The 128,745-nt window shown below is 46.2% G+C and overlaps 1 protein-coding gene across 2 annotated transcripts; it reads left to right on the top strand.

The window, feature by feature from the left end:
- Positions 1–72,784: 72,784 nt before the first annotated feature.
- On the top strand, positions 72,785–102,203 carry LBH (LBH regulator of WNT signaling pathway). 2 transcript variants are annotated; one of them, XM_005576206.4, is made up of 3 exons: positions 72,785–73,018; positions 75,605–75,707; positions 99,600–102,203. In XM_005576206.4, exons 1-3 carry the CDS (start codon positions 72,993–72,995, stop codon positions 99,786–99,788), a joined length of 318 nt encoding a protein of 105 aa, XP_005576263.1. In that variant the 5' UTR covers positions 72,785–72,992; the 3' UTR covers positions 99,789–102,203. The 2 variants fall into 2 exon arrangements, with proteins under 2 accessions (XP_005576263.1, XP_065383300.1); XM_065527228.2 differs by lacking the exon at positions 72,785–73,018 and adding an exon at positions 73,625–73,850.
- The last annotated feature ends 26,542 nt before the right edge of the window (positions 102,204–128,745 follow it).

Here is a 128,745-nt window from a genome sequence, read left to right as displayed (position 1 = left end):
TGGAGGGGAAAAATATCAGTACCATCTGTTTCCTAAATTTACCTACCCATAAAGTCATGTTTAAATCAGAGGCTGGGCCCAAGCCCAGGCTTAAATCAGTCAACAGGTAATTTTTGGTGGGGCAGAATTAAACTACCAGTTGTAAAATATTCAGAATTGTTTATGATGATTCATTCCTAAACATCAGTTATAAAAAAATCTCAGTTTAAACAGATCCACTAATCGTTCATCTGTTTAACACCTGTTTCCTACCAGGAGCCATATAAATTTACTTCTAATCTATGTGAATTGGGAATAAAGCAAGATTAAACTGAAGGACTCTTATCAGGCTAGCACGTTGCACTGATAAGATATCTATTATAGGAAGAAAGAACTAAGCAGAAATTAGGGTGGATACTCTTAAGTTGGGTGTTAATTGCATGGCTTATTTTAAAATACTGGGCTTCTCAAACTGAAATTTCTGTGGTAAAGCATAAAATACACATTCCAAAGCATCGGTAAAGGTTGTATAATCCTAAGCATCACTTTGCATATTTGGGTTTTAAAAATCATCTGCATCCAGCCTGGGCGACAGAGCAAGACTCCATCTCAAAAAAACAAAAAAAAACCCATCTGCAGCATGAGCACCTGGGAGCCTTGTTAAACATGTCAATTATGTCCTCATTCCCCTCCCCAGTACTGAATGGGTCTCAGGTGGAGCCAAAACTCCAGTTTTTTTGTTTTTGTTTTTGTTTTTTTTGCCAAACTCCAAAAGTAACATGTTTCTTTGATGCTGTGAAATATGTATTTGGTCATCTGGTCTTCGTCCCTATTTCCTAGCAATACAATCCCTAAAATCCTTGGAATTTTCAAAAGATTTTCTTTGTGTGTGCTAATAGAGACTGATAGCCAGGGTAGAGCTGGTCACGGGAAAGATACAGGCATGATTAGAGGTAAGGTGCTTCCAGCCTCACAGAGCAACCTCCCGGGAGGGGAAAAGGGTTGCAGGTCAAGTTGATTACCAATTGCTGTCAGAGAGATGGGATTTGCTAGAAGGGCCCTGGCTCAGAAAGGTGGACAAGAAAAATGATGAAAGGGTGATGGTCAGAAACCTTTGATTCCTGGGTGGCCACATGGCCACCCATGGTATACAGCTGCAACTGCACTCAATTACTACCAGTGAAATTTAGAGATGGATCCAACTCGTAGAGAAGTGATTCACTGGATGCATAAGGAAATGCAAGCTAATAAGAAAAAAGTGAACTGTACAATCCCTTGGTTATTATCTATAATAGCTAAAATGAAACCAGAGAGTGCTGGGTCCAACTTTGATGCTGCACCAACCTTAGGTTTCAGGCCGAGCTTCAGCCACTAGCCTCAGAGCCACCCACAAGGGCAAAGTTACGCAGCAACAACAAAGTCTCAGATCTATGGTTACCAAGAAGGTAGTCAATGTCGGGGAAAAGCAAAACCAAGTAACTTGAAACCAGAGGGTATAGTGTACAAGGATTTGTTGCATTTCGTAGATCAATATCATTAGCTTCCTGAAGAACCTTTACTAAAATGGACTATGAGAGTAATTTAGGGGCAGTATCTTTAGTTTCAAATGCTGCAGAATGGAAGAAATGTTTGGGTTGATGGAGGACCCACAGTTCACTATTGAAAGATTGCAGATAGCTAAACATGATCCAGACACACAGGTTATTCCTGAAGAATAGCTAGTCTGGTGGACTGGATTTAAAAAGCCCCTGTAAGATCTGTTGACCCTGAGAATGGGAACTGTCCAACTTCCCCTATAAATGCGAGGCAGAACACTCAAGATAAAGCAGCTAATACACTGGATGTGCAAGCCATGTGGGACTGCCTTTATGATGACCGGGATAGTCACCCACCATGTATGCCCATTACCCATGTCATGGCCAGTGCTATAGCTAAGAGAGCTCCATTTTCATGGGCACCTCATACAACCTTGCTGCTACAAAACATCTGCTAATACATGACAATCATTATTCAAAGGGCTATTGAAAATATAGTTGTGGTATGTTACCATCTGATAAAAGCCTATGACACAAGAGGCTGATAGGCTAAGAAGTATGGGTAAGAAAAAAAAAACACATTAATATGGCTTTCCATCTGCTTTAAAAAGTGTCTTAAAATGGATTAATACACCAATTTGATAAACTGGCTTTAAGGAGTGGAAGAGTCCCTGGGAAAGAGGCACCTAGTTTCTGGGAAGACTGCTACATGTAAAATCGCCGGGCACTGTGGCTCACGCCTATAATCCCAGCATTTTAGGAGGCTGAGGCGGACAGATCACAAGGTCAGGCGTTCGAGACCAGCCTGGCCAACATGGTGAAACCCCGTCTGCTAAAAATACAAAAAATTAGCTGGGCGTGGTAGCGGGCACCCAGCTACTCGGGAGGCTGAGACAGGAGAATCACTTGAACCCAGGAGGCAGAGGTTGCAGTGAGCCGAGATTATACCACTGAACTCCAGCCCGGGTGACGGTGTGAGACTCTGTCTCAAAAAAAAAATAATAGTAATAAAGAAGACATATCTGCAATGCTGACTAACTTTAGCTGTGTGACTTTGGGAAGTCAGTTAACCTCTGAACCTTAGTTCTCTCAAGTATGAATTGTAAAAACAAGCCCCGTCTTAAATCTTGTCAGAACATAGTGAAATATAGATCATAAAAACCTGTTGATAAGCAGTATGCGTGTAACTGGAGTAACTACTTTTTTCAGTAATCCTGAACAACTCTTCACAATTTAACCTAATTTGTTCTAAATTATAGAATGACCAGAATGCTTTCAAAGTTCTTTAAATCCTTTCTGGACTTAACTTGTACTGCTAAACCTTTCAGCAAATGAAGATTTGAAATCTGCAGTTTATTAAATGTTACCATCTTGACTTTTCATTATAAGGAATTTTTCATAATCTGCTGTAATAGAATTTTACATTGCTTTCAAAAGTCTTCAAAGCTGCTATTTTCCTCCTGCCATGGAGCAGAAGAGAAAAAGGTGAAAAGCTCATTGAATCAATGGTAATTAAAAGGCCATCATTTCCCCCCGCAGACAAGCTAACTTTGAGAACCTGCCAGAGCTTTCACTAATAGCAACTGACTCATTTTCTCCTGTGTTGGTGTCAGCCTATTGCATACTACTGCTATAATGACGTTCATCCAGTTTTTAAAGAATCCTAAGGTTGTGAGATAAATGGCTTATATACCTCTTCTGATGTGCCCTACAGATGAACAAGTTATCTCTTCCACCTGGATATAAAGCAAAATACAAAGACAAATCCCATGTAGTAATTTTTAAAACCTGTATCCAAAGAAAATTTGAAAACCCAGCTTTGCAGGTGATATTTGTGTCCTTGAGGATAGGCCAGAGGTTTTCAGGGACTGGAGCAGTTTGAGAAATCCCCTGATGTGCCCCTGATCCAGGAGAGGAGAAAGCCACTCCTCAGAATTCACTCAGAATTTCCCTCTTCTTCCGCAGTTGAACTGCCACGGGGGGAGCTGGCCACCACCTTCTCAACTATCCCACTCTACCTGGAGCCCTCCCAGGAAATACTGGGCAAAGTGGAGACATTACTGTGAACTCCAGAAGATTCCATGAGTGTAATCTCTTTCCAGCTAACCCATCTCCCTTGTTCCCAGCCCAATGCAAGGTGCTCAGAGGCGTTTCTGAAGCTTGTCAACAGGCCAAAAGGAATAAAATATTTCAGTCCCTTTCAAGTGAGTCAGATTCTGTGTTAGAGAAGGCTTCTTAGGGCAACAACAGGAAGCGAGTTTCAAAGTTTGAGGGGGCGGTATTTTTAAAGAACTGGGCTAATGAGTAAAACATTCAAATGATCCTGCTAAAGTTTACACTGAAAAAAAAAATGTTGTTAATTAAAAAAAAAAAAAAAATCGGCTGGAACCTTTGCTACAAGAAAAGTACCAGTAGGTGGCATGAGTGTGCAAGAAATTCCATTCTTCTGTGGCCCGGGCTGGAGTGCAGTGGCGCGATCTCGGCTCACCGCAAGCTTCGCCTCCCGGGTTCACGCCATTCTCCTGCCTCAGCCTCCCGAGTAGCTGGGACTACAGGCGCCCGCCACCTCGCCCGGCTAGTTTTTTTTTTTTTATTTTTTAGTAGAGACGGGGTTTCACTGGGTTAGCCAGGATGGTCTCGATCTCCTGACCTCGTGATCCGCCCGTCTTGGCCTCCCAAAGTGCTGGGATTACAGGCTTGAGCCACCGCGCCCGGCCAAGAAATTCCATTCTTAACCACCAGTCTGACCTATCTTGGAAAAGAGAAACGTTGCGGCAGTCACTTCTTGTTGCTGTTCGTCCACTAGGGTGCAGTACCCGGTGCTGATGCAAGGGACCGTCTTACTACAATGGCACGACGTCATTGGGCAACATCGAATTATGGAGAAAATGCTTTGCAAACTATCAAGTGCGAGGCAATAGTACTGTTTCCTCTTACGATACATGATTTTTTTTCTGCAATGTTTGTTTTAGTATCTAAAGCTTTAGCTTATACAACTTCAAAAATGTTTTTTGTCAAAAACTATGTTTTAATATTGGCCTTAATTTGGTAACAGTAACCTGAGGTCTCAGAAAATTGAATGTCACAGTGTGACTTTGAAGTTAACCTCTAGAAGCTTCATTTCCTTGACTTTCAAATAGGGAAAATAATTTCTAGAGAACATGTGTGAGGACTTTATAAGCCGTATGGAATTCTAAAAATGATATATATTCCTATAACTTGAATGCGGTTCAGTGTTACTTAACTGGTAGTGTAGGCTCCAGTTGCTTTAAAGAATTTGCCCATTCCTTTCTCCAGTCAGCAGTGCTTGAGTGCCTGTTATGTGTGTCAGGCAGTATAGTAATACAACAACACCTGGCACCTGTTTCCCGGCGGCCAGATGAAGGATATTTGCAAAGCCAGTAAAAATACTGAATGCATTCCTGCCGCAGGAAATGAAAGGTATTCAGTGTAGGGGTGCGTGAACTCATGAAGCTGGATAAAAGTTCTTTCCTCTTCCAGCAATTGCTTAATGTCTGCATTAGAAACGAGGAAGCCTTTCAGATTAAGTGAAAATAAATCTATTTCCATGTGTAGGAGATTCTGGAATTGGCTTAACTATACACCCTAAAACAAGCTTTATCTATTTTCCCTTGCAGAAACAAATATAAATCAGCAATTTTGGGGCATACGCCAGTAGGAACACTGACACCTCTGGCAGCCAGGCCAAGTAGAGGGCTTCTGTAACAGTGAGAAGCAAGGAGCCAAGGCTCAGAGCTGCCTTTGCACAAGAAACATCCCAGGTAAAGTATGAAGATGGATTGCAGGGAGGGGAGGAAGAGAGGTGAAATTGAAAGAATAGTAAATCCGTAGGACCTCAGGTTTAGCCACTGGCTGTGATCAGTGTCAGTGATCTCCAACTTAAATGCCTCCAGGTGCCAGGTCACTCAAGAAGTGGGCCTGTGGTAGACAGCTGAAATCAGGGCTTACAGGATGAGCAGGGGAGAGCATGTACCCCTTAAAGATGGTCACTTTCAATTTAAGAGAAAATTCTGGCCAAATACAGTTTATTCTTTGGGCCTTAGGAACTTCAGTTTATATCCTTTAATTTAGTCTAACCTCCCATTTTAAACAGTTGGAACCTAAGGCCAGGAGAAGTGAAGTGTCTAAGCCAAGTTCTCACTGTGAGAAGCAGAAAGACATGACTGTCCACAATGAGACATTTCATCTTAACAAAGCACAACAGAGTGTGCTAAACGTCTTAAAATGTAGTAATATTTTCAAAACCTGGTGAGGCATACTGGCAAAGAGTGGGGACCCTGTAGCCGGAGTGCCTGTGCCTGAATCCCAGCTTTCACACATGATCACTATGCCCTGAGGCAAGTTTCTTCACCTTTCGGTACCTCTGTTCCCTCATCTCTAAAACAGGGATGATAATAGTACTACCTTCATAGGGTTGTTGTGAGGCTAAAATGAGGTAATAGATGTAAAGTGCTTAGACCAATGACTGGCCCATAACTATTATCACTCCCATTTATAGATGAAAATGGATGCTCAGAGGTTAAGGTCACACAGTTTTACTTAGAGGTCAAGTGTGTGTGTGCGCACAGACAGCTGATGTGGAACTCCCTTTTAGATGTCTGATTTCCAAGCCTGACCACCTAAGCCCCACATCTGCAATGACCAGACTTGGAAAGGAAAACAAAAGGAGGGACTGGTACAGAGCCCAGAGCGAGGTGCCAGTTGTTTCTTTCCACTGTTCAAGAGTAGCTAGGCTTCTAGAAAAGCAAGCAAGGATGAAGTAGTTGACATATATCAGTGTTTCTCCAATTTGAGCGTGCATAGGAATCACCCGCAGGGTGTGTTAGAACAGCCTGCTGGCTGCACTCTCAGATATTCTGATTCCTCAGGGCTGGGTGGGGCCTGAGAACCTGCATTTCTAACTAGCAGATGATGCTGGTGCTGCCAGTCCAGAGAGCACACTTTCAGAACCACTGACATACCTCTTTTTCTAATCCTCAAAATAAGCTTATGGGCTTGGCATCATCTCCATTTCCTTACAGAGAAAACCAAGTTCAGAGCATGTGGCTGACTCATCCAACAGCACACTATTTGTAAGGAATGGAATTGATCTTAAGTCCAGTCGGTCTGCCTTTGAAGCTCTTTGTCCTGTGCTTTTCCTACCTCACCATGCGAGATGAGGCATGAGCATTTATGGTCTGCCAGGCACAGAGCTGTGGGCCAGAGGAACAAAGATGCACAGGATCTCTGTCATGAGCAGGAGTGTGTGGGTGGAGAAAATGTGAGGACGGCTTCTCTGGAGAAGGGAAGGCCTAACCACCAGTTTCTACCATCTTCCTTCCTAGTCCACCAGCTGCCTTACCTCCTCTACTTCACAGCTACTGAGTTGGACCCGTCACAGCCCTGACACCTGCTTTCACTGGCTCTTCCCTCCCTGCCCTGTGAGGCCCCATCTGCCTCTATAGGTTCATTGCCCCCAAAGCTTCAGTCACGCTAAGTCCTCATTCATCCCAGAAATGGCACGCTCTCTCCAGCTTGCTCTGCTGCATTCGGTCTTTCTTCTGACTTGGATGTCTTCTCCCTGCTTTTCCTGGAATTCTCCTACTTGTCCTTGAAGACTCAACTCCTCCGGCCACCCCCATCAGTGTGGGTTATGTGTTCTTCCTGTCCCTTCCCGAGAAACTCTGGCTTACCCCTTTCATAGCACTTGTGTACATGGTTGTACAATTATTTACTGGTCTCTTTCTCCTTCTAGGCTAAATTTCTAGTCTCAACCAATTTTTATCTCTTAAGTCTTCAAGAGTTTCAATACTTGTCTACACATTAGAATCACCTGGGTATCTTTAAAAAATTCCAAAGCCCAGGCCACTTCAGGCTAATTAAGTCACAATCTTTGAAGGTGGAACAGGCCATCAGTATTTTTCAAACCTCACCAGGAGAGTCTAGTGTGCAGGCAAGCTTGGTAAGCACTGAAACAGAGTTTTAATAAGTGCAGGATGAGTTGCGTGGGTGGTTGGATGAATGGATAGTTAGATGGCTGATGGATGGATGGAGGGATGGATACATGGATGATCAAGCTGAGGGTTGAAACAGAGTACCAAGCAGAAGGAGAGTGGTTTCAGTAAGAGCTAACAGCATAAGAAAAAGCCCAGAGTAACAAGGTACACAGGAACTGATAGAAGACAAAACTAACAAGGTAGTGAGGGGGCATACTGCAAAGGACCTGACCTGCCATACTCAGGAATTTGAATTCGATGCTATTGGTAGATGGAAGCCATAGAAGGATTATACGTAGAAGAGTGAAATGGTCAAATATATATTTTTTGAAAGCCAATTGGCAATTGTGAGACCTTGGAACAGGGAAAGACGGGAAGCAGGAAAAAAATGATTTTTCTGCTCAACCCTCCTGCTAGAGACTGGCCTCTGGGAGGCTGGTCAGCTTTCAGGAGCAGCAGCCCACTGAAGGCTGATCATGAGACCACTGGAAGCCATGGGATGGCTGTGGTGTTCCTGATCTTCAGCTGCTGGCAGAACTAGGACTCAAATCCAGGTCTTCGGCCTCCAAGTCTCACAACTCTTTATACTTACTTCAAATTAGCAGCTCCTCCAGATGGTTTCTCTCACTCAATACCCTCAAGGGAAAAGTGAGAATTGACTAATTCATACACAAGGGCAAACAGACATTGATTCATCAGTGGCCAGTGATAATCAACATTAACCCTGCCAATGAAGTCATTTGCTTTGGGAACCAAACTGCAAAGAGAAGCAAAGTGGTGAAGCCATTAATAATGCTTTCCTATTTAGTCTCCTTTTTAGTTTTTTTGTAGAGATACAGGTCTGTCTATGTTGCCCAGGCTGGTCTTGAAATCCTGGACTCAAGTGATCCTCCTGCCTTGGCCTCCCAAAGCACTGGGATTACAGGTGTGAGCCACCTAACCCAGCCAATTTTGTCTTCTATTTAATAAATTAATCAATCAGCTCTCTGATACTCTAGCAATTATCCTCTGAATTGGATTTCCCTGTGTTATCCAGGAGGCCGCTCACCTTGCTGCCACCCCATTTTCTCTGAAGCTACGTTTTTCTTCTGGCCAGATACATGCTGGAGTGTCTTTTCTTCTCCCTAATTCCCCAGACTAGTGACCCAGAAAGGGAAAGGCATGGGGAAGAATATGTGAGCTGGAGTCAGAGGAGGCTTCAAGCTCTCCACTGGGTCTCCTGCTCCCCCAACCTGGTGGGCTCCCTTGCCACACATGGAGAAGGCCCCAAGCCTACACCTGGGAGGGCCAATCAGACCCCATGTGCTTGCTCTGTTTTTGTTTTGTTTCCTTCCTTCCTTCCTTCCTTCCTTTTTTTTTTTTTTTTTTTTTTTTTAACTTTTGCAGAGATAGGGTCTCCCTATGTTGCCCAGGCTGGTCTCAAACTCCTGGGCTCAAGTGATCCTCCAGCCTTGGCCTCCTCCTAAAGTTCTGGGATTACAGGCATGAGCCACCACATCCGGCCTTCTGTTGTTGTTGTTGTTTTTTGTCCTTTCTTTTCCCTTCTTTCCTCATCTGGTTATTTATTTTTCCTTCTCCCTTCTCTTTTATTTCTGTTTATTTTTCTCTCTTCTTTCTTCTGCAAGCATCCTCCTTTGCTTATGCCTACTTCTTGTCTCCTGTGACCTTCCCCAGGGCTGTCACACTCAGATTTTGCCCTGACCAGGAGTGCCTGGCCAAGGAAGAGAGTGGGGATTGAGCTCGCCACGCCAAGCACCTAGCCACACTGAAGGGGACGCCTTTTCTAACAAGCAAGAGGTGCTACAATGACTGGCTACCTGGTTCTTTTGCACTCTCTCCTTTCTATGTCTGTCTCCTCTGTTCTGGAGCAATGTGATGGAGTGGACAGAGCATGAGCTCTGGAGTCAGGCCTCTGTTCAAATCCTGGCTCTGCCATTTACTGATTTTGTGACCTCGACCACGTTTTTGACCTCCCTGAGCTTCAGTGTCCTCATCTGTGCACACCTCCTGGATTGTTAAACCTAAATGCCAAGGGAGGCATTCGAGCACAGTGAACACAGAGCACAGTCTTAGGAGTGTGAATGCTGACCCAACCTCTTACTGGCTGTGTGACTGCAGTACCTAACCTCTCTAAGTCCCAATTTTCTTTCTTTCTTTCTTTCTTTTTTTTTTTTTTGAGATGGAATCTTGCTCTGTTGCCAGGCTGGAGCGCAGTGGCCCAGTCTCAGCTCACTGCAACCTCTGCCTCCTGGGTTCAAGCAATTCTCCTGCCTCAGCCTCCCAAGTAGCTGGGATTACAGGCACGTGCCACCACGCCCAAATAATTTTTTTTTTTTTTTTTGTATTTTAGTAGAGAGGGGGTTTCACCATGTTGGCCAGGATGGTCTCGATCTCCTGACCTCATGATCCGCCCACCTCGGCCTCCCAAAGTGCTGGGATTACAGGTGTGAGCCACCACACTTGGTTTCTAAGCCCCAGTTTTCTAACCTCTTCAATGAGATGATAACCAGACAAAACTTGTAGGGTTTTTATGAAGATAAAGGAGGTAACTCAGGGAAAGTACTTAACATCTGGACACATAGTTAACATGAAATAACTTCCAATTGTATATTATGATTGTGTTGCTATCTATTACTTGTATACCACCTAGCTCATGCTAGGTACTTGTGGTAGCCAGCCTCCAGGATGCCCCCAGTCAGGCCTTGAGATGACTGCAGCCCTGGCTGACGTACGATGGCAACCTCATGGAAGACCCAGAGCCAGAACTGGCCAGCCAAACTGTCCTAGTCCACTGGGGGATCTTATGGCAAAACACATAAATCGGATGGCTTATAACCAAAAACATTTATTTCTCACAGTACTGAAGGCTGGGAAGTCCAAAGCCCCAGCAGATTCAGTGTCTGGTGGGGGCCTGCCTCCTTACAGATGGTGCCTTCTTGCTGTGTCCTCATACAGTGGATGGGGAAAATTCTGGTCTCTTCCACCCCTTATAAAGGTACTAATCCCATTCACAAGGGCTCCACCCTCATGACCTAACCATCTCTCAAATGCCTCACCTCATAATGCCATCACATTGGGAATTGTTTCAACATGAGAATTTAGGGAGGATGTAAACATTCAGACCATAGTAACCACCATATTCCTGACCCATAGAAACTGTGCATGATCAGTTTTTGTTGTTTTAAGCCACTCATTTGTTATGAAGCAAAAATTAGCTGATACAGTGCTTCCAAAAAAAAAAGTCGGCCGGGTACGGTGGCTCATGCCTGTAATCCCAGCACTTTAGGAGGCCGAGGCAGGTAGATCACGAGGTCAGGAGATTGAGACCATCTGGCTAACACAGTGAAACCCCATCTCTACTAAAAATACAAAAAATTAGCCGGGCGTGGTGGTGGGCACCTGTAGTCCCAGCTACTCAGGAGGCTGAAGTAGGAGAATGGCGTGAACCTGGGAGGCGGAGCTTGCAGTGAGCTGAGATCGTGCCACTGCACTCCAGCCTGGGCGACAGAGCGAGGCTCCGTCTCAAAAAAAAAAAAAAAAAAAAAAAAGTCCCCTCTCCCTTCCTTCCAAGTGAGAGAAAACAGATTGGTATTTCCTTCTGCAAATCCATGCAGTCCGGCACATGGTCAGCAGGGAGAGTCACTGGACTATGTTCTGGTCTAGCTGTGTTGGCATTTTCCTCACTAAAGCAGTGAGCACACCCAGCTTAGGCCAGAGGAGATGCCAGACCAGTAAAGAAGAGGCTGGCCACCCCAGGCCCCTGCTCCATCAATGAGCTGCTGGTGGCCCCAGGGGAACGCTCAGTCCCAAGAACCAGCTCAGAGCAGGCTCCCGCCCTGTACCAGGAAACCCAGAGAATGATTCTGAGACTTGCTTCATGGGCTTGAAAGTAAGTTTCTGGGCAGGCTTGAATACAACTCCCCAGTGGCCAGAGAAGCTCCTGTTCTTGGACTTGAGCAAAGACCCCGAGAAGGGTGCCGTGGCCAGTGGCATCACGAGGGGAAAGGCACCTGTATCTCTTCCGAGCTACTCTTCTGCCCTTGAGAAGAAAGGGGCAGAGTACCTGGCCCAAATGACAGGTCTTGCTCCTTCTGCTGTCCTGTGTCAACCCCAGCCCTTGACGCTGTCAGTAACCACCCTTGTGGTTGCTTCATAACCAGCATGTGAGTCTCTGGCTGCAGGAGGGCAGAGGCATCTGATGACTGAGGCTTTGGGGCCCCCCATCAGACTGACATCACTGTCCCTCCCCAATGCCCACTTGCAAACCCAGTGGGGATCAAACCCAGCCTCAACTGGATCTGCCCCAACCTTAGAAGCGCTGTGAATCCACTCTAATCATCAGTTTAGACCATCAGGGACCATACCTAAGGACCAGCCAGCCAGCCCCAAAGAGGACCACACAGCCAGCTGGAGTCAGGGCTGGAGAGGGTAGGGCCTACTTCCTTCCAGGAGGTGGGAGAGGTGAGTGAAACAGCGGAGCAAACACCCCTGCTTTCTTTCTGTGCCCTCCAGAAAGAACAGACAGCCCTTATGGCTCACATCTTCCCGGAGCCTAAGACCCAGGGTATCAGGGCCTTCCAGGTCCTTCTGCTACATCTCCCTGGCCCAGTAAAGGCAGCACTTTGCAGGGGAGGGAGGAAAGAGTTGGACATATCCTGGATGCTTCACCTCATTCCTTGCTGGTGTATGGGGCTGGAGGTGAGAGGTCATCACAAGAGGTGAGAGGGTAAAAGTTAAGGTACCTCGAGAAGCCCCGGCCCCAGGAATGATCCCTGGCACCTGCTCCCCCTTCCCATAGACTGGATAGGAAGCAGGACCACCCTCCTCCCCGAGGCAACCTGTGGAAATGCAACAAAGGCATTTGTTTTTCTTATAATGTGGTGTTTTTAAGCATCTACACATTGTAATATAAACATATAAGTAACATTATAAATTACTTTTAATGTCTTCTTTATATTACAGCACATTATTTATAATTCATCGGAATTATGTATATAACCAGACTTTAATAATTATGGACTTTAGCATTGTAAGGGGGGCACTAACGTATTTATTATAAAATAGGGGCACTTAGTCTGATTGTGTAGAGAAGCATAGCTATTGAGGGATCACCTACTGCCCTAGCTCATCCCTTGGCAATCCAACCCTACGATGGGAACCTCCTTTTTTGGCTCCAAAATGATGTCATTATCATGTAGATCTGATTGGAAGAAGCATAGATAATGCTTTAACCTTTACTCAGGTACATATCCTAACCCTGTCCTTGTAGCAGCCCCATGGTCAGTCCCTGTGACAGCTATTAGGTATTTTCCGTGTGTGCTTCTTTCATCTCTGCTTCTAATAACAATCCTTCAAGGTAGGTAGCTTTACCCCACAAGTGAGATAACTACAGCTCAAAAAGTTTACATAACTTGCCCCAGAGAGCTCAGCTGGCAACAGAAGAAATGATCCTGCTGGGCTCTCAAGGTGGTGCTTATCACACATTCCTGAGGCTTCTAAGAACAAGCCTGCCCTCATTGGTAACAAGTCTGATCCCACAGTTGCTGTCACAAGTATCCCAAAGCCGATTGTTTCCATCGTGTGTCTCCCTGGGACCCCCTCTGTCGGTCCCTTCCCCGATCTTGATTCTAGCAGTGAAGTTAATCCTGCCCCTAGGAAGATGTGCCTTAGGTGACTGAACCAGTCTGTCTGCCTGCCCAGTGAGTCACCTTCCCTCTCCAGACTCGCCTTGTTGTTATTGTAGAATAGCATATGCTTTTCTACATATGTATTTGATAGGGTTAGTCCACATTCATTCCTTTTGTTTTCAGAATCTGCCTGTTACATAGCAGGTGTTCAATACATATTTTTATAAGTGAATGCTTCAAGGGGCTTATGGTCTGCAGGGCATGCTAGAACTAAGTAGATAAAAGAAACAGCACCATAGGAATATATTCATTCAACAGATCATGACTGAGCGCCAACTACGTCTAAGGCACTATGCTAAAGTCTGTGCAGGACCCTCTGGAAGACTAAGTCACTATTTACGTAGAAAACACAGCCATGCGCAAAATGAAAGGTGCTCTACGGCCATCAAGAAGCTGGGGTGGTCCCTTCTGGCCCAGGGAAGAAAGTGGAGAACTATGAGAGTCTAAGTGGTAGGCTTTGGGGAGAAGCTGCACATGTATGCATTTTTAGGAAAAATCACCCAAAAAGGAGCTCTTTGGAATATCTATGAAAGATGGAAGAATGCGTCCATCCCAAGTACATTCACCTTTCCAATCCCTAGTCTTGTCAGGGGCTCTTTCCTGAAGTAGGTAAGTAGGTAAGAACAAAGAAAATCAGCAGAGACTCTCTCAGCCCACGATGAAGAGAATCCCCCCAAAACACTTTTTTTTTTTTTTTTTTTTTTTTTTTTTTTTTTGAGGTAAGATCTCTCTCTGTTGCCCAGGCTGAAGTGCGGTGACACAATCATGGCCCACTGCAGCCTCCACCTCCTGGACTCAGGCAATCCTTCCACCTCAGCCTCTCAAATAGCTGGAACCACAGGCACGTGCCACCATGTCTGGTTAATTGCTTTCTTTTTTTTTTTTTTGGTAGAAACAGGGTCTTACTACATTCCCCAGGCTGGCATCAAACTCCTGGGCTCAAACAATCCTCCCACCTCGGTCTTCCCAAAATGCTGGGATTACAGGCGTGAGACACAGCACCTGGCCCCAAAAACATATTTAGAAGACCATTATGGCCTGCCTCTACGTGAAAAATTTCTTATGAGAAATGTGTTTGCCTCATTACAAAGAAACGACCTCCCCCCAGCATATTGGAATAGCTTTATCCGCTTCTCAACAGTCACAAAATTGATTTTCTGTTCCCTGTCGACTCCCTCTGGACAGTGGAACTCAGTTATCAAGCTTCACTTCCTGTTCTTTCAGTAACCCTATTTGGTGAAATTAGAATTAGGAGTTTAATTCAATGTAGTGCAAAGCCCAATGAGATTAACTTTATGATTTCAAGACCTTCGCTAGGAAACAGAATCCTGCGTTCTCTATTTCTCTTTCAAAAATTGATATACACCTACAGAGGAAAGGATGTTGGGGGCACATCAGCCTGGGGCCTGGGCGCCCTCCTGGGTCCTATGACCTACCCCTCTCTGAATCTTTTGAACCCTAGATATCTAAGAACCTGCTCTGTAAAGCTTGGCCTGTGCCTATCTTTTAAAACAATAGCTTTTTTCTTAGGTTTCTTTTCTAAGGTGGCAAAGTAAGGTGGCAAACTGAGCCAAAGTAAAAGTAAGGCGGCAAATGGAGCCAAAACACAAATAGTTGCCATTCTTCAGGCGCTTCCCAAGGGGGATGCAGTTTCCCAAGGGGGATGCGACATTTAATGTAATTGTCACCATCACCGTCTTGAAGACATATGTGACCTTGCTGTTGCACAGGGCTGCACACTCAGAAGGGCCCTGGGCTTGGTTTAGCGTTTTGCTGTTGTTCTCCTGACATTTGTAATACCTTTTGAGCAAAGGATCCTGCATTTTCACTTTACGCTGCACCTGCAAAGAATAGAGCTAGTCCTATCCTCACCATTACCCTTTTGCTTGGTAGGTATTATTAGTCCTATTTTTTAAATGGGAAACTTATGATTAGAGTAGGTTCAGGAACTCACCCAAGATCATACAGACTGAGGATGGCAGCTTTGGGCTTTGAAGCCAGGTCTCTGCTATAAACCCCAGATCTACTGCCCTCCTGGCTCAGCTGTCTAATTCCAGTCAGCCCACCTCTCTGAATTAGGATATTAATTCTGGATAGTCCAGGTTAAAGCGCATTAGCAGGTGGTTTTCCTTAATCATCGAGATTGTTACTTTAGCTCTCTAAATAGTTCTGCATGTGAAGTATTTATTTTCTGAAAAAATGTTCAGCAAAATATAATAAATGTTGTCTTTGAAACCTAGGCGATCGTTTTATCCTCATACACTTTTAAAATGACATTAGGGATGTCGACATGAAGAATATTTGCTCCATAACAAAATTACATTTTGTTCTAAGATGTAGTGATTTAATAATTAAAACAATACCCATAAAATATAAATACAAGATATTCATAAATAAATTAAATTGAATTGCAGCTGTTAAGAGCCAATTATCATGTAAAATATCTCTGATGGTCAAAATAATAAGAGAGCAGAATATTAATTTTGACATTCTCTATAGACCATGAGTATAAATTGCTAAAATGGTCTAATAGGTTATGGAATTTTATCGAGATTTGAGATGGCCCTTAAAATATTCATTGTGTGTTAGAAATTAGTTGTCTTGATTGATTTTAGTTATAATTCCATTCTATGTTTACAAGATGGAGGAAGATAGGGTGCCATAAAATAGATGTCTACTTATGAAATAATAGTAGTAATTAGGATGGTGGCTCCATGATTAAGAAGCAGAGAAACCTAGATTTGAATCCCAGTTTCACCCCTCTCTGGCTGTGTGACCTTGAACAATTTACTTAACTTTTCAAACGTCCTCATCTTTAGAAAAGGGTTATGATAAGGAATAAATTAGATGACGTATAAAGCATATAGCCCAGAGAGTGGCACTTAGCAAACACAAAATAAATATTAGTTCTTATGATTTCTGCTGCTGCAAGAGGGGAACTTGAAATGCATGGAAAGACAGCACTTTTGTATCTTGGTTATTACGCATCAACTTTGAGCTTAAGGACTATAAGATATTCTTTAGCACCAACTTAAGAAATTATCGGGATATTCTCAGCAGTGTGGGTGTAGCGGGGGAGCTGGGGAACCCTGATTTGCAGCATTCGACAATTCCTGTGGTGTAAATAATCTTACCATGACTGATTTCAGGCTACCAAAATGATATCCCTAAATGTGGAGCTGAGAATGGTGTGCACACTTGCATCTCATGAGCCAACATAACCCGGCTCCCATTGGTCCTACTGATACTTTGGAACTAAGAATGAAAATGATGTGTTGGTTCTCTTTCTGGCTTCCTTGCTCCCTAGTTGCAAGACCCTTTGCAATTCACATCTTCCCTGGGCCTCAGCTTCTTTATCTGTAAAATGGAGATAGCAATACCTACCTGGTATAATTCCTTGAGCTGACATGACAATTAAATAAATACAGGACATGAACAACTATTGAAACTGCGAAACACAATGTAATTGAAAATAATTGGTAGTTGTTGATGCACAGACTACTACTGTAGTTGCCAAGCGCTGTGGTCCAATTTTAAAAGTCTCAAGATATGGAATTCCTTTGTCTTTTGATCTGCTGTTCAGCTGGGCCCTGGAGCTCTTGGTTTACTTACCCTAACTTTTTTTTTTTTTTTTTTTTGAGATAGAGTCTCCCTCTACTGCCCAGGCTGGAGTGCAGTGGTGTAATCTTGACTCACTGCAACCTCCACGTCCTGGGTTCAAGTGATTCTCCTGCCTCAGCTTCCTGAGTAGCTGGGATTACAGGCACACACCACCATGCCTGGCTAATTTTTTGTATTTTTAGTAGAGACGGGCTGTCACCACACTGGCTAGGTTGGTCTTGAACTCCTGACCTTGTTATCTGCCTGCCTCAGCCTCCCAAAGTGCTGGGATTACAAGCATGAGCCACCATGCTGTGCCATCCCTTTTTCTCTTTCTCTATGATCACTTAACTCAATGATTATCTGCACAATTAACAATAAAACAGTTAGTTAGGCTCTTCCAAGCCACAGGAAACAAAGACTGGCTCCTGTTACCTGAGGCTGCAGGGCTTGGGAAGCCATCCATTCAGATGTCCCACTACCCACTGGAGCACAGGAACAAGGTTCTTATCCTTCAGGGTTATTATGGTGGCCTGGTCGCTTTGTTGTCCCCTCAGAAGTAGATGTCCTTAGTCCCCTGCTGATCACAAAGCTCTGTATCCATCTCTCAGTTTCTGTCTCCTCTTGACTGCTCTCTGCTGTGACCACCTCTGCTTCAACTACATTGAAAGATTCTTAGTGCAGTGGTAGGAGCCTGAGTCGTAGTGCCTGGGTTCAGATCCAGCACCATTGGGTTCTTGCTTTGGGATGGGCATCTAATCTTGCTGTGCCTCAGCCTCTTCATCTGCAAAATGGGGACAACAGCACCTACCTCACAGGGTTGTTATGAGATTAAAAGAGTTGAAACATGAGACGTTAAGAACCGTGTTTGGCACATGGCAGCAACAGTTGCTGGCAGCTGCCTTCTGCTTCCGTGGCCATCTCTCTGTGGTCTCCCATCAAGTCCAGGTTCTGATGAGGTCCATTTGACACTGTTCAATGGAGTGTTTCCATCCTGGAGGGACAGTTCTCATAGATTCTGGTTTCCCTTATGTCTGCATAAATGTGGCTGCCTTTGATGACATGGTAAGTCCCAAGGCACAGAGCACGGCACATCACAGGGAGGAGCCATCGGAGCCCATATTAATCCAGGAGGAATGTGGTCATCTCTCAGCTTCTCTCCTTTCCAGCAAGCAGTCCTTTCTGAACATCTGCATGGAGGCAACATCAAACCACAAGCACTTCCAGCAAGACACAGTTCATGGCAGGGTACAGGACGGCTCTGGGGATGATGATAATCAGAGGAACATACAAGAACATTGTAGTTACTCTTTCATTAGCGGACGTTTTAGAGGTTTGCCCTTCACTGTCCTTGGTTTGAAAATCCATTCCTTAAAGGGTGTGGTGACAGCCAATCTTTTCTCACCCCAGTATCCCGAGTGGCCCCTCCCATTGAGAACAGCCAGTGAGGATATCAGCGTGTCTCAGGCTGGGGCATAATTATCTCCAAGGGGCATGATCCTCTTGATAAGAAACAGTCAGCTTCTTCATTTTCCTCAGAGGGAAAGCATTTAAGAGTGTATTTCCAAGGTTCAGCTGCTCATCTAATAACAATAATAATTACCTTAATGTTCTTCAATAGGGGATTAGTTAAACAAATTACGGTACATCCATGGTACATGATGCAACCATTAAATTAAATGAAGTAGAACGATACACTGTATTTCATTAATCCTTATACCACTCTATATCTGTACCACACGGGTGGCTTTGAAGTTAAAGGGCAGCGCCCAGTTGCATCCTGAATTAAAATCATCCCCCTGGATGGGAGCCAAAATTCCATTGCCATGCTGGCTGCCTGAAAGGGGAGACAGATGACCCGGCATGAACGAGTTTCCTGGAACATCACTGGGAAGCCAAAAGGACATTGTAGAGATGAGGCTGAGGCTAGAATGACAATTTCTGGGAGACGGCAAGGTTCAGAACTGGATGTTCCAAGTGGAGGACGAGTATGAGTCACTAAATTGAGGAAGTCTCTAAGACTCCCTTGCAGAATCAGAGTCAGATGGTCAGGCTGGTTCAAGGAGAGCACCTGCCTGCCTACCGGCTGCTGCCTTGAGAACTCAGCTGCTCCTATGGGACTGAACACCTGGGAAGCATCAGAACAGACTGCTTTCTGCTGGAAATTAGAAGGATTAGCAGCGAATCCTGTGCTAGGGAACAGAGAAAATGTTTGGGAAGGGGTTAGAACATGCCCCAGAAATAACACAAGGCTGAACAGGCTCCACAGCAGAGATGCTGCTGCCCACATGAGCATCTACAAGACCCCACCCAAAGCGGAGCCGGCAGTCCCAGAGCCACGTGGGACAGCATTTTTGGGCAGGTCGCACTCGCCACTCTCAAAGGAGCATATGGCAGCGTAGATAGCAATTAGGGCTGATGTGTTGAATTCATAACCTTACTGCAGGGACTTGGGGAACTTTGACATCTCCTGTAACTACGGCAGGGTGCTTTCTGCCTGGGACCTACCAGCAAGGCTTGGAGGTCCACACATGCCCTCACTGACTTCCTACTGTGATGGATTCTTAGTCAGTTCATGCTGCTATAACAAAATACCATAAATTGGATGGCTTACAAATAGCAGGAATTTACTTCTCACAATTCTGAAGGCTGGGAAGCCTGAGATAAGGATGACAGCATGGTCAGATTCTGGCGAGAGATTCTTCTGGGTTGCAGATGGTGTTCTCACTGTGTCCTCACATGGTAGAAGGGGTGAAAGAGCTCCCCTGGGTCTCTTTTGTAAGGGCATCAGTCTCACTCATGAAGGCTCTGACCTCATGACCTAATTGCCTCTCAATGGCCCCACCTCCTAATACCATCATCTGGGGTGTTAGGATTTCAACAAATACATTTGTAGGTAGACACAAACATTCAGACCATAGCAAATAGTATGCAGCAGAGATGAATAAACCAAGGTATTGGCTCCCATTGTTCTGCTCGGTCACCATCTACCATGAGTACCAGGGAGCTGAGGAGAAAAGAGAAGCAACCCTAGCAGCCAGAAGGAAGCAGGATGACAAATGGAGGTCCGATCTGAAGGGTCCAGGCAAGCCTCCATTGAAACCAAGGCAGGTCCCTGATACTCCAGGTCTTAGTGGGTGTAGACAAGCAGGGTCCCAGGCCCAGGACTCTCAAACATTGGGTAGGAGTCTATAATTTGCTTTCCATCTAGCAGAATAGTCAATAAATGAGAAAACTGTGCTCCAGTCATTCACTCAAGAGGCTGGAAATGGCTTTATGTTAGTTGTCTATTGCTGCCTAACAAATTGCCTCAACACTTAGTAGATTAAAAAAATAATAATTTATCTCTCGCAGTTTCTGTGGCTCAGAAATTCAGACAGGGCACAGCAAAGTGAGGATGGCTTGTCCTTGCTCCACTACGTCTGGGGCCATGACTGAAAGAAGCAAAGGCTGGGGCTGGAATTATCTGAAGACTCATTCACTCACACGCCTGACTGTTGATGCTGACTACAGGCTGAAGGCCCAGCAGGGGCAGTTGGCCAGACACCAACATCAGCCTCTCCACTCAGCCTGGGCATCTGCAGAGTATGGTGGCTGTCCAAGGGCCAGGCTCCTGAGAGAGAGCCAGGCAGAAACTTCGTCCTTTTTATAACCTTGGGAGCCACAAAGTATCACTTCTGCCCCATTCTGTTCGTTATAATACATAACACTAAGTCCTACCCATATATAAGAGGAAGAGAAATAACTGCCATCTTTAGACGGGAGAAGGGTTAAAGAATTTGTGGACCTATTTTAAAACCACCATAGGCCTCATAGTTACATGGATTTTGACAAATAAAGACATTCAAGGGTGACAAATAAGGGCATTTAAGGTTATTCCCACATTCTTCTTTCCTCACAAAACTAAGATGCTGAAGTTTGAAGAAGACACGGATCGAAAGACCTTAAGACTTTAGCTCTCATGATGCCATGCCACCTCCAGCCTAGGTGCATAAGAAGGAGGTAAGAGGACTCATGCAGGCTCTAGCCAGCAGTCCCCAAAGAGCTCCCTCTCAGAGAGGAATTAAATATGCTCTGATGATTATCATGTAGGAAAGGGAGGCTTTAGCCTGTAAATATAATAGGAGGCATCATTAGACATTTGGGAAGGTCCATAGAAAAGTCAATAGGGGGAAAGAAGGACTGGACAAAACCTACTAGCATGTAAGCAGGAATCTCTGTACTGTCACAGGTTTTACCCTAGCCTCTGGACACACTAGCTATTTAAATTACACGTGCCCTAATATAACTACTCACCCTGCGTGAGCATTAGTTTCCTCATCCTGTAAACGTGAATGATAATAGCACCCATGGCATAGGGTTTGCACGGGAGTTAAGTGAGATCATTCATGTATTGTGCAGTGCCAGCACTTGTTGCATTATTTTCAAGGTGGTCGTTGCTATCTATCCTGTTACCAGCCGTCCTCCAACTCCACCGCCTCTAAAAAAAGATGCAAGCCCTGCCTGTGCAGCTGTCTTCCTATTTCTAAAGCTTGGAGAGGTCCAGCCTTGCTAGGGGAGTTTCTGGAGCTTTTCCTATGGGGGAGGAGAGAATGAGCAAGAGAAAGAAAAAAGGAAGCAGGACCCACACTGAGAGAGTTTTTCAGGGAATTTTGAAGGAGAAAACGCAGGTCAGCTCAGGTGTGGAGCCAAGTGGAGTCAGGTGTGAGCCAAGAAAAAGGATTTTCTTTCTTTCTTTCTTTCTTTTTTTTTTCTTAAACGGAGTCTTACTCTGTTGCCCAGACTGGAGTGAAGTGGCGCGATCTCAGCTCACTGCAGCCTTCACCTCCCAGGTTCAAGTGATTCTCCTATCTCAGCCTCCTGAGTAGCTGGGATTGCAGGCGCATCACCATGCCCAGCTAATTTTTTATATTTTTAGTAGCGATTCTTCTGCCTCACCCTCTCGAGTAGCTGGGATTATTGGCGTGTGCCACCATGCCTGGCTAATTTTTTTGTATTATTAGCAGTGAAGGGATTTCACCATGTTGGCCAAACTGGTCTTGAACTTCTAACTTCAAGTGATCCGCCTATCTCAGCTTCCCAAAGTGCTAGGATTACAGGCATGAGCCACCACACCCGACCACAAGAGAAAGGATTTTCTAAGACAAATCCTTTATGTGGTTCAAAAAATACAATGACCAACTTGAGTTTCTCTAGATTAACTTTTGGTTGTTGTGGATGTTTCTGGTCAGGACACTGCTCAGAGTCTGGGCCTTGTGCAGATAACTTTATAAGCATTACGTATTTTTCACTAAAATGAAGGCTCTAAGCTGTTGGTATAGCATGCTTCCATTTGTGTTAGGTTTTTACATTGAAAATTTCTAGAAGAAATAAAAGTAACCATTAAGCATAGTTTTCTCTGAGCTACAAGAGATACTAATTTTTCATTTTATACCATTTGTTTTACTATTTTTTTCCAACCTGAGCACATGTAACTTGCTCTATTTAATGTAAATTGGTGTTTTTAAAGAAATGGCCATTTATTAAATCGCCATTAAATATCCGTCAGGGATTTTTTATTATTATCATTGTTTTTTGAGACGGAGTTTCACTCCTGTTGCCCAGGCTGGAGTGCAATGGTGCAATCTTGGCTCACCTCAACTTCTGCCTCCCAGGTTCAAGTGATTCTCCTACCTCAGCCTCCCAAGTAGCTGGAATTACAGCCATGCACCACCACGCCCAGCTAATTTTTTTGTATTTTTAATAGAGACAGGGTTTCTCCATGTTGGTCAGGCTGGTCTCGAACTCCTGACCTCAGGTGATCCGCCTGCCTCGGCCTCCCAAAGTGCTGGGATTACAGGTGTGAGCCACCACGCCCAGCTACAAGAGAAAGGATTTTCTAAGACAAATCCTTTATGTGGTTCAAAAAATACAATGACCAACTTGAGTTTCTCTAAATTAACTTTTGGTTGTTGTGGATGTTTCTGGTCGGGACACTGCTCAGAGTCTGGGCCTTGTGCAGATATTTTATAAGCGTTACATATTTTTATCTAAAACGAAGGCTCCAAACTGTTGACATAGCATGCTTCCATTTGTGTTAGGTTTTTACACATAAATTTTCTAGAAGAAATAAATGTAACCATTAAGAGTAGTTTTCTCGCTGGGTACAGTGGCTCACGCCTGTAATCCCAGCACTTTGGGAGGCCAACAAAGGTGAATCACAAGGTCAGGAGATCGAGACCATCCTGGCTAACACAGTGAAACCCCATCTCTACTAAAATACAAAAAAAAAAAAAAAAAAAAAACAGAAAAAAAAAATTAGCTGGGCGTGGTGGCTACTTGGGAGGCTGAGGCAGAAGAATGGCATTAACCCGGGAGGCAGAGCTTGCAGCGAGCCTGGGCGACAGAGCAAGACTCCGTCTCCAAAAAAAAAAAGGACTAATTTTTCATTTTATAGCGTTTGTTTTACTATTTTTCCAACCTGAGCACATATAACTTTCTCTATTTAATGTAAATTAGTGTTTTTAAAGAAATAGACATTTATTAAATCCCCATTAAATATCTGTTAGGGATTTCATTCGCATTGTATCTGATCCACACAACAACTTTGCAAGTTGGTTTTATTGTCTCCTATTTTGTAGATGAGCAAACTTAGGCTTGAAAGATGAAGTGAATGTATGGGTCAGGGTTCTCCAGAGAAACAGAATCAACAGGAAAGAGAAAGATTTATTTTAAGGAATTGGCTTTCATGATTGTGGGTGCTGGTAAGTCCCGAATTCACAGGGCACACCAGCAGGTTGGAAATTCGGGTAAGAGCTGGTGCTACAGTCTCGAGTGTGAATTCATCAGGGCAGCAGGCTAGAAACTCAGGCAGGGTTTCTATGTTGCAGTCTTGAAGGAAATGCCTTGTTTTTCTGGAAACCTCAGTCTTTGCTTTACTTAAGGCCTTCAAATAATTGGATGATGCCCAACACACGATGGAGAGTAATCTGCTTGACTCAACATCTCCTGGTTGTGTTAGCCACATCTAGGAAATACCTTCATAGCAACATCTACACTGTGGACTCAACATCAAGCACTGCAGTCTTGCCCATCTAACACATAAATTAACCATCACAGTGAATTGGCCAAGATTTCACGGCTAATACATTGTTAGTCTGGATTGGAACCCACAGTCCCACAATCTGGAGCCAAAGGCCAGAAGTGGATGAGCAAACTACAGGCATAGGGCATACACAAATGACTGGCTGTCTTGGGTGGGTGGAGCAAAGAGGAAGGTAAGGCATAACCCTTGCAAGACACTCCTGGACCAGATGGCGGCTCTCTTGCGCTTCTCCACTGAGCTCTGATGCCAACTAACCAGGAGACATTGGAAGTCACTCCTATCTCCATCTGTTTTCTTGGTTTTTTTTTTTCCTCCTCGGAAGGGAGAGATTAAATAGTCTTCAAGGGCCCTTAAAGTCATACATGCTCAGATTCAGGGAAACACAAATTAACACCACAATAATGTACCACTACATGCCCACCAGAAAGGTTACAGAGATTGAAAATGCCAAGTATGTGTATGTTATAACTCAATAAGAAAAGGCAAAAAGTACATATATATATAAATATATATATATAATTGCACAAAAGAAGCTACACTGCTATTTTTTAATAAATGCAAAGAGGTGGTTCTCATAGAAGTCAGGATACCACTGTCTTTTGTGAGGAAGGAATGAGTTATAATCAGGAAAAAGCCTGATAGGGCTCCTTGACTACAGATGGTGTTCTGGAGGTTTCTTGACCTGGAGGTAGTTGCACAGATGATCACTTACAGTAATCCATTAAGCTCTTCATAACATTTAGGTTTTATATACAGTCATGCAGTGCATATGGACATTTTGGTCAGTGATGGACCACATTTACAATGGTAGTCCTATAAGATTATAACACTGTATTTTTACTGTACCTTTTCTATGTTTATATATGTTTACATACATAAATTCTTACCATTGTGTTACCCTTGCCTACATATTCAATACAGGAACATTCTGTCCCGGTTTGTAGACTCAGAGCAATAAGCTCTACCATGCAGCCTGGGTGTGTAGTAGGCTACACCATCTGGGTTTGTGTAAGTACACTCTGATGTTTGCACAATGATGAAATTGCCCAAGGACACATTTCTCAGACTGTATTCCCATGGTTAAGTGATGCAATACTGTACTTTTATGTATAGATGGTATATTTTACAATAAAAAATTCTAAAAATAAATAAGAAACTAAGAAGTTTCTGCTGTCTTGATGCCCTGGAAGGTGGGAGGCTCTGGGAAGAACCCCAGGCAGACAGCTTCAGCTCAGAGGCCGGACTCCCAGGCCAGGGTTCTGGCCTCTGGCTCTGCTACCTTTCCTACGAGGAAGGGATTTTGAAAATTTTCTCTCCCTGTCCCACTCCTTTCAGGCGCCTAATCAAGAGGAGGCACATCTTATTATAGAAGGCGCCTTCCTTTTCACTCGAGACACAGCCTTCTCTTCCCTTGTCTGATGTGTTGATTAGATTTCAGGCAGGATTACTGGGGTTGATGCCATTAAGTAAAAAGTCATCTTCTTTGGAAACAGCCCAGAAAGTCTGGATTCCATTTTTAAAAACCTCAGATCCCATTAAAGATGAAACATTGAGAACCAGGTGGATTTAGATTCGGTAGGAGAAAACAGAACTCCAAGTGCCGGCGGGCTCCTGAGAACACCTGGGTGGGGAAGGGGGAGGAGGGATGGTGGTAAAATGGGGACAAGGAGTGTACTTTGGCAGTAAGATCAGCAAATTTTCAGAACTCTCTTTCTCAAGAACAAGTGATCAATAAATCAAATACTGCCCATCTGCTAGGCAGTCACTGAATAAATTACAGTATGCTCACACCATGATATACTGTGCGTCCACTAAAAGTACAAATTAGAGTTACATCAATGGACTTGGGTGGATTTCCACCAGGTATTATTGATTGAGAAAAGCAAGATACTTCGCTTTTAAAGCATCTATGACATGCTCCTATTGTATAAAACAATGACAAACAACCCTCCACTTATGTACATGAATACTTTGGTACATGTATGTGTGCCCATATGAGTCCGCATGTACGGAGCAAAATACGGAAAGAAACATACCGGGTTGTTAATATCAACTACCCAGCAGGATTTTGGGTGGCAGTGGGTGCTGAAGAGGATGGAGGAGAGATGAAAGGTGGAACCAAACAAAAGAAAACCATGAAAAACAGCCAGCAAGAATGATAGGATCACATGTATGTGTTTATGTAGAAATGAATAAGGGGTGGGGAATTTAACTATGTATTGCACCTCTACTTTCTCTAGCCCTATCTCAGGCATTATAAAGAACAGAGGACAGCTCTGTTTGCTGGAAGCTTACACTCCCTTTGGGGAAACAAGGCAAACCCATGCAGCACTCAGTGAGAAAGCCAACGTAATTCAACATTCGAATTCCCTATCTCCTGAGTTCCTATCACTCTATTATATTGTTTATTTAACAAGCATTTCTTCAGGCCACACTAGGCGCCAGGTGTGATCATTGTCCCTGAGGAGTCAAAAAAGCAATATAATTAGAGATGGGTATCTAGTGCTAAGTAAATATTATCAAATGGGGTTAAAATAGCTGTAATTTGGACAGAGAGAGGTGCTATATGAGATTTTGTCTTTATAGTCTTTGCAGCCCATCACATCAGTATCTAGGGCTGGAAAAAGACCTTGTCACCCATCTAGTGTAACTTTTATGTATTACATATGAGGAAACTGAGGCCCTAGGGGAGCAAATGAGAGTAGTCCCTTCCAGTGATTAGCGGAGCTGAGCTGCAGCCCACAGCTCAAGAACTAGGCTTCTTTCTGTCCACCGTACAAGCGTCTTCAAGCAAAACTGAGAACAAATAATGTCAGAGTGAAGCATTTAACGTTTTAGTGATCTTTCATCTGAAGCAGCAAATATAGCAGGGAAAATATGGTGCTGTAGGTTCAATTGTCTCCCCCCGAAAGATGTATTCAGGCCTTACCCTCTGGAACCTATGTATGTGAGCATATTTGAAAATAGAGCCTTTGCCTATGTAATGAAGTTAAGATGAGGTCATACTGGATTGGGGTGTTTCCTAAATCCAATACTACTGATGTCCTTGTAAGAAGAGGGAAATGTGGACACAGAGATACAGACACACAGGGGAGAAGGCCACATGAAGATGGAGGCAGAGGTGGAATGCTGTATCTGTCTGTAAGCCAAGGAGCACCAAGGCCTGCCAGCAAGCACCAGAAGCTAAAATAGGCAAGGACGGACTGTTCTCTAGAGCCTTTGGAAGAACATGACCCTGTAGACACCTTGATTTTAGACTTCTAGCCTCTAGAACTGTAAGATAATACATTTCTACTGTTTTAAGCCATGCTAATATACATGGCTTGGAGTTTGTTAGATCTAGGTAAAATCTTGTTTTTGTTGTTTATAAGACGGATGATCTTGGACAAACCAACAAACTTCTTTGATCCTTGGCTTCATTACTGTAAAATAGGGATAATAGCAGCACCTCGGGTGCTGTGAGGATAAAACAAGGTAACTCATGGACAGCACCCAGCTCTGAACCCCTCCCTGGGAAAGGAAATGGACCAGGCTGGGCTCGGGGAAGGTAGCAGGCTCTGAGTCCCTCTTCCCCTGAATCTCATGATGCCATGTGGAGCAAGGCTGGCCAATTCATCTTTTTGGCTGCAATTAGCCTACAGTAATGGCTGGCATGCTGCAGAACAGCTATGCTGTTGGCTGAAGCCTATCCCTCCCTGACATTAGTAACGACTGAATGGTCTAGAGAGTGATGCTGAGGCGGGAGAATAGGGTCTGGAGGGAGGGAACATAAGGCCGATTCACACTGACTTCCTAGAACTAAATCAAATGGAAACACTTCAGCTATGACAGGAAATAGCCTCTCCGTTTACATAGGGCATACACCAAGTAAATGACTTTGTAACTTTACTTCATTCTTCTCATTTACATAGACTGTACACCAGTGAAAACCTCTAGAGGGTATTTAAACCCCCCAAAATTCTGTAACAGGGCTCTCGAGCCCCTATGCTCGGGCCCACTCCCACCCTGTGGAGTGAACTTTTGTTTTCAATAAATCTCTGCTTTTGTTGCTTCATTCTTTCTTTGCTTTGTGTGTTTTGTCCAATTATTTTTTGAGACGCCAAGACCCTGGACACCCTTCTTCAGTAACAATGCTACAGAAAAGGGATGACACTGATAAGAAAAGGCATTGGTTTGAGCCAAAGACCCAGGTTCTATTCCTGGCTTGGAGACTTGCTCTGTTGACCTTGGAATTTGCATTCCAGTAAGAATAACACACCTTCTGCCTCAGAAAGCATTAGTAAAAATGAATGTGTTCTTAAAAGCCCTTTGAACAACAGAGCAGAGTTACCAAAAGACAAACTGAGTCAGCTATAGCTACAGATGTAAATTTAGGTTTAGCTTGTAGAGTAAGGGAAACACAAAATTCGTTTTTGCCTGCATATATCCATAAAACTTTTTTGAACAATTGCTAGGATCTGAGGACACAAAAATGAGTAAGATGCAGTTCCCTGTCCTCAAGTCCTCGCAGTCTGGTGAGAAAGACAGTGCAAGAACCATGAGAACAGTCAGAAGCCATGATCCTGAGTTGAGAAAGGTCTGGAGGTTTCTGGAGCTGGAATGGAAGGAAGGATGGTCAAGGAAAGCCTTTCAGAGGAAGAAACCCTGTGTCATTTTTTCTATTGTCAATTTTAAAAAGTGATTCTGGTCTCAAGATCTCAGAAAAAGCTATCATAAGTCATGGAATCATCTCCTATTTATTTTACAATGTATGAAAAATCCTTGATCTCCCTCTTTGCCTCATACCTTCTAAGAATGAGGTACCTTGAAAACATATCCACACAAAAACCTACGTGTGGATGCTTTTAGCAGCTTTATTCATAACGCCAAAATCTGGAAGCAACCAAGATATCCTTCAGGAGGTGAATGGATAGGTAAATGGTGATACATTCAGACAATGGAATATTATTCATATAAGATACAATAAATCTTTCTGAGTTTGTCTTCAAAGGGTTTAGCCTGTTAACTTCCTTATCCTTTGTTCTCAAACTCAACTTTCTTTTTCTTCCTTGTCTCTAGTTACAGTAAACAGCCTACCCCCTTCCCATTAGCTCTAATCAATAACTCACAACTGTTCCCTTGGTTACCTGTACCCATTGTTACCCCAAAAACTGCACGTCTCACACACTCCACCTCTGTACCTCACGTCCCCCCTCCCCTTTTATATTTAGAAAAATATATACAAGTAGCCAATCTGGTCAGCTCAGATTGTGCGATCCAACCCAGCCATGGAGGGGGTGGTGACACAGAGATAAGGACTGCATTAAGGATAAAACCCCCCTGGTCTCCTTTGTTCTCTATGCTTGTGCCATCTTGATTGACATGAGTGGCACCCTGCTGCAGAAGTAAATTGCCTTATTGAGAAAATTAAACTTTTACGTGAGTGCTGGTTTTACTTCGCAGCACCAAGCATTTATTCCTGGCACATTTTATATCCAACATTCAGCACTAAAAAGACATGAGCAGCCGAGCGGGATGGCTCACACCTATAATCCCAGCACTTTGGGAGGTGGAGGCAGGTGGATTACCTGAGGTCAGGAGTTCAAGATCAGCCTGGTGAACATGGTGAAACCTCTTCTCTACTAAAAATACAAAACAATTAGCCAGGCGTGGTGGTACGTGCCTGTAATCCCAGCTACTCGGGAGGCTGAGGCAAGAGAATCTCTTGAACCTTGCAGTGTTGCAGCATATTAATAAATTATTTTAGACAGAGAGGAAAAGGGGTCCTTGGGAAGTTTTCATTTTTAAAGCTGCTCCAGAAACGTTTCTTGTCAACCCCTGCTCTTAGAGCTGGGCCAGTAACTTTCGATATGCAAATGCAGGCCATTAGAAACTGGGTCCACTCAAACATGGTGGTTACTGCTGCCTTCTTGCCCTTGCCCCACATGTTCCTGGCAACGCCCCCCACGTATCCCCACGTGTGTAGAACTTCAGGTGCCCTGCATTTGCATATTAAAAGGCTAGGATGGGAGGGCCAGCTTTTTCCGGGCTACGTGAATAACACGCCTGGTCAAACCAATCCGCTAAGCCCTATGCAAATCAGACCACCTCCTCCGGCCTCTGCATATATACCTGGCTGGCGTCCACCACACTTGGGGACCTCCTCTTTCGGCTTTGGAGCCCCCCTCCCTCTGTCTGTGTATGGGGGAGTCGCTTCCTTCTGCCTTCTCCTTCTTTCTTGCCGATTAAACTCTCCGCTCCTTAAAACCACTCCACGTGTGTCCGTGTTGTTTTATCTAATTCAATGTAAGACAAGAGCCCTGGTTTTCCTCCACTCGTGGGAGCCATATCAGCAGTGAGCCGAGATCACGCCACTGCACTCCAGCCTTGGTGACAGAGTGGGACTCCGTCTCAAGAAAAAAAAAAAAAAATAGACATAAGCTCTCAAGTCATGACAAGACATGGAGGCACCTTAAGTGGGGATATTAACCAAGTGAAAGAAGCCAATCTGGCAACTCTACATGCTGTATGATTCCAACTCTATGACATGCTGAAAAGTCCACACCGTGGGGAGGTAAATAGATCAGTGGTTGCCAGAGTTTGAGGGGAAGTGGGAAGGGATGAATAGGTGGATCACAGGGGATTTTTAGGGCTGTGAAATTATTCTGTATGATACCATCATGGTGGATACATGTCAATATCCCTTTGTCCAAGCCCTTAAAATGTGCAACATTCTCTAAAACAAACCGCGGACTTTGGTTGATAACGATGTGTCAATGTAGGTTCATTGACTGTAACAAAGGTATCCGGATGTTGATAATGGGGGAGGTTGTGTGTATGTGGGGGCCGGGGGTAAATGGGAACTCTCTCCACTTTTCATTCCATTTTGCTGTGAACCAAAAACTGCTCTAAAAATTAAATTTTATTAAGAAAAAATAAGATGCTAGTGCTCGTCTCTTGCTATTAATAAATTGAAAAATGCCTCTACTAGCCTTCCCCCTTTCCAGTCATCAAACTGTTTCCTGCTAACAGTGCCCAGTGAGTAGGATTCCACTGAGTGCCAGGTGTAGGAGAAGAGATGCCAGCAGGAAAAAGGAGAAGCAATGCTGGCTGCTTCGTGGTACCTTAGCTTGAAAACACAAAGATGCTCTCCCTGCATCTTGTTTGACAAGGGATCAGCAGAGGCGCGCTTGTTGGCATGAACAGGAACCACTGCCTGCTTTCCTTGACATGGGAGAGCATGAATTTCTTTGAGCAGATCTGTGTCGCAATGTCATCCTGAAATGAAAGTGCCCGGAGGGTCACAGGACACCCTGCTGAGGAGAGAAGAGCCAGTAATCCCAGGGCTATGGAATTGAACAGCAGAGCGACCCAGCGATAATGGAGGGGAAATGTCACAGTGGCCCTGAAAAGAACCCTGTGCCTTTGAGGTGGTAAAGCCAGGGGGAGGGGCAACTGTGGCAGGGGCTGGCGTGGGGAGGGTGCCTCCTCACTTCTCTCTGCCCCCTATCTTTCCCACCTCCTTGTTATCTTACGAGGAGCTGTGCTAAGCCTCTCATGTGCCTGTTTTAGTTTTGGATTGAGAGCCTGAAGATAACCGCACTTCTTTTATAAGCAGTGGGACCCCAAATTATCACTTAGACCCTCTGAAGCTCCATTTCTACGTGAGAAGTGGGGACGTTAGCTCCTGCCCTAGTCACCGAGAGTGTGGGTAGCGGTGGCAACCCAGGCTTGGAGGAGGGTGGACCGGGCAAGGCCCCTGATGCCTCTACCCACCCAGGCCTGCTTGGGCTAGTGAATAGAGACATGATGCCCCTTGTGCAGGTTTTAGGGGAGAATCTACTTCATTAAAAGCTACCATTCGAATGCCTCCTTGGTGCCAGCCTCACTCACTGCATCATTTCATATACAATGCCCAGCAGCTACCTATGAGAGGTTGAATGGTTCCCACTTTGCAAATGAGGAGACTGAGGAGCAGAGAGGTTTGATGCTCAAGGTCACAGAGCCAGGCATGTGGGTGCACTACACTGTCTGCAGTGTAGCAGGCTCTCGACAGCCATTGGTTCTCTCCCTGCCCCTTCATTCACAGGACTGATGTAAGAAAAGGTGAACTATGGAGATGGTGAAAAGATCAGTGGTTGCCCGGGAGGGATTTATAGGCAGAGCAGAGAATTTTTAGGCCGTGAAGCTATTCTGTATGATGCCATCATGGTAGATACATATTACTATATATTTGTCAAATGACAAGGCATTTGTAAACAATAAGATGAAAACAGTACTTTATAAATATAGGCAGCTTATATATATATATATAAAAAAAGTTCTCTATGTTGTAAATTGACATTTAAAACTAAGGAAACATCACAAATTTATAGTCCTGTAAATATTCCTTAGACTAGGATTGCAAAGAATGTTCACCACCAGAAAATATTTCTACGGTTCCCCAAAAAGATTTACTTAAACCATCCACAGATTTATTTTTATGGTACTCATGTAGTTTTGAAAGTCAAATAACAGTCTGTAGGGACAGAAAATTAAAATAGAGCTTTCTGTTAAAAAAATCATTTAGTACTCGTGGAAGATATTAAATTAGGAAAAATAAAAATACTTTTTTTCTTCCTGGTGGCTATTGCATATCATTTCATTTTCTGTCCGTCTCCAGTGCATTCCTGCAGCGGGAGCCTCCTCTGTGCACAGCTGTGCTGGTCTCTAGTTTCGCCACCTCTGTTCCCTCTTCACTGGGCTGTGACTGTGGTTATAACTGGTTGTGCCTTCCCAGAAGCTGGCAGGGGAGGCCCCCAGGATGGAGCCAGGGTTATAGGTGAAGTCCCCAGGCAGGGCCAGCCTCATGGACATGTGTGTGACCAGAGCAGCCACCCAGGGCCCCACACTCATCAAGGGCCCCTGCGCTCGGGACTGAATGCTCTGCAGTGGCTATCTTGAAATTCTTAATAATTCTTTCTTTGAATTTGTGCTTTGTAAGTGAAGTCCGACACACAACGGAGCCTTGTCTCATTCCCCGTCCCTCCCCCTGCTGCCTCCCTAGGTCCCTCCTCCCCATCTCGTGGTCTCCAGCCCTGCCTGGCCTTCCCCTCCATGCTCCTGTCCTGACATCACTGCTATCCTCTGCCCAGGGTGGTGACCAGGTCGCATCAGCAGGAACAGACCCAAGTTTCTGGGCACAGGCATGGGAGGATTGGGGTCAGACACACACACTGTGACATCTTGGGATGAGGCAAGTTGGCAGCTGTCTTCTTTCAGGGCTGGCACAGGCAACTCAGCCAGAACCTCCCTCCACCCCTGATGCAGCTACCAAGTCATCCCAGTGTAGAGGCTATCATCCCTTGGGGGGTCACCTGGCCTCCCTGGCTTGGATGGCAGCTGGCAGGCCATGGGAAGGTGAAAATGCTTTCCTGACCTAGCAGGGGCTCTGATTTTTTTTTTAAAATCTCCATCAAATTATGTAGCCAGCTTTCCCCTCAGGTCTCTCTTCCTGCCCTTCAGTGAGCACCAGGGTCCCCAGGTCCTGTTTCCTTCTCTCTGTACCAACTGGATGGTGCTCTTGTCCTTCCTCCTATTTCTCTTCTAAGCCCAGCTTAGATTCTGACCCTGCCCCAGCCCACACTGGCCTTAACCAGCGTCCTCTTCCTTTCCCTGCCCATGGTGCTTAATGCAGCCTGACTCTTGACCTAGTGGCCTTCACCTCTTTGGGCCTCAGTTTCGTCTTCATTATGATCGGGGAGAGAAGGCATGGTCAGTTCTTAGGAGCCTGTCCCCAAGGAAGGATCCACATTTGTGGGCCTTGCTCCCCAGCCAGGAAGCAAACAACTCAAAGGATGAAACTCAGGCTTCCCTTGTGCATGCCTCAGTCCTCACCCCTATGCATAGCCCAACACAAACATTTCCAAAGTGTGTCTTGAATTGAATTCCTTAGAACAAAGGTGTGGCAGCCCTTTTAGACTCACCTGATCTCTTGCCCAGTGTGACTTCGAGTTTTCAGATCTATCATGCATCTCCCAGTTCTTCCAGCTGTTTCCAGTGGGCTGAATCCAACACAGTAGGCAGCCTGGGTCAACCTACAGGTAGCTTCTCCTGCCTGTGTATCCAGCAGAGGCCACTGCTGCCCCGGTGCGGGTGCCTGGGGACAGCTTCCCTGATGCACTGTAGTCATCCTGCTCAAGTAGAGAGCACTCCTGACCTCTGTCACCAGCTGGAGGGTCAGTTGCCCTTTCGTCCAAGCAGCCACTGGCAGCCGCTGGACCAGACACCAAGGGGGATGACGGCTTGAAGATAGGCAGCCAGTGTGGGAGTCAAGCCTTCATATAGCACAGTCACAAAACTCATAAGTGTTTGTGCAAGGATGGAATCTGCTTTCCAGGGGGAGCAGCATAGGCCATGGCCCTCAACTCTGTCTGGTGGTAGGAAAAAGGCAAGAGACAAGTCCCTCGCCCAGAGAGTGCTAGTGCCAGAGACCGTACAGATTTGAACACAAATAGTCGGGAAGACCACTCTACTCTCTGGGCTTCTCAAATTTTATCATGCACAGGAACCACTTGGGGAGATTATTTAAATCCAGGTTCCCAAACCTCACCCCGCAGAGGGTCTGATTCTGTAGGTGTGCAGGGAGGTAAGGGGAGTGCTGAAATTCCAGTTTACAATAAGCACCGCTAGTGATGCTGCTGCCCTCTCCACAGACCACACTTGGAGGGCAATTCCCCCATCAGCGAGCAGCAGGCCACCTACCCTGACTGCCCAGGCCACAGCCAGCGACTGGGGGCCAACCACGAGCTGATCCACAGATACTGAGTCTTTACTTCATCTACTGAGCCAGAATAAGAGACAGAGGAGAAACTGGCCAGTTTGGGTAGACCTCAGATGGAAGGTCACGTAGCTTCGAGGGCTGGACAGCTATGCTGGTTATATGCCTGAGAAACAGAGGAAGCCTGTGATGGGGTGGAGAACAGAGCAGATGGCTGGGGAGAGACTCAGAGAGAGAGAGAGAGAGAGAGAGAGAGAGAGAGACAAAATAGGAACCACCGCTGGAGCTGCCTTTCTCCTTTCCTTCCTTTCCAGGGTCTGAGGCTTTAGCCACATTACCCTGGGTTCTTGTGCACCTGCACCCATCCAATCCACCCTCCATTCCCGGGGTAACTTGGTTTTTCCTCTACAGGGCTCTGACACACAAGACAAGTGCTGACTCTTGGCTGGAGCAGGCCCACCTCCCTGGTCGTAGTGGGGAGAACCTGCCTCTGGCAGCCTCTAGTGCCCTGGCCCTGGTGATATCAACAGCAGGTTGTGTGCTGGTGCATTCTTAATCTCTATTTTCTTTCTTTCTTTTTGAGAAGGAGTTTCGCACTTGTTGCCCAGGCTAGAGTCCAATGGTGCGATCTCAGCTCACTGCAACCTCCGGGTTCAAGCAATTCTCCTGCTTCAGTCTCCCAAGTAGCTTGGATTACAGGCATGAGCCACCATGCCTGGCTAATTTTGTATTTTTAGTAGACAGGGGTTTCTCCATGTTGGTCAGGCTGGTCTCAAACTCCTCACCTCAGGTGAGCCACCTACCCTAGCCTCCCAAAGTGCTGGGATTACAGGCGTGAGCCACCGTGCCTGGCCTCTCTATTTTCTAGGATGGATCTCTGAAAGGGGAATTCTTGACTTGGAGGGTGTGAACTTTTTTTAAAAATATTTTCCTGCATGTTTCTCATATCTGCTTTCCAGAAACCCTGATCATGTGCCTGCTCTGTAGTTACACACTGAGCAAGCAAAACCCCCTTGCTGGGTGGAGAGATTCGTGGCGAAGGGAGCCAAACAGGGCTGCACCATACTGGGAAAGACTATTCAATGTCAAGCGCAATCGCTGCAGCTTCTGAAAGCAGATTCTATCCTTGCACTAACACTTACGAGTTTTGTGACTATGCTAGTCAAGGGTTTCTGCTGCAAAACATTGAAACCATTCTTGGTTTTCTTAAATAGAATAAGGAAATTCTGGAGAGCATCATCAGTTCAATAATGCCCCCCACAGATATCCATGTCCTAGTGCCTGGAACCTGTGAATGTGTTATGTTACCAAAAGGGACTTTGTAGATGTAATTGCATTAAGGATCTTGAGATGGTGACATTAACCTGAATTATCTGGTTAGGTCTGATATAATCACAAAGGTTCTTAGAAGAAGGAGGCAGGAAGGTCAGAGTCAGAGAAAGACTTGTGACATCGTCAGAAGCGGAGGTCAGAGAGACTTGAAGAGGCTACACTGCTGGCTTTGAAAACGGAGGAAGGAGGCCAGCTGTAGTGGCTCACGCCTGTAATACCAGCACTCTGGGAGGCCAAGGTGGGTGGATCACCTGAGGTCAGGAGTTTGAGACCAGCCTGGCCAACATGGCAAAACCGCATCTCTGTTAAAAATTACAAAAATTAGCCAGGTGTGGTGGTGCGCGCCTGTAATCCCAGCTACTTGGGAGGCTGAGGCAGGAGAATCGCTTGAACTCGGGAGGCAGAGGTTGCAGAGAGCCAAGATAGCACCACTGCATTCCAGCCTGGGCGACAGAGCGAGACTCAGCCTCAAATAAAAACAAGGCTAGGTGCAGTGACTCACGCCTGTAATCCCAGCACTTTGGGAGGCTGAGGTGGGCGGATCACCTGAGGTCGAGAGTTCGAGACCGGCCTAACCAACATGGAGAAACCCCGTCTCTACTAAAAATACAAAATTAGCCAGGGGCGGTGGCAGCGTATGCCTGCAATCCCAGCTACTCGGGAGGTTGAGGCAGGAGAATCGCTTGAACCCAGGAGGCAGAGGTTGTGGTGAGCCGAGATCGCGCCATTGCATTCCAGCCTAGGCAACAAGAGTAAAACTCTGTCTCAAAAGAAAAAAAAAAAAAAGAAAAGAAAAGAAAAGAAAACAGAGGAAAGGACCCTGAGTCTCAGAATGCAGACAACTCTTTAAGATGGAAAAGGCAAGGAAATGGGTTTCCCCCAGAGCCTTCAGCAAGAACCAGTCCTGCCAACACCTTAATTTTACTCTGTAAGACCTATTTCAGACTTCTGACCTCCAGAATTGTAAGACAATAAATGTGTGTTGTCTTAAGTCACTGAGTTTGTGGAAATTTGGGGCAGCAGTATCGGGAAATTAATACAGAAGCCTCCAAGCAGCTGAGAATTGCCAGGGAGGCTGGAGAATCCAGCTCAGGCAGGGAGACACAGCAGAGCCCTGCTCCAAGAGTGGCCTGCTCAGGACGCTGCCCCTACTGGACACTTGCCACTGCCTCGGTGGGCACCCCTCCCTGGGACATGTGCAACTGCTGCCAGATCCCACCTCACTTCACACCTTCATCTTGCTCCCTCAGGACTCAGGTGGGAGGTCTGGAATGACCTCACGTGGGCAAGTGCTCACGCAGTAGGTGCCAGGGCTGAGGACACAGCTTCCAGTTTCCAAGGTGCAACAGGAACCCTGTCTCCGGGTTATCTCAGAAATCCCCCACATAGGAAGGTATTCAGGTGGCAGCTGACTAAAATGGCAAATTTCCACCAGAGTGGCTTTGGGTAGGCTGCCAAACCTCTCTAGACCCCAGTTTCCACATCTTAAGATAAAGGTTTATGGCCAGGAGTGGTGGCTCATGCCTGTAATCCCAGCACTTTGGGAGGCCAAGACGGGAGGATCACTTGAGGTCAGGAGTTCAAGACCAGTCTGGCCAATGTGGTGAAACCCAGTCTCTACTAAAAATACAAAAAATTAGCCAGGTATGGTGGTGCATGTCTGTAGTTCCAGCTACTTGGGAGGCTGAAGTACAAGAATTGCTTGAACCCGGGAGGTGAAGGTTGCAGAGAGCCACGATCATGCCACTGCACTCCAGCCTGGGCAACAGAATGAAACTCTGTCTCAAAAAAAAAAAATAAAGTTTACTATTTATCTAAGGTCACTTCCAGTATATACAATCAATAAATATTTGTTAATTTGGTGTTGGGGAGGGAGGTGGCCAGGAGTGGAATGGAGCCTTTTGTTTGTTGGCATGGAGTTTTGAGTAAGAGCCCCTCATAGTCCTGGCCCTGGGAACCCCGTCATTGCAATGACCCTAACCATTCTCTACCATAGAGGTTACAGACTCTTGGTCTGCAGAAGTCTAGGTCTTCATTCATTTAAACCCACAACATTTGAATTTGTACATTGAGACTCTTTGAGCAGCTGGCTGCTCTTGAGGTGAAGGGAGTGGAGACCCCAGCTTTATGTGGACCCCAGAAAATCCTGCATGTGAATCCTTAACAACTTAGCCAGGAGCAGCACATTCAGTCTCCTCTTCATGGGGGCACCCAGGCAACATGAGTCTTCGGCAAGAAACAGCCCTGCCAACACCTTAATTTTATCCCGTAAGGCCTATTTCAGACTTCTGACCTCCAGAATTGTAAGATAATAAATGAGTGGCTTTTGAACAACAGAAATCTATTTCTCACAGCTCTGGGGGCTGGAAAGTCCACGATGAAGGTGCTGGCAGAGTTGGTGTCTGATGTGGGCCTATTTCTTGATTCATAGATGGTGCCTGCTGGCTGTGTCCTCCGAATAAATTCAGAGACCTTAGGGCAGGAGACACACCATAAACCAAATTCCTCTGACCCATTTCCTGCAGAAAACATTCAGGAAAAGGAGACATAAAGCAATATGCTGCTGGGAAAAGTCATTCTGAACACCAGGGTTTCCTATTTCCCTACTCTGTTCTCAGGCAGGGAATCAACGGAGATGATTAACAACTTACACCCAGACCCCACCATGTGCCAGAGAGAGCAACATTGTGAGAACTGCCTGATTTAAACACAAGAATCGACTGAGTCACAAAAGAACCTCCATTATCCATCACCTAGATTCAACAAGTATCAGAGGGGATCCAGATTTTCTTCCTGCTATGGTCTGAATGTTTTTGTTGCTCCGAAAGTCACACATTGAAACCTGATCATCAGTTTGATGGTATTAGGAGGTAGGGCCTTTGGGAGGTGATAATCTCCTAATCTCACCTTCCAAAGGCCCCACCTCTTAATAGCATTCTATTGGGTTGATATTAGCAGACCAGACCCTTTTAATGGAGGCCCCAGAGAGCTGCCTTCCAATTCCACCATGTGAGGACACAACCAGAAGGCACCATTTATGAACCACGAAGCAGCCCCTCATCAGACACCAAGTCGGCCAGCACCTTGATCCTGGACTTCCCAGGCCCCAGAACTGTGTGAAGTGAATTTCTGTTTTTCAAAAGCCACCTCGTCTATGCTATTTGGTTATAGCAGCCCAAACAGACTTAAGACACTTCATTTATCCTCTTTTTTCTTTGCTGAAATGTTTTAAAGCAAATCCTAAGCACTGTGTTATTTCAGTATGCATCCGAAAAATGAAAACTTTTCCTACAGAGCCCCCATGTCATTATTACACCTACCAAAATTAGCAGGAATTCCTTAACATTACCTCATATCTACACTCTAATCAAGTTTTCCAATTATCTCAAAAATGTCCCTTTAGAGATGGTCTACTCTAATTAGGACCTGAATCGGATCCACACATTGCATTTGGTTATTCTCTCTCTTAATTCTCTTATAATCTAGAAGGCCACCCTCTCCTATTGTTCACTCCTATTTTTCTCCAACCTATTGGATTGCTACAGAAACTGGGCCAATTTTGTGGGATAATAAGTTAGCCAAAGATTAAAAAGAGGAGGACATGGTGGTGCTAACATGGAAGAAGGGTGGGTTTGCAGAGTGTCTTAGGATCAAAGTCTGACACGATTGTCATTGTGTGTCACTGAGGCCCTCAATGTATCCTCTGGGGTTTGATCAAAAACGGAGAACCACTATGAGTGACATAGAGTGAAGACATTTAGGGGAATTAGACCTTACACAATTGTGGGAGCTGATTAAACAGTCTACCAAATGCAGATGTTGCCATGTACAGTGTTGGCCCTGAGTCAGCAGAGCCAGCAGTTGGAAAGTAGAGATGAGTGTGAAGTGGGGGAGAGCAAGACTAGATTAGGACCCACAAAGACAAACTGGGACCCTGGAGGACAAATTGGAACTCGCATTTGTCTCAATCTCTTTCAATGATGCAAGTGACCTGCAGGATTCTTCGGTGCCCCACAGAGATGCACAAGCTGGCCCAGGATTTGGAGAAGCAGAAGATTCAATAAGACCAATAAGGGCCGCGGACTCAGCTGCTGTTTCACACTCGCAAAGTGAGCCAGGAGACCAGCAATTGTGTGCTTGAGCCCACATCAACCTTCAGAGCATAGGAATGGCTGCTATTTCATTTCCACTTCCAAATCTCATGAACTCCTCTTGTGGCCAACCCTAGCCTAGAACAGTACAAGAAAGGGAATTCTGAAAATTGCTTAGTATTTTTGCTTAAATTGATGTACATAGGCACCAAACTCACCTAAGGATAGCCTCTCCCATAGGAATGTGGCCAAACTCGCACAGGTGTACAGCAGGGTTGGAGGTCTGCCTGGCCCCTTCGGTTCCACTGCTCATGTCTTTCCCTGCCGTTAGGGCTAGCAGCAAATGATGCAAGTGTGTGCTGGTGTGGGTAAAAGTCCAGGGCTCCAGGCAGAGGGCTGTCTTGCTATAGACACAAATCTCTTTGAGGATAGACTTGTATTCCCAGCAAAAACCTGGCCCCTGTGGTAAGGGCATGGAGCCAAGAGTGCATATAGACACCGAGCATCTCCAAACATGGCTGAGAGCAGGGGTTATTGGAATGTACTTCTTCTTCTTCTTTTTTTTTTTTCTTTTTTCTTTTTTTTGAGACAGAGTCTTGCACCATCACCCGGGCTAGAGTGCAACGGCACAGTCTTGGCTCACTGCAACCTCCACGTCCTGTGTTCAGCAATTCTCCTGCCTCAGCTTCCCGAGTAGCTGGGACTACAGGTGTCCGCCATCATGTCCAGCTAATTTTTTGTATTTTTAGTGGAGACGGGGTTTCACTATGTTGACCAGGCTGGTCTCGAACTCCTGACCTCATGATCTGCCCACCTCGGCCTCCCAGAGTGCTGGGATTACAGGCATAAGCCACCAATCCCGGCCTGGAATGCACTTCTTACAGGCAGCAGAAATAGCCTCTCTCTACCCCAAACTCCGTTTAGAATTTGAGCTCACCACAGATTATGTATAAAAATCAACAATAACAATAATGGTAACTAATATTTTGATAGTGGTTAGTATTTGCCAGGCACTATTACAAATATTTTACATACGCACCATTGTAACTAATCCATCAGCACTAATGGTCTAGGCCCTGCTGGGTTAAAAAAAGAAAAGGTGACAACCACAAAGACTAATACTATTTGGGTATAAGTTACCACAGATGCTTTTCAAGATTCGACATTACGTTTTTCAAAAACTTTCATCTTATCAAGGGCTATTTTCATGGAAATTGTGGTTTCACTGAACAAGAATTGTAAACTGCAAACAAAGTCGAAGTACCCTAAGCTTCTTCCTTCAAGAGGCGGAGTCTGTTTCTCACCCCTTGAGTCTGGGCTGGCCTGTGACTTGCTTTGGAGTGCCATGCAAGTGACAGCTCACCAGTTCTGAGCCTAGGCCTCAAGGGACCTTATAGCTTCAGTTCTCTCTTAAAATCTAGTTTTACCACATGGGACAAGCCTAAAGGAAGAGATACTGCATGGAGAGAGGCCCCAGATCATCCTGGCTAAGGCCCCAGACATGTGAGTGTGTGCAGGGAACAACAGCCAAGCTTAGCCCAGACCGAAAGGACCTCCCAGCTAAGCCCAGAATCAGGAACTGAATAAATTATTGTTATTCTTAGTCACATGATTTTATTATGCAACCAAAACTGATACAGAGGGAGACACTAAAAGCTAGATTTTACATCTGCCTGATATCCTGGGCTCTTAGTGTTCTTTTCAAAATTCTTTCTGCAAATTCATAGAGTCACCTCTGCCCTTCATGATGGGTACTGATTGATGGAGTTTAAGGGTGTCCCTTTTATTCAAACAAATATTTCTCCCCTAGCAAGTATATTTTTAAATTCTGACAAGAAAATATGGAAAAGATTAAACATGAAAAAAATAAATAAAACCATAATTAAATAATTGACAGATAGGGACTGTTAATATTTATGGTGTTTTCTTTCACATATTTTTCCATTATATACTATTTATATATTATAAATGTATACATATACATATCATATTATTCTACATGGGTGTATATATTATGCACATGTGTATTATATAATTAGTTTATGTAGTTCTGAACCCCACTTTTCTCTTCACAAGATTCTTATGTATTCCCAGCCATTAAAATTCTCAGAAAACATCACTCTAGTGGGTATAATTGCCCATCATAAGATATGTCTTAATGTATTTAACTGCTTGCCAATTGTTGAACATTATTCTGTCTTCAATTTTTTATTATTGTACGTGGCAATGTCATGAACATCTGTGTACATCTTTGTTCCTATCCCTGAATCTGTCCTCAGGAAGATGGAATTGCTAGGTTAAAGAGCACCAACATTTAAAGTTGTATCCATAAAAGGAACTACAATCCAAACATCTCAGGAAGAATATCTAAAGGAAGACAATGTTTATCTCTACTCCCAACGTTTAAGCCAGGAACAGGTCTGCTTTTGTTTTATTGGCACTAGGTCAGAAACGAAATGCTCAGTGAAACACAAGTCCGGGCATTCAGTTCTGGACGCTGGGGGACCCTAGCCCAGGGCCCCTCTCTACCGAATTGCTCAGACCCTCCCTGAGGTGTGTTCTCCTGGCTGGAGAGAGGAGATGCAGACTGGAGAAGACATGGTGGAGTCCAGGGACCATTCTTGTCCTGGCTCCCGGAACACACTCCTCTTAGGGGGTTCATGTCCCTCCAGGCTGGGAGTGCTGCCAGGGGGCTGAGGAACCGATGTTCCTGAGGCTGGTACATCTGATTTTCGCTCTTGGCTAGAATTCAGAGCAGAGAAAAGTAAACTGCATCTGGGCCAAGGTGAGCCTGTCTCCTTGGAGGTCCTTGGGCTAAATGGAGAAGAGTATGTGGAGCTGAGAGCCAAGGAAGCCAGTGAGGAATTGCACCCGGGTGTGGAGAGCAAAACTACGTGGCCACTGATTGACTCAGGAGCTCTGCTGAAGGTGCCTTTGGCTCCCCGCATCTTAATCCTGGCCTAAGAACGGTCAGTGTACCTGAGGGCCAGTAATACAATCTAAAACTTCATGACTAATGCCTCAGTACCAAGGCCAGTCCCTTCATTTGAAAAGGAAGAAGGAAGAAAACTAGAATCCATTGGCGATTTGCTGTGTGCCAGGCACTTTACGATACAAAGAAGGCTTATTAATATTCTAATTTTAAAAAACAGGCAAACCAAGGCCACAGTAAACAATGGGATTTGCTTAAGGTTATGGACTAATTAATTCAAAAACTGAGACCTGACTAGGCATGGTGGCTCTCGTCTGTAATCCCAGCACTTTGGGAGGCCGAGGCGGGTGGATCACATGAGGTCAGGAGTTCGAGACAAGCCTGGCCAACATGGTGAAACCCCATCTCTACTAAAAATACCAAAGATTAGCCAGGCATGGTGGCGGGCACTTGTAATCCCAGCTACTCGGGAGGCTGAGGCAGGAGAATTGCTTGAACCTGCGAGGCGGAGGTTGCAGTGAACTGAGATTGTACCATTGCACTCCAGCCTGAGCGACAGAGCAAAACTCCTTCTCAAAACAAACAAACAAACAAACAAACAACAACAACAACAACAACAAAAACAGAGACTCGGATTCTTTTAATCCCTGGATGCAGAGGCGGGTATGGTAAGGAAAAGATCACGGACCTTAGATTTTCTCCAAGCCCTGACTCTTATTAATTCTTTGAACTTGGGGATGACAATCATTCCCTCTGAGCTTCAGCCCCCTATTCTGTAAGATGAGCAGCTGCCTACCCTGCAGGAGTGGCAGGGGGAATGCTTGCAAAAGACCCAGCGCTGCACTTGACCCACAAGAGGACTCGTGAACACCAGTTGTAACATCCACCCCTTTCGCTTCTGTTGCCTTTTCTGGGAGCCCTGATGGGAAAACCCAGTGAGGTTTAGGACACAGGGGTTTGTGGGAGACCTCCGTCTCCAGAACGAATCTCCCACTCCTCCACCATGCCCACCACACTGGCTGCTTGATTTCTCTGCCACACTCTAGCTTTTCTCTCTGAAAAACAACTTGCCAGTAACACAGCAAGAAGGCTCAGGGCTCTGAACTATTGTGAGCATCCCAGATAGACTCAGTCCCCAGATGGAAGAAGGACAAGTCTCCATCTCAGAGACAGGGAGTGGGGAGGTAACTAGAACGTTACCCGTGCAAAGTGCCCTACATCCAGGTGATATTTCATCCTGCTCTGCTCCTTCTTAAAGGTCTCCAGTGAGCAGAAGGGTTCCCTGAGCCTTACTCCTCTGGTCCCAGGCCTTGCCAGGCACATGTTGCTTTTCCCTGGGAGTTGGGCTGGGCACTCCTGCCTCCCCATGCCCATCAGCCATGGGGTTCCCTTTAAAGGCTCTGGACTGAGCACAGCCACCTCCAATGGGACCATGGAGGACCAGCCCAGCAACCTAGAGCTGCTTCTCAGCCTGCCTGGGAATCATTTCATTTTCTATTTGCAGAATCACAGATGTTGACTTTTGATCTCTTCCTCTCTCCCTTGGGGGCCTCAAATCAGTGATGACAGCTATTTCAGTCCTTTTTAATTATTTTTTCTTTTCCCTATAAAGAGAAAAGGTCAGAAAGGACTCAGAAAGGTTTTGAAAATATTGGAAGAGCTACATACTGGCTACTGGAATGCAAAAGAAAAGTTCTAGCCCCCTCCATGGAAAGCTCATGGCAATGACCAGGCAGAGGCTGGGGTGGGCACTCTTTAAGGCAGGAATTTTAACCTTTTGTGTGTCTGTAAATCATTCAGGAGTCTTGTTATTAATACAATGCAAATTCAGATTCAGTAGGTCTAAGGCACTCCCAGGCAAGGTCCATGCTGCTGGCTCAGAACCATGCTTAGAGGAACAGGTGCTGAGTTTCTTCCTTGCCTCCACCTTGCCCCAGTCCGAATCCTGCAATCCGTCAATGTCCCTGCTATCTTCGTGCAGTTGAGTCTTAACAGGCAAGAAGCCAGCTAAGCGAGCATCTCTCAGCAGACACTTTAATCAAATTAAAACCCACGTTTAGATTTTTATCACTTTTGATCATTTAAACAGAAGAACTTTCAGAGAGATATATATAGAATTCCAAAGAAGGGATCACAAGAGGACACTCGGATGAGGGGTGGGGAGTCAATGGCAGTGCGGGGGGCTTTCTTCTCTCACCCCATTCTATCCCCTTTGGCTTGTTTCTTTTAAATAGCATTTGGCTCAACAATTATGATATTATGCTGCACCTTTTGCCATCCCATGAATGGGCAAGACTCTGCATAGCCAGTGAAAATTACCTTTTTCTTTCCATAGCTCCCAATTACCTTTTTTTTTTTTTTTTTTTTTTTTGAGTCAGAGTCTCATTCTGTCGCCCAGGCTATAGTGTAGTCATGTTACCTTGGCTCACTGCAACCTCCCAGGTTCAAGTGATTCTCCTGCCTCAACCTCCTAAGGAGCTGGGACTACAGGCACGTGCCACCACCTTGGGCTAATTTTTGTACTTTTTAGTAGAGATGGGGTTTGCCACATTGGCCAAGTTGGTCTCGAACTCTTGACCTGAGGTAATCCACCCACCTCAGCCTCCCAAAGTGCTGGGATTACAGGTGTGAGCCATCACGCCCGGCCTCCCACCTCCCAGTTACTTTTATGAAAATTTTTCTAAAGATTTTGTGCATGTGGACGCAACTTAAAGAAAATGCATTCTATGATAACTCAAACATAATATGATGGATAAATATTGTGTATTAGAAAACAATGTCCATTTTCTAAAATGATTTACTGCATCATGCCATAAGCGATGAGCCCTTTCTGGGCCTTTAACCATCAAAAAGTGACTATCAGGGATTCAGACCTAATTGGCCTGAGGAGGGACTCAGGCCAATTAATCATTTTTTAAAAGTTCTGAAAATGATTCTAACATACACTCAGGTTTCAATACCATTAGACTAAATGATGTCAAGTTGCTAACTTGAAACCATTCTGATGCCTTGCTATACATTTAAATTCCACACACATTTTTGAGTGCTTGCCACATGCCAGGCACTATGTGGGCTCCTGAGATATGAGCAGATCAGTCGCAGCTTCTGCCTTCAGGGTATGCACCGTCTAGCAAGGGAGACTTTAAAAAGCAGAATTAATTTATATAGAGGCCCCAAAACAGTGAGACAGGGAAATGTTGTCTCTATAAATACAAATAAAAGGAGAGGAGGGAGTAGGGGAACCTGCCCATATCTCCCCCATCATTGCTCTTCCTCTCCCTTCCTCCAGAGGGTACAGAACATGAATTAAACAGGAACACAATGAGTGCAGGGCAGACACTCAGCTCTCAGATTTGAGCTCCGGAGAGAATGGGCAGGGCTGTGAGCAGCTGAGAGATGGAGCCTTCCAGACTGGGCGATTTCTTAATGCAGGAATGCAAAACCTGGCCCTCAAGTGGCAAAGGCTCAATTGTGAAATGATTTTCAGCAGCTCCTCCACCAAAATTGTCAGCAGGTAGCTAAAGTCAGCTTCTTCCTCCCTGTCTGCACGCTCTCCAGCTGCCTGCTTTTTGTGCTCCTCCTGCCAGGTGCCCTTAGCTGGTCCCTTCACTTCTTTATTTATTTATTTGAGACAAGGTTTCGCTCTGTCACCCAGGCTGGAGTGCAGTGGCACGATCTCGGCTCACTGCAACCTCTGGCTCCCAGGTTCAAGCAATTCTCCTGCCTCAGCCTCCCAAGAAGCTGGGATTACAGGCACCTGCTACCACGCTCGGCTAATTTTTGTATTTTTAGTAGAGATGCGGTTTCACCATGTTGGCCAGGCTGGTCTCAAACTCCTGACCTCAAGCAACCTGTCTGCCTTGGCCTCCCAAAGTGCTGGGATTACAGGTGTAAGCCACCACGCCGGTCCCTTCACTAAGTCTTTATGCCAGCCTGGCTTACCTGCCCCCTAATTACCTTGCAGGTGTCAATCAGCTGGGCAGGACTTCATACTCAGCCTCAGTGGCCAAGAGGGCTGTTCAAGAAGACCTGCATGGGGAGATAGGAGCCTGTTTCTCCCAAAGACACTCCAGTGTTGGGGAATTCATGAATGAGATATTTTAATAAATGCAAAATCATGCAGTCCCCGGTCCAAATGAATCCATGGATGAGTAAAGCCAATGAATTTTGGCAGAAAATAGCATATGCCCCAAACCTGCCCCTTCACCTCAATTCTGGGTCTCAGCAGGTGTTGTCAAGTGGAGTTCTCTCCTACAAGGGAGAGGGAGCTTGCTCCCAGGCACAGCTGGCCAACGAGGGAATGGGCTGCTTTTTGAGATGCTGAATTTCCCACCAGATGCCTTTTGTAAGGTTTTGGGGTGGGAGTATTTAAGCAATGGAAAGGGTGTTGGCTACTTTCAATGTGCCTTATGAGGAACCTCTTAAAACCACTTTGTGCCTGCCTTTAAGTACCTTTCAATTCCACAGTTCTTTGAAATATGTGAACTGAATTCGGGTCTCCTATAAGCGGAGGAATAATGACAGTGACAACACCGCAAAGCCATGAATATCAACGAATATGAACTGGGAATTCCCTCAGTCCCAGCTCTGCGACACTCTCAAATACATCCTGTCCCTCAAAAATTTGTAAAATTATTATACGTATTTTACAAATAAGGAAAGATGCATAAAGAACCTGAAAGATTTGCCCAATATCCTACAAGATACACGTGGTTCAAGTCCAGGTTTCTTGATTTTTAGTCTGATGTTTAGAGTATAATATCATAATTTTTATGTTGTTCAGATACAGTAAGAGCTGAAAAAATCCTCAGAATAGGTATCTTCAAGAAAGAAAATGATCTCAAAGAAGAAACGGATTTGGTGGAATTTGATGGCTGGATTACCTGTCAGGGTAAGGCTCACGAGCGGCCAGCAGGGAGCAGAAGCCTGCCGTTCTAGCCGTTTACATCGTTTCCAAGAGGTCTGGAAGTTAGTGCAGTAAAACCACTGAGAGCAAAGCCTAAGAAAGCAGAAGGGAGCCAGTGAGGACGGCTGCAAAGGCTCGTTTTGGGCAGGATGTATCTGACGGCAGGGTGCATCTGAAGAAGAGGCTTCCCCCAGGAGGATGCCTTCAGGACCTAGAGGCAGCAAGAAAACTCTGTAACATGCACAAGATTTGAATATCAGCAATCCAAGACTCCAGCAGTCAGTCTGCTATTTTCTAGCCCATGACCCTTTCTCTGCATCTGTTTCCCTTCTCAATTTACAATACATTGTCATTGTCAAGCTGTGCAAAGGCCTTCTCTTGTTTTATTTCATTTTCCTATCATTTCCAGTTTGTGTTCCCATTCCCCCACATATTGTTCTCTTTTTCCTGTTGGTTTGCAAGAGATCTCTGTATAATCTAAGTGTACATCCCTTGTTGTTTGCAAATATGTTCTCCCAAACTGTCGCTCAGCTATCTGTAAATTTCACTAAAAAGAAATATGGCCTGTGCTTTCCCACCCTGAGGTCAAAAAGATATTCCACTTTTCCCTCTGGAGTTTAGAATATGATATAAAGACGACTTGGATATAAGGTTGAGATATAGCTTTATTTTTCTCCATAGAGTGAGTGAGTTAGATCCCATCACCCAGCGCCCAAATTCATGTTTTTCTTACTGTTTTGGGGTGCTACCTCTATCACAAGTCAAGTTTTCATATTAAAAAATGGTTTTTATCTTTTTGAGCTCTTTAGTTTGTTCTGTATGATTTGCTTGTTTCTGTAGCAATACCACACTCCTTTTACTACCGTGGCTTTGTAGTAAGGTCAACTCTCTCTTTCTTATTCTCATTTCTCCTCTCCTCTCCTCTCTGCTCCTCTCCTCTCCTCTCTTCTCTTCTTCTTCTTCCTCTCTCTCTCTCTCTCACACACAATTGACTTAGCTATTTCTGGATCTTATTTATTTTTGAGACAAAGTCTCACTCTGTCAGCCTAGAGTGCAGTGGTACAGTCACAGCTCACTGCGGCCTCAATCTCCCACGCTCAAGCAATCCTCCCACTTCAGCCTCCTGAGTAGCTGGAACTACAGGCATGTGCCACTATGCCCGGCTAATTTTTAAAATTTTTTTTGTAGAGACAGGGTCTCACTATGTTTCCCAGGCTGGTCTCAAACTCCTGGGCTCAAATGAGCCTCCTGCCTTGGCCTCCAAAGTGCTGGAATTACAGGCGTGAGCCACTGTACCTCGCCTACTCTGATTCTTAGCATAACCTGAAATATCCGTCTACCTTTATGGTCCTTATTTATTTTTCTAGTTTGATTGCTTTAGCTAAACCTCTAGGACTATGCTGATAGCAGGTACCTTTGATAGCAGGGATGAATTGTCCACGTGCTGTATTTGCCTTGAATAATTAGTAAATGGCCTTCACTGAGTTGAGAAAATACATATTTTTTCCAGTTTTGTGAGTGATTTCTTTAAAATCCAAAGTGTTTAGATTTATCAAATGCTTTATTAACATTTCCTGAAATAAATCATAATATTTTTTCTCCTTTAGTCCATTAATGGTGAAAATTACATTCATTTTTTTTCTCACATTAAACTTTTCTGTATTTTGGAATAAGCTTTACTTGGTTATAGCTTTTTAAATACACCATTGCAGAACTGTATCCACAGTCGCTGCTGTCGCGCCGTGGCGGCTCTCTAATGCCAGCGCCACCTCCAGCTCACCAGCTCCAGCCCATGGAGGAGGGGAAGTGAGGAAGCCTGGTGCCATGCATGGCTCCTACAGAGCTGACTGCCCACAAAGCACCAGCAAAGCACCCAGGAAGCAACTGCTACAAAAGGCGCCGGCAGGAGGGCACCCTCTCCTGGAGGGGTGGAGAACCTCATGCTTACAGGCCGGCCACTGTGGCAATGCACGAACTTGGACGTTTTCAGAAGTTCACTGAGCTTCAGATTCGCAAACTCTCCTTCCAGAATCTGGTGCGAGAAATTGCTCAGAACTTCAAAACAGATCGTGCTTCAGAGCACAGCTATTGGTGTTTTGCAGGAAGTAAGTGAGGCCTATCTGCTTGACCTTCTTGAAGACACCAACCTGTGTGCTAGTGGTGCCAAATGTGTAACAATTATGCCAAAAGATATCCAGCCCGCACTCCAGATATATGGAGGACGTGCTTAAGAATCTGTTATGATGGGAAACATTTCATTCTCAAAAAAAAAAAAAAAAAAAAAAAAAAAAAATCTTCTTTCTGTTATCGGTAGTTCTGACTGTTAGATTTTCCCCCCATCGGCCGGGCGCGGTGGCTCAAGCCTGTAATCCCAGCACTTTGGGAGGCCGAGATGGGCGGATCACGAGGTCAGGAGATCGAGAGACGATCCCGGCTAACACGGTGAAACCCTGTCTCTACTAAAAAATACAAAAAAATAGCCGGGGGAGGTGGCGGGCGCCTGTAGTCCCAGCTACTCGGGAGGCTGAGGCAGGAGAATGGCGTAAACCCGGGAGGCGGAGCTTGCAGTGAGCTGAGATCCGGCCCCTGCACTCCAGCCTGGGTGACAGAGCAAGACTCCGTCTCAAAAAAAAAAAAAAAAAAAAGATTTTCCCCCCATCAAGGGACCAAAGGTACCTAAATATATGATTGCATGTGGAAAAATAGGAGAGAAACATCAGGTATTGGCAATTGTCTTAGTCCATTTTGGGCTGCTATTTATAAAGAAAAAAAGGTTTAATTGGCTCACTATTCTGATGGCTGGAATGTTCAAGGCTGGGCATCTGGTGAGGGTGTCCGGCCGCTTCCACGTATGGTGGAAGGCAAGGGGAGCCAGCATGTGCAGAGATGACAACGTGAGAGGAAACAAGAGCTTGTGGGGACTTGGCTCTAACAACCAGCTCTGCAGAAACTAATAAGGTGAGAACTCACTCATTCCTACCCCACCCCCATGCCCAGGGAGGGGATTAATCTATACATGAGGCATCTGCCCCCATGATCCAAATACCTCCCACTAAGCGCCGCCTCCTAACATGGCCACATTGGAAATTAAATTTCAACATGGCCGGGCGCGGTGGCTCAAGCCTGTAATCCCAGCACTTTGGGAGGCCGAGGCGGGCGAATCACAAGGTCAGGAGATCGAGACCAGCCTGGCTAACACAGTGAAACCCCATCTCTACTAAAAATACAAAAGATTAGCCAGGCGTGGTGGCGGGCGCCTGTAGTCCCAGCTACTCGGGAGGCTGAGGCAGGAGAATGGCGTGAACCCGGGAGGCGGAGGTTGCAGTAAGCCGAGATCGCGCCACTGCACTCCAGCCTGGGCGACAGAGCAAAACTCCATCTCAAAAAAAAAAAAAAAAAAAAAAAAAAAAGTCAACATAACATTGGATACAAACAAGCCATATCCAAACCATAGCAGCAGCTTTTCCATTTTCATGTGAATTTTTAATACAGATTGGGGCACATAAAGCATTCATGCAAGTCAGAATGTTTCCGTGCATAAGTTTTAGCAGTACACCTTTATAACAATTATAAATAAACCTGTTAAATTTTTCTAGAAAATGTCAGCACTTGAATACTTTTTAGAACAAATAAATGTCTTATTGACTAAATGGTATTTGCAGCATTTTTATCATACAGTAGATTCCACCCATTCACTATACTTTTCTGAGCCCTACATGCAAGCACTTTTTTTTTTTTTTTTTTTTTTTTTGAGACAGTTTTGCTCTTGTTGCCCAGGCTGCAGTGCAGTGGCGTGATCTGCGACTTCCGCTTCCCGGGTTCAAGCAATTCTCCTGTCTCATCCTCCTAAGTAGCTGGGATTACAGGTGTGAGCCACCGTGACCGGCCACAGATACATATTTTTAATGTTGTCTGTCTTCTGTGCAGTTCCTGTATGTTTGTTATTAAAATACATTAGGCTATAAATAAATACACTATTAGATACCATCAACTTATATTTTATTCTGAATTTAAATATGAAATAGCTTTATAGTTTTGTGAGTGTGTGTTTCTGCCATCCTTATCTGACTTTGTAATAAAGGTTAGAGCAGTCTTATAGCAAAGGAGGAACTCATTTCTATTTTCTGGGGTAATTTATGTATGTCAAGAGATTATCTTTTTTTTTTTTTTTTTTTTTTTTTTTTTTTTTTGAGGCAGAGTCTCACTCTGTCACCCAGGCTGGAGTGCAATGGCACAATCTCAGCTCATTGCAACCTCCACCTCCCGGGTTCAAGTGATTCTCCTGCCTCAGCCTCCTGAGTAGCTGGGATTACAGGCACGTGCCACTACACCCAGCTAATTTTTGTATTTTTAGTAGAGACAGGGTTTCACTATGTTGGCCAGGCTGGTCTTGAACTCCTGACCTTGTGATCCACCCGCCTTGGCCTCCCAAAGTGCTGGGATTACAGGCGTGAGCTACCGTGCCCGGCTCCATCTCATCCTTAAAACTGGGTGGAGCTTATCTAAAAAACTATCTGAGCCTAGGGCTTTTCAGAAAGGTTTTTTATTATATTGTAATTCTTAATTGAATATTTGACAAAACAGTTTGCCATTTGTTCTTGTTCCAGTCTTGGAATTTTATATTTTTTTCAGAATTGTATCAATTTTAGTAGGCCTCCAAGTTATAATTCTTCATAATAGCATTAGTCTCAAACTTTTCATGGCCGGTGGCTTTCGGTATTTAATGCATGGTTTTATCTTCTCTTTTTTTCTCCACCGGTCTCATCAGACATTTATATATTTTGTTAACCTTTTCAAAAAACCAACTTGGTCAATATCTTTTTGTTGATATACACTATTTCTCACATTTCTGACCTCATTAATATATTTTCCTTTTTTCCAGATTTCTCTACTGAAAAATTAACTTCAAGAATGTTTCAAAAGTGATTCAGGAATAAGCCATCTGAAGCCTTATATACCTGATACTATTTTTATTTTACTTTTATTTAAATGATAGTTAGTTGAAGTTCTTTCCCATCAACACTTTAAAATATTACTTTGCTGTCTTCTTCTTCTTTTTTTTTGTTTTTGTTTTTAGTAGAGATGAGGTCATGCTATGTTCCTCAGGCTGGTCTCAAAGTCCTGGGCTCAAGCAGTCCTCCCACCTTGGCCTCCCAAAGTGCTGGAATTACAGGCATGAGCCATCATGCCTGGCCAATGTCATTGTCTTCTTGTATCCAGTTTTGTTATTAAGGTTTTTTGTCATTCTAATTCTTTTTCTCTTTTAGTTGATCTAGTTTTTTTAATACATGTTTTGAGAATGTTCTGTTTGTCATTAATGTTCTTAGATTTCACTACAGTGTATCTAGGTGAGAGTTCCTTTTTGCATTTGTCTTGTTTAACACTTGGCTTATTTTTCAATCTGAAACTCTATATTTTCTTTATTTCCGAAAAATTCTCAGTCATTTTACCTCCAAATATAGCCTCCCTTCACTATCTGCTTTCCCCTTCTGGCTCCAAATTTGGCCCTCCTAACCACTACACTACCCACCTGCTCTGAGAAGGGTCAGCTTTGCTGCCCTTCTCTGTTTGGCTATGGCCTCCCTCTACCACACCTTGAAAGGCAGGGATAGAGTGCTGTTTTGTCTCGGTACTCCTGGGGCATCAGTACCCACTGTGTGCTAAACGAATGAATGAACTAAGAGAATGGAGAAGTGGAAGTGGCCACAGGGCTGGAGTAGGAGGTGCTGTGGAGCCAGGGCGGGAGCCCAGCTTCATGACTGTGCTGTGTCACACCCAGGCCCATGACCTCTACTGGGGCTGCAACCCCTTAAGGAGATCCCGCCCTGTAGGAGTCTCACTGCTTATAAGTTATATGTATTTCCTTTCAATAGGGGCATCTGAAGTCTTTCGTTTTTTTTTTTTTTTTTTTTTTTTGAGACGGAGTTTCGCTCTTGTTACCCAGGCTGGAGTGCAATGGCATGATCTCTGCTCACCACAACCTCCATCTCCCAGGTTCAAGCTATTCTCCTGCTTCAGCCTCCCCAGTAGCTGGGATTACAGGCATGTGCCACCACGCCGGGCTAATTTTGTATTTTTAGTAGAGACGGGGCTTCTCCATGTTGGTCAGGCTGGTCTTGAACTCCTGACCTCAGGTGATCCTCCCACCTCGGCTTCCCAAAGTGCTGAGGTTACAGGCATGAGCCACCGTGCCCGGCAACTGAAGTCTTAACCCAAAGCGGGCACCGTTCCCTGGCAACCTGGTGGCAGGGAGGTGGGAGATATATGTTCCAAGCCCCTCAAATGGCCCACTTAGGCAGTCATATAGAATCTCAAGAAATACTCCCTAGCTCCCCAGGCACAGACTTTTTCCTGGATAAGTCTCTCTCTCCTGGATGTAGGCTATCAGCTCTCCAGAAACACCCCCTCACTTCCAGTCTCTCTTAATGGTTACTCCCAGCAACCTTTGAACCGTTATCAATTCATGCTATTTTCTACCATCTCTTCAATTTCATTTTTCAATAGGTCTGATGTTCTTTCACTATTCCTGCCTTTCTGATCTTCTCTCATAAAAATCTGCCTTTTCTGTAGAAGGTTTATTGGAAGAGGTTTTACACATGAGTTAGGAAATTGGATTAGATTATCTTGGCCACCATCCAACCCTGAATTCATTAATTCTGTGAAATTTACAACACAGTTGAGCTAAACTAGCACCATTGGGGATCACTAATGATTAAATCATCCACCATACCATGGTGCCCTTCTGCTTAATGAGAAGATACAACACTAACCAGCAAGTTCTATTTGTGGCGTTGAGATTAGTGAGCTACTCTGACATTATCTAAGTTGAACATTCAAACTAACCATATTTCCAGTGCACCTTGGGTATCTCAGTAATGATAATCATAGTTAATACATATGAGACACCTACAATGCGTCAGGCACTGTCCCAAGTACTTTACATACTTTTTTTTTTTGAGACAGAGTCTCACACTGTCGCCTGGGCTGGAGTACAGTGGCACGATCTCGGCTCACTGCAACTTGTGCCTCCTGGGTTCAAGCAATTCTCCTGCCTCAGCCTCCTGAGTAGCTGGGATTACAGGCACTCCCCCGCCCCACCATGTCAGACTAAGTTTTTGAATTTTTAGTAGAGACGGGGTTTCACCATGTTGGTCAGGCTGGTCTCGAACTCCAGACCTCGTGATTCGCCTTCCTCGGTCTCCCAAAGTGCTGGGATTACATGCATGAGCCACCGTGCCCAGCCAGTACTTTACATACTTTGGCTCATTTATTTTTCACAGTTACCCAATGAGAGAATTTACATTTTCATCCCTACATTATAGAAGGGAAAACTGAGGCATGCTGAGGTTATATAATTTACCCAAGATCAGAGTTGGTAAATGATAGAGCTGGAATTCAAACCGAGCAGGCTGGGCTGTTAACCACTGCACATACTACATCCTGAAGCTCAGAGAGATTATTGTGCACCCCCCATGTGGAATTATGCCTTCCTATCTCCTCAGAGGAGGCTGCCAGAACTCCCTTCCCCTCCTATCATTACGACGTGTGTCCGGGCTTTACCTTTTGCACATCTGAAAAGAGTTAGAAGAATTAGGAGACTTTTGAAAGAGATGGATGGTATTGTCAGGAAAGATACTGAAGCCAAAACAAGAAATAGAAAGGAAGTCATGTTTGGGTCAAAGTAAGAAGAGTTAGAGAGGAAAGAAGAGGAAAAAATTTGGGATCTTATGGAGGGCTTGGAAATCATAAGCACACGCCAGATAAAAGGAAACAAATAAAAAGGAAGATGTAAAATCATAAAGATGTCAATTCTTCCCAAATCAATTATACAATTTCAGCTGAAGTCCAACACAATCTTTTTTTTTTTTTTTTTTTTTTTGGTTGGGTTTGGATTGTGTTTGGTTTTGTTCTGTTTTGTGTTGAACTAGATAATCTGATCTCAAAATTCCCTTGGAAGAGCAAAGGGCCAAGAACAACTGAGAAACAATTTTGAAAAAGTACAAGGTGGAAGAACTTGCCCTACCAGATATCAAGATCTATTATCAAAATATTTAGTGAAGAAGACAATATAGTCTGGGCACAGGGATAAGTAAGGGAGCAGAATAGAGGGCCCAGTCACTGGCCTGCCCATGTTTAGAAACAAGACAGGGCAGAGATGATGTTACACGCCAGTGGGGAAAGGGTGTTCTATCTGATAAATGAGTGCTAGGAGCAACTTTTATCCATATGGAAAATACAAAAGTAGATTTCTACATCGGATCAGTCCTGGCTGAATTAAAGAACTTAAAAAAAAGCACAACTTTAAAACAGAAGATGAAGAGATAGAAAAATTCTTTGTGACTTTAAGATGAAGAGTTCATTTAAAAACACTGCAAATAAAAACTTGTGGTTAGTTTAATTTTAAAAGTGGTATGTTGACTAGTACATTAAAATTCACTTTTGTACAACAAAGGCCATGAGAACAAAGTGAAGAACAAGCCATAGGCTGGAAGATAACACTTGCAATGAATACAATATGTAAAGCAATCTCTCAAATTATTAAGAAAAAGACAACATATGGGGGAAAATGGGCAAAACTAGCAATTCACAGAAGAACTCCAGAAGGTCAATAAAAATATAAAAAGACGCTTACTGTCACTATTAAAGAAATACAAATCCAAACAACGAGACACCATTCACACCCACCAGATAGCAAAAGTATATGTCAATGCCAAGTGTTGGGAAAGATGTTAAATCATGAAGTCTCATTCACTGCTAGTGGAACTGTAAGTTGATCCAAGTACTCCAGAGAGCAATTTGGCAACAACTAATACAGTTGAAGATGATCATGTCCAGAAATTCCACTCCTAGGCATATAGTCAAGAAGACATGTATTAAGATGTTCACTGCAGTACTGGAAACAACTTAAATGTCCATCAACAAGAGAATAGATAATTAAACTGTATTATAGTTATACAATGGAATACAACACAGTATGTGTCAGCATAGATACAAATCTCACAATTGTAATGCTAAAGGAGAAATGAACATTGCAGAAGATAATGATACTATAGATATGATTATACACTATATAAAGTTTAAAAGCCTGCATAATAATACTTTGCAATGTTTGTGATACATAAAAAATGTAGTAAAAATAGTAAAAGTATAAAAACATGCATGAAGATGATTAACACTGATCTCAAAACAGTGCTTAGCTCTGGGAAATGAGGGAAGAAAATGGGATGAGGGAGGTGTACAGAGAGGAACTCAATTGTTTCGCTGGTGTTTACTTTCTTTGAAGTAAAAAGACATGAAGCAAATAAGGCAATGTGTTAATATTTGCTAAAGCTGATGTGGCCATCATTCGTGCTACCCACCAAATACTTCTGGCTCTCTGCCTACCAGGCCCATAGTAGGATTCCATTTCCCCACCCACTTTGAATAAGGAGCAGCTTAGAGATTTGCCTTGGCCAATGAAATGTGACTGGAATTGACTTGTGTTTCTGGCCTCCTGAGCCAGTGCACAAAAACTTTGGCCAACATGGCAGCCCAGAGACAAAGCTTCTGTCCTCCCCAGTCCCTGAGCAAGCATGACACCCCCAGGCAACCCTAGGAGGATGGGAGGATGAATGGGAGACGAGTACTGTCAGCCACTGAGGTTTGGGGGTTGTTTGTTACTGCAAGTCTACCCTAGAGAATAGAGCTGGAAAACGGGTCCACTCCTATTCACTGGATCAGTCTCTGATTTTATCTACATGTTGAAATATTACCAAAAAAAATTGTAATACTTTTAAATTGGACTGGGTTTCTATTTCTTCGTTCATGAAAATTCTCTGTACTGGCCTGCGCAAGGCCCCTCTCTTAATTTATTAACTTTTGTATCTTCAAAAAGTACCTCTGACTTGGGATGGAAGCAATGTGGAACTGTAGGAGCCTCTTGGTAAGAAGGATGAATGGCAGAAATCATTGATTAAGCCCAGATTTCTGGGTGAGCCCAGATTTCCTCCAGTGCTATCTGCTACTATTTCCCATCAATTCGGGGAGCCAGAAACCCAATGAGAAAATCTTAGCTTTTCTCCAGAGAAATGTAAGCAAGAATTTTGATGAATGCAACTGTCATCGATTCTTTGTATGGCTTTTAGAAGGATCATCTCACTCTTTGTTCCTAGTTCTCTGCAGTTTACCTCTGGGAGAAATGTCAGGAAAACTTTCCCACACCTCATGGCTTCCAGGTTCCTTTTCAGTGCTGCCTGCAAGGCCCACAGGGAATAAAAGCCCCAGCAGCAGGAGGAGGAGGGGCAGCATGGTGGGAGAAGGAAGAGAAACTCCGTTCTTGGCCAGTTGTGCTCCGTACTGTGCAGACACACAGGCAGCGCCTGGAAGTCACCGAGAAATGCAATGCCTTTGAGAAGTTCTGTGGAAAGAATGACATCATGACCAATCACTCCCCCACCCCACCTTTTTTCCAGTGGGAGTGAGAAATAAATAGACTGACACATTTTCCAGTCAGGGAGCCATTCTGGACAGCACGTTTACCTTGGCACAGGAGCTCAGGTGGGGCTGTGAGAAACCTTATCTGTGCTTGCCTGGTAAACAAGGAGCCTGCAATCTCCCAGGAGTCTTGGCCACTGAGCAGGTGACCGCGGGAGGCAGGTGAGCAGAGCAGGTGAGCAAGGTGAGCCCCGGGCCCAGGAGCACGCTGCGTTAGGTAAATATTGCCCTAACTTGATTGATGGACTCACTAACTGTCTGTTTGTTGCCAAGGGAAATGCCATCACCACCAAATTCAAAGGTAAAATTCCTGTCCCTTAAATCTAGGGTTCTTAAACTGTCATGTGTTATTAGGTCACCCAGGGAATGCCATTAAAATGCAGGTTCTGATTCAGCGGGTTGGGATGGCTGAGAAAATTGCCTTTCTAACAAGCGGCTGGTGATGCCGGGGGTGCTGGTCTGTGGACCACTCTCTGAATTTGCAAAGTCTTAATGCTCAGATGATGGTATGCATTTTACACAGTCAAAATAGTTACTGATTAAGGAGCACTGACGCAGGGTGCAGGTGCTGTACCAGATGTTTGCTATCATCTCATATAACTCTTCACACCAAGTCTGCAAGGTGGGTGTTATTATCCCCGCCCCGCCCCCACCCTTTGGCTGGCAAGGAAATTGAAGCTAAGAGAGGTTAATTTATGCATTATATGTGTAATTTCCAAAAGATTTCCTTGCTACCTTCCCTCCTTTCACAGTGATCTGAAATAACCCAAAGACAAAAGATAATAAACGCCTGTGGTAGAGACGGGCGTTGTCTGCTGGTGGTGATCGGCCCTCTTGGCACCTGGAAATGAGTAATTTCGTCTGTACATTGTCAGGGCCAAGCTCAGGAATTCAGAAATCCTGGTTATCAACATTTGGCCTAGGAGGTCCTCTCTTCAAAAGAGAGTTCCTCCAAAAGGGGGACAAGACTGGTTTTCAGATCCCTCTGCTGCTGATGTGTTCACCCCTAGGACATGCAGTTGGAGAAAGTTATTAATACCAGGAGGAGCTGCTTTGATGTGTCAGCTTGGAAAGAATGCCTCGTAAAGGCCATTCAGAACTCCAGGAGAACAACAAAAACAAAAAAGCCCCAGCTCGTGGAAACATCAAAGTGAAGGCAATTATAACCAGACTGACCCACCTGGAGGTATTTAAATACCTTGAAGAACTGTGGTGTGTCCTTGCAAAACCCAGGCAGCTTCCATGTACAAACTTGAGTCATGTCTGGATTACAAGGAGGGAGGCGGCCTGACTGGCTGACCCTGGCCACTCATTATCATCAGGAAAACGTGAGGACAATGTGAGACTCTCCCTCCAGGCCCTTGAAAGACCTGAATTTTGGTGACCACTCAACAAGTCAGGCTGCTCCAGGGCCCCATTAACATTGCAACCTCATTCCTGGTGGTGCCAAGATGCAGCCATGATTTGTGGCTGCATGATTTGTATTGCCATGATTTGTATTGCAGTGTGGGGAGGCCAGATTTGGACCCTCCTGGAAGTCCACGGCAACTCCATCCCTGGGAAGTTATTGCACAGAAGAAAATACAGCACCAAGTCCCAAGACAAACTGAAGGCCTCCAAAGAAGACATATGTAATTTTGTTCTTTATATTTTACATCTTTACAGCAACAGCCCTACCATACACCATAGGGAGTTTCCTGGGCTGGAGTTTCCTGAGATGGTTCCTATGACATCCCAGTGCAGGCTACTGGCCATGCCAATGCCTGGTCCAGCAAGAACAATTATGGTAGACTCCAGAATGACCTCTGCTGAGCTGGCTTACTCCTAGGACAAAAATCAGAGGAAAGAAACTGCTTTGGGAATCTGAGGGGCCCTGCCTCTCTGGGAATCTGAATTCAGGCTTCTCCCCAGGTCTTGTGCCAGTTTTGCTCTTTGCTTTGGGATGGGAGTCCTTAGGGTTTCCAGCAAAGCTGCAGTCATTGAAGACAGAGGCACAGCACATAGCCCATGCACAGGCCAGGCCCGTGGTCTTCCCATTGCAACCTCTGGCCACAGAGTAGTCTCCGGTCAAGCGAGGCCGAGGACAAAGAGGGACTAAGTGCTGGTCCTGGGTTCACCAGTCACTGACTGTGGGAACTTGGGAAAGACAACTCCTCTCTGTGGGCCTTAGTTCTATCGCCTGTGAAGTGGAGCAGACGAGCTACTATCTGATCTGTCCTTTTCCCGAGGATCCTCCTGGTTGCAGAGCTCTTCGGTGCATGGCAAGCTGAAGACGGGCAATGAAGCAGGGCTGGAAGGGTTGGGGTCTGTGGAAGACATGAAATGTGTCACCCAGATCCCCCATCTACGGAGGGCCTGCTGCCCAGCTGCGGGTGCGGAACCAGCAGCCTGCCTCCAGCTGTTTGTTCCTTCATAGTCTGCCACGGCTGCAGAGAGCTGCCTCCCCCAAGATCATGCCCTCCCAGGATAGCCCATGCTGTGGATTGAGTGCAGCAGGGGAATAAAGGCCCAGCCACTTTGTCCCTGTGCAGATCACTCTGAGAGGTAATATTAGCTCCAAAACTCCTCACGGAATTGGCCAAGATTTGTTGAGCCTGCATTTCAGTTAGACTTCTTTTTCTTTCTTTCTTTCTTTTTTTTTTTTTTAATTATACTTTATGTTCTAGGGTACATTTGCACAACTTGCAGGTTTGTTACATATGTATACATGTGCCATGTTGGTGTGCTGCAACCATTAACTCGTCATTTACATTAGGTATATCTCCTAATGCTATTCCTCCCCCTACCCCACGACAGGCCCCAGTGTGTGATGTTCTCCTTCCTGTGTCCAGGTGTTATTGTTCAATTCCCACCTATGAGTGAGAACATGTGGTGTTTGGTTTTCTGTTCTTGTGACAGTTTGCCGAGAATGATGGTTTCCAGATGCATCCATGTCCCTACAAAGGACATGAACTCATCCTTTTTAATGGCTGCATAGTATTCTGTGGTGTATATGTGCCACATTTTCTTAATCCAGTCTATCATTGATGGACATTTGGGTTGGTTCCAAGTCTTTGCTATTGTGAACAGTGCTGCAATAAACAAACGTGTGCATGTGTCTTTATAGCAGCATGATTTATAATCCGTTGGGTATATACTCAGTAATGGGATGGCTGGGTCAAATGGTATTTCTAGTTCTAGATCCTTGAGGAATCACCACACTGTCTTCCAAAATGGTTGAACTAGTTTACAGTCCCAGCAACAGTGTAAAAGTGTTCCTATTTCTCCACATCCTCTCCAGCACCTGTTGTTTCCTGACTTTTTAATGATCACCATTCTAACTGGTGTGAGATGGTATCTCATTGTGGTTTTGATTTGCATCTCTCTGATGGCCAGTGATGATGAGCATTTTTTCATGGGTCTGTTGGCTGCATAAATGTCTTCTTTTAAGAAGTGTCTGTTCATATCCTTTGCCCACTCTTTGATGGGATTGTTTGATTTTTTCTTGTAAATTTGTATGAGTTCTTTGTAGGTTCTGGATATTAGCCCTTTGTCAGACGAGTAGATTGCAAAAATTTTCTCCCATTCTGTAGGTTGCCTGTTCACTCTGATGGTAGTTTCTTTTGCTGTGCAAAAGCTCTTTAGTTTAATTAGATCCCATTTGTCAATTTTGGCTTTTGTTGCCATTGCTTTTGGTGTTTTAGACATGAAGTCCTTGCCCATGCCTATGTCCTGAATGGTACTGCCTAGGTTTTCTTTTAGGGTTTTTATTCTATCCAAGCCAGCTTCTTCCTTCTTCTTTGCACAGGTGTTGGTCCCAAAACCTGTCTTGGCATCTGCTTCTGAAGAACCCAATCTGCAACAGAGGCCAAGCACAAAGACTTGCCTGGCCTATGATCTTTGGAACAAACACCTGAGCCACCGTGGACCCAAGAGCTAGAGAAACAACCAGCATGGATGGTCTGCCAGCACCGCTGGCCATAGCTGCTACTCAGTGGCCGTTCATCACATGGGAAAGGGACATGACCCTCTTCTCCCCAAACCAGCCCCCTCTTGACTTTGTTTTTCCAGCGGATGATGCCAGTTTTCCAGCCACTCAAGCTCAAGATCTCCAAGCCTTTCCCAAGTTCCTTTCCCTTCTGCTCCTACATCTGAACAGTTGCTAAGTTTTGAAACTCTATCTTTGCATACACCACCTCCCTCATGGGCTACTGCAGCAACCCCACGAGGACCCCTCCCTCCTTATTATAAGATGCTCACCCCTGGTGCAGGTCCTGTCACTGTGATTCCCGCTGGCGCTCCCCACCATATGGGTCACTGCTCTGTGGAAGGAAGGAATGACATATTGGAGTCACACCTGTTTCCCCGAAGTCATTGGGAGGTGTTCGTTGCTACTTGTTAGAAATACCCAAACACAAACAAAAGGTGGTAAAACAATGTGAATTGGATGAGAACTTTCTGCTTCTGTTTGGATTGAGGTCAGTGTTATTTCCTTAGCGTAGACCCAGAAAACAGAGCACTTGTTCAACTGAGGAGATGCCCCTGGCACGTAAGTGAATGTGCTTGTATGGACATGTGGAGGTCTCAAGAACAAAACAAGAGCTGGGCAACTTGCTGGCACTTGATACCCAGGTGTTTCTTAATGTTCCTGTTGAACAAATAGCTGTAAAATGCTGAATGAAATGCCCGCTTCCCTATGTACAGAGGGCAAGCTGCGAAGGTGGGGCACCATACATTCTAGTCGAAAGAGGACTAGTATAACCTCCCCATTAGGCCACACAAATGCTACAGCTGTGTACGTGTAGCCAAGGTGTCAGCAAGGTGTCAACAAATACTCTAAAATGTGCTGGAAAGAGGGATGGATGGAATATCAACCATTCTCTTTGGCATCATTCTCTACTAAGAGAACAGGCTTGGCCTCTCAGAAACCAAGAAAGGGCTTTGCTGCCTTTGCTATGTTTTCCTGTTAACCAGCAACAACATGAAATCATTAATTTGGGTTTCCCTTTCTCTTCTTTTTACTATTCTTCAAGTAGGCCCAATAGAGAATAATTTATTACTGCACTTTTCTGTCAAGGAAGCTGAATGCTTGTCATGGTTGCACAATACTTACTGCGCCATAAGTGGAGGGCCGGAAATATCAGGTCCATTTTACAGAGAAGCAAACTGAGCCCCAATAAGTGAAAGGAACTGGTGGTTCTCTTATTAAGAATGCCTGGCAGCCTCATATCTGGTGTGTAATCCATTTACTTTCTTCTTTTTAAATGGAGAAATTACTAAGCATCGTGGAGGATTAGGGTCCTGGAGACGAAGTCAATAAAATAACGTTGGTGAGTGGGTGTGAAGGTGCCCTCTCTAGGGTGGAAGTGGAAGCCGAGTGGGTCAACGCTTTTATTGGTACAACCTGCAACCATCCCAGATGAAATAATCAGGTGGCATCATTCCCACCTGTTTGTCACTGGTAGCCCCCGCCCCCCACCGCTGGGAAGACTCAAACACACAGAACATTCTAGCTTTTTGCAGTAATAATATCATGGGCATTAAAGAAGAAGATTAGAAAACAGCTTCAGGTGCATCACCTTCTGTCTTTCTCGTGTTCCTTTCTAAGAGGAGGCCTGGACGAGAATGAACAAGAAAGCCAGGCACTCACTCAGGAAAGTGCAAGGCAAGGCTCCTACCCGGCTGTGCCTCTGAAATCACCTACCCAGGGCCCTTGGTGAGGGTGGGAGGTGTGGGTGGCCAGTTGCCCCACCATCTTCAGCACTTGGGGGCAGTAAGGCCACCGGCTCTGCCTGAGGCCAAAATGTGCCACACTGGCTGCTCACTGGGCTCTGAAATCCTGCATGTAAACCACCCCTGCAGCCTCAGCAAGCATGTGGAAAGGTCTTTCTGCTGTCATGACTTGTCCTGGCTTTTGCTGAGACTCATACAGGACTTACACCCCTGGGCAGGGGTGCTGAGTGCCCAGGGTCTCTTTGGTCTAAAGCTCTGTCCCTTGGATGGATGGAAGGAAGGAAAGAAGGAAGGAAGGAAAGAAGGAAGGAAGGAAGGAAGGAAGGAAGGAAGGAAGGAAGGAAGGAAGGAAGGAAGGAAGGAAATGGTATGCCCAGATCTTTTTTCCCTCTTCCATAGATCAGTGGAGTTAAACCGCTAAAAGTGCTATGATCACATTAGATCTAGGGACAATAATTCCAATCAGATCCCTCCAGAAGAACTGTGATGGACAAGGAAAGTCACCTCATAGTGTGCCCACTGGATGCACCCACCCCAGCCCTTCCAGGTGGTTCCCCCTTTCTCTCTCTCATCATGACATGGTTTCCCCTCAGGCTTCTACCATCAACCATCAATCTGCCTCCAGGACCACAGACTTTCCTGTTACCCACTTACCCTGTCTGCAGGGGCACCGTGAAACTGAGGCCTTTGAGGTGCTGCCTGCATGTCATTCTCACAATAGTGTGAATTCATTTGTCAGATCAAGTTCTCTTGCCTGGCAGCTGCCTGGGCTTAGAGAGTTGCAGGATGGAAGTTTCAGTGGAAAAGCAAAGAGTGGTTTTGGGGCTTTGGAGGCTGTTATGAAGGGACTGTGGGGCTTCCTGAGTTCAGTGGGTGCCTGGGGCCCACTGAAGAGAAGTGTGAAACAAGTGGGGTTAGAAAGGGGAAGTCTCAAAAGACAAATTTCACATACATGAAATTTGACCTACTTAACACTTCTGCTGAGGCCCCACCTGGCTGGAAGAGAAATGCTGATATTAGCTCAAATAACATAGAGGTGAGGGAACCTGGATTGATTTGGCTAATGGAAGTAACAGACTTTTCTTTCTGCTAGAAATTGTGTGCACAGTCCCTTCCACAGAGCATGAGGCCTTTTACTCACAAAGAGTTATTCCCTTCAGCATGTAGACTTGGAGTCACGGGAGTGCCTCTCCCAAGGTCTAGAATAGATACTGCTGCTGCCCACCCCTAGTTCCTGGGACGCACCTGGCCCTTTCTGACCCCTACACCTTGGCCAATGGTGTTCTGCTGGCAGGACTGCCCTTCTCTAGCTTCTCCCCATCCTTTGAGTCCAGCTCAGTTGCCATCCCTTCCCTTTAGCTATTCCTCCTACCATTCTTTCCACAGATATTCCCTGAGTGCCTGCTAGATGCCAGGAACTCTTCCAGTGGTGGCGACACAGTAATACACAAAACAGACCCACTCCTTGCCCTTGAGAGCTTCTCTTCTGTCAGTCAGCACCCCTCTCCCAGTCCCTTTGCCCAGGACCGAACCAATCATATCATCTCCCATGCTCAAGTGAGTCTACCGCAGCAGTCATTGGATGGTATTAGAGAGAGTGGCATCTAGGTTCCCTGGTTCCCCAGTGCCTGACACCTTTGCCAAGCACCAGAGGCAGTCTCTCATTTCTTTAAAAAAGAAACTCAGGGGTAGCAATTTGCATAGGAAGGGCAGAGGCTAGGGGACTTACCTCAAAATGCACTTGCTAGCATGTGTGACAGTTCCACTTAGTTTTGTGATTTTTTCTTTTTTTTTTTTTGAGACAGAGTCTTGCTCCATTGCCCAGGCTGGAGTGCAATGGTGTGATCTCAGCTCACTGCAACCTCTGCCTCCCGGGTTCAAGCGATTCTCCCTGCCTCAGCCTCCCAGAGTAGCTGGGATTACAGGCGCCCACTGCCACGCCTGGCTAAGTTTTGTATTTTTAGTAGAGACGGGGTTTCGCCATGTTGGCCAGGCTGATCTCGAACTCCTGACTTCAGGTGATCCGCCCACCTCTGCCTCCCAAAGTGCTGGGATTACAGGCGTGAACCACCGTGCCTGGCCTTCGTTTTGTGATTCTTTGAGGGGATCACTAATGCAGTTTGGGGAATTTGTCTTACAGCTACAGTGACTTTGCAGGCATACTACCATCACACAGACTGTGGTTATCTGGGATGGTTACGGGGAGTTATGGAGACAGAAGAAAACTAAAGGTCTCCTAAACTGATTCCTTGGAAATGCCAGCACCTGTCAGGCGCACAGTGGGTACTAATGCCTGTTAGAAGTGTGGTTGAGAGGGCAGGAGGGTGTAACATGGATCCAGCTATCTGATCCTGAGGCTGGGTGCCATGTGGGTGTGAAGTACACCAGGGGCTCCAGCCAGCAAGTGCTAGCTCGGGTTACAGTTAGGGAGCTGGCGGAGTGTTCAGGCTGCTCTCTGGTACATAACACGCAGCTCGCTCCTCCAAGAAGAGCAAGAACACAGCTGCCCCTGGAGGAAGCTAGCAGCATCCTGTGTACTTGAAAAGAAAACCGAAAGTATTTCTCTTCACAAGAAACTGTTGTGTTTCCCTCTTTTTTCATAAACCCTCCCCCATTCCCCACCGCCCCAGGTGTGATGGAGTTTCCCTGGTCCAGAGTTGTGGGTAAAATAGCAGGAGACATGGACAAAATGGTATGAAGCGAGTTTGTGCTGGGCTGTGGTCCGTGCTGTTTGTCTAACTCAGTGAAGGTATCAGCCTACCCCAAGGAGGACTCTGCTATACGATCTGCATCCTGGTGATAGTAACCTCGCTTTTCTGGCTGTTGAAGTGCATTCCTGTGCGGATGTGGAAAGAGAGAAAGCAAGATACAGCCAGGGCTAGGACAGGAATGTGAGTATGTCCTTAATTGGACATGAGAGCCTTGAACTGATTCCAGTTGGAGTGTTTTCTTTTAGGGCCTGGACCCTAAAGATTTCATACAGTTTTCTTTGTCAGAAAAATCCCTTTGGTTCAAAGGCCCCTTGATAGAAATAAAGAAAAAGCCAGGACTGAATTTCTTTGATATTTGGGAAGGCAAGAGTTTATGAGCTGCCAGATCTCAGGCTTCTTTCGGGGGCAATGAAAGGATTCTGGACTGAAAGATGAAGGCACCTCCTGTGCTGCCACATGGGAAGAGGGGCCACTGGCTTTAGGGTGGGCTGCAGAGCCCCGATGGTAAGGACATAAAGCACTTTTTTCTTGACGCTTTATAGAAGCAACTTATCTCAGCCCTACTAGACCCTGAGGCCTAAAAGAGAGACTTCTATTGCCTGCTTTTATTGCTTTCCAAGTCTCAGACCCAGAGAGGTCAAGCCACTTGCCTGAGGACTTATAGCAAAGTCAGTCAAAGGCTGGAGGATTTTGTCTGGTGGGTTCGGGTTGCTTTGTGTTGTTGACTGCTAACTCACTGATGACCAAAATAGGAGGTTCACACTCTCGGGCGTCATTCATTCTCTGTGTGGCCAGTACCCAGCTAGGTACTTCCTGGGAGGCACCAAAGACAGAGGAACTCATGACAGTGAGAGAAGATGCTTGGACTCTGCGACTGCAAGAGTGGCCACCAGGTACAGCATGACTACTTGCCTCTAAAGTCTGCTCCCTAAAAGCTAGACATGTCAATCAAGGGACTCCAGGAGGAAAATGGGGCAGTTTGTGATGGCAATGAGTAAAAAACTGAAGCAGATGAAATCAGCTCTGCTAAACCCCCTCTTTTTCTCAAACACCTTAAAAACAAGCCCTACGTCTGCTCAGTGCTTTCCAATTTACCAAGTGTTTTCATAACATTATCTCATTTCATTCTCACTTCAACCCACACACATTCTTGCCTTTTAGATTTCTTATGTACGCAAATGAGTTTCACCGAAAAATTGGCTAGAAACTTCCCTTCTCCTACTCACTATTTTTTTTTTTAACCCCAAGCTTCTTTAAGAAGCTCCCAGATTCCCAGGGTGAGAAAGTTGTTTATCCTGCCAGCCCTGCCCTCCTGGATGGATCCCAGTGGTCCAGGTCTTTGCTATTGGAACCAGCGGTTTTGTATTCAGTTCATAGTGTAGCTGTGAAAACAAGCAAAACCACAGAAGCATGGTAAGTGTGGTATGGTGGGGAAAACATCAGCTTTGGAAACAGCAAGCCTCAGAGTCACATTTTGGGTTTGTTTTTTTTTTTTTAGATGGAATCTCACTCTGTCCCCCAGGCTGGAATGTAGTGGCACGATCTCAGCTCACTGCAACCTCTGTCTCCTGGGTTCAAGCGATTCTCCTGCCTCTCAGCCTCCCAAGTAGTTGGCATTACAGGCACCCACCACGACGCCCGGCTAATTTCTGTATTTTTAGTAGAGGTGGCATTTTACCATGTTGGCCAGGCTGGTCTCGAACTCCTGACCTCAAGTGATCTGCCCACCTAGGCCTCCCAAAGTGCTGGGATTACAGGCATGAGCCACCACACCCTGCCCAGAGTCACATTTTGGTTCAGCCATTTGAGAGCCATGTGGCCATGGCCAAGGTAGTTAACTTCTCAGAGCTTCTGTTGCTTGGTCTGTGAAGTGGGGGCAATAGTGCCTCTGTCTAAGATTGTTGTGAGGCATAGGTGTAGTAAGAAATACCAGTGTACCTCAGCACGTGTTGCCCCTTCCCATCTCCTATGTTCCTCCCCAAGGTCAAACAGCTACTTCGTAAAGTCCTTTATTAGTAACCAAAATACCAGCTTCACCACCATCAGGCAAAATAAATGCAATACTGTCTTTTTGCAACCCAGAGGGAGATGAGAAGTGGGAATGTGTTGCTTAATGATCTTTTTCTCTGAGACAGAGTCTTGCTCTGTTGCCCAGACTGGAGTGCAGTGGTACGATCATGACTCACTACAACCTCCACCTCCCGGGGCTCAAGCGATCCTCCCACCTCAGCCTCCTGAGAAGCTGGGACTACAAGTGTGCGCTGCCACGCCTGGCTAATTTTTTAGTTTTTGTAGAGACAGGATTTCACTATGTTGCCCAGGCTGGTCTCAAACTCCTGAGCTCAAGCAATCCTTCTGCCTCAGCCCTCCGAAGTGCTGGGATTACAGGTATGAGCCACCGCACCCAGCTGCTAAATGAATTTAGATGGAGACTTTTTTTTAACTAGATGAATGAACTTGCTACCTATCCTGCATACACAGCATCCTTGCAGCTGAGGTAACTCTAATAAGATCTTAAGTTCATTGCCTTTATTCTTTTTTTTTTTAATTTGTATTTTAGGTAGGTAAGAGAAGGTGCTGGCAAAATGGATGTATGTAATGTCAGAAAGCAAGGCAATTCTGATTACACCTGGATTTCTATTGAAGCAAAATTGCAATTCAACTCTTTAGTCTCCAAAGACAAAGACAGGAGAAGGGAAGGAACGCAGAGGGCTCTGATTGGGTAATTAGTTCACTGATCTGCATCTAGTAGATGTTCAGTAAATGTTGGTGATGGACTGTGGTGGTTTACAGAGTCCAGACATTGTGTTTGACCTTTGCTGCTGACTTCTTGGCAAATGCAGTGCAAGATGCAGTGTTAAAGTGGAAAGAACATCTGACCAGCAGTCTGAAGACTGCATTAGGTTCCATCTATACCACTTAATAGCCTGGCGACCTTGGACATGCCATTTAATCTCTTAGGTGTCTTCTCACCTGTAAAACGAGGAGACTGGGACAAGGTGATTTGGAAGGTCTCATTCAGCTCTAAGGTTCTGGGGCTGTAAGTAACTTCATTCGTTTGTGTTTCTGTTTCTTCATTTATTCAAAGGCAGTAGGGACAGAAACCTATCTCATAGGGTATTGGGAAGAAATGGTCAGTGTGCATATTGAAATACTCTGTATCTTTAGAGATATGAAGGAAAGGCAGTCAGCCAGAGCTATGTTAACAGAGGGGGAAGCTGAGTATGCCTACAACCTCTGACTTCCAGGCCCAGCTCAACGTCTTTCTGGCTGTGTGATCTTTGGCAAGCCTCCTAATTTATTTTGGCCTCAGTTTACATATCTGTGAACTGAGGACCGTAAGTTGTGCTATGTTAACTTTATCACATTCTTTTGAAAGCCAAGACAATGAAATGCTTCAAAAACAACAACAACAACAAAAAACATGCAAGGCATCATATAGACTAGAATTGAGAAACGGCATGCTAGTCATGGTTGCATCAAAGCTTAGCACCATGCGTCCCATATTTTCTTTTCTTTTGTTTTTTTTTTTGAGACAGAGTCTCACTTTTGTCGCCCAGGCTGGAGTGCACAATTGCAGCTCACTGCAACCTCTGCCTCCCAGGTTCAAGCGATTCTCCTGCCTCAGACTCCCAAGTAGCTGGGATTATAGGCACCCGCCACCATGCCCAGCTAATTTTTGTATTTTTAGTAGAGACAGGGTTTCACCATGTTGGCCAGGTTGGTCTCCAACTCCTGACCTCAGGTGGTCCACCTGCCTCGGCCTCACAAAGTGCTGGGATTACCAGGCGTGAGCCACTGTGCCCAGCCGCCTGCCATATTTTCAAATGAATGGATGTGTCACTGTGATTCCAGAGGAGAAACAGAAAATGTAGACTTGGGATCACAACCCCAGGCTTATTTTCTACTTTAACTTACTGACAGAGATGAACTTTAGCTAAAATGGGCATTAATAAGTTTCCCAAAGCATAGGCCTCAGGTAATTCCCTCAATGCACTCCAATATAGAGGATTTTTCCAGAGGCCATATAACAGCTGATGGAGGCCTTACTCCCCACCCTCTTCTCCAAAATAAGGCCATTTCGACATTTAGATATTTGGGAAATGGGGAGGGGGGGGTAAATAGCTTTCCGAGTTTTGAAAGCTTCATATGGCAATAATCATAAACACGTAAAGTATGTGTGTTATGTGTAAAAGTGCCGCGACAGTCTCTGATCCCAGCCTCACCAGAGATTGCTACTGGGAAGAAATGGCAGAAGGCTCCATCCTGCCCATCCGGGGTCTAGTCCAGACATTTTCCTCCGAGTGCCAGGAAGTCTCAGCCTGGAAACTAGCTCTCGAAGCACTGGCTTCTCTTGTGGCTGCCTAGATGACAATGTGTCCCACCTGGCCAGTGACACTGAGAAGCTTCCCCACCCTGTGTGCAGGACACCAACAATAACCCCTGTCCTGCAGCATCTCCCGATTAGCACCTCCATCAGGCACCACCCCCAGAGGAAGAGAATGCGGTTAGCTTGGGAGGTGGGGGAATTTCTCTGGTTGGAGCGGGCAGCCAGGGGCTTGTCATGAAGCTGTGTTTTCATAGGAAGCACACTATTTTTACTCAGGCTGTACATATAAGCATATACGTGATTGAAAATAGCCCAGTTATTTTTAAATAAATTATTCTCATCAATTCTTATAATTTTTGTTTGGGTTGGTTTTGCGGGGACTGATGAAAATTATGAGGGTCTTCTCTCCTGGCTTCCTTCAGGGTCCTACCCCTCTTGAACCCTCACAATTAATTCTGTCATTCTTTTGCCTGAGATAAGCTAGGCGTTTCCACTTTCAAGCACCTATATAGGGATTCAGTACACTCACTGCCTTTCTTTTAAAGAGCTGATTAACTTCAAAGCCGATTTAATTTTGCTTAGTTTTTGATCGCCCCGCGCCCCCTTTCCCTAGCCCCTATACACGGGTAGGTCAGGGTTCTAAAGCCATTTTACAGGCGTAATTGAAGCGGAAGGCCACAGAGGGGCAGCGCTGGGTCCGGAGTGAGACTCCCATCATGTGGCTCTGGGGGGCTGCGCAGCTTTGCCTTCCTGGACAGACGCCCGGAGCTGCAATTCCTGGGCAGTGTGGGAGGCGTTCGGCTAAAGCTCTTTGTTTCTGCTGTCATAAGCGACTCCTCGGAGGAGACGTGGGAGTCAAGGATGGGGGACGGCGCGCACACCGCCCGCCCGCACCCCCTGCCCCCGCTGCGGACCGTGCGTACGTGTGTGTGTGTCTGCAATGGAAAAACCCTACCCAGGACGACACCACATCCTTGCTCCCACAAATAAAACCTTCCACAGAACTCAGGGCTGCAGACCAGCCCTTCGCAAGCCAACGCGCCCCGTGGGCACTCGATCCCCTGGCTCCGCGTCTCTCGCACCTTCCCACTGCTTCTTCTTTAACCATGCTCTTGTTTACCCGCGCTGATCGCAAGGCTGCGGGCGAGGATTCCAGGGAGAGGCCTAGTCGGGGGAACAAACGCTTCAGAGGGGTCCCGAGGTGCGGGCTGGGGGACAGCCAGTGGATGGGAAGGAGGACGCTGGCGCCGGTGGCCGGGGTGGAGGAGTGGCGGGCGCCCTACCCCGGCGCAGCGCGGCCGCCGAGCGGTCACGTCCGGAGCTGCCCCCGCGCCCTCCTCGCGCCCACTCCGCCGCGCTGGAGTCCGGGATGTACGCGGAGGGGGTTGTGAGGGGGAAGCGGCGCGTACGCGGAGTCCGGGCCGGTGCGGACGCGGAGTCCGGGCTGGTGTGAGTGAGCCCGTGTGCGCGTGGGAGAGCGGCGGGAGGGGGCCGGGCTCGGAGCCGCAGCGAACCACGGCCCCGGGAGCAGAGCCGAGCGCGCCCCCGAGCCGCCGCCAGCGCTGAAGCCATTCATGATTTTGGTGACGTTATTCCAGGAGCGGGCGAGGGAGGGCGGGGCCTCTCGGGGCCAAGCCCCGCCCCCGCCCCTATAAATACGGCTTCCCGGGTTCTTTGTGGGGCTGAGAGCTCAGTGGAGAGCGGGTAGTTGTGTCCGCCTTGCAGACGCTGCTGGCCGTGGGGCTGTCCTGGGAAGGCGGACGGCGAGCGCCAGGTGCCCGCACTAGGCCGCCTGCCGTGCCTGTCTGCGCCCGTGTCATCCTCACTCGGGACGCAGGGACCGTTTTTAAATCACAGGGGCGTGTGTCAGCCTGCCCTAGGACTTCATGTCTATATATTTCCCCATTCACTGGTGAGTACCCTGCGCCTGCGGCGGGCGTCCGTCTGGCGGCGGTGGCTGCGGGTCCGGGCGCCTGCTTCGTGCGGGCTCCGGGTGCGAGGGCAGCCGGCGGCGCGGGCGCTCAGCGCTAACCCGCCGCCCGAGCCCGCGCAGGAGTCAACATCAAGGTTGCAAAGGTGGGGGTGGGGGGAGGGGGTGCTGAGAACATCCAGACAAAGGACGTGAACTCGGAGCCCTCACCCAAGTGACGGCCGGAGGGTTTGTATTGGTTGGCTGGGAAGCCAGGGGTCACGTGTGAATCCCCCCCCCCGGTGAAACCCCCCTATGCGGAGAGCTGCAGGAGGCGCGCGCCCCGCTTGGCGCAGGGGGGCTCCTGCTCTTCCCGGGCCCCTCCTCTTTTTCTTTTTGTTTGCATGCAAGTCTCAACGTCGAGGCCGGCTGCAGCGGGGCTGAGCTGGTGCAGCCGCCGGGTTTGCAGAGCTCCGGGGGGTGGGGGGCGGGAAACGCTCTCCCCACGCGTAACCCCACTAAAGCCACAAGCAGCAGGGCACACACTGCAGCCTCTCAACCCCTGCCCTCTCCGTGGCCCCTAAAAACCGACGCACAGTGGTGGGGACCGGGACTGGGAGGAGCCGCCTTCGCCGTGCTGTGGGGGAAGGAGCCCGGGCCGGGCGCGGGGCGTCGGAGGTTTGCCCCGGACTAGGGATCGGAGCCGGGAGGGCTGCAGAGAGAGGCAGGCCCCTGGCTGCTGGGACTTCCTTGCCGGCGGTTTCTTCCTTCCTGCGCTGGGTTAGACGAGAAGCGGCCGGGGGCGAGCGCTGGCGGCCCCGGAGCGCGCTCTCAGGTGCGGACGTGGGGAGCTCGGCCCCGAGTCTCTGGCAGGCGCTGAGCGAAGGGAAACCCGGCGCAAGCGTCGGCGGGGTCCGGCCTGGCCCAGGAAGCGGAAAGTTCATGCTTCTCGCTTCAACTTTTCGGGCCGGCGCCACAGCCCCGAGCGAAGAAGAGCCGCCCCTACGTCAGGCTCTTCGCCCTGTGGGCGCTCTTCTGGCTCCTTTCTTTGGAGGTCGCCAACAGCCTTTCCAGGACCCGGGAGGAAACTGCCTTTGCAGGGGCCAGCTCCCGAACCTAAACTTGGCCCCAAACCCCGCATCTTCTTAGTCTCCCCGCCCCCATCCCAGCCTGTCAGTGTTTAGAGAGGGGACTGAACTTCCCTCTCTCAACAGTTCAAGTTCCCCCACCCCGAGGCTTGTGTACCCTTCTTGTGGGTGCCCCTCCCTTGCCTCTCCCTCGGTGCCTTATTATACGTGAGGCTTTAAAGGCTGTTAGAGGCTGTGTGCCTTTGGCTGCTCAAAATTTACCAAGGTGGGTGCTTGGGCCCATTAGAAGTATTATGGGAAATTAAGATTTAAGATTATTTCATCGATTAGCACTTTGTAGCTTGCAATGCTTTTGTGCAGACATTAACCCTTAACCTAACTGTGAGGTATGCACTGTTAGCATCAGAGTAACAGACAAACAGGACACTTGTGGCTCAGAGAAGTTACAGGACTTGTTCAAGATCACACAGCTCTTGAGGGGCAGAGCCTAGAACCTATTGTTTCTGTTCCTAACCATACAATTGAAGAGGAATCTGGTACCCCTGTTTCCTTAGATATCCCCCCTCAAAACAAACATTTTTGTTTTAAACCGTATGCACAGGCACGGTGGTGGAAAGCGTTGGGTGCTGTGTAGCAGGTACCTGGATTTGGTGCTTATGTTCAGCATTATGTGCACAGGATCCTATATGTGCCCAGAGCTTGTGCAAGGATAACGGAATATTCGTATCCTGCTTAGAGAGTACAAGGCACTTTTACATGTCAGCCATCGGTGGGCCAACTTGGCCCCTCTGGAAATTTCCTTTGCAATCAGAGTCGGGTATCCTTAAGGCTTTTAATCCAGGGGATGTTTTTGAAGCTGCGAGCAAGCAGCTGCTGTGTCTGGGGCTAGAGAAAGGGGTTGGATGGCAGATGTGAAACTTGCAGAAAAGCTGACCCCTTGGGGCTTTAAGTGGAGCATTTTGCTAAAAGGAGCACCAGAGAGACAGAAATTTAGGAAAGCTGTATGATTGGACTTTGTTTCCCTCCAGTTGACCTGTTATTGCTATTATGTAATAATAATATATAGAGTTCCCCTTTGGAAAATTCATGTGAGGATTATTTTTATTCTTAGTTGGAGAGGTGAAGGGAGATGTGGTTGAATTGGTTTTAATATAGACAGATGGACTCAGCTACCTATTGTTTTGGTTTTTCTAGTTCTGTCATTTGAAGAAACATTCGGGGTCCCTCTGTGCCAGTGGGGACTAGAGTATAAGAGAGGAGAGAAGAGGTTTGCCTGAGAGGTCTGCAGACAATGAGCTTTGTCTGTTGGGGCTGAGCCCTGGGGCTGTGGGCTTGCAAGGCACTTCCTCAGGGTGTGAGCTTGTTTTTCTGCAAGTTCTGTTTTGAACACCTCTCTTCCTGTCTCCAGACAGTCCCCTGATCCCATAGCAGTGAATGCATGAAGAGTTAGGAATGTGAAAGTGCATATGTTTGTTGACTTTTGGTCTGGGTTTCTTGGCAGCCCTGACTATCTGAGATCGGCCGAGATGACTGAGGTGATGATGAACACCCAGCCCATGGAGGAGATCGGCCTCAGCCCCCGCAAGGATGGACTTTCCTACCAGGTGAGTAAGTCCTGGCTTCCCTCTTGACTCTTTAGAGCCTAGTGGCTTTTGTTGGGGGTGGGGACAGACTTGGTTTTGCATCCCAGTGTCACTTGTAAGAGCCATGGACTGTGGCAGAGTCCCCTAATGCCAGTAAGCCTCAGTTTCTTCATCCGTAAAATGGGACAACATCGTTCTTATCTCCTAAGATTGCGGTAAAGATTCACCATGACGGTGACCAGTGGATGTGTAGAAGGCATTCGTAGTCTGGGACAGATAAGGGCTCAGCAAGCATTAGCCATTGTGATGAATTAACCCTACTGGCTCTGTGAACTTTCCCATTCACCGCAGCAAAGGAGCAAGTGATTTGTGTAGTCGATTGAGACCAGAACTTTCCTTCCCAGCCATGCCTGGGGTAGTAGAAGCCTTGCTGTCGGGGGCTTCTGCAGAAGGGTGGTCTGGTGGGGATAGCCATGTCCAATGCTGCTTTCTTCCTTGGGCTGATTGTTGACCTGTTGATTCAGAGTTAACATTCAAACCACTTAGAGAGGAAGAGATTTTCCCCAAAGGGAGGCTAGCTCAGGGATGTTATTGCTGGGATCTTGCTTGGAGATCATCCTGTGTGGTGGATCCAAAATGCACAAGGACCACAAAAAGGGACCGGAGTGAGCCCTCTGGACTCTCACCCCAGCCCTCTTCTGTGGCTTGCCCTGCTGCCTCTCTACTGCCCCTGGGATGGGGGGGCGGGGGCAGTGGAGCACCTGCAGTTCCCTCTGGGCTGTGAGCTGGTTTAGGGCTTTGGAGGAGAGTTCCTATGTTGTTAAACTGGGGAGAGGGAGGAGTCTGTTCTTAAGGAAGACCTTGGGGCTAGGGAAGTTGTGTAGGATGGCCAGCCCAGGGAAGTCGAAAGGGAGTGTGATGGGTCCATGCTACAGACGTGAAGGTATGGCCGCTGCACGCCAAGTACTCTACAGACGCTACCTTGCTCACACCTCACCACAGCTCCCAGGTGGGGATCCTCACCCTGTTCACAGATGAGGAAATGGCTCAGCCTGAGTCAGTGACTTGGGTCTGTCTAACCCCAGAGCCTTGTCCTTCTGATGTATTGTTTATCCACACCATGGCTTGGTTCCACTAGGGTCTAGGTTGACTCTGGCTGGTCATTCCTGAGAACTGTTCCAGGGACATTTATTTTGTAAATTAAAAAAACAAAACAAAACAAATAGAAAGCCAGGGAGCCAGAGGGGGTGCCATGGAGGGATAGTAATCAGATAGAACCAAGCTAAAAGCTCAGGCAGGCTCACATGACTTCAGACACACTTGGGAGGCTAAGGAGGCCCCTTTGTTTTGTCTGTGTTGGCAGTCTTGCTGACTGGAAATAAGTAGCCATTAGCCTGAAGGGGGTGTATGGGGCAAGGGGGAACTCTCTTTCCTACCGTTTGACTTTTCTTTTTTTTTTTTTTTTTTTTTTTTTGAGACGGAGTCTCGCTGTGTCGCCCAGGCTGGAGTGCAGTGGCCGGATCTCAGCTCACTGCAAGCTCTGCCTCCCGGGTTTTTACGCCATTCTCCTGCCTCAGCCTCCCGAGTAGCCGGGACTACAGGCGCCCGCCACCTCGCCCGGCTAGTTTTTTGTATTTTTTAGTAGAGACGGGGTTTCACCGTGTTAGCCAGGATGGTCTCGAACTCCTGACCTCGTGATCCGCCCGTCTCGGCCTCCCAAAGTGCTGGGATTACAGGCTTGAGCCACCGCGCCCGGCCCCGTTTGACTTTTCTACCCTCCTCCCCCAGAGTGGGTCTGAGGAATACAATTGAGGGCCCCCCAACCTGGTGGGAGGGGTAGAAGTTTCCTGGCCCACCAGGCAGGGGGTTTTGGGTAGCAGTTTCCAAGCCCCTGAGTCAGACTGAATCTCTGTGGTTACAGGTGAGGTTCTCTTTCGGTTCTGGGTTTTTAGATTTCCATCACAGAACCTTTCCAAATGCAGTCATCTGTTCGTCTTGTGTGTGCTTTTCATATTTTCCTTTTAAACACATCCCAGGATAAACGGCCAGACCCTATAGGGCAGTTTTCTCAATGCTTCAAGTCCTTCAGGCCATTCTGCGGGACCTGAGACTCAGGGCAGGTAATGAGGGAGGAAGGAGCTGGGGGAGGAAGGCCACACTGGGGCTGCAAGGGCAGGAGGAAAATAAAATCGCCTCTGGGTGCCTGACACATCTTGGCACTGCCTGAGCAAAGGATCCTCAAATCTTCCCTCGTGGTGCTGGACTGAGGGCCCAGTTCTCAGAGCCCCCTCCCAGGAAATGTGTCTGCTGCCTTGATGGGGACCACTCCCCAGTTCCAAAATATCTTACTTGGAACTTCAAAGCACTCTGGTCACAATTTTTCACAACTTTTCTGATTTCAGAAAGGTCTCATGGTTGCCTGCTGAAGAGGAAAGGGAGATTGTAGTATTCAACCTTGCAATATTTAGGGGCACTTTCCCTGTGCAACCTGCTGTGCTGGCCTCTGTGCCCAGGGTCCAGGACCCTTGTAAGAACCCAGCATCTACATAAACATCCGGAACACAGGTGGTGCAGTCAGTCCAGGTGTGGGACATACAGAAGCTACAGTGAGTCCAGGCATTGACAGCAACAATGAAATCCAACTGACGGAATCAGAGGGAGGGCAGACTGGGGCTGGGCTTTGAAAGAAAATTAGGACTTTGAGAGGGCAGCTCCATCTCTAAGGTAATGTTCTTATACCTTCAGACACCCCTGGGCTCGCCCCTGTTTATGCCGGGGGCAGGGCTGTGCAGTGAGCTGGTCTGACAATTGCTGTGTGACAGATATTCTCTGCACCCACTCAAAGCTAGTGCCATCCAATTAGACACATTCCCACCAGAGCTCTGGGGATTGGCTGGGACTGGCGCTTGGCTGGAGCCCCTTCCCTGTGCCTGCTCCGGCTGGGCTCAGGGCTGGGGGCAGGAGATCTCGGAGCTCTATTCTTGGCGTTCCTCCTAAGGATAATAATAGTACGTGACTTTTACGGAGACCTGCTTTTCTAAGGAACTGAGAATGGGAAGGAGACATCAGTCCAGACTTGGCAGATGAAATAGGATCTCAGGCTTGTGATTTGACCTTGAAAACAAAGTCATCAAATAAATGGCACATTGGACTTCGTCAGTCACTTCCCCACCTTGCAGATCTACCGAGAATGAAGCTTTCCTGATTTCTCTGTACCAGATGTGGCCTTTCTTTTAATGCCTGTGGCATTTTATACTTACCAATGATGCCGCGCTGCTTCAAGGATATGGGTTCTGCTTTACCTTCTCTTTGCCTAGGTCCTCGAAGGCAAGGGAGGACTTATCTTCATCTTTGTACCCCACCCCCACCCAAGGTGCCTAAGTGCTATAAGTGGGCGGTGATTATTTCCATAAAGTGGAGTCTCCTAATTCTAAAGCTGGCCACCTTCTCTTCTGCCTTAGCTTCTGGAAAGGGCCTGCTCAGGCTCATGCCTACCAAGGTTTCAGAGAGATGCCCTTTTAATCCCCTGAAAGATTCAAGGAAGCCCTAGCTGCTGTCCTGGGGCAGTTAGGGCTGTGTTGCGGGTTGGTGCCTTGTTTTGCAGTAACATTCATTTGGAGAGGCAGTTCAGCAAGGGAAATCCACGTGTGCACATTCACTTGACATGAATTGTGACACCCTGTGGGGTGGGTGAGTAAATGGTTACTAGAAAGTGTGAGTACATTTTGGGCAGGCGGGCTGTGGGTGGCGGCCAGCTAACCAGCTGAGTGGGAGGCTCTCCAGCAGGATGTTGATTTCCCTGATGGCAGCAGCTCCCTCCCCACCTCCATCCAGCCTGTGGAACAGGAATTTCTGCTGCCCCGGTGCCTTCTTCCTCACCCTAATTCAAGGAAGCAAGTCAGCGGCTGCTTCCTTGTCTCCAGGGACTCTTAAAAATATGGTGTTGGGGAATGCCTCTGCAACTGGGTCTCCTTCAATGCTGTGCCCGAATTGGCCTGGGCTTTGTCTGGGGAAGGGTCCTGGGAGTTTACCTGTGAGCACCCACACTGCCACCACCCGAGGGCACTGGGACCCTGGCCTTGCTACTCTAACTTCCTCAGCACAGCAGCCAAGGCTTCTAGAGTTTCATCACCCCAGCTAAGGTCTAGATACAGATGTGGCTCCTTGGTTTTCATTTAAAACTGTTCCTTCTAAAGCACCTGGACCAAAGTCTGAGCACATTATCCCTCCTCAGGCTCTTTAAGCTTCTTTAATCAGCAACATCCCTTCCTGGCTGCCCTTTGATTCCTTCTGCTTTTATTCTTGGTCACATCCCCCTCCATTTGACATCCGTCAGTCAGGCAAGCATCGGGCTCCCCTCCTCAGGGCAGCGAGGGAGGATGCTCTGGGAGGGAGGAAGCCAGGAGGAGCCATTTCTTCACACAGCACAGTGCTCCTGTGCACCACTCATTCCCTTTGATAAACAGAGCTGAGAGCTTCCTGCATTCCCACGTGGGAGGGAGTGATGTCCTGGTGCTTTCTGTGGTAGGGAAGAGCAGGCTAGGGAGCTGATCTCTCTTGCCTCAGCCTTAGTATTTGCCTTGTGCAGTTTGAGAGCCTCAGCTATGGCCCTGCATTGAGGAGTGGTCTGAAGGACCACTGAGGGTGGACGGCCAGCCTCTCCCGGCACAGGATCTCTTGCCCCTTTATCTCTCAGGTCCAGAAATAGCCACCTCATTTCTCTCACTCCTCCCTCCTCCCCACTCTTTTTTTTTTTTTTTTTTGAGATGGAGTCTTGCTCTGTCGCCCAGGCTGGAGTGCAGTGGCGCGATCTCTGCTCACTACAACCTCCACCTCCTGGGTTCAAGCGATTCTCCTGCCTCAGCCTCCCGAGTAGCTGGGACTACAGGAGTGCGCCACCATGCCCGGCTAATTTTTTGTATTTTTAGTAGAGACGAAATCTCTCCATGTTGGCCCTTCTCACTCTTTGTCAGAAGCAGCACTCGTCTCTCAAAGGACAGGCTCAATTTCATCGCTGAAGTTAGGCGGTATCTCGGAAACCCCTTCTCTTTGCTCACATCTCTGCTGAGCCTCTCTTGATGGAGACCTCCTGAGCCTGGCTTCACTCTACCGGTTCTACCTGGGTGGAATGTGTGTGTGTGGAAACAGGTGGCGGGTTAAGCCCTTGAGAAGGTTTCTGGTCTGTGGCCTCTGTCCCCCACCAGCTCACGAGGCCATTCTGGGCATGACGCATCCATTCTCTCTGCCTCCTCATTACGCGTCTCATTGGTTACTCCCAGCTGTAGTACCCCACATGTCCTCAAGAGTTTGGGAGGCGCTGCTGAGCAGCTACACGCAAGTCCCATGGTCGCCAGGAAACATCTTTCACAATGTCAGACTTAAAAGGCCTCAGTAGTCCCTGGAGAGACATAGAGCTAAAATTCCAAAACATTTGGCAGGAGGCATCCAGCCACGGACACATGTTCCTGGAATTGAAACAACTTTCTTTTCTCCTATCCCTACTCCCTCCACCCGCCTCTCTCCTTGATAAAAATCGTAGGAATGGGATGTAGGACAGGCAGTTAGGGCCACTGGTCTCAAAAGCACAAATCATGTATTTCTCTGAGTGGCACTGGGCCCGTGTCTGCACATTCTGCCTCTATGTGAGTCATTGTTCACCTTGTTCAGAGCAAGTCTACTTTGTGTGAGGATCCATCACCTTTCCTCTTACACTACCCTGCAGACGGCTGGAATTACACCCATGGGGCTTTCCTCCTGGCCCCCATGAGCCCCCCGGTCACAACAGTGAGTCTGTAGCCTGGCCAGGGAGAGAACAAGCTTTCTTCACTTTCCCAGCCAACATGTTGCATACTAGGGCCATACATCCCAGCCTCTTCTCAAGGGGCCTGTGTTGGGCCTGATGCCTCTCTCTCCGAGAGGTTATGTGTTCACCTCTCTGCTGAGCCAGGCGCTGTGTCTTAGACTGCTCTTTGTTTCTAAGACGCTGGGCACAGTGTCCTACAAAGAGTTGCTTAATGAGCCTGGATGATGGATCGGCCCTTCCTCTCTCCCCGTCCTGCACTGAGAATCCTTTTATCTTGGCAGTCTCAGGAAGCCAGTTTTTATAGGATCAGCATTTTCTCTCAGTAGGCCCGGTCTCCCACGTTGGACAGAAAGGATGGTACTGTTAGGGAAAGGGATGAGTTTGGGTGGCGAATGTTGTGACTGTAGCCAAGAGCTATTCCTGGGTGTCTAGTAAATGTCCTGAAATGATCTTGCAGGCCTGAGTCCTGAAGTAATCCTCAGAGGATATGAAGACAGGCCCTCATTCACACAGGGCTTAGACTAGCTGGGGCTTCATTCCTTCCCAGTCTAGTAGCTTCTGTACTGCCTCTGCCTGCCTCTCACCTCGCCACCTGCCCTTCCCTTGTCCTCAAGCGCAGCTCAGGAAGGCGTTGTTATCAGCACATCAAATCCTCTGCTTCCTTCCTGGGCTGAGGGAGGGCCCCTTATTACACAGGCCCATCTTGAAAAACAATTTAAATTTACCCAAAGCTTTCTCCAAACTGTTTTCAAGCTAGCATTTTAACCTCAAGGAAACTTTGGGAGCCCCCTGAAGCCCCCTCTCTGGTGGACTTAATTGCCTCGCACCGGCAGTAGCTTATTTAGGTAAACTGTGTGGAAGAGACCCCAAGCATTTAGCTGAAACTCATCCACTCCTTGCCTCTCAGCCAGGAATTTTATTTGAACCAATGGGAAGGAAAGTTCTGGATTTCTCACATAAAATGGAATTGGTCTGAGCAAAGAGGGCACTCATAAATTTCAGTACAGATACAGTTGGTGTCTAAGCCTGACTTTCTCCTAACTTGATTTGGTGGTTCCCAAACAGAATTTAAAATATATCATGAATTCATCTTCCACCTTTTCTTAGGAGAGCTTAAAGCACTTGTTCAAACTGGATTTAAGAGCTATCCTTGGCTTTCCCAATTTCTCAGCATTTTCACTAGATGTAGCCCTGCATACAAGCCCTAATTTAGTAGGTGGCCTTGAGGTCAGCCACTTATCCCCATGGATATAGGCAGTGGTGCCAGCCCACATCCACCAACACACACATTCACACACACAACTGTAAGGGCAGATGGGGGCTAATAAGTGGTTGTTTTAGATTAGCGTTTTAATTATAGGAAATTTTTCCTTCCCTTTCCCTCTTTGTTGGCAATTTCATATTTTTATTGATAAAATATGTATTTTATTCTTTTTATGCTTACTTTTCCAATTTTAAAAGAAACATATACTCATTATGGAATTTTTGTTTTTATTTTCTTCCTTTCTTTCTTTCTTTTTTTTTTTGAGATGGAATTTTGCTCTTGTTGCCCAGGCTGAAATACAATGGTGCAATCTCCACTCACTGCAACCTCCACCTCCCAGGTTCAAGGGAATCTCCTGCCTCAGCCTCTCGAGTAGGTGGGACTACAAGTGTGTGCCACCATGTTGGGCTAATTTTTGTATTTTTATGAGTAGAGATGGGGTTTCACAATGTTGGCCAGGCTGGTCTCGAATTCCTGCCCTCAAGTGATCCTCCCGCCTCAGCCTCCCAAAGTGCCAGGATTACGGGCAGGAGCCACCGCACCCGACCTATTTTCTTTCTTAAACTTTTTTGTTTTACAGTCACCACAATTTCACCATGCATAAATCACAATGGTTAACAATTTAGCATCTTTGCCTTCTTTCCCAGTGCACTTACGTTTTTATGTAGCCAGGATCACACATTGTTGTATTTTGCTGCTTTACTTAATGGCATCTAAGTCATTAGCACTATATCATGATAATTTATCTTAAAAATATTCCAAGCTATCATTTTTAATAACTGTATAATATATCATAAAGTTAAAACATAATTTATCATTCAATTGTTGAAATGTTTAGGTTACATATATTTTCTCTTATAAATATGCAAATATGTATATAAAAATTTATATACAATTTTTTATAAATCTTTGTTCATACTTTATACTGTTTCCTTAGAATCGAGTCTGTGGAATAGGATTTCTTGAAAAAAGGTAAAAGTATGATTGTGTATATATACTGTTACATGTATGTTATTATTATAAAGGTAATATTTGTTCTTTTTTTTTTTTTTTGAGATGGAGTCTCACTCTGTGGCCCGGGCTGGAGTACAGTGGTGCAATCTCGGCTCACTGCAACCTCTGCCTCCCGGGTTCAAGTGATTCTCCTGCCTCAGCCTCCCGAGTAGCTGAGATTACAGTCCTGTGCCATGATGCCCGGCTAGTTTTTGTAGTTTTAGTAGAGACGAGGTTTTGCCATGTTGGCCAGGCTGGTCTCAAACTCCTGACCTCAAGTGATCCGCCCGCCTCAGCCTCCGAAGTGCTGGGATTACAGGCGTGAGCCACCACGCCTGGCCAATATTTATTCTTTATAGAAATTTAGGAAAATACAGAGACATGTGAAGAGAAAAAAATCCACACCTATATTTCTACCACTGAAACATTTTGGTATGTTTACTTTCAGTATTTTTCTATGCACTTATAGTTAAAAAATAAAATTGAGACCGTACTGTACATGCTGTAGTGGATCCCTTTTTCACTTAATATAATATCGTGACTATGTTCTTGTCATTTGGTTTTCTTTGTAAAATTCTGTTATGTAACATTTCTTAATGCTGAATATTTACGTTGTGGCATATTATGTTCTTACAAAGAACACTATTCTGAACATCATTTTACAGAAATCTCTGCACAGGTCTGATTTGTTTCTTTGGCATAAGTTCCTGGAAGTAGAATTACTGATTCAAAGAGATTCAGCATCATTAAGCCTCCTGATTATATGTTACCTTAAAAACAGAAAACATCAAAGAGTTTATCAAAATATAAACTCCCAGCATCGAAAGCTCTAGCAAATAGAATCTCCAGGGTAGAACATCTATAAAGACGGGATAATGGTAGAGCTTTTTGGATAGAGTCAGAAAGATATTTGGCTGTTTTAAAGTATTTAGGAGATATTGTACATCTTCCTATTGTTTGTTAATAACTTACTTCAAGCGTGATGATAACAGTTGATGATGTTCAAGCAACATTTAGCCAGCATTGCAAAATAGCTCGTGATCATATTCTTGTCCCATAGTAGGTACACTGACACCCTCTGTGGATTTTTTTTTTTTTTTTGAGACGGAGTCTCTCTCTGTCGCCCAGGCTGGAGTCAGTGGCCGGATCTCAGCTCACTGCAAGCTCCGCCTCCCGGGTTTACGCCATTCTCCTGCCTCAGCCTCCCGAGTAGCTGGGACTACAGGCACCCGCCACCTCGCCCGGCTAGTTTTTTGTATTTTTTAGTAGAAACGGGGTTTCACCGTGTTAGCCAGGATGGTCTCGATCTCCTGACCTCATGATCCGCCCGTCTCGGCCTCCCAAAGTGCTGGGATTACAGGCTTGAGCCACCGCGCCCGGCCCCTCTGTGGATTAAAAATGTACGTGGGTCAGCAATTGCTCAGCTTGTCTCCTTTATTCTATTAATGACATTGAGCATTGTGTAAACCATGTAAAATTACATTGTTCTGGAGACCCAAGAAGGTTCACCAGATGCATGCCTTGTCTCTGAACCAACTTGGCTTTCCTGGGGTTCCAGATCTGGCTCATGGATAACTCATGGTTGAGAAATACTCCTTCCCTGGAATTAAGGATGGGCTGGACTCTTTTTTTTTTTTTTTTTTTGAGATGGAGTCTTGCTCTGTCGCCCGGGCTTGAGTGCAGTGACACGATCTCGACTCACTGCAACCTCTGCCTCCCTGGTTCAAGTGATTTTCCTGCCTCGGTCCCCTGAGTAGCTGGGATTACAGGCACCCACTGCATGCCTGACTAGTTTTTGCATTTTTAGTAGAGACAGGTTTCTCCATGTTGGCCAGGCTGGTTTCGAACTCCTGACCTCAATTGATCCACCTGCCTCAGCCTCCCAAAATTGCTGGAATTACAGGCATGAGCCACCACGCCCGGCCTGGGCTGGACTCTTAAAAGTAGATCTTAACATAATGGAAGTCTTGGACCCAGTGTCGAAGGGCCTTCTACCCAACAACTGTCCAAGAGTCTAGGTGATTTACAACACATAGCCCAGGCCAGTGCTCCGGCAGGGTCCACATACTCCTGATGGTTTACAAAGTTCATTTAGGTGTTATACAGACAGCTTGAAAAATGTAAGACAAGTTTTCCATTATGTAGTGGTAGATTTTTAAACAAGGATGTTTTAAACAAATGAGTGAAGGAAAACTAAGACATGTATATGGACACAACAGGAATGATGAAGGCGGTGTCACGAGGCTGAGACATACCAGCTCAAATGAGTGTGAAATTCCACAGCACAATCCTTTTAGGATCCTCTAAAATCTGTATCTCTTTGGTCATGTGCCCTTCAGGTATGACAGTTGAAGCATCAGGAACCTTCCTGACTGTTTTCATTGGCAGTTGAGTGTTAGAGATTTGTATGCCAAATTACTTCTTAATAATGCTTGTACTGCCTCACATTTTAACAAAATGTTAAAATGGGAGGACAGCTGCCCCTGGGGTTCACGGACACTTTCCAAAGGACATGACAGCAGGGAGGGTTTTCAGGAAATCCATTTCCACATCTTAAGCCTTCTTCTCTTGCTTTTTGCAAATTGCATTTCCTGAAGACTAGCTTCACCTGCTTCCTTGTCCTACCTTTCCTTCAAAACTGCCCTTCTTCCCCTTTACAAGAGAACCTGTCGCAATTCAACTCACTATCACAGTAAGAAACTTTCATTAAAGCCGGATGTGTGGCTCACACTTATAATCCCAGCACTTTGAGAGGCTGAGGTGGACGGATTGCTTGAGCTCAGGAGTTTGAGACCAGCCTGAGCAACACAGGGAAACCCCATCTCTACAAAAAAAAAAAAAAAAAAAAGTGCCAGGCATGGTGGCGTGCACCTGTAGTCCCAGCTACTTGAGGGGCTGGGTTGGGAGGATCGCTGGAGCCTAGGAGGTGGAGGCTGCAGTGAGCTAAGATCGCATCACTACACTCCAGCCTGGGTAAAAGTGTGATCCTGTCTCAAACAAACAGAAAAAAAAAGAAACCTCAATAAAAATTTACCTTTGTGTTTAATAATTATTTGTGCTATGTTCGTTGATCAGTTATATACTAATAGCTACAATAAACCAATCCAGAATTTGTAAATTAACAAAGCCTTAAGGTCATAGGACATTTTTTTAAATGTCAATGTATATGCATAAATACATCTTTTTATTGTAGAGAAGTATGAAAAGCTAATGATGAAAAACTTTCAAACATAAAAATATATGACATTAAGAAAAAATTATGTGGAGAAGTACCATGGAAATACAGTTTTACGTAGAGAAGGTAAGAATACAAGATTTGACTTAAGAGCTTGTTCTTGAGTTTTTTAATAGGTCATGGTTGCTGTTAAATTCTTACGGTATGTGTAATCCACTGAGTACGTTTAAAAGAGTGGGATGTATATTTGGTTTTAAAACGTTAATATTTATAATATATCGGGGTTTTAGAAGATGTGAAAGGAGACAGAGTTGTTCAGAATTCTGTTGGGGACTACACTAAAAGTTTGGAAACCACGGATATGTATACTTTCTTTAGAATCAAAGCGATAGCACTGTAGCTCCTCAGAAGGGAGGGCAGCTTTGAGCTTGGTCCTATCACCTTGATAAGGAATGTCTCTACAGTAGCCTGACATCGGGTCACCCAGGTATTCTTTGGACACTGTGACACAGAGCCCAGAACCTCTCAGCACAGAGGGATTACAGACTAAGAATCCGGATAACTGGTTTCTAATCTTGGTTTGCTGCTACCTATGTCATCTCAGGCAACTCACATCACCTATTTGGGCCTGATTTCCATGTCTGTAAGTGAGAGAGCTAATCCTTATTGTGTTTTTTAGAAGCTGAATAATGACATGAAATCCACCATCCTTATCCTAAGATGTGCCCGTTGGAGTTTAAAAAACAAAAGCAAAAACCTGTTCTTTCCCTACCTATCAGCCTTTCAGATATCAGAAGGCACCTTTTATGTTCCCATCAAATCTTTACCAGTTTTAAAATATGTTGTTTTTCAACCTTGACTTACATAATCTTTTTTTTTTTTTTTTTTCCTTGAGACAGAATCTCACTCCGTCACCCAGGCTGGAGTGCAGTGGTACGATCCCAGCTCACTGCAACCTCTGCGTCCCAGGTTCAAGGGATTCTTGTGCCTCAGCCTCCCAAGTAGCTGGAATCAAAAGCATGCACCACTACGCCTGGCTAATTTTCGTATTTTTAGTAGAGACGAGGTTTCACCATGTTGGCCAGGCTGGTCTCAAACTCTTGACCTCAAGTGATCTGCCCGCCTTACCTCTTAAAGTGCCAGGATTACAGGCGTGAGCCACCGCACCTGGCCCATAGTTGTCTTACTGAGAGGATTATTTCTCCAGGCCAACTATTCTCAAACCTTTTGGTCTCAGTCCCTTTTACACTCTTAAAAGTTATTTAGGACCACCCAAAGAGCTTTTGTTCATGATTATGTCTTTTGTTTTGATTATATCTTTTGATATTTACTGTTTCAGAAATTAAAACAGAATTTTCAAAATTTTTTATTTATTCATTTAGAGTAACAAAACTGTTACATGTTAATATAAATAAAAGTTTTTAATAAAAAATGTATTTTCCAAAACAGAAATTGTTTGGTGAGAAGAGAGGCATTGTTTTACATTTCTGCATGTCTGTTTAATGTCTAGTTTAATAGAAGACTAGGCTAGACTTTCATGTGCTTCTCCAGTCAATCTGTTGCAGTATGTGTTGGTTGAAGTCAATGAAGGATATCTAGTCTATACAGATTTGTTTCTTTGGTACTTCATAAAATTCAACAAGTAGTAGTCAAGTAGTAGTTTGTTTCCTTCCTTCCTTCCTTCTTTCCTTCCTTCCTTTTTTTTGACAGTATTTTGCTCTGTCACCTAGGCTAAAGTGCAATGGCATGATCATAGCTCACTGCAGCCTCCAACTCCTAGACTCAAGCAATTCTCCTGCCTCAGCCTCCCCAAGTACCTATGACTATAGATATGTGCCACCATGCCTGGCTATTTTTTTTTTTTTAAATTGTAGAGATAGGGTCTCACTCTGTTGCCCAGGCTTGTCTTGAAATCCTGGCCTCAAGCAGTCCTTCCACCTCAGCCTCCCAAAGTGCTGGGATTATAGACATGAAACACTGTGCCCAGCCAACAAGTGGTAGTTTCTTAAATGTTAGTGGCAATGTGATATCTGAAATCTTATCAGTGACCTTTTTGTACACTAAAATTAATTAGTCTATTTTGCACTTTGAGTGCATCTTTTACCCATGCTTAGTGTAATGCTCTGATCATTTGGAAAATATGGGTTCACTGAGTTATGCAGGTCTTCAAAATGTTGACTCATTTCATTATATGATATCATAAAATCACATTTCTTAATGTCTCCACTGATCTCAAGCATTAGGAAGCTGTCAAGCTTGTGGTGGCTGATACAACTTTTCCAAAATTCTAATTTTCACTTGAAAGCTCTATTTTTATCATTGATGATAAATACTGTCAGCCATTTTCCTCTAACTGACAGGCTCACTTTGTCCATTTTTGAGAAAATGTCTGCCAAATACCCAAGTTGGAATAACTACAATTTGTTGGTCATTCTTTCAAGAAGAATGGTGCTCCATGGCACGAGTGGCTAGTTCAGCTGGCAACTCCGTCACATGACCGCTTTCTTTGCGACTGCTCTTGTACTTCCGTCAGCAGCAGAAATGTTGTGGGCTGACTGTCCATTTCACTGTGCCACATATATAAGTGACATGTGGTGGAGTCAATATTTAATACAAATTACTTTTACTGCTTCATCAAGGGCATTAATTGTTTTTGTTTGCTTGCTTTCATTTTTAATCATGAGGGTGAGCTGGGGAATAACTGATGATGCCAAGTATGGTTTGCTGCCACTATGTTAATTCTCGCCAAAGTGCCAGCAGTTTCTTCCACTGTTGCTTTCTGTACCCTCAGTGCAAGTGTTAACACTGTGGAAAAGGCAAAGGACATCTTTAGTAGTACTATGCAAATATGTTACCTCCGTGGCCCGAAAGGATCTTGGCAATTGAGCTTGGAGAATGGCTGCCCTAGGCTAAATAGATATGCCTGATGAGAGGGTAGCAGGGCCATCAGCTCCTCTGTTAGCGTGGATGGTTTCATTGAAAGGCATATACCTCTAGGAATATATCCCTGTTTGTTTCAGTTGTTAGCCTCAGTGCTGCAGTTGTGATCAACTAAAATCTCCAAGTTTCTTTTATGAGAGCTACTATCAAGCAAGACTTCTTGTGTGGGGCAAAAAAATTTGGGGGGTCGGGGGGGACAAAGTGAGTTGTCCTGGTAGTGCACTGCAGAACGGGTAGAGACGGAATGAAAGTGGAGCGAAGGCCATGGGGCAGGACTGCAAGGAAGGCCTTCGAGATTTGTTTCCACCCAGGGATGTTTCTGGAAGCTACGTGGTGGGGGTTAGAAAGAGAACCAGACAAGAAATGGAAGGAAGGCAGTGGGACAGGCTAAATATTCAAGATTTGTGTTTCCAAAACAAAGAATGAGGGGATAGTTAGAAATGGCAGCTGAGAGAGGTGTGACCATGGGACATTTGGGTAGTACCAGTGGAGGGAGGATAGAGAGAGGGATGTGCCACCCACAGATGCCTGGAGGTGACAGGGGGCCAATCTTTTTTCAAGAAGGTAGTGATGATACTGTCAAAAAGTCATGAATATTTAAAGTCATCTGTGCCTGAAAACTGTCTTTTGTTATCTGTGCCTGATAACAAGTCTTTTCTCACTGCCCCAGAGAACTTTGAAAAAATTCTCTAACATTCCAAAAGCTTCCTCATTCTACTGGGCCCAGAGTTAGCAGTAGAAATTAGTGCAATTAATTAGAATTTGGAACTCCTGACTGGCAGGATGGGTGTGTGTTCGAGAGATGTTTATGAAAGATGGTGTTTATCCAAAGGATTTCCTTTTCTTTCAAGTTTCAAGGCTGGAGGCTTAAGCATCTTTGATCCAAAGGAAGGAGGTCCAGCAGTTGTTATAAGCCCTAAATCTTTGCTTAAGTCCTCTATAGGATTAGAGGCACCAGGACAAGACAGAATAGAGTGAGGTGGATGTTCTGTAGCCCCAGTGCAGGGGAGATTTAAGGAAGATGAGAATCTTAAAGATGGACAGTGAGTGGACAAGTCTCTGAGTAGAGACTGGAGAATATTCTTCCTTCCCTGCATCTCAGTTAGTAGCCCTGCTGCCCTTTGCTACAATTCTTTCTGTTCTTATTAGCCACATTCCACGTGGAAAAGCCAGTAAAATGCAAATAATAATAATGATGATAATAAAATAGCAGGAGGCAAGTATTTCAAAAACTGAATTTCTTGCCTTCACACATTATTAGGGGGCAAAGAACAGGTGTGTTTTTTATTTGAATTAGCTGCTGCTTGTTCATTCATCCCTTGGCAGAGCAGGATGCTGGTAGAGATCTACCCATTGTTATAAGCCAGCCCCTCGTAGGAAGGAAGGAACACACAAGGCAGTTCCTTGTTGTTCTCCAGGAGAAGAAATCCAGACTTTGGGAAGCTGAGGGGCAGGCCCCTGGAGGAAGTAGAAGGAGGAGGTAGAAGAAGAGGAAGGCCTCTGGTGAGGGGTCGAGTGGTGACAAGGGCATGGTTTTCATTCTGGCAGGCCTAATCCATGCCCTGGGGAAACCGAGGCACGGGGAGGGAAGTGATGAAGTTGCAGCCGTTTCTCCAAAGAACTTGGCCTAGGATTTGTGGGCACAAGCTCAGGAGTGCTGCCTATTTGCTCCTGTCCCAAGCTACAGCTGTTGACCCCTTGGTTCTTCACTCTAAATGCTCCACCCCAGCTTTACCTAGTAAGAACCATCATTAGGAAGGTAGAGTTTACAGGGCATGTTCACACATACCTGTATTTGATTCTCTCCAAAGCCCTGCAAGATCAGCATTAGCACTGACCCAAATTATAGAGGAGGAGAGGAGGAGAATGGGCCACCGCTTCGATGAGCCTGTCAGGCACTGTGTTGGCTCTCAAGGCACAGCACTGTGACCATGCCAACCATATCGTAAAGTGGAAGTGGTTTTCTCATTTTACTCGGGAGGCAGCTGAGGCTCAGAGGCAATAAAATGATGTGACCAGGGTCATAGAGATAATAAGAGATGGAGGCGAGGAAAAAGCCAGATCCTGCAGACTCTGTGGTCTGCCTGTGGGAAGAGCAATTTTCCTGAGTGGGTTTGGGCTGATGTTTCTTATTTCTCTGCAACAAGAGAGGGTAGAGGCTTACTGTGTGGTTTTGTCCACAGTGCCTTAGGGAGCTAGCTTGATTATGTATCTCGGGCTCTCTCCCCTCCCTCTCCACCCCTGGCCCTCCTCTTTCCTCTTTCCACCCTTGAGAAAAAGAGCAAGATGTCCAGGCTCCGGAGGTCTCAGCTTGCAGAGCTGGTAATTAGCCCTTTGTGTCCTGTTAACCACCTTTCATCTCCTCCACCTGCTGGTGTCCGCTTTCCCTATTAGCATCTCTCGGCTCTTTGCAGAGCCCTCGGCCTCTTTGTGGCCAGCTCAGGTTGTTTGTCAGAGATGATGGCTGAGAGATGCACACTCAGGGGAGGGCGGCTCTGACCAGAATTGCTCACATTTTCCATGCCAGGTGCCAGGCATCTCTCTCCTCTCCCACCCCAGGGGCAGGCAGGTTTAGGTCACCTGGCGTGCAGGCAGACAGTTGATAGCCAGCTCCCCAAATTTGGGGCCTTTGAAGCCCTGGTGTTGCCTTTCAGTTCTCCTCCATGGGTGAAACAGGAACTGGGTGGGAACTGGCTCACTGGCAACTTTTATGCCTAAGCAAGAAGCCTGCTGAGGAATTCCTGGTCTCCAGAAGCTTACCCTCAGGCCCAGGATTCTCTGGTCCAACAGCCTCCACTGTTAGTCCGTCAAACAGACGCCCTGGACTTCCCTGGAACATCCTGCTGCCTTCGTAGTCCGCATACTAAATCATCTATCCAACAAGGCAGCCACTCGCCACACGGGGCCAGTTAAGGTTACATTAAATTGATATTTATATTATATCACATATAAATGTATATTAATAAAAATTAAATAAAATATAAACTTTTAGCCACTATTCTTGTTTTTTATTGTCAGTAGAATTTTTTTTTTGGGGGGGGGAGTAGTGTCTTGTTTCGTCGCTCAGGCTGGAGTGCAGTCACACAGCCTCTGCTCGTTGCAGCCTTAACCTTCCAGGCTTAGGCAATCCTCCCACCTCTGCCCCCAAAGTACTAGGATTACAGACATGAGCCACCTGTGCCTGGCCAATTTTAGCCACCTTTTAAGTGCTCCATAGTCACACATGGCAAGTGGCTACTATCTTGGCCAGCGCAGATAGAGAGCATTTCCATACATAGAACATTCTATTGGACAGCACTGATCTATACAGCCCGAAAATCCACTATCTTACAGACCATCTCTTCCTGCTACAAAGTCTTGAAGCTCCCTTGACCTTTCAAGTGAATTCATCTGAGTTCCCCAAATGCGGGGGCTTGTTGGGACTGGAGGCCACCAGGCAAAGGATGCCTCCGAAGAGGTATCCCCTGTAAAATTCACCCTCACCGTGGCCAGGCACTCATGCCTGTAATCCCAGCACTTTGGGAGGCTGAGGTGGGAGGATCACTTGAGCCTGAAAGGTTGAGGCTGCAAAGAGCCGAGATTGTGCCATCGCCCTTCAGTCTGGGTGACAAAACAAGACCCTATCTCAAGGAAAACAAAAACAAAAACAAAAAAAACAAAAAACTAATAAAAAATAAGAAAGGTAGCTAAACTTTTTTTTTTTTTTTTTTTTTTTTTTTTTTGAGACGGAGTCTCGCTCTGTCTCCCGGGCTGGAGTTGCAGTGGCCGGATCTCAGCTCACTGCAAGCTCCGCCTCCCGGGTTCACGCCATTCTCCTGCCTCAGCCTCCCGAGTAGCTGGGACTACAGGCGCCGCCACCTCGCCCGGCTAGTTTTTTGTATTTTTTAGTAGAGACGGGGTTTCACCATGTTCACCAGGATGGTCTCGATCTCCTGACCTCGTGATCCGCCCGTCTCGGCCTCCCAAAGTGCTGGGATTACAGGCTTGAGCCACCGCGCCCGGCCGGTAGCTAAACTTTTTATTTAATTTTTATTAACAGAAATTTATATGTGATATAATATAAACATCAATTTAAGTAACTTTGGCCCTTTGTGGTGAGTGGTTGCCTTGTTGGATTGATGATTTAGTATGAGGGTGGTGAAGGCAGCAGGATGGTCCAGGGAAGCCCAGGGCATTTGTTTGACCCACCAACAGCAGAGGCTGTTAGAGCAGAGAATCCTGGGCCTGAGGGTGAGCTTAAGGAGACAAGAATGGTGCTTACTTTTCTACATTGTGGGGCATGCAAGACCTGGGAAGGTTCACGGTGTGTGTGAACGTCAAGGCTTCATTCCATTTGCAAAGGATGGAACTTGGTGATATGGGTTGGCTGTGTCCCCACCCAGATCTCATCTTGAATTTTAGTTCCCGTAATCCCCTCGTGTTGTGGGAGAGACCTGATCGGAGGTAACTGAATCATGGGGGCAGTTACCCTCATACCATTCTCATCATGATAGTAAGTGAGATCTCATGAGATCTGATGGTTTTATAAGGGGCTTTTCTCCCTGTGCTCGGCACTTCTCTCTCCTGCCACCTTGTGAAGAAGGATGTGTTTGCTTCCCCTTCCGCCATGATTGTAAGTTTCCTGAGGCCTTCCTAGCCATGCGGAACTGTGAGGCAATTACACCTCTTTCCTTTAGGCTGGGCACAGTGGTTCATGCCTGCAATCCCAGCACTTTGGAAGGCCAAGGCGAGAGGATCACGAGGTCAGGAGATCGAGACCATCCTGGCTAACATGGTGAAACCCCGTCTCTACTAAAGAATACAAAAAATTAGCCAGACTTAGTGGTGGGTGCCTATAGTCCCAGCTACTCAGGAGGCTAAGGCAGGAGAATGGTGTGAGCCTGGGAGGTGGCGCTTGCAGTGAGCTGAGATCGTGCCACTGCACTCCAGCCTGGGTGACAGAGCGAGACTCCGTCTCAAAAAAAAAAAAGTCTTTTCTTTAAAAAGTACCCAGTCTTGGGGATTTCTTCATAGCAGCATGAGAATGGACTAATAACACTTGGTGTCCGTTCGATTCATTTCAGCCATCAGCTTTGGCAGCCCAATGTGGCTGCTGGGTGTGGAGTCCAGGGCTGGCAGAGGGAGGAAGCTGTAGGGGTGGGAGAATCACAGCTGGCGGTGGATGCTTCTAGACCTGCCCTAGCCTGGGCTGAGGCTGGGAAATGGCTCTGAGCGCCGCAGAGAGAAGGGAAAATGATTTGTGTTTGTTTTTGCCTTTCTGTAGTACAGAGAGAAGGAGCACTTTGGGGTAAGAGGTTTAACCAGAAGCAGTTTCTTTTGGGAACAGGGGCAGTTCTTTACTCCCTGACAGTTCCTGCAGGCAGGCAGCATGCCGGGCTGGCCTGCCGCCTCAACCCTACCTGTCATGTGCTTGGCAAGTCTGACTCAAGTCCTTTTTTCCACTGCCTTCCCCACCCGTCAAATTGCAGTTGCAACCTCTCATTTTTCTGCTGCCTAGATGATTAAAAAGCATGACTTAGTGGAAAAATGTTGACCTCCTCGGGGTCAGCCTCTGAAGCAGCTGTCAGAGATAAGATTGTGCTGGCAAATTACTCAGCAGCACTTTGCAAGACTTTCTGTCTTGTAAGGAAACCAGAAGCTGCTGGTTCTGGGTACTTTTTGTGTTTGGAGAGAGCTACAATTTTGAGGCCCAAATGGGTATAATCTGATAATAAAATAAGATCTCTGATGGAAGGCTTTGATTATTATAGTAATTTTTAAAAATACAATTAACAGGCTTTGTTAAAAAAATTTTTTTTTTTTTTTTAAACAGTGCTTGCTTCAAGCAATTCAGGGAGCAAAGTCCTCTGGCAGTAAGCACTATCAGAAAAGTTCAATTCTCAGACTTCCTCCAAGGACTTTAAAGACTTAATTGTGGAGCTCTCGGTACGAATGGCGCTGTTTGGAATTATTTTAATTACTGTGTATGTATGACTGCCTCTTGCTTGGAGATTGGATGCTTACTGTAGTTCTGTGGAAACTGCTCCAAAGAGGACATTATAGTTTCAATTTCGCTTCTGTCCTCAAAGTATTTTATCATCTTTATATTTGCCAAGAACTTGTACCCATCTAGTGAGACAAGAAGGTCACCTCACATCTCGAAAGGAGAAACTGAGGCGTTTGGGGTTGAGAGGACTTGACTAGAGTTATACAATGGTGGTCAAGGACACAGTGAGCGCCTGGGTTGTGTGGCTTACCCTTGTTATCAAGTGAACGCTTCATTTGAAGTCCTACAGGTCTGAGTTTGGATCCCAGTTCAGCCGCTTCCCAGGTGCGTGGCTTTGAGCAAGTCACACACCCTCTCTGTGCTTCAGGTTTCTTATCCACAAAATAGGGTTACAGTAGTCCCCGTTATCTCTGGGGGATACGTTCCAAGACACACAGTGGTTGCCTGAAACCCCAGATAATACCAAAACCACATATGCTATGTTTTATCCTATACATCCATACCTGTGATAAAGGTTAATTTATAAATTAGACTTAATGTGAGATTAACAATGATAGCTAACAATAAAATAGAACAATTATAACACCATACTGCAACAAAAGCTATGTGAATGTGGTCTCTGTCTCTCACAGTATCTTATTGCACTATACCTACCTATCTTGGGATTGCAGTTGACTATGGGTAACTGAAAGCAAAACTGTGGATAAGTTGGGGGTGGTGACTAGAACTATTTTGAGGTCTGAGATTCTGCTCAGCAAAAATTTCATCCATCATCATCATCATCATTAGATTTTTCTCCTTATTTTAATGAAAGACCTATTTCCAGCTTGAAATGAAATCCAATGCTTCCCACCCCTCTCCTTCTCCTCCTCCTCCTCTTCCTATCTTCCTCCTCCTCCTCCTTCTCTTGCTCTTCCTCCTCCTCCTCCCCCTTCTCCCCTTCCTCCTTTTGCTGGCCCTGCCCTGCTTGTCTTGCCTTTTGCTTTTCCTTGGCCATCATAGTTAGAATTGGGTTTTCACTCTCCCAGCCCTGGCAATGTGGCCCTGGCACAGGCAGGCACAATCCTGGCAGTGAGGTCAGAGGGTGGAGGCAGGGCCAGGCTCTGCACAGGGCAGGTGCCCCTCTCCTCTTGACAGCTTATGGTGCTGTCTTGGATCCTGAAGGTTTAGAACAAGCATCGGGACTGAGAAGCTCACCTCCTGGGCTGCGGCCCTGACAGCTGCCTGGGCAGTCAAGGCCCAGAGTCTTGCTTTCCCTCCCTGCTCAGTTTTCCATCTGTGAAATGGGGCAGAGACCCAGCAGCAGCCTAATCCATTTTTCAGAAGGCTCGGGCACTGAAAACAGCAGATGTAGGTTTGAATCCTGGCTCTGCCATGTGACCTGCAGAGTCCCGGGTCTTACTATTCCTAGGGTGACAGTGAGCCCTGAATGAGGTGACGTCTGAAAGAGCTTTGTTACCTGTAGTGGACTTCCCTCCATCAGGGTCCCTCATACCCACTCCCAAAGCTCATGCTTGGAGGGTGCCTTGTGTACTCACAGCCCGTGGGGGGCTCTGACTTCACCCAAGAAATGAGGAAACCCCCAAAAAGCCCACGTGGCCACTCCTCGCTCGGCACATGCGCGTCCGGGCACAGCACCGTCCGAGGGCAGAACTTCTAGGCCGCCCAGGTCAGGAAGACAAAGCCCAGAGTTGGGGTCCTTGTCCCCCTGCCTCCGTGACCCACACTGGCCCAGCCCGTCCCTGGGCTTGTTTTTCTCCTGGCTGCCATTATGATACCTTTTATGAGCCTCGTTAAGTCTTTAATGATGCCTGGTTGTACAGCTGGCTTAGGGCTTAATCCCCAGCAATAGGCCTTATTGGATAAATGGTTAATAATCACTCGTCTGCAGGGATTGGGAAAGCTTCGTTGAGGCCTATGATTCCTGGAAGCCCCACGTGGCCTGTGATGTGGTGAGAGCGTGACTTGGCTGGGGCAGCACTGCTTGGGGCTGGGTTGCAGTTAAGACCGGGCACCCTCAGAGCACCACAGAATTGGAAAGGCCTGAGTTTGTAAAAGGGCCTTTCTTCCATGTCCTGGTAATGGAGGACTCCTGTCTGCTGCCATGGGCCTGTCCCCATCTGGATCAAGGTGCAGGCAGGAGCAGGCAGCCCCCTAGATCTCTTCGAATGTGTCTCCACCCACTGAAAGCTTTGCTTTCCTTTCTTGCACTATGAACACACTGTATGACTTTGAGCAGGTCTCCTGACCCCTCTGGCACCTTGGTTTGCTCATCTACCACATGGAGAGGTGGGAAGAGATGGCTGTGAAGGTGCCAAGCGCCTGATTCTGTGAGCCCAGCATCGCAGACAGAAGCTCTTCTCTTTAGCTCTGGGGTGTGTCACTGAGGGCTGTGAATGGCAGGGACCAGCAGCCCAGCGGATTAAGTACTTAAACTGCTGGACAAAGAATTGGGTCAGCTGTAGTCACAGGGCAGTGTGTGCAAAGGGAATCCGCAGAGCCAGATTTGACCCTGATTTTATAACCAGGTTTGGGGTTTCTGCCAGCTCTGGGCAGGACACAGAGTAGGCATTAAAAAACAAAGCCTGGTTGACGGGACTCTGGAAAAAGAAGTAGAGTCCTTCAGGTGTAGAGCTGGCAAGAAGCCAGGAATGTTCACAGGTGAAAAAGAAAGGATCCTTGGATTTTGTTTCCAGCCCACCTGTGACTGGGGGCCATGCCTTTCATCAGGATTTGGCTTTGACTTTACAGTTGCAATGGGATCAGGACCCATCTACTTGAGGGACAGGCTGGTGTTGGGGCAGGAGAATCGAACGGACCCAGTTTTTGTTTTTGTTTTTGTTTTGAGATGGAGTCTCGCTCTGTTGCCCAGGCTGCAGTGCAGTGGCGTGATCTCAGCTCACTACAAGCTCCGCCTCCCGGGTTCAGGCCATTCTCCTGCCTCAGCCTTCCGAGCAGCTGGAACTACAGGCACCCACCACCACGCCCAGCTAATTTTTTTTTTTTTTTTTGTATTTTTAGTAGTTCACCATGTTAGGGTTTTCACCGTGTTAGCCAGGATGATCTTGATCTCCTGACTTCTTGATCCGCCCACCTCGGCCTCCCAAAGTGCTGGGATTACAGTTGTGAGCCACCGTGCGCAGCCCAGACCCAGTTTTCAATCTCATCCCATCCCTCACTCATTTCTAGGCTGTCTAATCTTGGACCACCTACTCTTCCAAGCCTGAGATTCTTTAAGCTAGCATTAGCAACACCTATTTTTCAGTATGACTGTGTGGGTTGGAAGTGATATATGTATAGCACGTGGTAGCCTGCTCACTTAGTGCCAGTAATTATTCCGGGAGGTACTTAATGCTATGGCACCTGTCGTATTCTTTGCACTGCTGGCGTAAAATACTTCCTGCAGAGAGAGACCAGACTTACTGTGGATAACATGGTTTGGGATTATTTTATCTGAAAATAAAATACAGAGTCCAAACAGAGTCACATCAACCTTTAAACTCAGTGGCACTGCCCCCAAACTTGCAGCTTCAGGATTAGAATCAGAGTCTGACTGAGGGACAGTTTCCTATGTTGCCCCAGAATATTCTCCCGTGGCTCCCGCCTTATATACCCCACAGCCTCCCAAGTGCAAAGCACAGTCCCTGGCCTACGGCATGCACCCAGTATGCCACACGGATGTGCAAAGAAGGAATGGAATTTCTCTTTTCAAACACCTACATGACCAGGCACCTGCTCTGCTTTTCTTTCAGATCTTCCCAGACCCGTCAGACTTTGACCGCTGCTGCAAACTGAAGGACCGCCTCCCCTCCATAGTGGTGGAACCCACAGAAGGGGAGGTGGAGAGCGGGGAGCTCCGGTGGCCCCCTGAGGAGTTCCTGGTCCAGGAGGATGAGCAAGACAACTGCGAAGAGACAGCGAAAGAAAATAAAGAGCAGTAGAGTCCCTGTGGACTCCCATGGGTCATACCAGCCAGCATCTGTTCCTGAACTGTGTTTTTCCCATCGTGACGGAAGAAGAGAGTGAGCCACAATCGTTCTGAAAATGTCAAACGAGGCTTCTGTTTTGCAGCTGCAGATCACCGAGTTGGTTTTCTTTTCTTTTCTTGTCCTTTTTTTTTTGAAACTTGCCGAGCAGTGGAGCCCTCTGACAATTTGCAAGGCCCTCTGAGAAAGGAAGCTGCTTAGAGCCAGGGGGTTAGGGGGTGGGGGGAGCGAGTGCTGTTTTTGAGATCATTATCTGAACTCAGGCAGCCTAGTAGAGGCAGTGGTGGGATTCCAATGGGTCTTGGTGGGTGGGAGGTGGGGCATGTGCAAAGCAAGCAAGGAACATTTGGGGTAAGAAAACAAACATGAGGCAAAAGAAAAAAATACATGTTTTTAAGAAAACGTTGAGCAGAGAACTGCGGCCAGGATGCGCTCAGCAGACATTCACTCCGGCTGCTGGTGCATCGGAAAACAAGGTCTTCATCTCTCTCTCCAGTTTCACCCACCCCACCCTTTGCTTTCATTTCAGGTGTGTTGGTCTATGACAGGGAGGAGAGGAAAGGAGAGCAGGAGCAATTGGCTGCCTGCAAAGCCAGCTGGAGGTGATGTGCAGGAAAGGCAAGGTCACCCCATTCTTCTCCATGGCCTGTCTGCTCCCAGCTGTGGTAGGCTCACATAGCCAAGATGATCGGTTTTTAAGAGGCAGTGCTTTTCAGCTTTTCTCCCTGATATATCCATTTTGCTTCCCAGCACTTTTTAGGAGTAGTGAGAGCACTTCCTGCCCTTGTTGGAAGCCCCAGGGTGGACACTTGGCATGAAGGTCTCTCCCTCAACTGCTGCCCTCCCAAGACTTGCTCCCAAGGTGGAGTGGGTGTGCTCTCCCAGGCCGGCCCTTCCTCCTCCTCACCGCCACCTTCCCTGCCCCAGCCACAGCAGCCGTGGGCACATGGGTCCCCAGCTCAGCTGCGGATTCCCGCCAGTCTGCCCAGCTGCAGTACTCACACTCATGGGGGCTCTTGGTCTGTTTTTCTTGTGGTTGCCAAGTGGAGAGCAGACGTGGCTTTTTCTGTGTCTCGTTGGGGAGGTGACTTGCATGGTGGGGACAAGGCTCTCGTGGCAGCCTTGGGGTCGAGTTTGAGACTAAAGGATGCCATGAGGTCCCTGGCTTCTCCCCATGTTGTTCCTGGACAAGGACAGAAGGGAGGCATGGCAAGGGACCTGCACTGTCCTTACTCAACAGTGGTCCTCATCCCTCCCCACCTCCCACTGCTTCCTGCAAGGGCACCAGTTGTATGAGAAAGTTGGCCTTTGCACTTAGCATTTCTTGTCGTAGCTAAGAGCCATCTGAAGCAGCAGGTTGCAGGACAAACGCTTCAGTCCACCCGAGAGCAGTACCGTGTGGCCAAGAGGTGGACTCAGAGCCTTCCTTGAGCTAAACTCAGCCAACCAAGGCATGCAGCTTGTCCCCTCAGGTCTCCAGTCAGTCCAGGTTGACCCTCAGTTCTGGACATGTGTATATAGCTGTATTTAATACCTCAAGGTCATTGTGGCTCTGGGGATGCCGGGGCAGGAGGACGAGGGTGTGCTGTGGACACAGCAGTCTGCGGGATTCTGTTCTGGGAAGCCGATGGTCCCGGCACCCCCTGCTTCCTCCCTCTGTTGTCTGCCTGTGTGACACACATCAATGGCAATAACTTCTTCCAACTCCTCGCAGAAGTGGGAGAGGCCTGCAGCCTGCACCGGGAGGGGCTTTCCTCTCTCTTGCTCCCCGCTTCATTCTGTTTTGGCTGCAGAGAGTGGTTCATCCGTACTCTCATTCCCTCGCCTCCCCTAGTGGATGGAGGCGGGGGTCTTGCCTTTTCAATTCCTGTGTTTTGGTGTCTTCCCTTATCTGCTCCCCTGAATCGCCTGTCCCGGTCTTGCTGTGTGATGGGAACGTGCTTGTAAACTGCGTAACAAATCTACTTTGTGTATGTGTCTGTTTATGGGGGTGGTTTATTCTTTTTGCTGGTCCCTAGACCACTTTGTATGACCGTTTGCAGTCTGAGCAGGCCAGGGGCTGACAGCTAATGTCAGGACCCTCAGTGGTGGAGCCTGCTGGGGGGACCCAGCTGCTCTTGGACAAGTGGCTGAGCTCCTATCTGGCCTCCTCTTTTTTTTTTTTTCCCCCCAAGTAATTTGTGTGTATTTCTAACTGATTGTATTGAAAAAATTCTTAGTATTTCAGTAAAAATGCCTGTTGTGAGATGAACCTCCTGTAACTTCTATCTGTTCTTTTTTGAGGCTCAGGGAGAAACTAGCATTTTTTTTTTTTCCAAACTACTTTTTGTCACTGTGACAGTTGTAAATAAAGTTTGAAAATGCTTTCCACTCTGGTCTGGTTTCCTTTTTCCCTTCCTGTTCCGTTGGAACGGAGTGAGCTTAGGAGCAAGATGAAGTCCTGCAGGAGGCCGAGTTGAGGGAGTCCCAAGAGAGGCTCCTTATGTAGCTCACCTGATGGCTTGTCTGGGGAGAATTCACTGGGGGGGATTTAACCCACAGCCAAGGTGTAAACTACCCTTCTAAAGGAAGAAAAACCCAAGACATATCAGAAGGTCCTTCACAGAGGCTGGAGGGTGAGTGGGTGGGCATGTGGCAAGCGCAGGCTATCATGTAAAGCATTTACCAAGCACCTACTGCTTGGCAGGCATTGGTAAGAGGTCAAGGTCACAAATGGCAATAGCCCTGGCTCTCACGGCACTGCCTTAGTGAAAAATTAAATGGCGAATATGATGCGTGCAAGGCAGGATCAAACTGGGATGCTCTGAGAGTGAACATCAGTTGGGAGGGTCAGGAAGGTCTTTGGAAGCAGTGACAAAGAGAAGTTAACCAGGTACTAGGTGGCAGGGAGCAGAGGGGAGTTGGGGGCATCGGAAAAGGATTCCAACAGGGAGAACAGCTTGGCAAGGGATTGGCAGATGGGGTGGGGTGGTGGAAGAGGAAAGCATGCAAGAGGGCTACTCAGTCCTGGCTGAGAGTTTAGATTTCATTCTAAGGGGAGGACCTAGCATGGTCCGCTTTACATTTTAATACCACCTGGCTCGATGGAGATGGGATAGGAGGGGGCAAGATGAAAAGCCTAGAGACCAGGAAGGAGGCTTTGTGGAGGTCAGAGTGAGAGAATGGTGGTTCGTAGAAGGGATTTGGGGACATTTCTCTAATCCAAGGCCCTTTTTGACTTCACCCAGCCCTCTTCTGCGTTCCTTAACCTTGGTAAGTATAGAAAATCCAGTGGTTTGTACTGAAGGTGTCTGCTGGGATTTACAGAATAAAGACCCAATTTAACATTAGCCTTAGTGAAACAACTAGATCAACGGATCTGCTACCCCAAGGATAACTGGCAGGACTTTACCCTCATATGGATTGCCCCTTTATTTTTCTCCAGCAGCCTGAAGATGGAATTTATTAGAATGCAGGCTCCTTGAACACACCCCTGCAGAAAACTGTCTTTATTTGCAGATGACATCATCTATGTAGGAAATCCTATGAAATCTACACAAAAAAGCTACTAGAACTAATAAATTTGAGTTTAGCATGGTTGCAGGATCAAAGTTCAATATTCAAAAATTGACTGCATTTCTATATATTGGTAACAACGACAAAAAAAAAAAAAAAAAAAAAAAACACTGCATGTTCTCACTCCTAAACGGGAGCTGAACAATGAGAACACAGGGACACGGGGAGGGGAACATCACACACTGGGGCCTGTCGGGGGGTGGTGGGCAAGGAGAGGGAGAGCATTAGGACAAATACCTAATGCATGCAGGGCTTGAAACCTAGATGATGGGCTGCAGGTGCAGCAAACCACCATGGCACATGTATACCTATGTAACAAACCACATTCTGCACATGTATCCCAGGACTTAAAAAAAAAATAAAAGATAACAGAACATTGACATTTAAAATGCAATTTACATTAGCATCAAAAATATAAACTATTTAGGAGTAACTCTGATGCAAGATATGCAAAACCTCCAAAACGATGAAAACTACAAAACACTGCTGAGAGAAATCGAAGAATCCCTACGTAAATGAAAGCACTACCATGTTCATGGATCTGAAGACTCAATGTTAAAATGTCAGTTCTCTCCAAACTGATCTATAGACTTAACACAATTGAAACCTCAGCAAGCTGTTTTGTAGACATTGATGATCTGATTCTGAAACTCATATGGAGATGGAAAGAACCCAGACTAGCCAAAACAACTTTGAAAAAGGAAAATGAAGTTGGAGGACTCTCAGTTCTCAGTTTCAAAAACTTAATACAAAGCTACAGTCATCAAAACAGTGTGGTGTTGGCATCAAGGTTGACAAATAGATCCGTGGAACAGAGTAGAGTCCAGAAATAGACCCACAGATGTGTGGTTGACAGATTTTTCACAAAGGTGCCAAGGCAGCTCAGTGGAGGAAGGGAAGTCTTTTCAACAAATGGTGCTGGAACAATTGGATATCCATAGGAAAATAGCCCCTGGTGATGCAAGATGAGTCTTCACTTCTGTCACCCACTGTCTCCATGTGACTTTTAAACAAAATAATTATTTGTTTGGAAAAAAGTTTCATCATTCTTTTTCATGGTTAGCCAGTTGCTTCAATACCCTCCTGCTTCACCCCAAGTTGCCTCCTTTTCCCCAAAGGAGAAGGATTGGGTGGCACCTGGCTGACTTTGCTGTGTTACTCGAGTTGTCTTGCATTTGAGTCCTGTGCAGCCCCTCCATAGGTGCTGTGGGGCCATTTTCTTAATGTCTAGGATCCTCAGTGTTCTTGTCTGTAAAATGGAGATAAGACTAATAACTCCTGCATAGGGGTGTGCAGATTGAGCACCCCGTAGTCACAAGTCAGGATGTTTTCTGTCTCTCTTTTGAGAGTCTAGTGGCTAAGGAACTAACCTGTGCCTCCTCTCTCCTGCTTTTTGCTTTGGGTCCTTTGTGGACACCAGATACAAACGGAGCTTCAAAGTGAAGACAAGATTCAGCTCCTTCAGTCTGCCTCCTTTTTTTCATCACCTTGAGAGGGGAAAGGCAAGGAGAAGAGAACTGTAATGCCTCTGCCCACCAAAGATTGGAGAGGAAAGGGAGGAAGGTCTCTCATCAGGGTGGGTCTATAGCTCTGCCTGACTCCTCTTTAAAGAGAGGATCCTTGGGCAGAAAGTTGTTTGAAATGACAGTTGAACTTCGAGTCAATTGGGAAGAGATTCCAGGTGAGGAGACAGCAAGTGCAAAGGCCCTGGGGTAGAGATTGTCTCCATCTTTTTGAGGAATGTCTATGAAGCTAGAATGTCTGGAGTAGAGAGAAAGAGAAAGATGAGAGCAAACGCCACAGAGCAGTGCCTCATGGGTCCTCATGAAGGTGGGTTTCAGAATCACTGGTGCCCATTGTGAGAAGCCTTCAGGGAAGGACGCAGGCTCACCAGGCATCCCAGCCCCTGAAATCCACTGGTCAGCCCACTTAAAGTTGCCCAACTGGTGGCCTATGGCAGTCGATGTTGATGGACCTGAGGCACTGTCATATCTGGAAAGGTCTTCTGGATCATCAGAGGAGGATTAAATTAGGTAGAATTGCCGGGCGCGGTGGCTCAAGCCTGTAATCCCAGCACTTTGGGAGGCTGAGACGGGCGGATCACGAGGTCAGGAGATCGAGACCATCCTGGCGAACACGGTGAAACCCCGTCTCTACCAAAAAGTACAAAAAAAAACTAGCCAGGCGAGGTGGCAGGCGCCTGTAGTCCCAGCTACTTGGGAGGCTGAGGCAGGAGAATCGCTTGAACCCGGGAGGCGGAGCTTGCAGTGAGCTGAGATCTGGCCACTGCACTCCAGCCTGGGCGAAAGAGCAAGACTCCGTCTCAAAAAAAAAAAAAAAAAATTAGGTAGAATTCAGTTTGTACATCTGTCCTTAAATTACTGAAGGGTGATTGTTGCTAAGAGCATTGGCTCTGAGATCAGGCCCCTGGATCTGTAGTTCAGCCCTTCCTCTTACTAGTTGTGTGACCTTAAGCAAGTTGCTTTTCTTCTGTATGCCTCACTTTCCTCATTTGTAAAACAAGTACCTAACTCATAGGGTTGTGGTGACACCTAAATGCATATTACAAGTAACATGCTTGGAACTTTGCTAGACACATAGTAAGTGCTCAAGAAATGTTAGCCATAGTGAGGCCGGGCACAATCGCTCATGCCTTTAATCCCAGCACTTTGGGAGACCAAGCCGGGCGGATCACCTGAGGTTGGGAGTTCGAGACAAGCCCAGCCAACATGGAGAAACACCATCTACTAAAAGTACAAAATTAGCCAGGCATAGTGGTGCATGCCTGTAATCCCAGCTACTCGGGAGGCTGAAGCAGGAGAATCACTTGAACCCAGAAGGCGGAGGTTGCGGTGAGCTGAGATCATGCCATTGCACTCCAGCCTGGGCAACAAGAATGAAACTCCATCTCAAAAAAAAAAAAAGAAAAGAAAAGAAAAAGAAATGTTAGCCATTGTGGTAGACAGAATAATGTCTTCCACCCCCACAGATGTCCATGTCCTAATCTGAGGAACTGTGAATATGTAATGTTAATTGGCAAAGGGGAATGAAGGTTGCTAATCAGCTGACCTTGGCTTAGGGAGCTCCTGGATTATCTTTGAGCCCAATGTAATCACAAAGATCCCCATAATGAAAAAGGGAGGCAGGAGAGTGAGTCAGAGAGATGTCAAGATGAAATGCTGTTGGTTTTGAAGACAGAGAAAGAGGCTGCCAGTCAAGGAATGCAGGCACCTCTAGAAGCAGGAAAGGGCAAGGCCATGATTCTCCCTAGAGCCTCCAGAGGAATGGAGCCCTGCCAACACTTTGATTTTATCCTAGTGACAACTATTTTGGACTTCTGACCTCCAGAACTGTAAGATAATAAATTTGTTGTAAACCACAAGGTTTGTGGTAATTTGCTAACAGCTACAATAGGAAACAAATTCAGCCTTTATCATCATAACCGTGATAATGATGATGATAGACTTTTTCCGCATGGCCTCAGAGAACAGGGATGAGGGAATGAATGGAAGGGGTTGCAGGCAGGCTGAGGCCACCATCCAGCAGTTGGAGCCCACACCTTCCCATAAGGCTCAGTCTTCTCTCGGTGCCACTAGCTAGAGGTATCTGTCAGACGGAGGGGACCGTGACTGACCTACGACTAGATAAATTTGAGGCTATAGATCCTTTATTTTAGAATTTCAAAAATTAGTGATTTGTGTGTGATATGATCATCAGTATAGTCTTGGAACCAGAATAGTCATTAGACTACTCCCTTCTGTCTGTTTACCTGGATAGAAGGTCCTACTTTGACATGCAATTCATTTGCAGTATTTCCTTTGCCATTTTCAGTCAGAAAACTGTGAATTCACACTTTTCTATTACTGGCGGCTGCCAAGTACAGAGTACTGGTTTACCTCCATTTCTTCTAATTCTCATCACACTTCTAGAAAGTGTGGGTTTTCATATACATAATGTTTTCGCTTTTGCACAAAGTACATTTAGCAATGATGGAAATTATAAAAGATGGTGAAATTTAGGGACTTCATCTTTCAAATCCCATCATGGTAACATATCAGTTATTTGCATTTTGGTTTCCTTCCAGTCACTGTTCCCCCATACTTACCAGAATGTGCTCAATGAGTATAACTTTTTTCTATAAAGTGGATGTTTTTAATGTTACTTTACAGACGAGGAAGCTGAGGTCAGAGGACTTCAAAATATACACTGATTTTGGAAAAGAGTAGAATTAGAACAAATGGTGTGCTGCTAGAATGTGTAACAACCAGCTCTCTGAAATTTAAAAAAAAAAAAAAAAAAAAGCTCTGATTTGTAGTGTTTGCCAATTTCCATGGTGTAAATGCTCCCACCATGGTTGATTTTGTGGGACTGGGATGAGACGGGAGCCAATGCAAGTCTATAGCAGCACACCTCTAGAATCCCTGATCCTCCACTTCTATGCTAGAAGAACATGGGCTCAGCCTGCCTGAGCCTCAGTCTCCTTTTCAATAAGATGGATATCACTCAAAAACCAGGACAGTGCCTAGTTCACAAGGACTCAATAAACTCTAGTGCCCTTCATCCATTTGGAAAAGAGAAATCATTCTGAAAAGTTATCTGGCACAGTATTTTTCAAGCTAAATCATGACTCATTATGGGGTTGTGAAAGTAATCTATTTGTGGGCTGCAACCAGAATTTTTTTAAAAAGAAAGAAAACAAATAGAAAGGATGTCAATAGAAAAGGAAAAATCAGAGTACAGCAGATATAGGAAGAATAAATGTTATTCCCTGATTTTTTTTTTTTTTTTTTTTTTTTGTTTCATCCCTACATGTGGATGAGTGTGTGTACTTGGTCATGAAAAAAAATACTTTTCTTTCTGTGGGTCACAGTCAACACAGTTTGAGAGCCACTGATCTGGGGAATCTGGCTTTCTAGAAAGCAGTACTTTTACTTAGTAGAGTCATGGCAGTGTGAGAGAGGCAACTAGAAAAAGTAGCTTAATACACCTCTCTGCAAAGGAAATGGGGCTGGCACACCCAAGGGTGGAGACTGTGTGGTCAGTGTGTAGGGGACAAGCCTGGGAAGGCCACTGTGTCCTTGGTCTCCTCCAAGGTCAGGATTACGCTCTGGGTAGCCTTCAAATTGCTGCTGAGCCCTGGAGGAGGGAGGGAACTGTGCATGGGGAAGGAGGTGGAAGCTACACAGGAAACCCTCACTGCATGTTTGTCGCTGCTGGCACCCACTGCAGCAGCCACCAGACAACCATCAATAGTGACATCAGGTAAAAAATGACCCACGGGGTCTCAGGCCTGCCGTGCAGGGGCAAGGGCATGCCATCTAGAGGGCTGAAGTGTCACCAGGCTACAGCTGGGGTCATGCTGGCTGGCGCCGTGCTGTGCCTTGATTTCCTGATTGTTAATTGGAGGGCACTTTTCCTGCCCAAGGTCACTTGGGCTGGCGCCAGCAATGGAGCCACTTGCCTGCAGAGTTTTTCCTCCCCTGATCTCTTGCACAAGGTGGTATTTTTAAAAATCACTCATGCCAAGACCTTCAGGTCTGAATGCACCACCTCTCCCAGGGGGACTCTCATCTTAAAACAAGGCCCCAGCAGTTCTTACCCAAAGGATTGTCCCAGGCAGGGGCTGTGCAGAAAGCCCCAGCAGCCTTACAAGCCTCTCCTTTGGCTACGGTAGGCTATGACCCCAGACCCCGTGCTGACCCAAAAGCACTTCCCGCTGTTCTCCAAACCTTTCTTTCCAGACCAAAGAGACAGGCCCCCCATGGTTCCCGAGCACTGCCAGCTGGCACATCCTCCCACACACCAATGAATGGTGTGGAAGGCAGAGCTACATCAGACGTTACCGTATTAGGCCATTCTTGCATTGCTCTAAAGAAATACCTGAGACTGGATAATTTATAAAGCAACAAGATTTTAATTGGCTCACAGTTCTGCAGGCTGTACAGGCATGGTGCTGGCATCTGCTTGGCTTCTGTGGAGACCTCAGGGAGCTTTCGCTCATGGCAGAAGGCAAAGCAGAAGCTTGCGCGTCACATGGTGAAAGAGAAGCAAGAGAAAGCAAGGGGATGGGAGAGGTGCCACACACTTAAACAACCTGATCTTGCAAGAACTCACTCACTATGGCGAGGACAGCACCAAACCATTAGGGATCCGCCCCTGTGACCTCCCAGTAGGCCCCACCTCCAACACTGGGGATTACATTTCAACAGGAGATTTGGGTGGGGACAAATATCCAACTCTATCATTTACTTGACTACAACAAAGTGTATTGAGGATTAGCAGCTGGCTCTGACACATAGGAACTAGGGTCCCTTGTTTGCTTCTGACCTCACAGTTTGCTGGTTAATCATCTAGTTTCAGCCTGTTTCTCAACATCCCTTACCTATCCTAAGAGCACCCACATCCCTCAAGGACGAACAGTATTCACAAGGACTTTCCACTCGACAGCTTACAAAGCACAGTTCTTATCTTCCATCTACCTACACAGCATTTCTTAACCTGGGGTTCCTAGAATTCAGGGGTGCATGTGACATTGGATGGGACAAAAAAATTGCATCTATATTTTAGTTAACTACTAAGTGAAATTCAGCATTTCCTGTTCGTAGGAATGCAGGCAACAAACCGCAGTGGTGTCTGCAGCACCTGCAATTTGTCACTAATAAAAAATCACAGGTATTTTCATTTTCACAGTATACTTGTTGCAGGTATCATGAAATGTCATTTGTAGTCATGGCTACCTCAAAATTATAGCTGCTGCTGGATCTCATTAGGTAAAGCTTTAATAAGGAAGGATATTTCTGACTTTTTTTTTTTACAAATATGTTTCTAAAATTTTTTTGGTGGCTGTATCTCAGCATACTCTATTTTCTTTGCAACTCTCTGTATTTTATGTTATGCATTTAAAGCATTATTCTGAGAAGGGAATTAAAACTTCTTCAAGCTGCCAAAGAGATCCTCAGCACAAAAAAGATTAAGATTAAATTTTCCGAGAAGATGGTACTCCAGCCCTGAGTAGAACTACAGTAGTGTGCAAAACCAAGGAAAATTCACTCCTACCCCTAAAGGGCTCAAAGTCAGATAGAAATATCCAGAAGCAAAGAAACAACTGCACACTAGCCTAATGGATACTGTGAAGGCAGAGACTGTATGGGCAGATGGCATGACTGGGAAAGTCTGGGAGGGCTGGAGTAGGATCTGGAGGGCGGAGAAACAGGGGACCACTGCCTCGTTTCAGACCCTTGGCGGATTCACAGCCTACTCCTGGCCAGAGAGGAGAGAGCCCATCCACCTATACCGACGTGGGCTGCTCCAGGACAGCTTGGTGGCCCTGGGTGTGAGTGGCTTCCCCGGGGCCTGCTCCATTCCCTCCCTGGCAATCCAAATGCCACCCATAGCCCTGGGCCTGGGAGCAGGGGGATGTCCCCGTTTACCTTGGCCTAGCGGTTTCAAGGGACACAGAAATTTTAGTGCTAAGAAGGGGGAAAGTCCCAGGGCAAACCGGTACAGTTGGTCCAAACCCCACCCTTTTCACGTAGCACTAATTCAACTGCCTGGAATTTGGGTCAAGTTAGTCCCATAGCACCTTCTCTATCTGAGTTTCCATTTCTGTTCCCATCTGTCTGTCTCTGGCTGTCACTCTCTCACCTTCTACCCAATTTCTGTGTTAGCTCCCGAGCTTACCAATGTCCCAGCTCCTGTCTCCCAGCACTTGTGAGAGACAGGACTAGCTGGATTTCCTCGGCAGACTAAGAATCCCTAAGCCTAGCTGGGAAGGTGACCACATCCACCTTTAAACACAGGGCTTGCAACTTAGTTCACTCCCGACCAATCAGGTAGTAAAGAGTGCTCATTAAAATGCTAATTAGGCAAAAACAGGAGGTAAAGAAATCGCCAATCATCTATCGCCTAAGAACATAGCAGAGGGGACAATGATCGGGATATAAACCCAGGCATTCCAGCCAGCAACGGCGACCAATCGAGCTGAACGCTAGTCACTGGGTTCCACGGTTCTCTTCCGTGACCCACGTTTTCTAATGGAGCTATAACACTCACTGCATGGCCCAAGATTCCATTCCTTGGAGTCCGTGAGGCCAAGAACCCCAGGTCAGAGAACACAAGGCTTGCCACCATCTTGGAAGTGGCCCGCCGCCATCTTGGGAGCTCTGGGAGCAAGGACACCCCCTCCGCACCCTACCCCACCTCCGCCATCACACTCTGAGGACCTGGCTTTCTCCTGGGGGCCTGTTGAGCACGACTCATTCTTTGTTGTATAAATTACACAAAGTGCTCAATTGTGGGGGACTAGCTCAGCTAACATTTGTATACCCATAAAACCACTACCCAGGTCAAGACACAGAAGGCTATCACACCCCAGAAGGCTCCCTAGTATCCCTCGCTGTCAACCACTCCTCCAAAGAGTAACCACTGTTCTGTCCTTGTCACACAGCTGAGTCTGACCTTCGTGTGAACGGAAGCAGGCCCCCATACCCCTTAGGAGCGCATCCCACGGAAGCTGCGAATGATTCCACTTCAGCAGGATCACGAAGCAGAATCTGGACAGAAAAGGCAGGGGAAACAGGATGTTTGGGCTGGAGGAAATAAATAGCCTCACGTTTAAGTGAGGACACTGAGGACTCAGAGAATGACAGTTCGTTGACTTGTTCCTTATTTGACCAGAATTAACTGGGCTCAGGGACACACAGCCAGTTGGGGGAGGCAAATTTGAGATTAGAACTCAGAATCCCAGGGCAACCTCCTTCCTTTTATCTTCAAGGTGCCCTTGGAACAAAAACCAGGGCTGACTTGCCCTGGTTGGGAGGTTTTTGCCATTCTCCATTTCTTCTGCTTCTCCCCCTGCCAGATGCCCCTTCGTCCTGAGATGGCTACACAGGAGTGGTTCCCAATCCTTCTGTGCATTAAAATCACTGGGGAACTTTAGAAAAATCTCAGTGTCCAAGCCTCAGCCCAGACCAATGAAATCCCTATCTGTGGGAGTGAGACACAGGCATCTGTATTTTTAAAACTCTTCGGGTGATTTTGCTCTTCTCTACCAAATTTGTAAAGCAGAAGCGCTTCTCAAACTGCAGTGCACGTGACTCTTATAGGGCTCTGGTTAAAATGCAGATTCTGATTCAGCAGGTCTGAGTGGACCCTGAAAGTGTGCATTCCTAGCAAGCTGCTGGGACGCTGATGCCTCTGCTCCACAAGCCACACTCTGAGCCGTAAAGCTACAGAAGCCTCCTGTCCCTTTCTTCCTGCACCCAATTCTTCTTCTTCATATAAATGGACTTTACAATGATTTATTTTTCAGTTTGTCTTTTAAACATGCAGCTTCCACATCATCCAAATAATTATAGATGTACCCACCCTTACTAGAAAGGGTATGATGATGTATCATGTGCCTTCTACATGAGAAATGTTGTCATCAACTGCTTTGAGGAGTTACAGCCCCTGTTCAATGATGAGGAACAGTAGCTCAGGGCCCCTGGTGTTAGTGGCAGTTCTTGCTGCAAGGCTCCAAGGCTCTTCTAAGTTACCTGCTCCTCTTCACCCAATTCTCCCTTTAAATTTGTGATTATCAAGCTTGTGAATCTGCTTCATATTTTAGCTTGGAGGTCAAAACCTCACCTAGTTTTTAGTATATACTTAACTGAAAAAGATCTTTCCATTTTTGTAATCTCTACCTCAGATCTCTTTTTCATTTCTGCTTTCCCTAATTCCTTGCCCTGCCCAGTCCAATCTTCATACCAAGACTTCCTTCCCCAAAGCCCTTCTATCTCTCACCACTGTTACTGTTCCACCCTTGGCTGGCCTCATCCCCATACACCCAGACTGTGTCAGGGGTTCTCACTAAGTGGATTTGAGAGAGCAGTGCAGCTAGGACACCCTTACACAGCCCCAACGGAACCACCCCAGTCCTGGCTTACCTCTTTGTCCTTTATCCAACGCCAGCAGTGAGATTTGGACTACAGGATCCTGTCCTGGGACAGTAGTCTTAGGGTTGCTATTGCTGAATGCCACCACAGACAATTTCCCCACAGAGTGAAGGCTGTGCTCTGGCATTGCTGTGATGGTTAGTTTTGTGCATGAACTCGACTGGGCTAAGGAATGCCCAGGTAGTTGATAAAATACTATTTCTGGGTGTGTTTGCAAGGGTGTTTCTGGAAGAGATCAGCATTTGGATTGGTGAATTGGCGGGCTGATGCCTTCCCCAGTGGAGGTCACATCATCCTATCCACTGAGGGCCCAAACAGAACAAAAAGGTGGAGTAAGGACTAATTCTTTCTCTCTGCCGCAGCTGGGACGTCAGGCTTCCCCAGCTCTTGGATACTAGTACTCCTGGTTCTCAGGCTTTCAGACTCAGACCCAGACTCTACACCTTCAGCCGCCTGGGTTTTAGGCCTTCAGGCTTGAGCTGAAATACACCACTGAATTACGCCTGTTTCCATAGCTTGTAGATGGCAGATTGTGGGACTTTTGGGCTTCCATAACCACATGAGCCAATTTTTATAATAATCTGCTCGTGTGTGTGTGTGTAAAATTGCCTCATTCGTTCTGTTTCTCTGGAGAACTCAAATACAATTGTGATGCCTATCTAAGGAGCTGCACTCCTGTCCTCTCACCTATAGGAGGACAGAGACATCAATGACACACAGCTCCCAAGCCAGTTTTGCCTATCGTCATTCCCTTGCAGGTCTGTTAACCAGCGCCCAGGTGATGGGTAGAGCAGGTTCACTGTGGCAGCCTGCATCTCTGCAGCGGGTGCCGAGGAACTACCCGTGGCTCTACCACATTGCCACAGCCAGGCATATAAGATCGCCCTCCTCACAGGGCCAGTAGGACCAGCGAGGTCAGTGTCTGGTGAGAGGCAGCCTCGTGTGGTAGTGAGATAACAGATTTTGGAAATAGACAGACCTGGGTTGAAGTCCCGATTCCCCCACCACCCACTATCTGACCATGTGACTTAATTCTTTGTGCTTCAGTTTCCTCATCTGTAAACGGGGAGGAGGCAATAACTCATTAGGGGAATTATTGCAAAGATCAGGTATGAGTATGTATTCAGGTTTTACCCCTTCTTTGCTATTTTGAGCATGACATGAATTGATGGCTGTGGAAAGGGTTCATTAGCACAGCACCCGGCCCATATGTGGTGAGAAGGTGCTCACCAGATATTGCCTTCTCTCCCTTTCTTGATGACCGTCTTTCTGATGCCAAACAAATCACTTCTCTGCTCTAACCTTCATCCTAGGTAACAAAGGGACTGTCTGGTAGGGCAATGGGTCAAGCCAGAACTCACAAGTTTCCAGTTCTCCCTATGGCCACCCTTCCCAGACAGCCTCCTCTGACCTTTTGCATCCTGCACCTTTGCTAGAATTCCTGGGATCAAGAAACCTCCAACCTCAGGCTTGGAGCAGTTAACTCAGGTGTTGGGGGTGAGGGAGAGAAAAATGTTGGCATGTGAACTAGTTCACGATGACCCAGCTCACAAGCTGCATGGATAATCACTGTTTATCAACTCATTGGAAAAAATGACTACAATTACATTTCACACATCAACAAAAGGAAAAAATAAAGCTCCATTGGAATGTCTGAGTCATTCTTCAGAGCCTTTAAATTACCCATTCATTATGACCCTTCTCCTCATCACGTACCCTCCCTTGCAGGGACCGGCGAGCTGCCATCTGCCCGGTGCTTCCCAGCCTGGCCAAAAGACTCTGCAGACCAACCAAGACTCTGTTTGGGGGCTTACCATAGACCACAAGGAGCTATTAAAGGGATCAGCAAGGCCTGGAGCGTCTTTCTTTTAGGAGGAATTGTTTCAGACTCTGTTCTGAACTGTTGACTTGGGCGTGTCATTTACACACACATACCAAAGTCTGGCTGAGTGAGGAGGAGTCATGGTCAACAAGGAGATTTTGCTGTCACTTGGGGCCAGCATTTTTGCACAAATGTGAAATAACAGCTTCATGGTCATAGTTTGTTCAAAAATGAATCACTTCATTTAGGAGAAGAGGTAGGAGGGTTCAGCGGTAACCCCCGACCCCTGCCCCACTGAAACACTGAACCTTTTCTGCCACTAGATGTGTGCGGTCCAGTATCTGGTTTGGCCAATCTATATGTCCCCTGAAAACTGGCAACGATTGCGTCTTAAATTCATGGGAACAGTGGTTTTAAAGGAGTTTGGGAGTCTTGCATCCCTTTGAGAACCTGATGGAAACTGTGGATTTTCTCTCCGCAAATACCAACATAGGCTTACAAATTCCAGGGAGTCCACAGGCTCCTGTGAGAGGCAGGGCATCCCCAAAACCCAGCATGCACTAGACAGACTTGTTACTGAAGAAACCCTGGAGTGAATTGTTTTGTAAAGGGTCCTTTGGTCCTGGGGATCCCTCTCTACCATGTCACCTCTTCTGTGTGTTTTTTAAGACTTCATTTTTGAAAGTAGGATTTGCTCAGTGGCAAAAGAAGTAGCTCAGACACTGAGGCCTACAGGTCCCTGTCCCAGGTCAAAATGAAGCTCCCCTTTCAGTTTATTCAGAGATCAGAACATTCTTTCCAAACCAGGAAACTGGATCAGGCCAACGTCAGTACAAAGTGCACTGTCAGGGCCTGGTGGGTAACTTGGCCTCTTGTGGGTCACTCCTTATGCTACCAACACCAGGACTATCTTAGATGTCTCGGCCAAAACCATAATCTCTGGGCCCCCAAAGGGAATGCCGTCAGACAGCAAGGAATGACAGGTTTCCAAGAAGTGTACGCCCTGTGCCACCCAGAGCTTCAAGAATCTTGGCTATCGTCCATTCATCAACTTGGTCATTAAATCTGTGGGCCATAGTGGGCGGTGAGCAACAGGTCTGGGCTGGAGAAGGCTGTGTTTACACAGCAGTTTTATGCCTGCCAATCTGTCTGTGAACTTTGGAAGACTCGTTCACCACTGCAATATGGTAATTGTCAATGGGGACAATAAGGATTTCTTAGAGCTGTATGCCTTTTTACCCTATATAAAGCGCTTATGCCAATACAGCATTCTCTTTTTTAATGTGGAAAATATACATACAATTTACCATTTTAACTATTTTTAAGTGCAAAATTTGGTGACATTAAGTACATTCACAACCTTGTGCAACCATCATCCCATCCATTTCCAGAACTTTTGCATCTTTCCAAACGAAAACTCAATTACTTTCTGTCTCTCTGAATTTGCCTAACATAGGTAACTCACATGTGAAATCACACAATATTTGGACTTTCGTGTGTGGTTGGGCTTATTCATGTTGTGGCACGTATGAGAATTTCATTCCTCCCTATGGCTGAATAATATTCCGTTGTATGTAGAGACTACATTGTGTTTGTCTATTCATCTGTCAATGGACATTTGGGTCATTTCCACCTTTTGGCTGTTGTGAATAATGCTGCCGTGCACATTGGTGTCCAGATATCTGCCTGAGTTTCTACTTTTCATTCTTTCGAGTATATATCTATGAGTGGAATTGCTGGATCTTGTGGTAATTTGATTATATTTTCTTTTTTTGTTTTTTTTTGAGATGGAGTCTCGCTCTGTCGCCCAGGCTGGAGTGCAGTGGTGTGATCTTGGCTCACTGCAAGCTCCGCCTCCCGGGTTCATGCCATTCTCCTGCCTCAGCCTCCCGAGTAGCTGGGACTACAGGCGCCTGCCACCACACCCGGCTCATTTTTTGTATTTTTAGTAGAGATGGGGTTTCACCATGTTAGCCAGGATGGTCTCGATCTCCTGACCTCATGATCCGCCCGCCTCGGCCTCCCACAAGTGCTGGGATTACAGGCTCACGTGAGCCACTGCGCCCGGCCCAATTTTATTATATTTTCTTGTTTATATTGTGATAAACAACTCCTACTTTATTAGAACCATTTTAAACATAAAGACATTGAAGCTCAGAAAAGTGCAGAAAATGAATTCCCTCAATGAAGTTTGCTAACTTAGAGATTCCTGTGCCCAGGATTGGGACTAGGGCGAGGCAAGTGAAACACGTAGGGTACAAACGACAGGAGGAGTCCCTCTCTCCCTCCCTTGCCTTGTTGAATTTGTCCTCCAGCTGCAGTAGCAGTGCCAGGCCCCATGATAGGTTTAGAGCCTATGAAAATGTTTTAATGTATTTTATAATCAGAAAAAAGAAATCGAATCCAGCTTGAATTATTTGTCTCTATATCAATGCAGTTCTAAAATACAATTTTGTGTGTGTATGTATAGGTATTTTTTAGATAGAGGAAGGAATCTACAAAGGCAAAAGTGCCTAGGGCCCCCAAAAGTCATAATGGTTTCTGCCCTGAAAATGAGCATCCTATGAAGAATGAGGTGCCCAGGGAACATGATTTAAGGAGGCTTTCATTTTTAGGTTCCTGCAAGTGCTGAGCCTGCACTGTCATGATCCCCAGAGTGAGTGCCTCCTTAAATGCTAGGAGCCAGGTGCCTGGTTTGCCTTACCCCAGGCCCAGCCCCATCTGCATCCTAATCAGGCTGGACTTCTACTCCTGGCACACTGGGCAAAATCATCTTGGGCCACAGATTCCTCCCTTGGCAGCATGCTGTGCATCTCTAAGGGAAAGAGGCTGGGGGAAGTTCAGTTTAGTGCTAAAAAGGCTAGGTGTTTGCCCATTGGGGCACCCTGGAGAGGCCTCAGTGAACCCCTCCCCAGTCAGCCTGTAGTAGTAACACTTACACCACGCATACCGTCTCATCGAGTTTGCCACATCTGTGGTTTTTCTTATTTTACTAGAAAGTCCTATTTGTAGTCATTCCCAAAGCATTAGCTAATTCTGCAACCCATCAGGATCAGAGGAGGAAAGATTTCCTTTCTACAGGTCTCCCTCTAGATTCAGAATCCTTATATTTTCATCCCTTCAGAGCATGCTGCTCACCGCCTCCTCATGCTTCTCTGCACCCACACACTTCACAGGGTGCAGTCCTTTTATATTCACTCCTGCAAGGAAATGGCATTTGGAGAAACAAGATATACTTTACTTATTAAATAGTTCATTCAGCAAATCTTCATAGAGTACCTACTAAATGCTCAGGCGCTGGGATACAGACATGCACAGAGCAATCCAAAATTCCTGCCTTCGTGGAGCTTACATTCTAGTGGGGAGAGAGCAACAATAAAAAATGAAGAAATAAGTGACAAGATTTGTAATGGGCCTGATATGGATAGGTAATGGAGAAATAAAGCAGAGGATAGGGGATGCTGGGTGGGGCTGGGAAGTGCAATTTTGGATCAGGTGGTCAGAGGAGGTCCCATGGAGAAGACTGCATTTTAGCAAAGACCTGAAGAGTGTGAGAGAATAAGCTCTGTGGATGGCTGGGACGTGCATTCCACGTGCCTGTCCAGGGTACGTCACTGCTGTGTTCCTGTGGGTTGATTCCTCTTTACAGCACCAAACAGTCTCAGAGTGAACTTTTAAAAACTGATCTATGCACCTCATGCCTTAAAAATCACCCATGACTCCAAAAAGTCGATGGGATGAAACTCAAATCCCTCCGTTTGGCACACATGGCTCTTCACAACATGACCACAACCTATCCTCAGCCCACTCTCCACACAGGGTGGCAGGCAGCCTGAGACAGCCCCTGGTGATTCCCACCTCTCGGTATTCATGTCCTTGTATAATCCCCTCCTCTGGAGAGTCACTGTCCCTGGTGATTTGCTTCTGCCATTTAAGTAAGGCAAAAACCATGGGATATCAATTCTGAGATTAGGTTGAAAAGAAATCATGGCTTCCGTCTTGCACACCCTCCCTCACCCTTCTTTGCTCTGAGGGAAGCCAGCTCCCATGTTGTAACCTGCTCTACAGAGAGGCCAATGTGGCAAGGAACCCAAGGGGACCTCAGGTCAAAAGTTGGTGAGGAGCTAAGGTCTCAGCCCAATAGGCTGTGGGAAACTGAATCCTACTAACAACAACATGGGTGAGCTTGGAAGTGGACCTTCCCCTGGTTGAGCCTTCAGATGAGACTCCAACCCTGGCTGGCACTCTGACTGCAACCTTGTGATAGACTTTGAAGCAAAGGCACCCAGCTAAGCTGTGCCCAAATTCCTGACGCAAAACTGAGGTAATAAACATACGTAATTTTAACAAGTTTTGGGATAATCTACTATACAATAGATTAATAAATAATTAATAGCAATAAATAATTAATACAATACAACCTCACTAAGTACCAGAAAACCACTCCAGAGTTTAGCACCACTCTAAATTCTTGACCAGCATTTCCTCCAGGGCTCTCATCCAGCCTCACATTCTATTTTGCTTTTCTGGCCACCCAACTCTTCATCTCTCCTCAACAAATATAGCAGATCACATCAACTCTCTTCACATTTCCAGCCCTCTGACTACCCACCCTCAGAGACTCCTCCCCAACACTCTCTTCTCAATCCCAGGAGATGACATCACCAAGAACATGAAAGTTATCAGATGAGAAGTCCCTTAACCTCTCAGCTTGAAAGGGACAAAATTATCCATATTTGCATGCAACCACTCATCTCTCCCTTCTATTGCAGTAAAGGACTAGTCCTTAAAGCTGATCCCAGTTCCTCCTCCAGCAAATGGATCCTGTCCCATCTCTTTATATTTTCAAGGATCCCTGCTTTCTTCTGTATCTTCAACCCCTTCCTCTCCTTTCCAACAACCTTTCAAGTCACTCAGTTCTCTCCCATCTTAACAAACATTTCCTTGATCCCAGAATCCCCCTCCAGCAACTGCCACCTGCTCTGACTTTCCTCTGCAACCAAACTCTTGCTGTGTCCTCTGCATTTCCTCCCTTTGCATCCACTCCAGTCTGGCTTTTGCCCTAACCACTCCACCAAAACACCTGTCTCCAAAGTCATCAATGTCCTAGAGGCTGCTAATCAAACAAACATGTTTCACACCTCAGGTCTTTTGATGTTCAGGACCATTTGAAACGTTGACTGCTCTGGGCTTCAAGACTCTCCCGGGCTCTCCTTTATAGACCCTGTTGCCAACTCCTCTCCTCTGCCCAACCTCCAATGCTAGGGTATCTCAGACTAGGTCCTAGGCCCTCTTCTACCCTCCCACCCCTTCCGCTGAACCCTATATACAGTTTGCTTTTGCTAGGCAATCTCAGCCACATCTCAAATAATATCTCTGCATCTGCATCTTTAACTCTCAAATTTATAGCCCTGATCCAAACATCTTTGAACTCTAGATTCTTCTTATCTTTTTTTAAGACAGAGTCTCACTCTGTCACCTAGGCTGGAGGGTAGTGGTGCGATCTCAGCTCACTGCAACCTCTGCCTCCTGGGCTCAAGCAATTCTCCTGCCTTAGCCGCCCTATTAGCTGGGATTACAGGCACATGCCACCACGCCCAGCACATTTTTGTATTTTTAGTAGAGACAGAGTTTCACCATGTTGGTCAGGCTCATCTCGAACTTCTGACCTCAGGTGATCCACCCTCCTCAGCCTTCCAAAATGCTGGGATTACAGAAGTGAGCCACTGTGCCAGGCTTGAGTTCCAGATCCATATATTCAACTGCCTGCTATCCACTGAGACGGCTCATAAGTACCTTAGATCCAATATGTCCAAACTTGAATTCATGTCGTGCACCTCACAATTGGTATTTCTCCATTGTTTTATTTCTCAGAGAATTGCCCAAGACCAAAATCTGGCAGTTCGTGGTTACTACTCTCCATTCTGCTCCTAAAAGTATCCAGCATTTGCTTTCTGTCTCCAACACCACTTCTCTGGGCCAGGCTACCATCCTCTATGACCTGTGGTAGAGCAACATCACCATTATTCTTCTTCCCTCTTTCTCTTTCTCCTCCTTTTTTCTTGTTTTTCTTCTCCTCCTCCTTTTTCTCCTACCCCTTCTCCTTTTTTTCCTTCTTTTTCTTTAAAGCAATATCCTTCTAACTGAAGGCTTTTCAACCCTGGATATACATTTAAGATGCCTGCAGAACTTTTAAAAATTACCAATACCCAAACCAAGTAAAGCAGAGTCTCTGTGAGTGGGCTCCAATCACCCTTATTACAAGCTCCCCAGGTAATTCTAATTTGCTGCTTAGATTAAGAATCACTGCTCTAATTGGCCTCATCACATCCATTATTGCTCCACTCCGTTTTCCATGCAACAGCCAGAGGGGTGTTCTTCATAAGGCAGATCTCATTGCATCCCTCCCCTTGCTCTTAGAATAAAGGTCAAAGCCTTCTGGCCCTCCAGCATCCCCCCACCTGCCTCCCCCCACCTGCCTCCTGGAAGTCTGGCTGCTGTATCAAATCTGAACTACTTTGAGATACTCTGAACTCTGTGTCCCTTCTACATCAGGCCCATCCACGTGCCGTTTTCTCTTCCTGGAATGCCTTGCCTGACTGATTCCACTCATCCCTCAGGAGGCAGCTCATCTGTCTCCTCCTCAGGCAGAACTCTCCTGATCCTCAGATCAAACAGGCTCCTCTCACCCCATTCATGCTTCCATAGCTCCTTCTTCTTCCCCTCCACGGGCTTGGCACAATTGTCAATATACAATTCCCTACGTGATTTTTGTTTGTTTAATTTCCCTTTTCCACTAGAAAGAGATAAGAATTATGTTTGCCTTGTTTTTTTTTCTGCATTCCTGGAACCTAACCTAACCCAATTACCAGGAACATAGTAGGTATTTAACAAAATTTTATGGAATGAGAATGAACACATACACATTCCTCCTACCCCACAGCGTGGCATATTTTTCCTCCTACTTGGAATGCACCAACCCTGTCTACAGCCTCTCCGCTTTTCCCCTTGTCACACTCCTACTTATCCTTCATGACCTAGTTTTAAAAGCTCTTCTCCACAATTCCTTCCTGGCTCCCTCAGGCAGAGCTCATCTCTCCTGCTCTGTGAGCTGAGAGTGCGCCTCCTCTCTTGGTATTTTAGTTACTTGCTTGTGAACTGTCTTCCTGCTGCTGCTGGACTTCATGATCATCCTTCTTCCAGAGTTGATAACTTATTTACTGGACGAATGAACAAAAAATTGAGTCAATGGGGATCCCATCACTCTCAAGTCAAGCTGTTTTCCTGGGGGAGCTGGACCCTGCTTTTAGGCTCCAATATGGAACCACCAAATTGTTCAAAGGCCAGCAGGCCAGACAGTGGGGATCTCATTGTGACTCTGAAGTACTGGACATACATATGATTGCCCCACAACACATGAGCTAGACTCTTGGGTCACACACAAAGTCCTTGTGCTGCACCCCTGAGGCTGACCAGAACTTTTTTTTTTTTTCCTGGGCCTCTGAAAACAGGTCTGGAGGAGTTTTTTGATGCAGGCTGTTGGGTGGGCTTCTAGAGTGGGGAAGGCCATGGGACTCTTTGCTCCTAGGGGAAGTGGGGGGACAGAAAGGAATGCAGCCTCAGCCCTGGACACCCCTCCCCATCACTGTCAAGTTGAGCTGTTTTCCTGGGGAAGCCGGACCCTGCTTTTAGGCTCCAATTTGGAACCACCAAGTTGTTCAAAGGCCAGCAGGCCTTCATTCCAGACTGAGAGTAGTGGGAAAGACCAAGGCCAGGATGGAATAAGGAGAAGGGTCTGCTGCAGGGCTGAGCCATGTGGAAGAGATGCTTCATGGCAGGCTCCAACTGCCCCAAGACAGGAGCTCCTGGCATTTTCCAGACCAGATTCTGGCTGACCGCTAACCCAGCCAGCAGCTTTCTGCTTCCCCAGCTGCGCAGCGTCAGGAGGGGCCTACACCCTCAGACTTGCCCTGTACATCAGCAGGTCCCGGTCGCAGCAGCTGGGCAGGAGGCCCACCGCGTTGGTTCACGTCTGCTGACCAAGTGGAGAGAAGCAGAAGCAGACCTGGGCAGGGCAGGAGGAAGCCATCTGGGGAAATGCAGCTGAGGCCCCACTCTGTGAGCCCCGCCCTGCCTGCCCTCAGGCCCAGATTCTCTTTCCTTAATCAACTCCTCTGCCTGAGTGACATGGGTGGAATGGGGCAGGACAGAGACAGCCTTCGGAAAAAGACCACCTGCCATGTGTTAGAAACAGTGCCGGGGATGACCAAGAAACACCTCTTCCAGGTTACAGAGATGGAGCGACGCTGACATCATGGATGATAATAGTAATAATAGTGGCTGACATGTGTTGACCTTTCCTAAGTAGCAGGCCAAGAACTTTACAGAAATTGTCCTGTTGGGGAATCCGGCTCTATCACTGAAAGAAATTGAATTCCTGTTCGTTGCCCCTACACCTCTTCACATGTTTTCAGAGCGCTGGCTGCAGGCACTATGGGTGAGACCCCTCTCACGGCCACCCAGTCCCTCTCAGCCTCACTTGGTCTGGGGCCCTTGGCTGCTGGTTGTGCTCCCGCCGTGTCTGAGTGATCAACTCAGCAGCAGCTCAGGCAGCTCCCAGGGGTCATGACCTGACAAAGCCCTCACTTCACACCTGCACTGTACACATCTCCTTCCTGCCTTGGGGCTACCTGCAGTCTCTGAAGTATGAGATGCTGCTGATGGACTTCATATGCAGAGAGCCGAAGGGTGAGGTCAGCAGACCTTTGACCAATGGCAGACAGGAGACAGTGGACACATTCTGTCCCATTCTTCTCCACTGGCCAGGCTGTCCTGAGGCTCAGAGGTTCATACAGCCTCTTAGAAGACAGCCCTGCAATCACAAGCTATCGGCTTATCCAGTGTTAAGTGGTGGCCTACCTGGTAACACACACTCATAAGGGCTCTGCCAGCTTCCTGCCCCACTCCCCTCTTCCTTTGCTTTTACTTCCCAAGCATTGCACACCCTAATAAGGCAGTAGCAGTGTGTGCCTCAGGGTATCCAGGCTAAGACAGGCCAGTGGAGAAACAGATATGGAAACAGATATGAATGCACATTATTTACGTGAAGGGGAAAATAAAGATTGCTGTCAAACTCCAGGCTGAAGATGATGAGTTCTGTTCTGTGATAAGAGGGAGCTGTGATTTGTAGGGCGCTAACCTTGCAGATGGCTGGAGGGTGGAAGTGAGAAAATGGAGGCTCAAGACAGAGAGTCTGGTTTGTGGGTGTGACACTGTAGTCTGGGTGGAGCTGGGGCTACTCAGGCACTTTTTGGGTACTTGTCCAGTGGCCTGGTAGGGTAACTGCTCCTTTCTGGAAGAAACAGTGGGAGAAGGAAAGAAACGAGACCCCCAGCTTGGAGACTTATTCATCTTTGATCTATATACCCCTGCCCCGTTTACATCTAGGACGTTGTCCCTGGTCCCCTCCAGCCACCATCAGTCACCTAAATGGAGAGTTCCAGGTTTCGTCAGGTGTGGGGGGCTTTAGGACAGCTTCTCTGATGTAGGACCCTGGAATCCAGTTCTGGAGAAACATTGCCTACAATGACTAAATGTTTCAAAATGCCACTCTAGGTCTGTGGCTGTTTGTATCCCAACATGGACGGTTCTAGCCCTTGTGTTCCTTCTCAGAGCAAGGACTTCCCATGGGGCCACCTGATAGCCTGGGCCCAGTGGAGCTTCCTTGGTCCAAGCCTCCCCCGTCAGCCTTGACTCCATCCCTCGGGTGCTTGGCTGCCTACCTCCCCATGGCTCTGACTCCGCTCATGCCCTCCCCAGCAAGGGCCAGGGAAGCTCCCTTACAATCGTGGTGGCCCCTCTTGACACAAACGTCACCGGTAGCCATGGCAGAAGGTTCCAGGGAGGTCAATTTTGGCTCTGCGTGTGTGGCTAAGCTTTGGTGAGAGAAGGACTGATTTCGTTTGAATGACGTAGACAGAAAGACACTCCAGGCTGAGCGCGGTGGCTCAAGCCTGTAATCCCAGCCCTTTGGGAGACCGAGATGGGCGGATCACGAGGTCAGGAGATCGAGACCATCCTGGCTAACACGGTGAAACCCCGTCTCTACTAAAAAATACAAAAAACTAGCCGGGCGAGGTGGTGGGCGCCTGCAGTCCCAGCTACTCGGGAGGCTGAGGCAGGAGAATGGCATAAACCTGGGAGGCGGAGCTTGCAGTGAGCTGAGATCCGGTCACTGCACTCCAGCCTGGGCGACAGAGCGAGACTCCGTCTCAAAAAAAAAAAAAAAAAAAAAAAAAAGACACTCCATCAGGCCTGAGGTCACACCCAGGACATGAGGAAAATCGACACCTTCTGGATGACCCAGCACTTTCTAGCATTTCTAAAGGGTTTGATGAATATGAAATAATACCAACACACTAGTCTCCTCATGCTCAGCACTCACATCCCCCCTGGCTTGGGAGCCGTGCTGACCTTTCCCAGTCATTCTACTCACAGCACTCCCTGTGGGTACTTTCTTTCTTTTTTTTTTTTTTTTTTTTTTTTTTTTTTTGAGACGGAGTCTGGCTCTGTCACCCAGGCTGGAGTGCAGTGGCGCGATCTCGGCTCACTGCAAGCTCCGCCTCCCGGGTTTACGCCATTCTCCTGCCTCAGCCTCCCGAGTAGCTGGGACTACAGGCGCCCGCCACCTCGCCCGGCTAGTTTTTTGTATTTTTTTAGTAGAGACGGGGTTTCACCGTGTTAGCCAGGATGGTCTCGATCTCCTGACCTCGTGATCCGCCCGTCTCGGCCTCCCAAAGTGCTGGGATTACAGGCTTGAGCCACCGCGCCCGGCCCCCTGTGGGTACTTTCTAGCAGCCCATCCTTCCCTGACACGAAAACAAAACCAGACCTTCACCAGCATGCCTTCTCTACTCCACCTTCTCCATCGTTTGCCCCCACAGGACTGGCTCGCAGTGAGTGTTGGGGACCGCCGTGCCCCACTGTGCAGCAGTTCTGAGCGGGAGACTCTGCCTCCATAACGAGAAGTGATGTGGGAGGGGCACTGCTGGCGTCTCTCTCTGCTCATCCCCTCCAAACTGCCTGCCTTCCTACAACTCCTCCTTGTAGGAGGAAAGGCTTTTCTGATTAGTGTGACCACAGCATCTTTTCCCATCCTTTTAATTTTAACCTATTTGTGTGTTCATATTTCAATTTGTTTTTGTTTGTTTGTTTGTTTTTTGAGACGGAGTCTCGCTCTGTTGCTGGAGTGCAGTGGCGCAATCTCAGTTCGCTGCAACCTCCACCTCCTGGGTTCAAGTGATTCTCCTGCCTTAGCCTCTCGAGTAGCTGAGATTACAGGCGCCCACAACCATGATCGGCTAATTTTTGTATTTTTAGTAGAAATGGGGTTTCACCATGTTGGCCAGGTTGGTCTCGAACTCCTGACCTCATGTGATCCACCCACCTAAGCCTCCCAAAGTGCTACGATGACAGACATGAGCCACTGTGCCTGGCCTCAATTTGTTTTTTTGATGGACAGAATATAGAACTTGCCTTTTAAAAAACTCCAATCTGACAACCTCTGCCTTTTAAATGGGATATTTACACCATTTGAATGTAATGTGATTATCGATATGATTAGTATTGAATTTACTATCTTGCCCTTTGCCATTTGTCTTATCTGTTTTTGTTCCCTGTTTTTTTCGTTTTCTTCCTCTTTTGAGGTAAATTATTTTTTATAATTCTATTTTATCTCTTGTATTGGCTTATTAGTTATATCTGTTTGTCTTGTTTCATTTGGGATGTTTGCTTTAGGGTATATAGTATACATCTTTAATTTATCACAATTCATCTTCAAAATGTAGTATGGCGATTCATTTATAACACAAGAACCTTACAGTATACTTGCATTTACACCCTCCCTTCCCGGCCTTTGTGTTATTCTTGCTAACCATTTTACTTGTACTTATAAACCTCACAATACATTGGTATTATTTTTGTTTTTAATGATCATTGCCTTTTAGAGACATGTTAAAAATAAATTTATGTTTTTAATATTTACCACATATTTATTATTTCATCTTTTCCTTCTTTTATGTAGAACACAACTTCTATTTGATTTCATTTTCTTTCTGTCCAAAGGTTCTCCTTTAACTTTCTTGTAGGATTAGTGATCAATTCTTTCAACTTTTCTATGTCTAAAATAATCTTTAGTTCCTCTTCTTTTTTTGCAAGATATTTTGCTGTATATAGAGTTCTAGGTTCACAGTGTTGACTTTCAGTCCATTAAAGAAGTTGGTCAACTGTCTTTCGGATTGCATTGTTTCCAACAATAAGTCTGCTGTATTTTCTTTGTTCTTCATGTCCCTGTCCTGGCTGCTTTGAAGCTTTTCCTCCTTATCTCTGTTCTTAAGCCATTTGATTATGTACACTGGTGTAGTTTTCTTCATGTTTCTTGTGCTTAGGGCCCATTAAGCTTCCTAAATATTTTTATCAAATTAAAAAACAAAGGTTCAGCTATTATTCCTTCCCTCTATCTCTTTATTCTTTTTGTGGCGACTGCAAAAAGAATTATTATATATAAGCCATATATGATATTATCTTGCTTGAAGTTGTTCTGCAGCTCACTGATGCTGTTTACTGTTTTTCTTCAGTCTGCAGTGTCCAATTCATTCTTATTCCCATCTAGTGTGTTTTTCCATCTCAGACATTAGAGGTTCTTGTTTGTTTGTTTTAATCTCTAGAAGTTTGATTTAGGTCTTCCCTTTTAAATATCTACCACATTTCTCCTTAATACACTCATGCTTTCCTCTATCTTCTCAAATATGTGGCGTATATTTACCTCATTTAAAATACTGTTCTTGTCTACTCACCTGTGTCATTTCTGTATCTATTTCTATTGATTGACTTTTCTCCTCATTATATTGTTTTCCTAGTTCTTTGATGCCTGAAAATTTTTTATTGGATGCCAGATTAGTGCCGAATGCTAGGTTTTTTCTTTAAATACTTTTGAGTTTTATTCTGGGACTCAATTAAGCTACTTGGAAACAACTTGATCTTTCAAGACTTGCTTTCAAGTTTTTTACATGAGTCAAAGCAACCTTTAATCTAGGTTCAATTTTTCCCATTACTGGTCCAGGCAGTGAGGTGCTGTCAATGATTAAGCAAGAGAGAGACATGATAGAATTTGCATTTAAGAAAACCACTCTGGCAGCATGAAGAAGACAGAGGGAGGAGATGGGAAGGACAGAGAGAGACCTAAGGCAGAGCTCAGTGTTTACTCAGCCCAGGTAGTGAAGAAGACAGGAGCTGAGGCTGCAGCCACTGCGGGGGTCTGAAATATCAGGATTGGAATCAATGGTGCTTGATGTGGGTAGAGTAAAAGGGAGAAGGGTGAGTCTGAAATAAGCTGAGGTTTCCTCATTTCTGGTGGGTTCAGAGGAAGTGAGATCCCACAGGAAGCCATTAACAGGGTTGCCAGGAGTTTCTGATCCCCCTTTTGTGAGTCTCTTTGTCTCTACCAGGGGGCTGATGGCAGGAAGAAGAAAAGTGAGAACCACATAACCTAGCACTACCCCTTTGGGTATCTGTGGGCCTTTTTCTCTGCTAGCTCAAAAGA

Source organism: Macaca fascicularis, chromosome 13 (genome assembly GCF_037993035.2).
Source record: "Macaca fascicularis isolate 582-1 chromosome 13, T2T-MFA8v1.1".
In the NCBI taxonomy this organism is placed as follows: Eukaryota; Metazoa; Chordata; class Mammalia; order Primates; family Cercopithecidae; genus Macaca; species Macaca fascicularis.
This window is presented reverse-complemented; position numbering and strand designations above follow the sequence as displayed.

Bases quoted from the DNA above. Each gene is read 5' to 3' on its own strand.
- LBH (XM_005576206.4), top strand. From the start codon at position 72,993: ATGTCTATATATTTCCCCATTCACTG. The intron at 73,019-75,604 runs GTGAGTACCCTG...GTTTCTTGGCAG, and splicing joins ATATATTTCCCCATTCACTG to CCCTGACTATCTGAGATCGG. The intron at 75,708-99,599 runs GTGAGTAAGTCC...CTTTTCTTTCAG, and splicing joins AGGATGGACTTTCCTACCAG to ATCTTCCCAGACCCGTCAGA.